The sequence below is a fragment of the Saccopteryx leptura genome, chromosome 4 (assembly GCF_036850995.1).
Source record: "Saccopteryx leptura isolate mSacLep1 chromosome 4, mSacLep1_pri_phased_curated, whole genome shotgun sequence".
NCBI lineage: Eukaryota > Metazoa > Chordata > Mammalia > Chiroptera > Emballonuridae > Saccopteryx > Saccopteryx leptura.
The window spans coordinates 198826545-198970723 of record NC_089506.1 but is presented as its reverse complement, the minus strand read 5'-3'; the positions used below and the strand labels follow the sequence as shown (position 1 = coordinate 198970723).

Sequence of the window (144179 nt, the reverse complement as noted above, 5' to 3'; positions counted from 1 at the left end):
AACACTGTTAAGCCAGCTGCTTGAAAAATAGGTGTGACAAAATGATCAAGACATATTATACTGTTCCAGTTTAAAGCAGTGTGTTTGAAATCAAAGCATTACCCATTATTTGAATTTCAGATAAAGATAAAAGGCATGGAGATGCCAGAGATTAATTTCAAAGTGGAAATAGTTCATATGAGGCATTCAGAGAAAAAAACAACAACTGTAAGTCATCCTCAGCGCTGGCCTGTCCTGTCTGTAGGCAGGGGACGGCCAGTTCAAGGTCCCCTGGGGCCCACCCAGCTTGGAGAAACCCAGGCCTTCCCCATTTTCCCACGCCGCCGGGGATTTCCTGTTTATCTTTCCTGATGGTGTGTCCACTTGCACAAGATGTGAACCCGTGACAGAAGCCAAGATGACAGGAGCTGTTCTGTGAGTCAGTTGTGTATGTATGACAACCTAGGGTGAAGGAAGTTTACACTTTTAAAATCAATTTTTGGTCATGTTCGCATTGTCTGGAATCTCCAGAAAGAGAAAGTGTGTGTGTGTGTGTGTGTGTGTGTGTGTGTGTGTGTGTGTGTGAGAGAAAGTGTTTATGTGTTTATATATGGATATGATATTCTCTCTAAATACACTGAGACAAGGGTTCTTGTTTTGACACCGGAGTAGCGGTCGAAAGATCGTAAACTACGTAATTTTAATCGATGGGAACTGGTAACAAGATGTCCACAGGATGAAAAAGGATGCAAGTATTAATCAAGGATGAGGGCACAACCTCTTTGCAAAATAGTTTGGAAGGGTATCTAGTTAATGAGCACACACACCCAACTGAGGGTTTCTCACTGCCCATCATTCAGAATGAAACCCAAAGTTCTCAGCCTGGCCTACAACAGGCTTTCTCAGCGTCAGCACTACAACACCCAGGGCTGGATGATCTCTGTTGTGGGGCTGTCCTGTGAGCTGTGGGGTGTGTAGCAGGAACCCTGGGCCCCACAGACTACACGCCAGTAGCTACCCCTCTGGAAGTTGTGACAACCACAAATGTCTCCAGACATGCAACACCATAGATAATCTGACACACATAATGTTTAGGCAAAGGAAGCAGACACACACAAATTATTTATAAAGTCATTTTGGCAGGGAGAGGGAAGGGGCAGGCCGGCAGCATCTGGAATGGGGGTAACATCCTGCTTCTGGTTTAAGTAGTCATTGATTACTCAGGTGTTTTTCACTCTGAAAATTCATCATGCTGTGTACTTTTCTATAATTATGTTAAAACTCAATAAAATGTCTTTTTTTAAATGAGGCATATATCTAGGTGGGTTAATATGAAAATATCTCCAATGCACATAGTAAGTGGGAAAAAAAGCAAGTTGAAGAATGTGCATCTTCCCTGGCCAGTTGGCTCCGTGGATAGTGCCAGCCTGGTGTGTGGAAACCCCGGGTTCAATTCCCAATCAGGGCACACATGAGAAGTGATCATCTGCTTCTCTTCCCCTCTTTCTCCCCCTTCTCTTCCTCTTCCCCTCTCGCAGCCAGTCCGAGCATTGGCCTCAGGCACTGAAGATAGCTTGGTTGATTTGAGTATCGGCCCCAGATGGGGGTTTCTGGGTGGAACCCTGTTGGGGTACATGCAGCAGTCTATTTCCCCTCCTCTCACTTAAAAAATAAAAAGAATGCGAATCTTGTGATCCCGCTTGTTTGTGAAGGACATCCAGGAGCACAGGGAAGCACTCACACTGATGGGAGAGTAAGCTGGGCACCACTGCACGGAGCCCCTGGCCTTCATTAATAACACTAAAGTTCCCACATCCCACTACTCAGCATCCGGACCACAGGGGTGTGTGGTAAGAAACTCCTGCTCATTGCCTAAGGACATGGGGGCAGGAATGCTTACCACAGTGATACTACAGTATCAGTGCTTACCACAGTGAGATAGTGGACTGAGGCTCAGAAAGGTTAAGCAACTTGCTGAAGATCATACAGCTATGAATTAGATAACCCAGATCTGATCCCAGAACTTAAACTCCTAACCACTATACTATGTGACTACTCCCTCTGGTCCCCATGACACCTCACCACATCAGGAACAACATGACCTCATTGTCGGCATATTGCATCCCAATGGCAGGCCCATTAGTTCTTCACTTCAATGGGAAGTCCACGGGTGAGATGGGAGGGACTTCCTTAGTCCATTCCACTCACCCCTCTTAGCATGGTTCTCCCTCCTTTTCTCTACTGGCATCTGGAGCCCTCAGACCCTTTCTTCCACCATCCCTAACTTGCATCCCAGAGCGCTGGTACTTGCGAGGTGAGGGAGCTGGAGTATCTACCCGCCAGTCCCATCACCATCAGCTGAGGGCTCTCTGGGCCTCTGGCTCCAGCAATTCTGTCTGGTCCTGCACGTGCGTGGAGTGTCTTGCCTCAGCGGGTTAAGAGCCCTCCCGCCTGAGGTGCAGGTGTTCACTGGGGGAAGCGGTCAGAGAGGGGAGGTGAGAACCGCATCACTGTGCATGCTGAGGGGGGACTTCAGCGGCACATCCCCCAGACCTCAGTATGCAATCAGGGTGTCGGTCTCCTTCCCAGCCTTGACTTATGCCACAAAATGCCCTCCCTTCATTGCCTCTTCCTTGGCAAGTACCAGCCTCAGGGAAACGAGTGCCCCAAGGAAAAGCACACTCCTCCTTATTCTGTGGATTCACGTGGAATTCCCCTTCCTGGGGGCGGGGGGGGGGGGACTGGAAGCCCTGCCCTCAGCCCCAGCCCCACAGAGGAGTGATGGAGATGGGGAGGGCGCAAAAGCAGGGGGCACCAAAGCCAGGGGTAGCCCTGCCTCTGGGAAAGGAGAAGCTGATGGAAGAGATCAAAAGCAGCTCCATCCTTTACAGATGTGAGCACTTTCAAACACGGAGATGAAATAAACATCGAAAACTATCCCTGGGCTGAAAAGAAAAGCTGCCCGCAGGCGTGATCACACCCTAGAACAGGGGTCTGGAACCTATGGCTCTGAGCCAGATGTAGCTCTTTTGATGGCTGCATCTGGCTCGTAGACAAATCTTTAATAAAAAAAATGTTAAAAATATAAACCATTCTCATGTATTACAATCCATTCATTTCCTACTGCTCATATTCATGATTGCAGGTGGCTAGAGCCAATCACAGCTGTCCTTCTGGACAAGACCAAATTTTTATTGGAAAATGCGTAACGTACACAGGTTGTTGTATGGCTCTCCTGGAATTACATTTTAAAATATGTGGCGCTCATGGCTCTCTCAGCCAAAAAGTTTCCTGACCCCTGCCCTAGAAACTCCTGCGGGAGAGTCTGAGCTGTTCCTCTGCTTTCTCTCCTGATTTTGGATCATCTGCCAAAACAGTCAGATTCCTTCCCACACTGATGAAGATGATGATGGCAACAGTAATAACAGTGGCCCTCACCACTGAGGCTTGGGCATGTCACTTTGGTACTTTACATGCAATAACTTATCTAGTCATCCCACTTTCCAACAGTGCAGGAGGGAGGTTCTATTAGCCCACTTTTACCATTGAGAAAACTGAGGCTCAGAGAAGTGGGGTCACAGCTCACAAACTCAAATGCTTACAGAGGCAGGCAGGCAACATAAATGAGGAGGTGGGGTGAATCTATCCATTCTGATTAATGTGAACCATGTGAACTGGAGATGGGAGCTCATGCGTAGAAGGAAAGGGACCTTCCTCAGCGCCATCCCTGATGTGGACACAAGGGCAAGTGGGCTCAGGGTGGCCAGAGCTTATTCTTCAAGTGAAGACAGAATTTTGGATTTGAATGTGACATCTTCCCCTTTTTGTCGGTAGCTACATCAGTTAGGATTAGGTTCCCCTCCTTATAACAAAAAAACCCTGAAAATAACAAGGCTGAGATAAAAGTTTATTACCCTCTTACATAAAAAGGACTTGGAGACTCAACGTCTCCAAATACTGTTACATCCTGAGTACTAGGGGTTAGGACTTCAACATATGAGTTTTGGAGGGGCCACAATTCAGCTCATAACATTGTCCATCTCCCTCACCCACCTACAGACTCCATAAAGGTAGAATTTATGTCTGGTCAGAGAAACTCTTGTGTTTGTTTTTTTTTTAAATTGTTGAGGTGACATTGGTTAATAAAACCATACAGGTTTCAAGTGTACAATTCTATAACACACCATCTGTATACTGCATTGTGTGCTCACCATCCAAAGTCAAGTCCCTTTCCGCCACCGTTACTGGCTTCTTTACCCTCTTCTTTCTCCCCCACCCCCTTTCCCTCTGGCAATCACTGTACTGTTGTCTGTGTCTGTTTTTATTTATTATTATTTTTTAAATTTATTTTTTTTGTATTTTTCTGAAGCTAGAAACGGGGAAGCAGTCAGACAGACTCCCGCATGCGCCTGACTGGGATCCACCCGGCACGCCCACCAGGGGGCGATGCTCTGCCCATCTGGGGCATCGCTCTGTAGTGACCAGAGCCACTCTAGCGCCTGGGGCAGAGGCCAAGGAGTCATCCCCAGCGCCCGGGCCATCTTTTGCTCCAATGGAGCCTCTGCTGCGGGAGGGGAAGAGAGAGACAGAGAGGAAGGAGAGGGGGAGGGGTGGAAAAGCAGATGGGCGCCTCTCCTGTGTGCCCTGGCCAGGAATCGAACCCGGGACTTCCGCACGCCAGGCCGATGCTCTACCACTGAGCCAACCAGCCAGGGCCTGTGTTTTTATTTTTATATTTTCTTAATCCCTTCACCTTTTCACCCAGCCCCCGATCCCCTCCTCTCTGACAGCTGTCATCTTTATGTATCTATGAGTCTGTTTCTATTTTGTTTGTTAGTTTAATTCATTAGATTCCACATATAAATGAAATTATATGGTATTTGTCTTTCTCTGACTGGCTTGTTTCACTTAGCACAATGTTCTTCAGGTCCATCCATGCTGTCACAAAAGGTAAGATTTCCTTCTTTTTACAGCCCGGGGGTATTCTATCACTATATGTCCCACAGCCTTTTCATCCGCTCATCTACTGATGGGCACTTGGGCTGCTTCCAGATCTCGGCTATGTCAGTAATGCTGCAATGAACATACGTGTGCACATATTTTTTCGAAGTAATATTTTGGGTTTCTTTGGATATATTCACAGAAGTGGAATTGCTGGATCATAAGGCAGTTCCGTTTTTAGTTTTTTGAGGAACCTCCGTACTGTTCTCCACAATGGCTGAACCGTCTTGTGTTATTTTATAGTTCAATACATGTGTAATTGGTAGAACATGTGACATACATGATTTACTTCAGTAGATGTTTAATTATCAGAAAAATATATATAACTAGCACAGCAAACCAATCATTTTACAGGTATTATTTGGAATGAGGCTAGAGGGGGAAAAAGCAACATTAAGAAAAAAGATTACATATGTAAAGTACGCTGGTGTGGCAAAGCCTATGCCAGTGGTACCTCACGGGCCGGAGTAGGGGAAACTCAGTACCAAGAGCTGGTTCTAATGACACATGAACTTAAACTTCGTTTTTGGATCTCTCCTTGGCTGTATGACCCTGGCCAAGTCACGCAGGCTTTCAAAGCTCCAATTTCCTTATGTATCTAATGAGCATTCTAAATACACATGTCCCATATGGCTTTCTGAGAGTTCCATAAGGCTTGTCAAAAAGACCTCAAGGCTTGGAACCAGATACCAATCCTGACTCTGATGCTCACCAGCTGTGTGACCTTGAGCAAATTACTTTACCTCTCTGAGCCTGCTTCTTCTTCTGTAAAAAGGGCATATAATGGTACTGTCAACGTAAGAAGTGTCCCAACCTATAGAGAATTTTTGTAAGTTTATTTGAGTCAAAGTGACAACTGCCAGGGAGCAAAATCTTATCAGCTTGAGAAAACACTCCAGAGAATGGCAGTTTTGCAGCTTGTTTTATACATCGGAATCAAAGGAGGAGACAGAAGGAGGGCTGCATGCAACCCACTGGTGGTAAACTAAGGAAGCAGAAGAAAGCAAAGCAGGAAAATCTCTGGGATTGGATAAAGAGTAAAATAGGAAACACACTTCCTTTATATTGGTGGGTACAGAATAATTAATACAGCACGTAGAGATGGTACGGGGGAACCAGATAACAGTGTGGGGTTCCGCGCTCTGTGCTCTGACGGAGGCTGTGCCCTGAGGGGTCTGGGAAAAGGGACTACTCTGACATTTTTCTTTTTTTGACAGAGACAGAGAGAGAGTCAGAGGGACAGACAGGACCAACACACAGGAAGGGAGAGAGATGAGAAGCATCGATTCTTCGTTGCAGCTCCTTAGTTGTTCATTGATTGCTTTTTCATCTGTGCCATGACGGGGGGGGGGGGGCTGCAGCAGAGCAAGTGACCCCTTTCTCAAGCCAGCGACCTTGGGCTCAAGCCAGCAACCATGGGGTCGTGTCTATGATCCCACGCTCAAGCCAGTGACCCTGCGCTCAAGCTGGTGAGCCTGTGCTCAAGCCAGCAACTTCGAGGTTCGAACCTGGATTCTCCACATCCCAGTTCAACACTCTACCCACTGCACCACCACCTGGTCAGGCTACTCTGACATTTTGAAGGTATGTTATCATAGATGCAAAAAGACAAGACACAGGCCCTGTTAAGGGAAAGATTAACCTTTGTCAAGGAAGCTACTGGCCCAGGACGTGACTACCACCATGACTTGCTTTGTTAGGAATTTTTATGTTCAGGTTATCCTATGAGGTTACTTTCGGTCACTGTTAAGGACTGCTGTCCAGGCCTCCACTGAACTTGTCAGGTTTAGTACGTGGCCCTGAGGATTTGAAGAGTTAATTCACCTTTTGAGTGATGTCCGCTGTACTGTGAGAGTTCAGTCACCATTATTACTATTGTCGCTCTGGGAACAGCTCTGGACACAAGCTGAAATAGTCCCTCCTAGAGGCAGGCCTTGACCCAGTCAAGTCCCAGCTCCAGGCTAAGCCGTTTCCAACTAGGCTGATGTCAGAATTCTAAGTTGGAAAGCGGAGTCCTGCTATTGTCCCTAACACCATGGCCTCAAGGCAGGGAGATGATGTCATGGGAACTGATGCTTTTGTCCCTAAAAGATCGGCAAGGGGCAGTGGTAGGGGCTTCCTAGGGAAGTCCTTTCCCCCCAGTCCTGCTTGCTCTCAGCAGGGGAGGGGGGGAGCTTGGGCCAGAAGTTTTAGAGGTGTCCAAAGACCCTTACTTCTTTCTCATAGTCTTCCGCATGATTTGAACATTTTACAGTGAGTATATATTACTTCTATGATCACAAACAAACAAGAAAGCTATTTTCACTTTGAAAAACCAATCCAGAGCCAGCTGGTACCCTTCTAGAGTCTCAGGGTCAGTTTCTGACCTATTTGGGTCACTTGCTCCTTGGCCTAGCTCTCTGTGAAAATAACAGAACAGGGAGTCTCTGGTTCCTTCAACTGTAGCCTGCTCCGACTCAAAAGTGAAACTAAGAACCCTAGCTCCCTCCGAGGCCTGAATGAGCTGCAGACTTTGTAGCAAGGTGCCAAGCACATAATGGGTACTCGATAAATGGCATCTTTATTATTTTCATGAGTGTTCGTTGTTCCATGCCAAATACTTTGTATGCTTTATTTTACTTACTCTACACAAGCATCCAAGAGGCAGGTTCCCATTTTAGAGATGAGGAAACTGAGACTCAGAGAGGTAAAAGGACTTCCCCAAAGTCCTCAAGTTGAACCACCTGGCATCTTCTGCCTGGCATGTCCTTTCTCTAAGTCTGAATTCAGTCCGATGTCACTTCCCTGAGGGGCCCCTTCATTAGCTGATTCCCTCTGACCTTGCTTTGGACTCTTTGACCTGCCTTCCCATTTGAATCATCTGAGGAGCTTGCAAAAATCCTGTTGAATCATAATCTCTGGGGGTGGGACCCAGACACTGGTCTTTTAAAAATCTTTCTAGGCCAATATAATGACAGGCTAGGGCTAAAAATGGCTGTGATAGATAATCACCCAGTGAAGGAGTAAAGGTGGATGTTTCTTCTCTGCCTCGTGTGAATCTCCCTGGTGTCTGACTCACAGTGTGTGGAGAGCATTTCTGTTCTACCTGCTCTCTACAGCCACTAAGAAAAGCCAGTATTGAAGCCATCAGTATGTACCTCAATAGGTGAATGGATAAACCAGGGGTCAGGAAACTTTTTGGCTGAGAGAGCCATGAACACCACATATTTTAAAATGTAATTCCATGAGAGCCATACAACGACCCGTGTATGTTACGCATTATCCAATAAAAATTTGGTGTTGTCCCGGAGGACAGCTGTGATTGGCTCCAGCCACCCACAACCATGAACATGAGCAGTAGGAAATGAATGGATTGTAATACATGAGAATGTTTTATATTTTTAACATTATTTTTTTTTTTATTAAAGATTTGTCTGCGAGCCAGATGCAGCCATCAAAAGAGCCACATCTGGCTCGCGAGCCATAGGTTCCCAACCCCTGGGATAAACCAACCATGGTACATCCAGATGATGGAATGTTACTAAGCACTAATAAAAAATGAGCTGTCAAGCCATAAAAAGACATAGAGGAACTTCAAATGCATAACATTAAGTGAAAAAAGCCGACTTGAAAAGGTTACGTACTGTAAGATTCCAACTATATGGCATTCCGGAAAAGACAAAACTATAAAGACCTTAAAAAGATCAAGGGTTGGGGTGATGGATAGGTGGATCACAGGATTTCAGGGCAGTGAAAATGCTCTGTATGGTACCATAATGATGGATACCTGTCATTACACATTTGTTCAAATCCATTAATTCACAGTCTAAGAGTGAACCCTAACATAAACTACGAACTTTAGATCAATGTAGATTTATCGGTTGTAATGTGTGTACCGCTCTGGTGGGGATGTTGATAATGAGGGAGGCTGGGCATGACTGGGGGAGGGAAAATTTGGGAAATCTCTGTGCTTTCCTCTCAATTTTGCAGTGAACCTAAAACTGCTTCTAAAAGAATAAAGTCTTTTTATTTTTTTTCTTAAATTCAATGCTGAACAAACGCTTCCAACTCATTCATTCATTCACCACTGAGCCCCCAGGGCCCGGCCCAGCTGAATATTGGCAGGTTGGTGTGCGCTACCAGCTCAGTGGCTTCTGTTGTTTGGCACGGGGCAATGTACTTAACTCTCCTGGGCCTTAATGATTCCCTCCACATCCAGCACCAACTGAGCTGCCTGAGTTTTAAGTCCTACGGCCATTACAAGTGGGACTGGGGATTCAGGGTCCTGGACCACAGTAGAGGGAGACTGCACAATGGTGGGAAGGCAGCAGGCCTTTCTGGCACCAAGAGGACAGACACCTTGTGCAAAAGGGAAGAGGATGAGGTCTGCTGAGTACCTGGAGGAAATGACTGTGGTCAGTGGAGAAAGGGAGCAAATAGTGTGTATGTGTATTCGTGTACTCAGGTACATGATTATGTACGCGAGAGTGAAGGGGGTGTCTCTGAGGGTATAAATGCTAGGAGTGTGTGTGTGTGTGTGTGTGTGTGTGTGTGTGCATGCAGTGGAGTGTGTATATGCAAAAGCTTGTCTACAAATATTAATGCATGTATATATGAATTTGCATTAGAATTTGGTGACTATATGAGGATGTGAACATGCGACTATATAAGTGTATTACAGTGCTTATGTAAATTGTGGATGTGTATGCAATGGATATATAGAGAGAGATATATTTAATGTGTGACTATGTAAACATGTGCACATTTATGTGTGTATAAGGTTGTGTGTGTGTGTTACTATCTGGATATTGGTTGTAAAGATATTCATCCGATGTGCCTCAGTTTCCTTATGTCTACAATGAAGGTAAGTATTTACCATGGTGGATTAAAGGCCACAAATTCTTTGCTACTCTTGCCATTGATTGATAGGCGAGGGAGGGTCCTTGTCAGTTGCTCTTCAACCTGGGCTGAGCTTGTGATTTATACTGACCAGTAGAATCTGGGCCTGGAGAGATTGCAGTTCAGCATTTGCACACGCAGAGCACTGCCTCCCAGAACCCAGTGCCCGAGCTGTGAGAAGCTAGAACCAAAAGGTGAGGCCACATGGAGGGGAAATGCCAACTGAGCTCATCACCTACAGCAGCACCAACTGCCTGTCATGGGAGCGAGCCTTCTTGGACAGGACAGTCCCTCTCAGTCGATCTTCAGAAGACTGTGGTCCCAGCTGACATTAGTAGGAGCAAAACTGTCAGCAGATCTCAGTTAACACACACAATTGTGGGAGAATGGTGGTGGTTGCTTTTAAGCCATTAAATTTCAGAATAGTTAGTTATGTAGCAAATTGTCAACAAAAGGTCACTGCCACCAATCCAATGCCAACACACCATCAGGAGTCCCCAATCTGGGGTGAGGTAAAAGGAGAGACTTTATTCAGGTAAACAGTTTGAAAACGATAAGCAAAGCCTCCACCAAGCCTCTGAAAGAAACTAAAAGTAGCTCCTCCAGACAAAGAGGCCTACTTATATAGAGAAAGTGCCCACCCTGGTCCCAGATTGGTCCATTTTTATACAAATGGAGGATCTAACTTTGTACATTTGATTGGTCCAAATTGCTGGATTGATCAGAATAGTTTGTCCTGATTGGTCGCTCCTTATGGCACCACTCTGATTCGTCAGGAAGGATGCAAATGAGGATATTGCTGCGCTGTGCAGCTCCAATTTGATGGGCTGGTCTTAGCCCATTGGTTGAAATAGGACACCAGGAACTCCTACACAGCTAGCAGGAACAGGAGGCATGAGTCTTGGCAGTATAGCCTGGGGCTTTTCCCTTAAATGCAAAATGCATGAGGTCCTTTAAAGCTAGCAGTCGCTGCTGTCATGGCCATGCACATGCAGGTTCACATTAGATTCGGACAGACGGTAAAACAGTGGAGCCAAAAAATGGTGGCCATTCCTTTATTAAAATCTTACACGGGCCTACGAGCAACAAACAGGGAAAACACTTCCCTTTCACTCAGGGCTCTCAAAGCCACCGACACACTCTCTGGTTCCACAACCAGGAGAATCTTCTCCAGTTTCTCCTCGAATCAAAGGCCCCACCAGTGTCAGTGGAGCTTGCAAAAGCCCCTCACCTGTGGTTCTCCATCTGCACATCTTCTCCCTTCTCTGCACACGGCTTCTTCAGCACTCTGCATTCTCTCAGCTCTCACTCTGCAAACATGGCTTCTCTCTGCCTCTTCTTCTGCTCTTTCTTTTCAAAACTTTCTGGCATGAAAACCTCTCCTCCAGCAAACATTAGCAAAATAATGGCCTTTCCCAAGCAGAGAGATAATTTGCAATTTGCAATCAACTGCCCTGCTCCGGGGGCAAGCACACACGTGGCTGCCCAGCACCATATTTTAACAATAAAAGTGAGCAAACTCAAAAAATACAAATTTTACAAACTAATTTTCCCAACAGGTCCTCTACAGACAACGGCTGATGATTATGAACTTGGGCCCAGTTAACCACAGGAGCCCTTTTTGACAAGTTTATTCCTTCTCAGAGTCAACAAAATAGATACCATACTTTGTAGAAGCACTTTGTTAAGCACTTACAACAGGAATCTTGAAGAGGGCCAGGTAGTAATGTTTCAGCTTTGCTTTTGCTGTTGTAGTGCAAAGGCAGCCACAGATAATGACTGTTGCAATAATCAACAGAGTATGGGTGTCATAAAATGTGCCCGGCTGTGTTCCAATAAAACTTTATTTACACAAACAGGCAGCAGGCTAGATTTGACCCATTGGCAGTCATTTGCTCAGACTTACAAAACTACCTGGAACACACTAAGAACTATAAAAGTGTTAGCTATCAGCTTTTAAATGTGAGTTCAAGAGCATGGATGTCTATGCATGCATATGTGTACATGCATGTCTGCATGGGAAGCATGTTTGTGTAAATAAAGTTTTATTGGAACACAGCCGGGCACATTTTATGACACCCATACTCTGTTGATTATTGCAACAGTCATTATCTGTGGCTGCCTTTGCACTACAACAGCAAAAGCAAAGCTGAAACATTACTACCTGTCTAAACGGGTATAAATGTGTCTGTGTGCTTAATATGTTTAGTTGTGTAAAAACAAAGCCATAAACTTGTACCAGCCAACATTTCAAGGCAGCTACCTCCGGCCTTCCTGCTTCTATTCTGGGGAGAAAGGGAAGCATCTTAGAAGGCCAAGAGAAGAAAGAGCTGGTATGTTCCAGTCCATCTGGGTTAAGTTTGGAGGGAAGCCATCATTGGTGGCTGGGCTACTGTAGGGCCAGCAGCCCACGCCTTTCCCTCTACAGGAAGGAGGATGAGGTCAGCCCTCTGGGGGGCAGGGGGAGGGGCACTGTAAAACTGAAAAAGGAACTCCGGAGCTTTTAAGGAAGGGTTTGGGAGTTGGAAGAAGCTATCCCCCCCCCCCCCCTTCCTGGGTGGGTGGCTTTTCCAGGCAAGTTATAAACATCTGCCTGCTGGTTTCATTTTGATCTCCTGCTGTGGGACTCAAAAGAGGTTACTTCCTGCATGATTAACCTCCTAGGCTGGCTTTGCAAGGGCCAGAAATGCAGCAAGTGTTCCTTTAAGAAGTGGCAGATGTAGATTCAAATCCCTATCTGTACTTACTTTGCTAAGTGGCCTTGGGGCACACGGCCTCATTTGTCCAGCCTCAGTTTCCTCATCTGTAAAATGGGGATGATAGTAGTACCACTTCCTAGGATTTCCGCAATGACCAGCTAAGGACGGTATGTGTCACACATTTGGCATGGAGCTTTGCACAAAGTAAGTGCTTTGCAGGGTGATACCCTGAGACAGACCCACATGGTGGTTTAGTGTGCTGGGCTTCAAGACCTCAGGGCAGCCTGCCCTAGTCCCTCAGGGCTTCGATAAGGTCCCTTCTGATATATGGTGTCACAGGAACCTGTTTCTTTCCTTCAAAACATTCACCTCTGTTCTTCAGCACTCATTGGCATGCTTATTCGATGGGTGCCTGTCTCCTCCAGCGGACTGGAAGCTGCAAAATGAGATGGTGTCTGTTTTGCTAACCACTCTATCCTGAGCGCCAGCACGGCCTAGCATGTAGTTGACACTCAGTGATTATTTACTGAATGTGTGAATGGGGATAGAACACTTCATAATTTGGAATTCCTTGGGGCCTAGGGAAGAGCACCTTCTCTCCATTTTTAGTTATTACATGAAATTGAGGGGCTTCCAATGGGATCTTCCAAAATGGAGTTATGATAGAAGCCCTCTTCAGCATCCTGTTGCATTAGTTAGGTTAGGTGGGACTACGCTGTAGTATCAAAGAACTCCAGTGTTTTGTTTCAGAGGATAATATCACAAAGCTTGATTTCTCACTCATGCGAAGTCCAGTATGAATCAGGTGACTGTCAAAGGCAGCTGTTTGCTTTGTAGTGAGTCAGTTCCATCTTGTGATGCTGCCGTCTTCATACGTGGTCTTTATCGCCTCTGTAGGATCACACGTAAATCCCTTCTGCTCCCGTCCATTGGTCAGAACCAGTCACGTGGCCCTCCTAACTGTAGGGGTCTGGGAGATACTGGGTTCCTCAAGGATATTAAGCAAGCAGAAGTGTCCGTGCCACGTGTGGGAAGGGCTCAGACTTCTTGGCATTTTGAAGATTTGGAAAGTGAAGATTCCTACTAATTACCTTGCTTTTGAAAACCAGGTATTTATCAGAGGAAAAATAATGAATCATCACAGATACTCTGCTTAAAATATGGAGCAGTGCTTTCAGTGCTGAGGGTCCCTATTCTCCAAATGCTACACTAGTTTTCTATGTGGTTGAGATACATTTTAATGGTTTCATTTTGATAAAGATCAACAGTTTACCCATCAGAGGCATAGCTCCTGATTTGAGGTGACCAACGATTAAATAAACCCCAAAGATAAAAATACTTTGATGAGATAAAGTCTTTAAAGGCTTTTAGTTTGAGTCGGGCACACAGTAGGACTCTTAATTCTTCCCCTGATCCCCCCACCACAGTTTCATTGCAAGGCATCTTTTGATGGACTTTAATTTTCTTTAAGTGCTAGCTCAAAATCCCAGCATCTAAAGATGGTGGGGGTGGAGGGGGCAGAGATTGAGACAAAGTGTGGGAAAAGTCATTGAATATTCATGAAAAGAGCCAGCATTTTGTGAAGACAGGCTGTATCTGATATATGTTCTCTCTGGGATAGACTAAAAGAATGAGGTTACTGTCCCTCCAAATATAGAGGCTTTTCTTTGCTGAGAAATATCAGGATAACTCTGATGGCTTTTTAAATTTTTTTCAAAATATTTTTCATCATTTCCATCTCCCTGGGTTTGAAGAAAAGGAGAACTGGCAACAGGATTAAACCGTGTGCCTACTTTGCAATGACATTTTGCCTTGTGTCACTCAGCCACAGAGTTCTGTCCTAGGCTTTTATTCCACCCTCATCCCCCCACTCCCTGCTTCTGCTCTCTCTCCCACATAGCAAACTTCACAACACCTGGTGGGGAAATCACAGGTTCTCTACTAAAAGGTTCCAGAAGGGCCATCTGACCTGTCCGTGGTTCACAACCCTGGCTGCATTCTAGAATGATCCAGGGAGCTGTGGAAAGTATCCATGCCCAGGCTGCACCCCGAGTCTCTGACCTCACCAGGTCAGGGTGGAGTGCTGAACATGGATAATCTTATAAAACCCCTTGTATATTATTTTAAGTCCAGATTGAGAACCACTAGCTTAAGCTTTCTGCCAGGATTCAAGCGATGCAAATCAAATTTTACTTGAGAAATAAAATGGGGAGAAGGCTTAGAAGAACATGACACAATTTAAAAGAAAGAGATATGAGGGTGGTCAATCCTCTCACTGAATGCTCTCCCCTCTGGAAACATGTACAACAAATATTCACAACTGTGGCATACTCCCAGCCCTGTGGGAAGGAAGGTTTGGTGATGGGGAGGCAAGGGGCAGAGTGCCCCAGGGTGACCCCCCTTAAGAAATGGATTCTCCTTTCTGTTGTCCCAAAGCTGCAGGGGCACTACTCCTAAGAGAACACAGCTAGCATTTGGGTAGCACATCTCAATTTCACATGCATCACTCTTTGATTCTCCCAACAAACCTATGAAAGGAGGAGCTGTCATCTCATTTTGCAAATCAGAAAACTGATGTGCAGACAGGTTAACTGACTTGCTCAAAAGTTTATGGCCACTGAATGGTAGAACTGAGACTTCAGTACTAACATCTATGGAGCGTTTATTATCAATATATGCTAGGATTTAGGCAATATAAATTATATTATTATAGAATTATAAATTCCCTAATTACTTCTCATTTTTTTGACCTCATCTATTTGTTTCTAGCACTTATGTGGCAGAATCTTATTTACCCACAAATACCCATTCTTCCTGCATATATTGCTCAAGGCTGCTGTTTGACAGGTGCCAGGCTCTTTCCTAGCTTCCCTTATTAAGGGTGGTCATGTGACACCATTCTGGCCAATGAGATGTAAGAGGAAGTATACCCTGTTCCCTAATCCATTTTTTCTTCTTCATGCCTGTAGCAGCCATTGTGGGCTCTTGACATGACAAACGCAAGGATAAAATAAAAATAGCATATGAGAAGCAATCAATGAGCAACTAAAGTGCCATAACTATGAGTTGATGCTTCTCATCTCTCTCCCTTCCTGCCTCTCTATCTCTCACTAAAAAAAAAAAAAAAAAAAAAAAGAGAAAAAGAAAAAAAGCTCCCCCCCCCCTCCCCCGGCTAAAAATGGCAGAGCAAAATGATGCCTGGGTTCCTGATTCATCCCTGCACTGCTGGCTGTCTACCTCCAGGCTTCCCACTGACAAGAAAACAAACCTCTATTTGTCACTATCAGGCAGGGGTCCCCAAACTTTTTTCACAGGGGGCCAGTTCACTGTGCCTCAGTCCGTTGGAGGGCCGGACTATAAAAAAAACTATGAACAAATCCCTATGCACACTGCACATATCTTATTTTAAAGTAAAAAGACAAAACTGAAATAAATACAATATTTAAAATAAAGAACAAGTAAATTTAAATTCACAAACTGACCAGTATTTCAATGGGAACTATGCTCCTCTCACTGACCACCAATGAAAGAGGTGCCCCTTCCGGAAGTGCGGCGGGGCCGGATAAATGGCCTCAGGGGGCCGCATGCGACCCGCGGCCGTAGTTTGGGGACCCCTGCTATCAGGCTTTTTATAAGTTGTGGCCAGATACATTCCTAAGTGATACCATTCCCTAATTGCGCTTGGTCACCGCTGCTCTGTTCCCGTACAACTGAGCACCTCCCACCACCTTCACACCAGCCAGCATCTGACTGAAGCTAAGCTCAGCCACGTTAGGGATACTGAACCAGTGTCTTGACTGTGTTACCTTCGAGACCTGCAACACTTCATCACCTGAATCAGCACTTCAGTTTCCCCGGCTTCCATTTGTTTTTACAAGATAAGGACAAATACAGCTGTGTAAACATACTGCCTAAAGATGGTAACACTACCACAAGTGACACCCAGTGGGAGGCTGGCACCCCACTGTGCTTCAGCTGAGGTGAGAAACCTGGGTTGCGTGGTGGTTCACGTCAGTCAAGGGCTTGTAGCAAAGTCTGGCTGTTTGAAAGTCAAATGCACAGAGGTTAAGGACAGCCTTTGTTTACTTCAGCGGCAGCCCTAGCACACCAGGTTTGTTTTTAAGCTTCCAAATCAGTGAGCTGTTGCTGAGCAAGAAAACTACCTCTAACTCAGTGGCTTAAAACAATGTTAATGTGACGGGCCAGCCGAGAGGTTCTGCTGACCTGGGCCAAGTTTAGCTGGTCTTGGACGGGGCTTGTGCAAAGTGTTTCAATCCGTCTGTTGTCAGGTCCGCTGTGGGGGAGAAGGGGGTGGAGTGGGGGCTGGTCTGGAATGGCCTCACTCACCTCTCTCATAGGTGGCTGGCTAGCAGCTCTGGTGAAAGGGCTGGATGGGTCATGAGGTCTCTCATCCTTACGTGGTGGAGGCAGGCTTCCAAGAGAACAACCGGAAGCAGGCAAGGTGCCTTGAGGCCTAGGCTAGGCACTAGCACAATGTCTGTCGTGGTATTATATTATATTGAGCTATAACAATGTGCAACACCACAGTCTGTTGACTAAAGAAAGTCACAAAGCCATTCCGATCTCGAGGCAGGCAAAAGGTCACCCCCGCCCCCTCTGGATGGGAGTGACTGCAAAGTGACTTTGCAAAGGGCATGGGTACTGGAAAGGTTGGAGAAAAGACTTTTTTTTTTTGTCATCAGTCCACCGTAGTACCCCGAGTGAGAGCTTTTCATAGAGGGGAACACCATGGGCATCAAGGAAAGAGATGAACAAGATCTGGGTAGCAAAGAGATGCTTGGATGGCCAAAATGGAAACAATCCTGCAGCGGAGAAAGAATGAGCAGCAAGAGGAACAGAGGAAGAGGCTGGACACAGACCGAACGGCAAGTCCATTCCAATAATTACTCCTACACTGACTTGAGCAGGTGCTCAACGTGTGTCGGGCACTTTGCAGGCACAAGCAACCTTAATCCTCAGTTGTTCCTATAAGGGACATTCCGTTATGAATCCCATATACAGAGGAGGGACTTGAGATCTACAGAGGATGAGGTCATCTGCAGAGAGACACACAGGTGAGAAGTGCAGGAAGCAAGGCTTGAGGAGGGGTTTCTGGGCATTCAAGTGCTGACCTTCATTGCAACACTGTTCTGTCTCTAGGTAACTTGTCTCCCTGTCCCTATGTCGGCCCCGATCACCCTGCCCGAGCCAGGCCTGGACCACTGAGACATCTGCTGACTTTCGGTTTGGTTACGTACAGCCAACCTTTTCTGGAGAGAGCCAGGGAATAAATCTTTTCAGTGTTGTGTCCCAGTTACTCAACTCTGCCCATGGAGGGTGAGAGCAACCGAAGAGTATGTAAATGAATGGGTGTGGCCATGTTCACATGAAATTGTATTTACAAAATAATTTTGTAAATAAATCACTTGCCAATCCCTGCTTAATCCATTCTCCATCTTGCAGCCAGAGTGAGCCAAACTCAAATGCTGATTGTGCCATTCCTTGCCCATCGGCTGTCTTCTGGATCAGCCCAACTGGCAGCATAGTTTACAGCAGGGGTCCCCAAACTACGGCCCGCGGGCCACATGCAGCCCCCTGAGGCCATTTATCCGGCCCCCGCTGCACTTCCGGAAGGGGCACCTCTTTCATTGGTGGTCAGTGAGAGGAGCATAGTTCCCATTGAAATACTGGTCAGTTGGTTGATTTAAATTTACTTGTTATTTATTTTAAATATTGTATTTGTCCCCATTTTGTTTTTTTTACTTTAAAATAAGATCTGTGCAGTGTGCATAGGGATTTGTTCATAGTTTTTTTTTATAGTCTGGCCCTCCAATGGTTTGAGGGACAGTGAACTGGCCCCCTGTGTAAAAAGTTTGGGGACCCCTGGTTTATAGCCTTGTAGTCGAAGCATGGCCCCTGACCCAGCAGTACCACAGTCACCTGGAAGCTTGCTGGGAATGCAGCGGGTCAGGTCCCACTCAGACCAGCTTAATCAGAATAACAAGACTCCCAGGTGATTTGCACACCTGGGGTGTTCCTACCTCTCCCAACTCATCCTTGACCACTGAAGCCTCCTCGCACCCCCTCATTTACCAGCCAAACTGAAATGCTTCTCTCCCCCCTGGGCTTGATGCATCCTCCAGCTCAACCCACTTCCTTCACTTAGCAAATTCCTGCCTAATTCTGGATCTTGACTTAGATATCACTTGTTCCAAGCAGCCCTCCCTGAACTGCAGGTGGCCCTCTTCGTGTTTTTATAACCTTCCCCTACCTAACACTCACCACACTGTATGGAGACGTCTCCTTTAACTGCCTGCCTCTCACAATAGTTTGTGAGATCATCTGTCTGGGTCATCGCTGCGTGTGTTCTCACCCCCCCCCCCCCAATAGCTACTAAATAACTACTTGTTAAAAACTGAAGGCAACATACCCCACCCACCTTTCCCCCTGGGCAAGCATCCTACACAACTACTGTTTAATCAGCCTGTGGGTACAAGTTTCCCTAAACTTTCACCAGCGCCAAGGCTTTGAAGAGTCCTACACAGCCTCCAAGACTCCATCTCTCACTAAGCCTGGTGGTTTTTCATATTAGCAAATGTTTACCATTTGCAGAGCGCCCGAGGACCTAAGAGATTTCTGGGCAAAATTCTTGAGATATAAATTAGCCACAGGCCAAGACTTGAATTACATTTAGGAGTGTGTGTGGGAGCAGGAATGGGGGGGGGGGCAGGGGGGCAGCAGAGGGGCATAGGCAGAAGGGTCTAGGCAAGGAAAAAGAAGACCTGAAGATAGGCCCCCAGGCCGTATGCCTACAAAGCTCTGAACTGGCATCTTTTCCCACCTGTGTACCGAGCCAATTCTGTGCAGTGACCCCAGCTTGCTGCATGGGGGATGACTCCCATACACCCAGGCGCCGGGGTCAGGTGAGGCTTCCATAAGGAATCGTCAGCCAGGAAGATGAGACCCCTCCCCAAATCTAATGTCCAGTCCAGAGGTTTTTATAAGTTCCTTTATTAGCAAAGCAAAGTATAAAAGAACAAGGTCCCCCAATGACCCAGATGATTAAAAGTGCAAATTTACTCCCCCCTGAAATAGAAAACAAATGGCAGGCCTCGGTTATCTGGGCCATGGTAATTTGGTGATTAAAACGCCTTTTAATCACACAACTGTAGCAGCTGAATCATATCTGATTAAGTCTTTGGTCTCTGTTATTGGAACAAAACATATGCTATGACTGTAGCTGACATACTGCATCATAATATGTACACAGTTTGAGGTCAGAACACACATCAAAAATCACATTAAAAATTAAGAGGAATGTTTTAAAGTCAAGTGACTGAATCAAGGCACATTTTTGTTTAAAACAAAAGGTGCTAAAAATATTCCTGAATATCTGATAACATCAAAAACCAGATTATATATAATTTAGACACATACTGTCGTCTATTCTCTCTCTAAAGATGATCACATATATCTTTACTTGCTCCCCATTTATACTTGCTTTATCCCCACCAAATCACGTGCCATGGAGGTATGAAAAAAATAAACAGTCGTGTCTAAGTAACAAGCATGCAATTTTTAAAAAATTAACAAGTGCCACATGAAAACACTGAACTTCTTTCCCGCTCAAGGGACACTGGAAATGTTAGAGATTCATTTTTTCCACTACTGGGGAGGGAGGTAATAACCTTCCTCTTTGTGGGTGGGGATAAGTTAAGTCTTTGGCATCAAGGTCAAAGCCACATTTTACAGAAAAAGTGACTTACTTCAAGAGGATAAAAGAGATGCTTTGGAAGCTGTTGGGTTAATTGCTTCAGAACACTAGGCTCTTAATTTTGGCGGGAGCCGCTGAGTCAGAAAGGGATAAACGCATCTTGTCAGAACAGTGTTCTTGGCTACTGGAATGGTAACAAGCCTAAGAAGCTTGGCCTAAAGACCCAGCACTGCTTTTTCTGGTGTTCCAAGGTCACCAATTCTCATTGCTAAGACACAGATAAGGACATTACTAATAAAATAAAATAATAAAATAAAATAAAATAATAAAATAATAATAATTTTAAAATAAAAATACAATGCAAATAATAAAGAAACAAGTTATTCTTCAATCCTTGCCGATGACTCATCTTTAAACTCTGACATAGCCTAGGAGTTCAGCCCAGACTCACCAGGAAGGAAATGCCAGGAACTGGTCCCCAGTGGTTTGCAGGAGGATCTGACTGCAAAAAACAGCTCCAGGGTAGAGGGTCCTTCTGGGAATTCTGAGTGAAGTGTTATCTGTAGCCGTGTTAATTTTTTTGGTTTGTTTCTACAATAAAGCTTAGCTCTGAGAAATAAAGACTCAACTATCACTCCCCCAACTATGTATAACATCATATCCATAACAATAAATACAACCTTATACATACATAGTGGGAAGGTTAAGTGCAGGCAGGGGTCGTAAACCGGTAGCCCGCAGGCTCAACCAAATGTTTTGTTTGACCCACGTGGTGTTTTGAACATGTTTTAAAATTGTTTAAAAGTCAAGCGTTTCACTTAAAAAAAAATCCCGATTTCCGGTCCCTCTGTACCCCGTTTCCCTGTATGGAGCAAAATAATGGCTGTCCCCTTAAGACAGGCATTCCCCACTGCCCACCCACCCCTCTCGACTTTGCTTCTGCAGGCTGCTGAGTTTGCGACCCCTGATTTTGAAATAGCACATACCTAAAAATGTGTTTCTTAACCCAAACCTCTCTCCCACCCTCATATGATTTCCACCCCATCTCCCCTTCCTTTCACTTCCATCTTAAGTCCTCCTTCCTGAGTCCTTCCGGTTTTTCTTGGTTCCCTCGCATTCTCCCTTCTTTCACTTCAGTTACATTTTGCAAAAAACCTCCACCTCCTACTCTCAGCCCAGGAGCATTCCGGCAAGACTCCCAACACATGGTCGTTCCAGAAGGGTGCCTCGTGGCAAAATGGCTGAGTCATTTTCCCCAAACACTTCCTTTGGGCACTGGCTGGACAATTAACCCCACCCCCCTTTTTAAACATGAGCAATTCTGAGCTTTCCTATATAAAAATATTTGCAAATATCAATCTCCAGTACCAAGTATACACCAAAAATGTGCACTTTTCTGATCAAGGTCATGACGAAGCCCTAATAAAATACAGAACTGAGCTTAATTTAAGTGCCCTGGGCAACCATCATTCCTGGCTAATGTGCCATATTATTTCATTTGTACACAGTACATGTTTGAGATTACTAAACATTGATCAAAATTGATCAGAAAACTCTTCAGTTTTGGTTACCATATACAGAGAATAATTGCTCAGCATGGCATTTAAATAAAACATTAATATTTAAAAATTCACAAACAACAATGTCCCATTAATTTAAAAAAATAATAACATTTTAAAATCTTGAAGATGGGTGAGGTTTTGGGTAATTATGAAAAACCTGAAGAAAAAAATAATAATAAAAACCTACAAGAACAGTATGTTAGCAGATTTAAAACTTCAGAACACTATTGTAAAAAGGAATCTATTAACTCAGCTAAAAATCTTTGGAAAATTCAGCTTTTATAGCTTTATAATAGCTCCAAGCGCCTTGCTGCTGTCCCCTGCTCCAGTAGACTTACTGACTACAGGGGACATTGTAGCTGACTATAGAAGCATTATAAGATCTAATTCCTATTAGCATTTACTTTAATGAGTGATTTTTTTAAAACACTATGCAGTTTATATCTTTGCAGGGAGTTAGTAGACTGATTCCTTCCCTTATGTAGTACCTTGTAAGCTAACACTGACCTCAAAAGCTAGGAATGACCTTTTGTGGTATTAAGGGGAACTCTCCCCAAAACAACCTCAAAGAGAAAGCACAACATTTGCAACTGTTCTCTTACGGTCTAAGGTTGCAAACGATAGAAGAAGTCTCTGCAGTTCTGATGAGGTTTTCCTATAAATTTTTTATTCACAATGACTTCCTGCAGTGGCCGATTAGGTCCCCGAAAGAAAGTTTAAAAGAATTTCCTCAAAATAATTCAAAAATTAAACAATGGCCCTATTCAGGTGGTTACTTCTGTCTTCCAAGTTTTACCTCTAAAAGTCTAAGGGAGTATATGTCTTTGTTTAAAAAAAGAGAAAGAAAAATCTCAAAGTATAACACTGGGACTGGCTGCAGTTTCTATTAGGCAAGCATATGATGGACCATTCTAAACTAGGAATTGTGGGCTGTTAGACATTAGGGAGGACAAGGGATTTCAGAATGGGCTCTGAATCCTGGCTGCAAAACACATCCAACCTGGTGATATTTCTGTCCAAAGACTAAAAGAGCTGACTGCTGACAAAGGCTATCTCGCTTCGTCTCTGCCCATCTCTTCTTGCCTCCTCTACTGTATTTGTCCTCTGCTGACTGATCAGGGAGTCACTGATCTTCAAGAACAGAGCCCAAGATACTGAACTACACATAAGTGAAATGCTTTGCAAGACCTATGCTGAATCAACCACTCCTCGAAGTCGCCGGAGGACTTCTTAAAGGCAGCTTGGGCAATGGGAGACCAACTTTCCAACCACTAACCATTACTGAGCACCGAGAGTGCTAACTACATGACAGGCAGTCTCAATGCTCAGACTCCTGCAGTAGGCACTTCCTCTTCCTTATCTCTTTCAACTCAGAAAGAAATCTCACGCGGGGTCTGCTTAAAAGCCTTAAAACAAAAAGGTTTCTGTCTCCAGCCAGCAGCACGTCCCAGTGAGACACCTTTAGAGACAAAGACTAAAATACATCTTTCTTGAGACCCAACATGTTTTCTGCCCTCTCCAGAGCTGTCTTAAACATGCACTTTGATGTTCTTTGCACTGTGCCTGGCTCACAGTGTGCGATCAATGAATGGGTGTTAACTGGTACATATCCTGGCGTGTGCCTGGAGGGATGTAGGGCGAGCCTGCTTTTCAAGGCTGCAACTTCTTAATAGTAAATGCAAGCTAGCCTCTCTTTGCAGATGCAACACTTGGCACTAGCAATTACCACAAAACAAAGGAACTGATCAAAATAAAGTGCTATTTGCTCTGGAAGTTTCTCAACCAACTCTTGACTGCCTCTCAACCTGTGACTTACTTCTTCACAATCCCATCAAACACCCGTGATTGCACCACTTAAAAATACATTAATATTAACTTGAAGAGTGGAAGCTATGGTCCTCAGAACAGTAGCCCCTAGAATAGAACTTCAATTCCAGTTGTAGATATTCATATTTTTTTAAGAGAGAATTAGGAACCCAGGACCTAGCAAGTAGTTATGCCAAAAAATACTAACTTCTTTAAATTTGAGAGCCAAGGAGATCTGTGTCTCAAAAACCAATAGAGGGAACTTTCCCTGCTGCTAGTTCTTGCTTCCTTCACTGGACTTCCCTAAAATCCACGGATCCTTCTACAGAATCATTCCACACAAACCAACATTTGGACCAACTCTGAGCTGCTGCTTTTGGATGTCTTTCCAGAGCCTTCCTAGGACACCCTGGTGGGTGTGAAGAAGATACTGTTCACTATACTGGATTGTGGACCTAAGGGTGGCATTTAAACCACAAAATGTCATTCTCTGAATTTTCCAATACATTCTGCAGCTCATCTTCCTGGAGTTGAACTGGCTTCATTGCCATCTTCACCCCTGGCTGGTAGGAGAGGTTTTAGGAGCATTAGGCCAGGTAGGAACACCGTCAGGATTTACGGGTCATCTTTAGGGAACCCCTGGGTGCGCTGATTCCGGGATGTGGGGCACCTGGCAAGGTAGCGAGGACCCCCATATGCCCGGAGTAGCTGGGGCAGCCTTCGCCAGGTGGACAATAACCGTGAGGCCGCGAGTTCCCGGGTGTGACCATTGAAAGCAGCCAGGAGGTCGACTGGGGTGGCTTCACGCAGTACCTTGGGAAGTGGGCCCACTTCGGCTGCTGCCCCGCCAGGGCCCAGGATGCAGTGGAAGAGTGTCTGGCGTCGCAGCAGGCAGTCCCTAAGAAACCGCACTAACTGTTCCAAGCGCTTGACCAGGTGCGCCTCATCCCAGCCTTGCTCAGGGGCCCTCTCGCGCAGCAGCACCGCCAGCAGTGCTGTCTTTAGCACGTATGAGGACAGGATGCGTCCCCACTGGGTGGCGGCAGTGGGGTCCAGCCCATGGGCGCCCAGGTCTCGCACGGCTTTAAGCAACTGCAGGCACTTGAGGTAGCAGGCACCTGGAGGTGCCCGTTCCTGCAGCCAACCCAACAGCTTCTGCTCCTGGCGGGCTGTGTTCACGCCCCATAGTGCATCCGCCCGCAGGCCAGCCGGGAGATCTGACAGAGGCCCAAAGGGCGAGGATGGCGGTGGTGGAGACACGAGGAAGACGCCGTCGCCCAAATGGACTGCGGGAATGAGACGCACCGCCATGGAAAGACGGCAGCAGCCGTAATCGGTGCGGCAGGGCAGGATGTGCAGGGTGGGAGGCTGCTCCAGGCCGCCCGGGGTCAGGCTTACCCGACAGCGCCCTTCCAGGCTGTAGCGCACAGTGGCCAGAGAGCGCTGCAGATGCGACTGGAACCAGCGAAGCACCAGGGTAGCCGAGAGATGGCGCCGCCCACACATGTCCACACAGAAGCCGTCCGCGAAGGGTTTGCAGTTCCGGAGCCAGTGACCCCCGGAGATCCCCGGCGGCGCCTTGAGTGCGCACACGAAGCAGCCATTAAAGGCTGGAGCCAAGTCAGGCTGGGCACCCAGGCTCCGCGGCTCCAGCGCCACCAGCGGCGGCAGGCGCAACGGTACCAGCACGTCGAAGGCGTCGGGCCGGCGGATTTTATGCTGCTCGTAGGCGCTGCCCACCTGGATGAAGTCACCGCGGAAGGCCAAAGCCAGTGTGCCCCCGGGAATGGGGCCTGGGGACCCCCGGGTGCGTCCAGCCCGCACCAGCTCGCCCACAATCCGGCTCACGTGTGCCTTGCTGTGGCCCAGCACGTGCGGCGACAGGCGTACCTCGTGCTCGTAGTAACTCTCCAGCAAGATGCTGAGGCTCGGCTCTTGGAAGTGTCTTGGAGAAAAAGCAGAGTGGCCCCCCAGGCGGGGAGAGCCGGGCAGGAAGCGCTGGCGGACAGCGTGGCGACAGCGTAAAAGGATGTAGCCGAGGAGGAGCAGAACAGACACCTTGAGCAGCGGGAAGCCGCCGTCCGCGCCGTCAGGGGGGTCGGCCCGGGCGCCCCCACTCCCTCGCAGGACATGGTAGAGGCACACGAAGGCAGTGCACAGGCCGGTCACCAGGGGCCAGAAGACGCGCAGGTTGAGGGTGTAGTGCACCGACATTCCAGGCGCGGGGGCAGCCCAGGGCGCGAGCCCAGGGGGCGTCCCCGGCCCAGCATGCGCGCAGCGCCCTAGCAGCACCGCTGTCCCGGTCTCCTTTGCCTCCGCGGCAGCTACCGGGGTCTCCTTCGCCTCCGCGGCGGCTCCCCCCTCGCAGAGCCGGGGGAAGCCGCCCTCCAGCTTGGCCTCCTCTCCCAGCTCAAGTTCTCTTTCCAGCTGAGGCCCGCTCTGCGCTCCCAGGCTCCTGGCCGCGCCCTGCGCTGGCTGCGCGCCGCGTCCGGTCCGGCGGCCCTCCCGATCCGGCGCCCTGGCGCGCTGCCCACAGCCAGCCTCTGGCCCGGCCCGGCTCGCCTCCTACCCGAGCGGCCCTCCTGACACCGGGCTCCCCCGCCACTCTCCTCTGCGCTCTTTCCCGTTACTTGGGCCCCGGGAGTTTCCTCTTCCGAGGGTAGGCGAGGCCGCGCCAGCAGGGAGGAAATGCCGAAGTCTGGAGCCGTGCGGGCGGGCGGGGTCGGCCCCCTCCCGGGCCTCCGCCTTAAAGCGACGCGGGACGGCGGGAGGGACTTCAGGACGCGCTTGGAACTGGTCTGCGAGCCAACCCCCTTCTCCCTCCCCTAAGGCAGAACCGAGAAGGCCCTGATTCCGGGGCGGTGGCCTGGTCCAGGGAACTTCTGGAGTTGTGCTTACATGAAGTTATACTGGGAAGTTAAAAAAAAAGGGGGGCTCGCACCGAGACTGTCCCTCCTCCACCCCGGCAAGTCTTGTCGGTGTGGTATTGGCCAAATGGCAGGCCCCCAATGAAAGTGGCCTCTGCCAGAGTGCTGCTTTATTCAACCAATATTTATTGAGCACCTACTATGTGCCAAGTGGGAGCCTAGGTGCTGGGGAAATAGCAGTTGACAAAATAGACAAGATTTCTGTCCTCCGTAAAGCTTGCAGCCTATTTTGTTTGTTTGTTTTTTAAAGGAAACCAAGAGAAGGGATCCTATAGCAGAAAATGCTCTGAATAAAACAAAACTATATGAAGGAGTGAGAAGGTGGGATTGCTCCATGGAAGCTGGAGGCTCTGTGAGGTGACATTTGGTCTGAGATGTGAAGGAGGAGGAGCCAGCCTTGGAAATAATAGTAACAACTTTTACAACAGACTTACTGTGTGTCCTACTGTGCTGATCACCTTACACGTGTTCACTCACTCCTCGTGTGAATCCTATCAAGGGGGCACTGTCCTCGGTTTTTCAGATGAGGAACCAGGCACACGCAGGTTCAGCGGCTTGCAAGCTGTGCCCTGAACACAGGCACCTAGCTCCAGAGAAACCAGGGGTCAGGACTCAGGGAGGGGGCCAAGAATTCCCCTTCCTCAACTGCAGGAATTTGTCTGTATACTTTGTCAGGACCTACTTGGGACCTCAGTCCAGGGAAGCTTTGTTTTGTTGCATAACTAGGGAGCACTCCCTGAAATAATCTAGGTTTAAATAATTATTTTTATTTATTTACATTCATCACACCTTCCCTGCCCCCACCATCAACTAAAGAGAGCAAGGGTGAAGGCAAAAATGTTTAGAACCCAGCTGCCCCCTGGGAATTGGGACAGAGGATGGCTCCTGGATTAGGCACCAAGATTACTCCCAGGAAATCCTGAGCTGAGCCTCTTAGAGCTAAGCAAACTTGCTTTCAGATCCCATCTCCACCACTAATAGTGATGAGACTATAGTAGATTAGTCAGGATTCTTTGCGTTGTAAGTGACAGAAACACAGCTCAAAAAGAATTGATTGTATCGTGTAAACAGAGGTAGGGGATTCTACTTCAGTAATGCCGGATCTAGTTACTCTCCGTAGGCGTCTTAGCTCTGCTTTCTTCCAGCTGGCTGCACACTTTGCCAGGTCCTCACAAATGCCCCTGGCTGCTCTCGCCTCACATTATCCTCAGTGCGGAGGAAAAGAAAGCTTTGATTGCCTGAGAGTTGCAGCAAATGCCATACCTATAGGTAGCTTTGGGTCGTATGCTAAAAGTGACCAAGTCAGAGACTGAACTGATTAGCCTGGCCTGTGGTGGAGCGATGGACTGCATTGTGCCCTTCTCAAAAATTCACAGGTTGAATGAAGGCTTACCCCCCCCCCCCCCTTCCACTGAAACTGTATTTGGAAACAGAGCCTTTAGGAGGTAATTAAAATTAAATGAAGCCATAGTGATGAGCCCTAATCCAACAGGATCGGTACCCTTATAAGGAGAGGAAGAGAGAGATCTCTTTCCTTGTGTACACACCAAGGAAAGGCCTGTGAGGACACAGGGAGATGGTGACCATCTGCAGGCCAGAAGGAGAGCCCTCATCAGAAGCCTGACCGTGCCAGCCCTTGATCTTGGACTTCCAGTCTCCAGAACTATGAGAAAATAAATTGGTTTCTTAAGCCACCCAGTCTGTAGTGTTATATACGCAGCCCCAGTTGACTAGACAGTTGGATCCCCAACCCTAGAAACAGGAGGTAGGGTGAGCCCTGCCCAACCATGGGACCATTGGTGGGGTGTCCACCAAGGACGGTCAGGGCGTTGTGCTGGAGAAGCAGGAGGGGCTGTTCGGCATGCAAAAGCAACAGGCAGACACCATATTTGAATAAATCCCTTCGTCTCATTTTGCTTTAATTTCCGCATCTATAAAATGGGGGGTAATTCTAACAGAGTGACTTATATTTTCCCTAGTAGATACGGCGGCGTGCCGTCATCAACTGTACAAAAGAGGGCGAAGCTCTAGATCAGAGGTCAGCAAACATTTTGTGTAAATATTTTACGGGTGCGGGCAGTACATTCTCTGCTACAACTATTAGGGTTGGCTCTTGTAGTTCCAAAGTAAAGTTACACAAACCGGGTGGCTTAGAACAGCAGGAATTTATTCTCTCACAGTTCTTGAGGGCAACAGGCTTTACTCCCTCCGATGCCTGTTGGGAGGAATCCCTCCTTGCCCAGTTCAGTTTCTGGTGATGGCAGTCCTTGGCTTGTGGCTGCATCCCCTTACCCTCTGCCTCCATCTTCACATGCCCTTCATGTGTCTGTATCTCTTTCTTTTCTTCTTCTTTTTTTTTTTTTTTTTGTATTTTTCTGAAGCTGGAAACGGGGAGAGACAGTCAGACTCCCGCATGCGACCGGGATCCACCCGGCACGCCCACCGGGGCATCGCTCTGTTGTGACCAGAGCCACTCTAGCGCCTGGGGCAGAGGCCAAGGAGCCATCCTCAGCACCTGGGCCATCTTTGCTCCAATGGAGCCTTGGCTGCAGGAGGGGAAGAGAGAGACAGAGAGGAAGGAGAAGGGGAGGGGTGGAGAAGCAGATGGGCGCTTCTCCTGTGTGCCCTGGCCGGGAATCGAACCCGGGACTTCTGCACTCCAGGCCGACGCTCTACCACTGAGCAAACCGGCCAGGGCCATTTATTTATTTATTTATTTATTTATTTATTTATTTTATTTTTCTGAAGCTGGAAACAGGGAAAGACAGTCAGACAGACTCCCACATGCGCCCGACCGGGATCCACCTGGCACGCCCACCAGGGGCAAAGCTCTGCCCACCAGGGGCGAAGCTCTGCCCACCAGGGGGCGATGCTCTGCCCCTCCGGGGCGTCGCTCTGCCGGGACCAGAGCCACTCTAGCGCCTGGGGCAGAGGCCAAGGAGCCATCCCCAGCGCCGGCCAGGGCCATTTAACTTAAGTTTGATTCTACCCACAATACTGCTCCCCCCTCACGTCAGATGCCAATTGCCAAGTTATAGGCCTTCAGGTTCCCTACAACTGCTGCCCAACTTGGCTACAATTCAGAGGCTCCCTCTACCCTCATCTCGAGTTTAATTTTCTAGAGTGGCTCACAGAACTCAGGGACACCTTTACTTGATGTTTTCCAGTGGAAAAGGACATGATAAAGGATACAAATCAACAGGCAGCTGCAGAGATACAGAGGGTGAGGTCTGGGAAGGTCCCGAGCACAGGATCCTCTGTCCCCGAGGGGCTGGGGTGTGTCACCCTTTTGGAGTGCGAACGCTTCCTGAAGCCCCTGCTACTGGGGTTTCGTGGAGTCTTCCTCACACAGGCAGGATCCTCGTTAACTCCCTTTCTCTCTGGAGAAGAGTGGGGAGGCGGAGCTGGAAATTCCAAACTGCTAATCATGGCTTGGTCTTTCTGGTGACCAGCTGCCACCCAGGAGCCCACCCAGAGTCGCCTCCTTAGAACAAAAAATGCTCCTAGAGCTGTCATCACTCAGGAAACGACCAGGGCTTTAGGACTCTGTGCCAGGAGCCTGGGGCAGAGACCAATCTGCACATTTTCTCCTATTGCACAGGGGCCAGCATTCACCCACTGCACCGAGTAAACGCTGGCTTACTGTCGCCGCTCTTCCTACCTGTGCTTGGTCTCCACGGCTTGCTTCCTCCGCAGAGTTCAAGGTACAGGCCTCAGAACTTTACACCTGGAAAATCTACTGTATGTGTCAGAGCAAGTACAGATCCACTTAGTCGTTAGTTTGCTCGCCGCTTCTGTGGGTTCTTAAGGTGTGCCAGGCAGAGGGGAGCTGAGGGGAAACAGGGCACTCCGAGCTGTCAGGTTCAAGTGCTGCACAGCGCGGGTGTATTCAGAAAACTGCCACTCTTTTGTGGACTTTTAATAATTATTTCGTTAAAAATTTCTTTTAATGTTTCATCCTTAACAAAGACCACTCCACTTTTGTTTTGTTTTTTAAATTTTATTTATTCAATTTTATTATTAGAGAGAGGAGAGAGAGAGAGAGAACAGAGGAGGAGCAGGAAGCATCAACTCCCATATGTGCCTTGACCAGGCAAGCCCGAGGTTTCGAACCGGCAACCTCAGGGTTCCAGGTTGACGCTTTATCCACTGCGCCACCACAGGTCAGGCTTTTGTTTTGTTTTTTAACACCTTAGCAACTACATACATAAAGCTCTCCCAACACTTCTGATATCCCAGAAGTGTGTCCCACGGAGGAAGAATGGCCACACAACACCGATGCGGGGAAGAGAGAGGGTGACTCATTTTCCATGGAGGCCCGGGGAAGGGTCACAGGAGGGGACATATGACCAGGCTGTGAAGAATGGGGAAAGACAATACTGTGGATCACATCGATCATGTGCCTCCCGGACACAGCCCTTCCCGTGCAGTACCTCCTGAAATGCTCAGAACCAGCTGAGGTAGGCGCTGCTATCAATGTCATTTCAAATAGGGGAAAAGTGAGGCTAGGAGGTGAGTAACTTGTCCAAGGTCACAGAGCTGGCAAGGCTACCTGAGAGCTGGGCTTTTATCCCTGGTGCTTCTTCCCCTTTCACCCTGTAAAGGGTTCTATTGCACAGAAAGAGAGCATTCTGGGAAGGCAGGTTCATTTATGTTTGTATCTGTCTCCCTAACCAGCTGATGAAGTTCTTGGAAGCAGGGACTTGGCCAGTCATCTTGGCATCAGAAGCACCTAACACCTTGCCTGGAACTATAGGAGTTTGTTGAATGAATGGATGAATGAATACTATTATATTTTTACCAGCAGAAAATCAGGGAGGCCATTCCAGGCAAATGCACAGCAGTCCAGGAGCAGGTGAGAGTTGCGGGGAACAGGATAGTGCTCCTGTTGTTGCAGAAGCCTGGAATCTGTGAGCGGAGACTGTGGCATTCACTGGCCATCCATTCCAGCCTTCTCTCAGCAAGCCCCTTTTCTGCAGCTGTGGCTGGAAAGCGGAACACATTCCCACATTCCCTGGCACGGGGACAGGAGCTGCCAAGGCACCTGCTTTGCTAGTGCAGCTGGCAGCAGAGGTGGATGGTTTTGAAAGCCACAGCTGGGCCCTGATTCCACAGGCAGCCCCCTGGTGGGGCAGAGGCAGCAGCTCCCTTGGTGGCCCCATCTGCTGTGTAACTTAGGGATCCGTCCTGGAAGATCCGGAGTCCTTGCCTGCAGCTTTCCACAGCTTCTCAAACTGTCTATAATAAATGATCTGCTGCTGTTTCTTAAAATTTCCTGTTGGTTCTACTATGCATGGCTGTTACACAGCACATGTCACATGCTGCTCAGAACACCCACAAGGATATATCCTCTAAGAGAGACGAGCCATTCATCACACTTCCGTGCATGTCACAGCAATGTTAAGTTCATGCAGATGTCTCATTCTTGCTCTAAAGTGACTGGAGCGGGGCAGCCAGTAACAAGGGGGCCTGACACACAGCTTTACCAACAACGCCACCCAATACTGGATGGTGACTAAGTGACCCAAACCTATCTGAGCAGGCCTGAGGGCAGAGGGGAAGTAGAGCGGGGGTGGGGTAGGTGGGTGCACATGCTGCGGTGCCTTAGGAAGCTGCCCACAGCTCTGCAGCGCTTTGCAGCAGGCACAGCTGGCTCCCCAGTTGGAACGGACGCAGAAGCCATTAGGAAGCAGAGCTGAGAACTAAGCAGAAGGCACTGAATAGGCAAAGGCTTTGAGAAAACAGAAACCATAGCAGGTCAGGGGAGGGCAGGAAGAAGCGAGGAGAGCAAGCACCTGATCTAAGAACGGTGGGAATCGAGTAGACGTCGGGGCACCAGGGCTGCTTGTGCCCGGATGATAGTCTAGATCGCCTTCCCTTCTGAGCGAGCAGCTGCTGCCTGGGTTCCCCATGGGTCCTTATCACAATCCCTGGCCGAACTCAGGCATGGCTGAGGCGTGGCATGAGGTGGGGAGGCATTTCAGCCCGGTCCCCTAGCAAACAGAACCTAAGGGGGCAGCTCGCATAGGAATGTGTTCTGGGGAGTGCAAAGCCAGTAGAGCCAGGGGAGGGCGGCGGGGAAGGAAGGAGGGAGCGCACAATGCGGTGCGTTACTGAGCTGGCCACAGCCCTGCGGCAAACACAGCGGGCTCCCCGGGCTGACCTGTGGTGGCACAGTGGGTAAAGCACCGCCTGGGATGCTAAGGTTGCCGGCTTGAAACTCCAGGCTCGTCCCGTCAAGGCACAAACAAGAAGCAACTATGAGTTGATGCTTCCTGCTCCTGCCCTCCCACCCCACCTTTCTTTCTCTCTCTTCTCTCTAAAATTGATAAAATCTTCAGGGGGAAGAAAGAGTCTACAAAGATGCTGCACAGAGCCCCTTTTCCTCCAATCAGCCCCGGAGAAGAGGGGGCAGCCAATTCAATGGATGGTTCCTTCCTGTCTCCTGCCCCTCATCCTTCAAAGTATGCCCACTGGGCACTAAATGTCTGCACTTCCTAGCTGGTCTTCAGGCTGATGGAGAAGCCAGCGGCTCTCTAGGTCTAGCCTGGCCAGAGCACGTGCGGGCAGTCTCTCCTTGGTTGGCTCCATGCAAAGGAAGTCTTTGGTTGGTGGCAGTGACGGCAGCTGGTTCTTTCCAATTGTGAAAATGGAGTCAGCTGGCACTAGGGCTGCTCTGGGCAAGAAACAAGGCAAGCAGACAAGGCCAAATGGTCTGGGTGGCCCATAAACTGGGTTTGGTACACAGTGCTCCCTGGAGGAGGTGGCTGCGAAATTGATTCTGAAAGATGAATTGATCCTTGCCAGACAAAGGGGATTGAGAAGGGCAAACCTGCAGAAGTGCCTTCATAGATAGAATCCTGGGTAAATGAAAGAGCATGGTTTGAGGGAAAAAGGCCTGACCTGTGGTGGCACAGTGGATGAAGCATCGACCTGGAATGCTGGGGTTGCTGGTTCGAGACCCCAGGCTTGCCCAGCCACAGCACATATGAGAAGTAACTATGAGTTGATGCTCCCTGCTCCTCTCCCCTCCCTTTCTCTCTTTGTTTCCTCTGTCTAAAATCAACACATAAAATCTTAAAAAGAAATAAAGTGCGTGGTTTGGATTTTTGGATTTCAATAGGTCTAAAGTTTGGGTCTGAAGGGAGAAATGTTGAGAGATGAGACTGGAGAACTGGTCACGGCCTGTGTATCATGCTATTTGTTTAGGTTGTTGTTGGCTGCTAGTAACAAAAGACACCCCCCCCCCCCCTGCTCAGTTGATTTAAACAGCAAGGATATGTTGCAACCTCACAAGATGGAAGTCGGGGGGTAAAGTGCCTCCAGGTTTGCTTAATTCAGTGGCTTCACCACATCCTCTGGTTCCTTCCATCTTTCTGCTCTACCATCTACAGACGAGATCTCTTCCTGGATACCAAATAGCTGCCATGTTCCAAGCTTCACATCCAGACACACAAACATCCCTCAGAAGATGGACCTAGCACCATGCCTGATACTTCACTGAGCTGGCTGTCTCCTATGGATCTCTATTTTAGAGCAAGGAAATATTTCACAGAAATTCCCCAGCAGAACTTTCTGAAAGCTTCATGGCCTAGAATTGCATCATGTCCCGGCTCAAACCAATCACTGGTCACTGGAAGGAGGACTGGAGCTGCTCTGATTGCCTTATATTAATGAGCACTTACCTCTGAGCTAATGCTATAGTCAACCTTTGTTGAGTTGATACCTGAATAAATTCGGGGTTCTCTTAATAAGGAAGAAGGACTGATGGATGTATTAATTAAACTGTAAGTTCTGTTGTGACAGAAACCCTATATCTCTCATGGGTCAGTCATGATGTCAGGAACTCAGATTCCTTCTGTCTCCTTGTTCCATCACACCTAGGTGCTGCCATGACATCTCTAGTGCAAGATGGCATTCCAGCCTGTGGGAAGGTGGAAAAGGACGAAGGAAGGGCATGACATGGAACTGCACATTCCACGTCTGCACATTCCATTGGCCAGAACTCAGCCACATGGTGTAAAATTGTGATAGTTAATAAGAAATATAGATTTGGTCTTTGTCCCATTTCCAGCACAGAGCTCCTAAAACCCTTGGGATTTCCTAAGTGACAGGAGTGTTGAGATGTCATTGTTACGTTAATGAGGTGACTTTATTTCACTAGTATCTGAGGATGGGCTTGTTGCCAGGAGAACCAGCCATGGGTAAGAAGGCTGGGACTTTCAGTCCTCTTCTCCCCTTTAGCCCCACCCCCCACCTCCAGGGAGGAGGAAAGGGCTGGAGATTGGCTCAAATATCAATGGCCAGTGATTTAGTCAATCAATAATGCAGTATCCATAGCAACCTGAGAGGATGGGTTTGGAGAGTTTCTGGGTTGGTGAACACGTGAAGATGTGGGAGAAGTGGTGAGCCTAGGTGGGCGGGGCATGGGAGCTCTGGGTCCCGCCCCCTCTGCATCCCTTCCTGTTATAGCCTCTCATAATAAAATGGTGACCTAGGAAGTAAAATGTTTCTTTGAGTTCTGTGAGCTGCTCTAGCAAATTAATCGTATCCTAGGGGAAGGGAGTTCCTTGCCTGTCAGCAGCACAGAGGACAACCTGGACTTGCAAGTGGCATGTGAAGTGGTACGGGGGCGGGGGGCAGTCTTCTGCGACTGAGCCCTTAATCTGTAGCATCTGACGCCCAGATCACTAGACAGATAGTGTCAAAATTAGGTTGAATTGTAAGGCACCCGTGTCCAAGAATTGCTTGGTGATGTGGGAGAATGCCCTGCCACACACTGAAACTGGTCCCAGAAACGTGTATGGCCACACATAACAGCCAAGGAGGCTGAGAAATGTACTCATTGTCCTAGAGCACATATCCTGCTAAAAATAAGTGTTTTATTGTGTGCAGATGATGTTTTATTGAGTTGTATGCTTGAAACCGGTAGGTTTTGTGAACCAATGTCACACCAATAAATTCATTTTTAAAAAGTGTTTTATCACTTAGGAAAAGGAAGGGAATAAATATTAGGAGACAATCATCAGCCTCTGCCATAGCAGGCAACCGGCAGTATCTACTCCATGAGCTGCTGCTGTTGGATTGGTTCTGTCCTAATTGTGATTCATTATTTGTGTGATTACTAATTAAATGTTTGTATTTCTGAGTCTACCAGAAGCTTTTCTTGTGACCAGGAACCATATCTGTCCTGTACACACTCAATTACTAATTGTTGACTGACGGACTGCCTTAAAGAATAAATGAATGATTCTTATTTCAGAAGTCCAGCAAGTTAGCCCTATATAGATAAAGAGCTTTTCACTAGAGAATGTTCTTCTCTGGTCTTTATTTCCAAAGGCACCGTTTATATGAGAGTCATGAATAATGAAACCAACATCAGTCAAAGGAAAGCTTCGGTCTGGCAGAGATGAAGGGCCGGGAGAGAGCTAATGAGTCTGTAATGCAATTTCTTGCCAATAAAATGGCACGATATTAAATTCAAGGCCATGAGATTTACACTATAAATCCAACACAATTAGAGAGTAAGAATCCAATTCTCCACCTGCTCCAGTTCTTCTAGTTTGAGTCATTTTATGGACATAGACTTCCCACTGGCATGTTCTGATGAGGTCACAATGAGAATTTTGACAGTCATTTAATTTCTGGTTGGAGGGCCAATGGAGCCAAAAGAGACTCAGAACGGAGTGGAACATAAAATCACCAAGTTCAGAAAGCCATTATCTGCAAAGTTAATGAGTCAGATATGAGGCCCCTTCTTCCCTGCCTCCTGCTATCAGCGTGGAGATGAGCCTGCACTACTCCAGAGGCAATGTACTAATTAAATTGAGCACTTAACATGGTTTTCACTCGTTCAGCCCTCACCACACAGAACACCTTATGAGGTGGGTTCTATCTTTATCTCCATTTTGTACATAGGGAAACTGAGTCATAGGTAGGATACATACTTTGCCCCAGGTCGTACAGCCAGAGAGGGGCACGGCTAGGATTCTAACCCATGCCTCCATGCTGAACTTTTAACACCTTCCACACTGCCTTGAAAGTCACTTGTTTCCACGTGGGCCTCACATGTTTTCCAGGGTCTGGGGGAAAAGACCAAAGACAGACAGGGGAAGGGAATTTTTCATAAAGCCCAATGTACAGTGGAGTCTCCTCTTACAGAACAGGGACATTTCAAAGTCAGCATGCAGCAAAATAAAATTGTATTTAGTTCAAATTACCTGAACAGATTGGCAGAGGGGTTTGGGCTACACATCTGTCAAAACTCAATGAAATGTCCGACTTACACATTTCACTGTGGCTAAATTTTATCTAAAAAAAAATTATAAACCCATACTGGATTCTGGTGAGTGAAGTTCATGTTGAAGTGTTTAGGGGTGAAGTGAACTGGCTTCAGCAATAGCCTTTGAAATATATCAGACAATCAGAGGGATTGATGGGTGGAGAGACGGATGGGTAAGTGGACAGATACACTACATGATACAGCCAGTGAAGTTAAATGTTAACGGGAGAATCTCAGTGGTTATATGGTGTTCTCTGTACAGTTCTTTTGATTTCTCTGTTTGCTTGAAAAAATTTTAATATAATGTTGAGAGAAAAAAATACATTTTAAAATCCGTTAGGAAGTTGCCAGTTTGGAAACTGATACTCTGTCTCTCATTAGCCATCACAGTCAGATTTTTCTCCAGCATTGAAACCAAAGTTCGGTTGCTTGAGCATCTGATGAGTTCACTGGCCAAGCTACGTAAATAATATGTATCTTTAAGCACTTGGCACGGTGAGTGGGCGAGTGTAAGAGATGGACAATGGGAGACAGTGAGATCAGCTCTTTACCTACAGTCGTTTAAGTACAGCAATATTGTCCACACTATTTAAAGTGCTCTCTCCAACACCCCAAGTCATTTTATTTATGTAGTGAATCCCAATAATTTTAACTTGCATGTAATTTGGTTCTAATACAGTCATTTGAAAAATCCTTTAAGAGTATGCCCCTCCACTCTGTTGAATGTTAAAATATTCACCTCTGTGGACAGAGCGTTGGCCCAGCGTGTGGATCTGGTTTTGATCTCCAGTCAGTCAGAGCACACATGAAAAGCAACCATCTGATTCTCTCTTCCCCTTCCTTTCCCCCTTCTCTCCCTCTTCTCCTCCCATAGCCAGTGACTTGATTGGTTCAAACATCGGCCCCAGGTGCTGAAGATAGGTCAGTTGGTCAAACATCGGCCCCAGGTGCTGAGGATAGCTCAGTTGGTCAAGCATCAGACCCAGGGGTTGAGGATAGCTCAGTTGACTTGAGCATCAGCCCCAATAGGGGTTGCCAGGTATATCATGGTCAGGGCACATGCAGGAGTCTGTCTCTCTATCTCCCCTCCTCTCACTTAAGAAAAAAAATAACCATTTTCTTCTAAGGAGAAATTGATAGAAACAATAAGCATGGGAGATTGGTTTATCTCCTTCAGTACTAACTTAGCAAAACGAAAAGTTGGTGATCCTAGGTCAGTCTCCGAAATCACTTCACCTTCCACACGCATGTGGGCAGGGCTTTGTCTGCCTGCTTTGTGCCCTGTTATCTCCCCAGTGCCTGGCACAACTGTCACTCCATAAATAAATATTTGTTGAATTCACTTTACCAGCCTGTGAAATCTAAAGGGTTGGGAAGAAGAAAAGCCTGTACCTGGGAGCAAGAAGTCATTCCTAAACCCACGATTGATCCAGATGGGACTGCACTAGGGCTCAGTCCCACACAGACACCCTGTGATCATTTGTCTAAGGATATGGTCATCGAGGTGTTCCAACCAGCAAGAACAGAACTGTACCCTGGCCAGAACCCCCCAGCGTAACTCACACACATTTCACCTGGGACAATCTTCCTCCAAAAACGGAAGCACTGCTCTTTTATTTGCTTCAAAAGCCAAGAGGACCCTTGTGTTTTGACACCAGAAAAGGATCACTTGGCATTTGCCTTTCTCTGGGAAGAGGAAGCACAGCAGAGAGAACCCCAGGACCCCTATCGAGGAGGGTATTTCCCTACACTCCGGGTGGCCAGAGTGGAAATTCTGCCACTTACTTATGAGACCTGGCTTCTTGGCACCTGGTGCATCTACAAACCCAACTGTCCATGTTCCTGACACCTGCTATGTGTCAAGCACTGTGCTTTCCATATGTGTTTTCACTAATGCTCACAGACAACTTTTATATATCAGGTGGGTATTAACATCATCTCCCACTTTACAGATGAGGAAACTAAAATTCAGAGGGATTATAAAACATATCCAAGGCCATCCAACAATTTAACTCAATTCCATCTGGCTCCCACCCCAGTGCCCTTACGATTACACCATGACAGCTCTTTGAATTGAATGTCAAAGAGGCAGTGTTGTCCTTAGGGCTATGCTGCAAATGAGAACTAGAACTGAGGCCATTAATGCAAGCTCCCATAGATTACCAGTGGGTTAGAATGCTCTAGTAGGCATCTCTTGTTTCCGCTTCCTTGGCATCCATCTGGTGATAGCGCCTTAATTTTTCTTGGGAACTTCCCTTTCCTCAGTTCTCTGTTTGATTTGGGTGGCATTGGCCATACCCCCCCCAGCTCCAGGAGCAGACACATGACCTAGGCTAGTCTGTTGAAAGTACAGTATTCCCTTGCTCACTGATTCAGAATGAGAAGGTGACCCAAGTTGATCCATAAGTACCAGTTAGTGTTTGCTGCATAACAAACAACCCAAACCTTAAAAGGCTGAAATACAAACATTTGTTATTTTTTATAATTCTGTGGGTAGATAGGGTAGTTTATCTCTAGACCAGCTCAGTTTATCTCAGTGGTCTCTTGGAGGCTTGCCTAGAGCTGAATGGCCTAGGATGGCTTACTCAATGCCCAGTGGTTGGTAGGCTGGTTTGTCTAGGGACACATGGAACAGCACGTTCCTGATCTGTGGAATTTCTCATCTGCTGGTAGGCTGTTCCAGGCTTGTTGCTGTGGCAGCAACATTCAAAGACATCCAGAGCACCCTGGGCAGAAAGCTTGGTTGGTTGGTTAGAGCATTGTCCTGAAGCAGCAGAGGTTGCTGGTTCAATCCCTGCACAGGGCACATATAGGAACAGCTCGATGTTTCTCCTCTCTCTCTCTCTAAAATTAATAAAATAAACATTAAAAAGAAAGAAAGAAAAGAAATTCAGATCTAAGACTGTAAAGCACATTGAGACTTAGACTTGGAACTCCTACACTGTCACTTTTACTGCATTCTGTCTTTCAACCCAAATTACAAATCCAGCCCAGACTTAGGGAATGGTGTAATAAATTCTACTTCTTGGTCGAAGGAGCTGCAACAAATGTGAGGCCATTTGCAGTTTATTACAGGGTCAATCTTGGGACTTTCACTGGAAAACTGAGAAATGGAAGTTCTTTTTCTATCAGAGTTGCTGCTCCATTGGGCTGTAAGCCTGCGGATGCTGACAGGCATCTTGCCAACACAGCGTTAAGGCTTACTGGAGAGGAAAGGATCACCAAGGCGAGAAACAGAAATTGCTGATGGTTTCATTTGCGCCCCTGGATCCAGCCATGCCTATATTTAGTTTGGTTTGAGTCTCTCCTCTAAGAGATTGGAAGTAAGAGAAATGAAGGTTTCCTTCCTTCTGAATACCTAACTCAGACCCCCAAAGCCCACCTCTTAAATGGTGACAACAGCTGTCCTTCATAATTGGATGTGTCTTTCTCCTGTAACATAATTGGATGTGCCTTGAGCTTCTGTAACAGACTACCATAGACTGGCTGGCTTATACACAAGAATGTCTCTCTCACAGTCCTGGAGCCTGGGAAGCGCAAAGTCAAGACACTAGCAAAGCTGGTGTCTGGTGACAGCCCACTTCCTGGTTCATAAACAGCCATCTTTCACTGTGTCCTCACACAGCAGAGGGGTAAGGGAGCTCTCTGGGGTCCCTTTTATAAGGACACTAATCCCATTTTGAGGGCTCCACCCTTGTGACTTAATCACCTTTCAAAGGCCCCATCTCTTAATATCACACTGGGGATCTGATTTCAACATATAAATTTGGGGGTACACAGACATTCAGGCTTGAATTCCATCTGAGCTCCTTGCCTATCTTTTGTTATTATTCTACTGAAATAAATGATTTCCATGGAGATGGGAGTGAGGGACAGGCTGGTAAAGAAGACGGCCATGGTGGGTTTCAAACAAGTGCTTGCTTTGAATTCAACAGAGATGGGGTAAGGCTGCAGGGATTTTTCAGAAAAGATGCCAGGAATATAGTAACATACAAATTTAATGATGATCAGGCACCTGGAAGAGGTCTCTGGTTTTGAATACTGGTCACTTTTTTGGTAATAACTGACTCTCTCCATGGCATCCAAATCTCTACCATGTAAGTTTCCCTGTTAGGGTGAGAGAAACCCCATCCCTTGTAATTTATGTGAATTCAACCATAGTATGTGGCAGGAAGAGGTGGGAACATGAAGAAGAGAGAAAGAGAGAGAGAGGCGTACAATGTAAACATCACCAGGGAATCGCTCATCTACCATTGGGTCTAGAGAGCACGTGCTTTTCAGTGGGCGTAAGGTGGAGGCTGTGTATCTGCTGTTGCCATCCTAGTTCTCACCTGCTGGGTGCAAGTGGTATTAAAGCTGGCTAGTTCCCTTCAACATGGTCCTAAAAAACAACTTCCTACAGAGGCCAACCAGAGAAACGCAGCGATGGGTTCCAGCCTTGGCAAAATATCAACCAGGTATGTGGAGTTTCTGGGAGACAGCACAATGCTGTATTTTCTAGGGAGTTTTAGAAATGATTTCAGGCCCTGGCCGGTTGGCTCAGCGGTAGAGCGTTGGCCTGGCGTGCGGGGGGACCCAGGTTCGAATCCCGGCCAGGGCACATAGGAGAAGCGCCCATTTGCTTCTCCACCCCCCTCTCCTTCCTCTCTGTCTCTTTCTTCCCCTCCCACAGCCAAGGCTCCATTGGAGCAAAGATGGCCTGGGCGCTGGGGATGGCTCCTTGGCCTCTGCCCCAGGCGCTAGAGTGGCTCTGGTCGCGGCAGAGTGACGCCCCGGAGGGGCAGAGCATCGCCCCCTGGTGGGCGTGCCGGGTGGATCCCGGTTGGGCGCATGCGGGAGTCTGTCTCTCCCCGTTTCCAGCTTCAGAAAAATACAAAAAAAAAAAAAAAAAAAAAAAAAAAAAGAAATGATTTCATAGGAGGGAATCGTTCCCAATGCATACCTTTCACCCACCATCCTTACTGACTTTGGAACCTCCCCTATTCCATCCCCACACTGGAAGGGATAGTAAACAGGAAAAAGTCATTCGCATTCTCTGAAACCTGCCACCGTCATCCTTTGTAATGGCCTCATCAAATGCAGTTCTGATGATTCTTTCTGGAGGGTATGACACCTATGACACCTTTCACTGGATCACTTGAGCTCATCACAAATGTAGATGTGATTTCTTTTTGTATTTTTACAAAGTGAGAAGGGGCAGGGGAGACAGAGAGACGGACTCCCGCATGAGCCAGAACAAGGTCCACCTGGTATGCCCACCAGGGGGCGATGCCCTGCCCATCTAGTGCATTGCTCTGCAGCAATCTGAGCCATTCTAGCGCCTGAGGCAGAGGTCATGGAGCCATCCTCAGCGCCCCGGGGCTAACTTTGCTCCAATGGAGCCTTGGCTGCAGGAGGGGAAGAGAGAGACAGAGAGGAAGAGAGAGACAGAGGGGAAGGGTGGAGAAGCAGATGGGCGCTTCTCCTGTGTGCCCTGGCCAGGAATTGAAACCAGGTCTTCCACACGCTAGGCTGATGCTCTACCACTGAGCCAACCGGCCAGGGCCTACATGTGATTTCTAAGACCCCAAAAGTCAGCATCGCCAACAACCTCAGTTTCCTGGCTCTGAAGCTCTTGAGCAGCCTTCCCAAACCGCGCCCAGGTCCCAGCCTGACAGTGCCAGAGGGCCGGCATGAACAGATGCCCCTCTGCTGACTGCCGCACTGTTGCGTTCTCCCAGCCACATCAGGCTGCCCAGAACCCAGGTGGCATCTTATTTGTGGCTCGGTGCTCTAGCCATTAGCTTGACAAAACATTGAGTTGCTTTTGTGTACCTTTCATGTGGACACAGAAGGCCTTCACATTTCCTCCTTTGTAAAAGGCACACTGCGAGAAAAGGAGTGAAATCAGCTTTTTATAGCCCTCTCCAAAGGTCAGGCTTTCTTCTGCGGCTGGAAGTGGCCCACGACACACTGAGCATAAAAGAGATGGATTATCAGCGTTACCTTAAAGTCAGGGCTGTGCTGAGCACAGAATCTATCTCCCTTTTCTTTTGCAAAGCCACAGGGGGCTCAATTTCATGTGTTCTATTTCTGACCCTGCATGAGGGATTTATCCCTCTGCCCCTACCCCAATAGTCCCATTCTGTAGGAGGCCTTGAACAATACTCACTTCCTTCTTCACCTGGGATGACCAGTTAGGACCCTCCTGGTTTGAAGCGATGTTCGATTTGCATAAGTAAAAACACAAAACCTGAACTATGCACAGCTTGCTGTAACCACATGGAGGAACCAAGCCCCGGGCATCCACGTGTGTTATTTTAAAAGAACAATCCTGGTCCCACTGTGTGGCTTTTGTTCACCTGACAAGTACCTATGTGAATTACTAAGAATTCACTCAATGTTCATTGATTGAACACGTACTTATTGACCACGTATTCTGTGCCATACTGTTCTGGGTGCCTGGAATACACTCAGTGGACAAAACAAAGATCTCAGCCCTCACTGAGGGCTGACATAGAAAGCCTTGTCCATTACAGTGGGGGCCATAGACTTTATTGTTCAAATTCAGACACTCTTGGGAAGTAAACTGACTGTCAGAGATAATTAAGTCAGACAATAGACACAGACCAGAACCATCCTGGGCAAACTGCAAGGGAGGTGTGCAGCGGTCTGAGAGTTTGCCTGTAGTGGACACAGCTCAGTAATTAGGGGCTTCTATAGCAAAAAGAGCATGTACTCTGGAGGTAAGCTGTCCTGGGTTTGAGTCCCAGCTCAGTGACTCACTGTCATCAACTATTTATCCTCATCCTTTCTTTTTGACTTTCAAGTTCCCTGGTAGTATGGATTACATGAAGTAAGATATGGAAAGATCTAGCACACCCGGCACATAGTACAGTTAAGTCACTGATGGCTCTGCGACTTAGAGCGAAATGACATAAAATGAAACCAATTTTACCGCAGGCTAAATGATATAAACAAGAGTTAAGTTCCTGCAGCATCTTATCACTGTTATAATGAGACGATGTTGAACAAAATGACGCTATTCAAGGACCTGCTAAAGAGGCTTAACCACCGCTGGTTTCTCATCCCTCAACTCAATGCCAACACCAACTCCCTCCCCTCAACACACACACACACACACACACACACACACTCTCTCTCTCTCTCTCTCTCTCTCTCTCTTACTAGATTTGGAAGTTAGCCTTTAATATCTAAAGCGATCTACCTGGATTTGCAAGAAACTTATGTTGGTTAAATAGCTACAAGAAAGCTTCTACTGGAGGAGAAACAGAATAAAACCAATGGGAAAATCATAATCACTACATTTATAGAGTTTACTATAAATGCTAAGTTGTTTGTATGTTCATTGTGTTTCTTAATCCTTACAATCTCTATGAAGCAAGTCATGTTTTTTCGACATATTTTAAAGATGAGTCAGGCCTAGATCAGGGGGTCAGCCAATGATTTTTGTAAGGGCCAGCAGGAAGTATTTTAGGTTTTGCAGGCCATAGGCATTCTGCTGCAACTATTCAAGCCTGCCGATGTAGTGTGTAGTAGGAAAGCAGCCATAAATATGTGTGTTCCAATAAAACTTTATTTATAACAGGCTGGATTTGGCTCCAGAAACAGTCTGCTGACTTCTCACCTAGAGATATAAAACCTAGCTCAAGCTATACACACAGTTCTGTGTCTTGGTTTATCCCCACTAGTGTCAATGCTGGAGATTTTTCCCTATCACAACCGAGACACTTCATTCTTTTTAATGGCTACAGAGTAATTCTTGTTATGGCTGAACTGTAACTTGCTTATCTAGCTGGTCGCCTCCTGGCAGGTATAGAAGTCAGTTACAATAGTTTGCTATCACAAAGTATGCTGCAGCCATACCTTGTACACATGTCATTTTGCACATGTTGAACTGTATTGCACCTTAGAATGGCTGCTGGAGCTCCAGCCACGATATCCATATCCCAGGCTGGACGCAACATTTGGAGGAAGGCAGAAAGAGCAGGTTCCAGTTGTCAGTCCCTCGCTGAGAAGCTTTCCTGAAAATCCCACCTTGTTTATACTTCACTGACCAGGCACAGTCCCATGGGTACATGCAGTGTGGAGGGAGGCAGTCCCAGAGCCTCCCCTGGGCTCCCGTGGAAAAGGTGGACAAACACGATGTCCCATGTCACTCCAAGGAGATGGGAATGGACCAAGCTGTCCCTTCTTGCTGTGGCTTTCTTAAAGTTCGCTTCCCTCAGATGGGGACAAAGTATGAAAGGACCCTCAGGAGGCCAGACTCTCAGCCTTAGCTGTCACCCAGGGTGGGTGTCTTTTTCTATCTGGAGATGCTCCCTCTCCCCCTCCCATCTTTCCTCTACTCTAATCCGTTTTGACTAATGGCACTTCATAGAAAAAATGAAGGTAATTTTCCTTTGGACATTATCTCTTCCCCCCAAAAAACACTTAACACTGTTAGCAGCACCCTATCTTTGTCACCTTAAGTAATGCAGAAGTGGGAATACACTGAGACCTAAGTGAAATCATTACGAATGTTGTGGATCTTAAAGGGTGGGGGAAGGTGATTCCAGTGAAAGCACTCTCTACCAGGAAATGGATTTGGCAGAAATTTGAGGAGGTAAAATTACAAATCTTAAGATTAATTCGATGTGGAGAGTGACGCTGAAGAAAGAGCCAGAAGGCTGGATTGTGGCCTCTAGTTTACACAGCCACATAGGTCCTTTAATTCCCGGTGGCTGGCCCTTTACCTGGCATAGGGCAGATGCTTAATAAATGATCTGTGAGTGAAAAAGAACCTTTTTCTCCCAAAACTAGTCACTTCCTTTGATACGATTTCCTTATTTCTGTCCTATGTTTTGCTCATTTTCCTAGTTATTCAGCCTGAAACCACTGACTTATCTTTCCTCTAGATCCTGTATTAGTCAGGGCTCTCCAGAAAAACAGAACCAATAGGGTGTGTATATATACAGAGAAAGACGATTTATAAGGAACTGGCTCACATGATTACAGAGGCTGATAAGTCTCAAAAGCTGCAGTCAGCAAGCTGGAGGTTTCAGAGAGCCAATGGTGGAGTTTCAGTCTGTAAGCTGGCAACTCCAGACCCAAAAAGAGCCAATGTTTCAGTTCAAGTCTGAAGGTAGAAAAAGACCACTGTCCCAGCTCAGCAGCCAGTCAGAAGGAGTTCCCTTTTCCTTCTGTTCAGGCCTTCAACTGATTGGCTGAGGCCCACGCACAGTACAAAGGGCAATCTACTTTATGCAGTCTACCAATTCAAATGTTAATCTTAACCAAAAACACCCTCACAGACACACCCAGAATAATGTTTGAGCAAATATTTGGGCACCCGTAACCCAGTCAAGTGGACACATAAAATTGACCATCACTAGTCAACTTTAGGTGTCCACCTGACCGATGAGCCAACAAGTCCTGCTCTTCTGGAGAGGTGCTTTCTATGCAGTCAGGGCCCGGCAGGAAAGAGAGGCACTCAAATGGGGATGCTTGAATGGGATTTAATGAAGAGAGCTGTTCAGAAAGATGCAGGCAGGATGGAGAGAACTTAAACTTGATGGATGGTGAAGCCGTCAAAGTCCTGAGACAAGTGGAAGCTGCCATAACCTCTGGGTCTGATGGGCAGACAGAGGGGATGTGCCAGACACTGTTCAAAGCACTCTGACACATATAACCTTAAAAGGTTTTATTAAGATACAATTCACTGATTTAAGGTGTACAAGTCAATGGCTTTTAATACAATCACAACATTACACAACCATCACCGTGGTCAAATTTAGAACATTATCCTGAAAAGAAACCCTGAACTCCCAGCTATGACCTTCCAACACCCCCATTTCTTCCAACACCACTGCTTTCTGTCTCTATTGATGTCCCTGTTCTGGATAGTTCATGTAAATGAAATCATATAAAGTGGTCTTTGTGACTGGCTTCTTCCACTTAGCATGTTTTCGGGTTCATCCAAGACAACCCAGGTGCAATCATTTTACAAGTGGGTGAATTAAGGCACAGAAAGGTTAGGTAACATGTGGTAGACGGTAAAGCAAGAATTCACATCCAGGTGTTTTGGACCATCGTTACACCGTCTCTGTCATCACAGAGCCTCACCCAGCTACTCATCCACCATCAAGGGGGACACTAGAGTAGTGCCCCCACCCAGGTCTTACCTCCCTGATCCAGTCCATCCTGAACCCACTGCCCCATTTATATCCTCTCAAGTTCTGTCTTCATCATGACCTCCTGGGCTCAGGGTACATTAGGCCTTTTTACCTGCCCAACATCTGTTCTCCTTCCTGGTGAGGGGACTCTGGCTTCCTTTGTGGGAACCATCCCTACCCCACTCTACACCCATGTGGCTTGAGTGAAGTTGTCCCCACTTCACCAGCTTCAGGTGTAACCATGGGACTAGGCCTGGTCAATGAGAGCACCGCAATTCCCCAGGCCACAGTGATTGGTCAGGGGCCAGAACATGATCTGATTGGAGAAAAATGAGACTAGGGGTGGCCGTGGGGGTGGGGGGGAGTATATGTTGTGAATTCTGGGAAAGCAAAGTTTTCTCCCTTCTGCAGAAGCTAGAGGAAGAGACACTCACCCTTGCTGTGGGTGGAGGCGATTAGGAGGTGATGGCTGCAGCAATGCTGCTGCCACACACAAGGGGCAATGGGAGTCACTGGGAGCCCAATTACAACACTGTGTCAAGCAGAGATAGGAGAAAGAGAAGCCAGGTGTTTGTTTCCAGGAGCTCAAACCATACCTGAAGAAAGTGACCTCTGGACTTTTCATTTAGCAGAGCTAATACTCATGAGAAGCAAAGGTAAGCCTGACCTGTGGTGGGGCACTGGATAAGGTGTTGACCTGGGATGCTGAGGTTGCCGGTTCAAGACCTTGGGCTCGCCTAGTCAAGGCACATATGAGAAGCAATTGTGAGTTGGTGCTTCCCACTCCTCCCTCCCCCTCTAAAAATCAATAAACAAAACCTTTTTATTTCATTTTAGGTGAGAAGACGGAGGATAGTGAGGTAGACTGCCGCATGCGCCCTAACTGGGACTCACCCGGCAAACCCCCCGTCTGGGGCTGATGCTTGAATCAACTGAGCTATCCTCAGTGCCTAAGGTTGATGCACTCGGCCCAACTGAGCCATCCTTAGTGCCCAGGGCCAATGCTTGAACTAATTGAGCCACTGGTTGTAGGAAAAGAGAAAGAGAAGGGGGAGTTGGAGGGGAAGAGAAGCAGATGGTTGATTCTCCTGTGTGCCCTGACCGGGGATTGAACCCGGATGTCTGCACACAGGACCAACGCTATTATCCACTGAGCCACCAGCCAGGGCCAAATCTTTTTTAAAAGAAGCAAAGGTGAGATGTTTTGTGTCTCTTCTAAATGACATAAGGGAGTGAGAATTTCACGTTCTAAAATCCTTTTATTGCACAGCACATAGAATAATATGGTTCCTTAAAGCAGCCAAATAAATGAGATAGTCTTTTAATGCCCATACTGTCTTATTAAAACACAAACACACAGAGAGCATCAGCAAGTGATTGCAACAGGTGGCATCTCCATGCAATTTTTTATTGTTTCAATAGGGCCACTAGGAAATTCAGCATGGAAAATACCACACAAAGGGTGCAACCCTCTCTGCCCCCAGTAGAACGGGGAGCACTGCTGTCACAATTGTTTCCACCTGATAAAGACAACTTGGTCTGGAACATGTTTCCAGCTGTCATGGCAAAATGGGCTGGAGAAAACTGGAACAAGAAGTCACATCTTAGCAGAAAACAGGCCAGGAAAAGTGGAACAGAACAGAAACCCTGAATCAGCCCAGAAAGTAGGATGTAAAGTAGGGAACAGCATCAATTTGGGGGCAGATACAGCCCCTGTGGAATAAACCACTGGTGTGAGTCTTTCTTTTAAAAAGAATTTTTCAGTCAGTACATATTGTCCTTTTTTTTTAATTGATTACTTTTAGAGAGAGAGGGGGAGAGGAGGAGAGAGAGAGAAGCATTCATTTGTTGTTTCACTTAGTTGTGCATTCAAAGGTCGCTTCCCATATGTGCCCTGACCAGGGATCGAACCCACAACCTGGGTGTTTAGGGATGATCCTCTTAACCAACTGAGCTAACTGGCCAGAGCCTAAACCACTGATTCTTAACCAGGGTGCATATTAAACCCTTGTATGAGTTTTTAAACTATAGTCATCCCTTAGGCCAGTGTTTCTCAACCAGTGTGCCACAAGTCATGGTAAGGTGTGCCGTGGGGAAATTAAACATGGGTCCCCAAACTACGGTCCGTGGAGGCTATTTATCCGGCCCGCCGCCAGCCGCCTCCACCCGAACATAAACATTCCCCTCACAATCCCTCCAGCTATCCGCGACAGGAAGAGTGGAGGCATAGGGAACGCTCACTGACCAATCACCTTCTAGGATTCATCCTGACCACTAGCGATGAACCAATAGTAGGCTGCCTCTCATCCACACCGAGGAAGGTCCCCGCTCGGGCTGCCACGCACTTGTCATTGTGTGGCCGTGGTGAGTAGTTGAAGCTGCTACTCCTCCCCATGGCCCCGATTTCTAATCCTGGTCAGGACTGGAGGTAAATGTTGCCACCACTAGATGAAGCCTCAGCCTCAGCTGGTTATGTCTATCCTGATGGTGTATATAGATATTTGACCTTTTTCTTTTTAAAAGAGGCCCCCACAAAGGGTGATATACAATGCATCACAATGTTATCTAACTTTAAAGCTAAAGTTTGCTGATCTTCCTTTGGACAGTTTTTGGTTATCTGTTGCCAAGGAGTTCCCCATTCTGGCCAACAAAGCTATTATATTTTGACATTGCTCCCGTTTTCAACCACATATCTATGTGAGCTGAGCTTCTCAAGCTTGACTGTGATTAAAACTAAAAACAGAGAGGCCCTGGCTGGTTGGCTAGTGGTAGAGCGTCGGCCTGGCGTGCAGAAGTCCTGGGTTCGATTCCCGGCCAGGGCACACAGAAGCGTCCATCTGCTTCTCCACCCCTCCCCCTCTCCTTCCTCTCTGTCTCTCTCTTCCCCTCCCGCAGCCGAGGCTCCATTGGAGCAAAGATGGCCCGGGCGCTGGGGATGGCTCCTTGGCCTCTGCCCCAGGCGCTAGAGTGGCTCTGGTCATGACAGAGCGATGCCCTGGAGGGGCAGAGCGTCGCCCCATGGTGGGCGTGCTGGGTGGATCCCGGTTGGGCGCATGCGGGAGTCTGTCTGACTGTCTCTCCCTGTTTCCAGCTTCAGAAAAATACAAAAAAACCCCCAAAAAACTAAAAACAGAGACTGAGAACTTTTGAGGAAGAGCTTCATGTGTGTCTTTCTACCATTCCTGCCAGGATATCCCTTTTGTGTTCATGGAAACAGGCCCAGGTTTCACACTGTGAGTATAAATACATTTAGAAACTATATTATTAACTATATGTATAATATGTACTGTGTTAGAGTGTCATTTTGGTAGGTGGTGTGCCCCAAGATTATGTAAATGTAAAAAATGTGCCGCGGCTCAAAAACGGTTGACAATCACTGCCTCAGGCCAACCTTATAGCGTCTGCTTTAGTAGGACTGGGGTAAATTTTTTTAATCTCAAGAGTTTAGTCTGATGTGCACGCCTAGTTAAGAATTCTAAATTAAACATTAGGAAACTCTGTATAACTGGAAATATAATCAAAATTTTAAAAAAAAGAAAAAGTATGAAGAGAAAAACCCAAACACAAAAAACCAACCACAACACAGCAGCTATAAATAAAAAGCATTTCAAGGAAGAGTTGAGATGCAGTTACAGGTGAAATGTTTGTCAGGCTTCTGATGGGTTGCAGTGCAGATGGACAAGAAGACTGAAGGACACTCACAAGTTTGCCCCTCCTTCCTCACTTCATACTTTCATCCAAAAGTTTCTAGGTGTGCTCATATTGAGACTGTCATTAATTGTTTCGATTCATTTTGTTTCACTCTAAGAGCCCACATGGTTTGTTTTTAGCTTAGGTTCATTTATCAAATGTTGGCCGAGGGCCTGCTAAGCTTCAGGTACAAATATTGATCTACTTACTACCTATGCAACTTATGACCATTCGACTTTATGACCACAATCGCTAGCCACGACTGCTCCACGTCAGGCAGCACAAGCGTTGCCCAGCTGGGCGTACGACAGTGCGGATCAGCTTCCGGCAGCACTACCATCTCCACGTGCACCATTTCAACTGTTAGCCCAGACTCGGTACAGCAATTTGTGTTTTGTGTCTTTGATCAAACCCCTCCGAAGATGTCTACCAAGAGGAAATTGTCTTTGCAAATATTAAACCAGTTGTACTGGTAATGCAGTGTTTTACTTAAACCTGACGAATGTAAAAATAACAAAATGGTGTAGAGATGATACAAATGGCATAAAATGAACAAAGAAAATTATGATATATAGACATAACAATAATGAAAGAAAATTATAAAATATGACTTAAATATTTTTATAACATAATTTCACAGTGCTGTACATATAGCCTATTCAATTTACGACCAAATTGTGTGTTACGACTGCTCTGTCAGAACCAATTGTGTTCATAAGTCGAGCACTAGCTGTACTAGGAACCAATCGTGATCCTAAGTCGAGCACTAGCTGTACGAGGGACAGCCCTTGACTTTGAGCAGCTCACTGACAGGCTGGAGAAACGGTACACAATCATGCAATGAGAGAATGTAATACCAGTGCAGGACAGCTATGATATGCAGGGACGGGAGAGAGGGTGTGGGATGGTTTCACCTAAGAGATGGGGTTTGAAAGGGCAAACAGCCTTCATCAGAAGGGCAGAACATGTGGATCAGAAGGTGGCAGTGAGCAAGGTGAGTCCAGGGAGCAGTGCCAACTAATGAATGCATGTTCATTGTAGCCCACTGGACACTGCTTGGTGCTTGATGCTGGCTTCTCCATACGGCAACCCTAAGACAGAGACTCGTCAACCTACTGTGTTTTACTCCCTCCCTTTTCTGAAAAAGAAAATGCCTCCTCCCTGAAAGGATCCTCAAGTCAGTGGCCCAGCACAGAGAACAGCCAGCTGAGTGAGCCCTGGGCATCTTGTAGTATGCAAATGTGACATTCCCCTCTCATCTAACAGCAAAGATCAGGAGGTGGGATTATTGGGGCCAGATGATCACAACATGCAGCAATTGCCTGTCCCTGCTCTCCAGTCATTGTCACTACAACATTCTGGAAATGACTAGTAGGGTTGGTATGGCTGCCGGAGTTGGGACTTCAAGGTAAGGGTGCCCTCTGGTGGCCGCAGGCGGGCACGGGAAGCCCCAGACCTTCCTTGCCCTAGGCATGCCCAGCAGCATACCTTTCTTTGCCAAGCAGGATCAAAGCACCATCGTGTTCAGTCACAGCCCTGCAGGGCTGCCATTTCAGGAGGCAGGAGTGGGAGGACGCATGTCCCCTAAGGCAAGAGGGGCCTTTTAAACCTTTGAAAACACATCCAATAGAAAAGTGTTCTCCAGCAAGCCAGAAAAAGGCCTTTTTGAGGGAAGATTTCTTTTGTTACCCTCTGCTGGGAAAGGTCATGTTTTCTTCCCTGCAAATCAACCAGATCCAGGGGTTTTAAGGAGGACCTTTATGATGAGTTTATGAGGTGAGGGTCCAGTTTTTATCATATTCTCAAGGAGGTATGGGATGTCCAAAAGGGTTAAGAACCCTGAGGGGTCCCTCTTAAAACTCCATAGAAACTATGTTCAAATGTGGTCTCCCTGAAGTATATATATCACAGGTCCCCAAAGTCTGTTAATAATCCAAATGTCCCCTGATGGAGAAAGAGGAAATAAGATGCTGGACTGCCTAGTGGTCATGTTCAAGCCTCTCCAGCACCTAGCAGACTCTGTTAATGGGGGACGAGCAGAGTCCGTGGTCCCGCAAGTGGTCCACACAGGTGGTCCCGCAAGTCACGGGGGCAAAGCAGTTGAGACAGTCCACAGTCAGCAGCCAGTGCAGGTGGCAGTGGCTCCTCTGTGAAAGGGAGGAAGAGCACAGCAGCCAATCGTGTACGTACTGACTTGGAAAGATGGGCAAGTAGGTCACCCAACGAAAAAGGCAAAGTGCAGATCAGGATGCACAGTCCCACTCCATTTGGGGGACAACACAAACCCAAACATGCATGTGACTGGATAAGAGGTTTTTAAAATAATCTGGAAAGGTACACAAAGAATTATGAATAGTGGTTACTTCTAGGGCAGCGGTTCTCAACCTGTGGGTCGCGACCCCAGCGGGGTCGCCTAAAGCCATCAGAAAATACATAATGCATATCAGGTATTTACATTCCGAATCATAACTGTAGCAAAATTACAGTTATGAAGTAGCCACAAAAATTATTTTTTGGTTTGGGGTCACCGCAACATGAGGAACTGTATTGCAGGGTCATGGCATTAGAAAGGTTGAGAACCACTGTTCTAGGGAATACATTTGGGAGAGGTGCTTTCTTTCTTATATGCAGTTCATATTGTTTGATTTTGAAGCATTACTTCTGGAAGGGAAAAGAAAGGAAAAAAAATGTCTTATGTGGCTAACAATCACAAAGGAAGGCCAGTGGTCAGATCCTGTTAGTCAACAAGCAGTCTGCAGGGAGACTTACCGGCACTGTAAAGGTGCTAACAGCACTGCTGGAGTATTTTACACCATGTGCATTCATGTATTTTTTTTACAAAAAAGGTTTTAACTTTTAAAAAACAGGGCAATTTAATTTTGTATTTAGTCTGAGAAAAATGTACTGAGTGTCAGATGCTATGCTAAGCGCTGAGGAAATGGAAGGACTAAGACGATCTCTGCCTTTCATCCAGATCATGGTCTAGTTCAGTGCTTTTCCAACTTTGCTTCCACATCGCCTGCAAGTGTTGCATACTGGTTAGCAACTGCTGAAGAGCAAATCGCCCCAAACTCTGCAGCTGAAAACAACATTTATTATCTGACAGTGAGGAATTCAGGACTGACTGTACTGGGTGACCCTGGCTCTGGTGTCTCATGTGGTGCAGTCAAGATGTTGGCCGCAGTCATCTGAAGGCTTGCCTGGGGCTGATGGAGTCATTTCCAAGATGGCACACGAACATGGATATAGGCAGGGGTCCTCAGGTCTTGATCATGTGACCCTCTCCAGAGTAACTACCTGAATGTCCTCATCACGTGGCAGCTGGCTTCCCCCACAGTGAGTGATCCTGGAGAGAAAGGTGGTGGAAGCTGCAGTCTTTTATGACCTACCAGCCTTGAAGTCACACTCCATCATTTCCACTGTATTCTGTTTGTTAGAAACAAGTCATTAAGGACAGCCCACACTCAAGGCAAGGAGAATTCAGTTCCACTGAGCAGAGGAGTGTCAGAGAATTTATGGACATACTTTAAAACCACCACATCTTGTTCAGAGGCATATTCTGATTTGGTAGATCTGGGGAGGAGCCCAAAGTTCAGCACTTCCAGCATGCTCACCGTTGATACCACTGCTGTTGGTCCATGGACCGTACTTTGAGTAGAGAGAGAATCACACATGCCAACAACGACAGTTCAGATCACGTCTTTGGAACTACAATGCTTGCAAGAATAACATCCTTTGTCATCCTGGTATCATTTTTGGATGGTATCCAATTTTAAAGTCACATTTCCTCTGAAAGGTCAGAGCAGTAAAGCAAAAGACAAGATTACCTTGTTAATACATGAGGACAAGCTGTAATGAAATTAAAAAACAATCAAAGGGGAATTAAAAAACTCTCTCTGGTCATGTTTTGGAAGCTCTCAGAAGCTTAAAACATCAGCCATCAATTCTGAAGGGAATGCTAAACAAACAGCAACAAATCTGAGCTTTTAATAAAGATGGTACAAGTGCTTTCATAAGCCTAAGACTCCTGCTGCAATACTTACAAAATCAGCTTTAATACAGGAGGCAACACACACCACCAGCATCTCCAAACCAAGGCTACTATAAGCTCTGCTGGCTTCTAGGATGGTAATTAAAGAAGGCATTTCCCCATTCAACAGCCTGTATTGAAACTTGCTTTCAGATACCACATAAAACTAGAAATCCTGTATTGTTTTATTGCTATGATTCACATGCCATAAAATTCCCCATTTTTAAGTGTATGATCCAGTGGTTTTTAGTATATTCACAAGGTGCTACAACTACCACCACCATCTAATTCTAGAACATTCATCACCCCCAAGAGAAACCCCATATCCTTTAGCAGTTACTCCTCAAACCCTTGTAGCCCCAGCTAAAGAATTTACCACTTTAACCATTTTATGTGTAGAGCTCAGTTGCATTAAGGATATTATTGGGTAACCATCATGACCATCCACATCCAGAACTATTTTCATCTTTCCAACTGAAACTCTGTACCCACACTTCATTTTTCAAGTTCATCAATGTTACTAGCATATCAATACTTCATTCCTCTTTGTGGCTGGAAAAACTCCATTGTATAGGTACAACCAAAGGGGGGTTCTGAGCTGCGCTGTAACATGGAATAGGGAAAGCAGCTGTGTTAGGGTTGGTGGCTAGCATTCTGCATGATCAGCGTGTGACCCTGTGGCAGAGCCACGTGTGCACAGCCTATGTAAGGCTACGGGTGCTTTCCTCCAGTGCGGTTTTGCACGGATTGCTTGCCCGCCACTGTGAGGGGCAGGTTTGCTGTTCGTTCACCTGCTGCCGTGAGAAGCGGTTTTCCCGTTCGTTCACCTGCTGCCGTGAGAAGCGGGTCTCCCCTGCCTGTGTGCTTGTCTGCTGTTGCAAGAACCTATTAAATAGGAAGGACCCAAAGCTTTCTGGCTCTGCAGGTCCTCTACCGTCTGCCCGAATCCAAGGCGAACCTGCCTGGCCTTGGCCACCAGCATTATACATGGTCTGGCTTATGAATCAAAGGATCACTCACTCACCTGCTGCGCTGAGAAAGAACTGTAGGAGGACAAGGGTAAGGCAGAAAATCCTAAAATAATCCAGGTGAGAGATGAGGATGGTTGGGCCCTGAGTGGAAGCACCAAAGGCAATGAAAAGGATTTGGAGAGCTCGCAGGATGGCCCAGGCAATTAAACAGGAGTATAATAGAGGCAGGCGCCAAAGGTAACGCCAGAGGTTTTGGCCTGAGAACCGGAAAGGTGGAGCTGCCACTCATTATGAAGGGGAAAGCCAATGGGGAAGCAGGACTGCAGGACTGGAGGTCAAGGGAGGTGAGTTCAGCTTGGGCAGCTGGAGCCTGACATTCTCTTCAACTTCCAAGTGGAGGATCACGTAGGAAGTGGGCTATCTGAAAATAAATCTGGGGTGGAAATACACATGTGAAGGGATCAGCTGCAAGGTAGAACAAGATAGTAAGAAAAAGATGTAAACAGACAGGGCCAGGGACCTCAGCTTGGGACCCCTGGCACCGAGAGATACACAGGAGAGGGGGAACAGCACAAGACGCTGTGTTAACAGCAGTTTGCAGCTGCTTAATGAGAATGTCTTGATCTTTCCCTCACCTCCTTTCTCCTCCTTTCCTTTTTCTTTCTCCTCCTCTGTCCTTTAAACAGGCACTACAATGTATCTGGGTCAGAAAAGATTGTTTACCCCCAAGAAGCTCATGACATAAAATAATGTAGTCACTGAATAGGAACTTGGCTTTTAAGTTGTTAGCCAACTACACTAAATTACACTACAGACCTCTGTTCCCTAGCAATCAAGACTTGGGAATCTCCAATTGTCTTTGACTGTTCTCTCTCATGTTTAATTTATTGCAGTTATTATCAAGAGACTGATTTACTCATCACATAAAGTTAAACTTGCTCTTGGTTTAGAAAAAGAGATCTTGACTAATCCAAACTATAACAGTATCCAGTCCTACAGAACTGGACCCACTGGAGGCAGGTCATGCCCCCGCATGTGGTGCTGATTAAACCCAGGACGCAGGTGGAAGGCAAAGCCTTACTGACGTCATCCTTCACAACAACAGGCTCAGAGTCTAGGCCAGAAGTCCCCAGTCCTGATGCACACTGGAACCACCTGGGAGCTCTGGTAAACCATTCTGATCCTGGGCTCTACCCTAATTCAGAATTTTGGGATTACCACCTGAAATTGTTACAAGGTTCCTCAGGACATTCTAATGTGCAGCCGGAAAGGAGAATCACTGATCTAGGTTTTCATAAATTATTACAAATTTTGCAAACCATAAAAGATTTCAACACAATATGAAAAGTTTAGTCCGTTTTGCTCCATTCTTTTGGTAACAGACCTAACGAAAAGTATTATAATGCAACTTTACAAATACTCCACAATTTAGTATATTCTCTAATGGAAGTAACCTGACCTCAACCCACAATTCAAAGTAGAAACAATGACAGTATTCCACTTACCTGATGACCGTGACAGTCTTGTTTTGTCACACTTAAACACCATTGTGTTTTCAATTTCCTTTTGTTACCAGCAAACTCAAATTTTTTCTCTAGATTCCTATTACTTTCTTAATGATTAATTCTCTATGTTTTAGGAAAAAATAAGCTATGGACCAAACAATGACCAGCTTTGTTTGCTGCAATGTGAACGCAACCGGTGAACTGTCGGCCTTATGGCATACACACAAAAAATCAACACCGAAGAATTTTATTAAAAAAAAAAAATCTTGCAGTTTATTAACAAAATTACATCACAATAATGTAACTGTAAAACTAGCCTTGTCTGTTCCTAAAGAGATTATGTTGTTTTTCAAAAATCTCAAAATAAGGCTGAATATTATGTAGACAGGACAACCCACTAGAGAAAGAATTCAAAGTCACTGGGTCAAAATCCACCATGCAATACACAACGCCCACCCCTGAATTCAAACAGCGCGTGAAAAGCTGTGATTCCCAAGCACCTGTGCACCAGGCTTTCACTACGTGTAATCAATGTAACACTATGACCATGAACAACTTCCTCTACTTCTTCCTTTAGATGTTTCCCAAAAACCTTTGGTCAGGGATTTGAGCCTTGCTTCCTGTCTCATTTCTGGTGAACCTCGCAATTATAATCTTTTTTCTCAAAAGATGATGCCATAGTATTGGCTTCCATGTGCATGAGGCAGTAAGCCCTTGTTCAGTTACAAGAACTGTACATTTCTTTTCTGCCAACATCACTTGTTAAATTACTACCATCTTTTATAGACTGGGAAAAGTGGACATACCTTAAAATCTTTCTGATAAATATATTGCCATGCCACATCCAGCCTGGATAACCTTCTTCAAAACAGCATATGCTGGAGCCTATTAAAGATAATAATGAGCACATTGCATCAAGAAAAAATAACAGAAAAAATTATAACTAAATTACAAAACAACGATCATTCAGAACTGCCTAAAATCTGGCTGAATTAAGTCCTACAAGTAGGGATTTAATGAACAAGCCAAACTGAGACTGGCAGGAAGGGCAGAGACACAGAATGGGCTGGTCCCACACCCACGTGCGGAGGATAAAAATCAGGAAGGATAATTGGCTGCAGAGGTTCTCTCTTAAGAGCGAAGGGCCCAGCCCCACAACACGACTTCCAGCCCAGGGTTCCAGAGCCAGGAAGAGAAATCCCTGTAACTTCTAGCTGTAAAAACCAGGGGGATCGTGGCTGAGTGAGATGGAGGGCTGCTGGAGTCTGACAGTTCCTCTTAAAGGGCCCACACACAGACTCACTCCCTCTGAGCTCCAGCACTGGGACAGCAGCTTGAAAGGCACCAGGAACATGGGAATATGGGAAGGAGCTGAACTGTCTGCCATCAAGGCAACTGCTGGAGAGGGGGGCAGCTTTCTGCCAGACAGTAGTGCTGGTGGAGGTCACTTTTCCTTTTCTGAGATCCCCCTGGCCCCCAAAGAGCTGGCAGGCAGGTGCCATATCTGAGTCTCTATCAACCCGGTTCATGCTGTTTTCCCTGCCCAGGTGATGGATTCCCTGAGACTCCTCCCCATTCAACTTGTGAGCCCACCCAAGCTGTTCCAGTGACTTTCCATACAAATGGCCTCTTTCGCCTCATCTTCAGACCTTCCTAAAATCTCTCAAACAAGCAGCATATGGGCTCAGTGTAGCCTGTATCTTTTGCTAAGTGGCCCCAGGTCTGGCAGTAGCAGCAGCCTGCCTTGGGTTGCAGCCTGGCCATTCCTTGGCAAATCCAAGCCCAGCACAAGTAGCAGCCATCTTCAGATTGCCCTATAGCTCGTGTTGGGTGGCCCCAGGCAGAATACAGGTGACTTTGCACCTCCTGGGAGTGCCCAGAGCCAGTGCACCCTGTAGACAGCTTCAGACCACACTGTATCACAACCCGACCAACTATGAGCAATACCCTCAAGGTGTGGACTAAGTGAGCACCAGACCCCCAATGAAACAAGTCCTGCTCCATAGGGTTGGCTCCTGCACAGCAATTCCTCTGCCGTAGTCACAGCCAGTCCTCAAAGCTTATCAGCCTTGGGAGGGGGACACGGCATCAAACCCTCCTATTGATGCCAAAATCAATTAGGTAAAGTTCAACTACAACAGGACAGTGCACACAGCCCACACATGGGGGCACCTCAGGCTCCCAGCTCGGGTGACTGCGGAGGCAGTGCACTGGGCCCTGGGGCATCTACTACACAAGGCCCCTCTACCAAGTCCAGGAGACACAGCTGCTCTGCTTTCTACACAGAAACAAACAAAAGGAAGCAGTTAAGATGTGGAGACAAATGAAAGAACACGAGAAATCTCCAGAAAAAGAACTAAATGAAATGCAGGCAAGCAAACTACCGTATATAGAGTTCAAAACTTATGGCCCAGGCTGGTTGGCTCAATGGATAGTGTTGGCTCAGCAAGCGGATGTCCCAGGTTCAATCCCTGGTCAGGGCACACATGAAAGCGACCATCTGCTTCTTTTCCCCTCCCTCTCTTCCTCTCTTGCAGCCAGTGGCTCAACTGGTTCAAGCATCAGCCCCAGGTACTGAGGATAGCTCAGCTGGTCTGAGCGTCACCCTCAGACACTGAGGATAGCTCAACTGATTTGAGCATTAGCCCGAGATGGCAGCTCCCAGGTGGACCCCAGACCCTGTTGGGGTGCATGTGGAAGTGTCTTCTCAATTTCCCCTCTTCTCACTTAAAACAGACAAACAGCCTGACCAGGTGGTGGAGCAGTGGATAGAGCATCATACTGGGATGCAGAGGACCCAGGTTCAAAACCCTGATGTCGCCAGCTTGAGCGCAGGGTCATTAACTTGAGCGTGGGATCATGGACATGACCCTATGGTTGCTGGCTTGATCCCAAAGGTTGCTGGCTTAAAGCCCAAGGTCATTGGCTTGAGCAAGGGGACGCTCGCTCTGCTGTAGCCCCCCAGTCAACAGGCACATATGAGAAAGCAATCAATGAACAACTAAGCAGCCACAGTGAAGAATTGATGCTTCTCATCTCTCTCTCTTCCTGTCTGTCCATATTAGTTCCTCTGAAAAATAAATAGATAAATAAATAAAACAGATAAACAAACAAAAACCTTATAAAGATACTCAATGAATTTAGCAAAAATTTCAAGAAATTTGTTGAGAATTTCAACAACATGAAAAAAGACACAGAAACCATAAAAAAGAACCAGTCATAAATGAAAGATCCACTAACTGAAATTAAGAATAATTTACAGTGAATCAATAGTAAAGTAGATGAAGCCAAGATTCAAATCAGCAATTTGGAGTATAAGGAAGCAAAAAACACCCAATCAAAACAGCAACAAGAAAAAAAGAATAAAAAAAAAAAAAAATGAAGACAATGTAAGGAGCCTCTAGGACCGTGATGGCAAACCTTTTTATAAAATCCACCTACTTTTGCAGTGCTGGTCAACCTGGTCCCTCCCACCCACTAGTGCAGCGGTTCTCAACCTGTGGGTCGCGACCCCGACATATATTAAATAAAATATGTATTTCTGATGGCTTTAGGCGACCCCTGTGTTTTGGTCGTTCGACCCCCACCGGGGTCGCGACCCACAGGTTGAGAACCGCTGCACTAGTGGGTGTTCCAGCTTTCATGGTGGATCATAGCAGAGCATCCAAACTGCACTGTTTGGTTGAAGAAGAACAGAAATAGACTCAGATACAAAGAACATTATGACAGTTCCAGATGGGAGGGGGTATGGGGGGATAGGTATAAAAGGTGAAGGGATAAAGAAGTGCAAACTGGCTCTTACAGAATAGTCAAGGGAAAGTAAAGTACAGCAAAGGGAATACAGTCAATATTCTAATAAATATCTATGGTGTCAGATGGGTATGAAATTTATTAGGATGACCACTTAGGAAGCATGTAATGTCTATTCACTGGAGCATATACCTGAAACTAATAATAACACTGTATGTCAACTGTAATTGAAAAATAAATGATTAAAAAAAGATGAAGACATAACACTTCTCAATATATATGCACCCAATCAGAAAGCACCAAAATATATAAGACAGAACTAAAGGGAGAAACTGACAAAAACACAATCATAGCAGGGGGTTTAAATACTCCATTGACAGCTCTAGATAGATCATCAAACAGAAAATCAATACAGAAATATGAACCTTAAATGACACATTAGATCAAATGGACATAATTGACATTTACAGAGCATTTTATCCCAGAACATCAAATTGTACATTCTTCTCCAGTGCAAATGAAACATTCTCAAGGACAGACCATACGTTGTCATAAAACTAGCCTCAACAAATTTAAGACTGAAATCATTCCAAGCATATTCTCTGACCACAATGCTTTGAAATTAGAAATCAACTACAAAAAGTAAAAAATACCCACATATATGTGGAGATTAAATACTATGCTACTAAAAAAAATTGTCAAAGAAGACAACAATAAGCAAACAAAAGAAAGACATCTATGTTCACTTTTAGTTGTGAAATACAGGCCTGGCAGGATTGAGACTTCTCAGGATAAGAAATAAGATCTAAGAAAAAATTCATTTTAATTTGGAAAAAAAAAGAAAAACTTATTCAAAAAGTTCGAATGCTACTGCCAAAACATTAAGTCATCTGGTTTTCTCAATGTAAAGGGAAAAGAAGCTGCTGGGGCAAAGGATAAGGGAAGAAGCAAGAAATAAGGGCTTGTTCTTTGTCAAGGCAGTATATTGGTTTTCTTTCTTTGGCAATCACTTTGAAATCTTTTTTTTTTTACAGAGACAGAGAGAGAGTCAGAGAGAGGGATAGACAGGGACAGACAGACAGGAACGGAGAGAGATGAGAAGCATCAATCATCAGTTTTTCGTTGCGACACCTTAGTTGTTCATTGATTGCTTTCTCATATGTGCCTTGACCGCGGGCCTTCAGCAGACTGAGTAACCCCTTGCTCAAGCCAGTGACCTTGGGCTCAAGCCAATGAGCTCTGCTCAAACCAGATGAGCCCGCACTCAAGCTGGCGACCTCGTGGTCTCGAACCTGGGTCCTCCGCATCCCAGTCCAATGCTCTATCCACTGCGCCACCGCCTGGTCAGGCAAAATCTATTTTTCTAAGAACAGAAACCTTCCCACCCCTCAACCTTCCAAATAGGTGCTCAAAGCACCACAAGCAAACAGTAAAGGTAGGTCCTCACCAGTTCTGCATCGTGTTCAAGGCCTATGTCATGGTGCTCAAGCTCTTCATCCCTAAATTTCTTTATCAGCTGGTTAAATAAAAAAGAAATTGAAGCAAGTCAGCATTACACCTCTCCTGGTGTCCTGTCTTATTTTGGAGGCTAAGGACTCGTGATTATCTAAGACAGGGTAGGTAAATTCTTCCTATAGAGACAGAATCAACACTTCATGCTCTGTATGGTCTCTCTCACATCTACTCATTCTGCCATTGTGGAGGGTACAGCAGCCACGGACATGTAAACAAATGGGTGTAGCTGTGTTCCAACAAAACTTTATTTACAGAAACATGTGGTCAGTCACAGGCCATAGTTTACCAACTCAATTTAAGCTTTAAAGAAAAGCCAGGCCCTGGCCGGTTGGCTCAGCGGTAGAGCGTCGGCCTGGCATGCGGGGGAACCGGGTTCGATTCCCGGCCAGGGCACATAGGAGAAACGCCCATTTGCTTCTCCACCCCCTCCCCCCTCCTTCCTCTCTGTCTCTCTCTTCCCCTCCCGCAGCCAAGGCTCCATTGGAGTAAAGATGGCCCGGGCGCTGGGGATGGCTCCTTGGCCTCTGCCCCAGGTGCTAGAATGGCTCTGGTCGCGGCAGAGCGACGCCCCGGAGGGGCAGAGCATCGCCCCCTGGTGGGCAGAGCGTCGCCCCTGGTGGGCGTGCCGGGTGGATCTCAGTCGGGCGCATGCGGGAGTCTGTCTGACTGTCTCTCCCTGTTTCCAGCTTCAGGAAAAAAAAAAAAAAAAAAAGAAAAGAAAAGCCAGGCCTGTTTCTGTTTCCTTACCTGCTGTGGAAAACTATCTGAGGGTATCTTTTAGTTCATTTATTTAAACTGAAGGGTTTGTGTGAACAGCATTGGATCTACCAATAATACAGCAATGGAGAGAAAACAGGACAAGGCTCAGAAGACACAGTTTCCTGACCTCAGCCCAAGCATGTCGTGAGAGCACACAGCTTCAGCTCTCTGTGCCTTAGTGTGCTTGCCTTTAAAAATGAGGCACTGACCTAGATCTCTAAGGTCTCATCATTCCCTAACATTCTATTTTTTTCTTCTTGCCAAACTGTATGCCTGCCTCTTTACCCCTTACCAGCCCCTTTTCAGAGTGTAGTCAAATACCTGAAGAAGCTCCTCATATTTTTCAGAGTCCTCCTCCATCAGTGTTCTGATCTGGTTGTTGTAGTGATGAGCTATGGACTCTTCCACAGCGACAGTGCAGGCCATCGCTCCCTCCTTCCCAAGCAGAGCAGTTCCTACGCCTGGAATTGTCAAGTACAGAGCAGTAAAGGATGGGGCTGATACCACTGGTAAGGGAGAGCATGTCAGGTCAGGGCCTGTCAACCTCGGCACTACAAACTCTGGGTCTAGATAATCCCTTGTAGTGAGGGCTGCCCTGTGCATCATAGTTGTTTTTAGGAGCATGCCTGGCCTCTACCCACTCGATAATGGTAGTATCCCCAGATGTGACACCAAAAATATCTTTAGATATGCCAAGTGTCCTCAGGAGCACCTTGCCCCTGTTGAAAACCACTTTTATGAGGTACAAGGTCAGTGTTAAACCTTTACTAACATTGTAAGAATACTATTCTCTTTTCAGTGATCTCCCCAACCTGATCATGGCAGGGAGAAAGTAATCACTGGGGGTAAGTCTTTCATTCTCTTTTTTAAAGACTGAGCAGATTTCAGGTTCAGAGCCTTTGTCAAGAAACATCTGGCTACAGCTGAATTAGTTGAGCTTTGTTTCTCCTTCGGTTGTATTTATTTTTATTGTACCTTTTATTTATAAAACTACTGATTTTAAGATTCTATCTTAAATAAATTTAAGCAAAAAGAACAAGTCAGGCAATTTAATTTTAGAAAAATATTAAGTAAATTTAAAAAGGCTGTAGGAGAACACAGCAAGAATTGCGAAGTGGTACTTAAAGGACATAATCCGCCCAGACCCCTCAGCTCCCATAAGCTCTTCTGGACAGACACACACCCAGCGCAAACCCCACCACGTTCCAAAAGGGCATCAGAATCGTTGGCCGGACCCTGAAAGCAACCATCAATTCACTGAACTTTTTCAAGTGGTCCTTTTCTTGATCCCACATTTTCTGTAAGAAACATAACAATAAAAACATGTAAGTAGTCTATACAGGCTGCTGCTGTATCCGAAGGAAGCTACATGCCCTATCCATGACTCAAGGCTCTGGCAGAGGCCCCTCAGACCCACAAAGTGCCTATTAAAGGGCAAGGGTCCATATTCATGAGAAATTAGATGTTTAGCTAATTTCAAAATTATCAGCTATTGTGTAATTTCCTTCCAGACTGCTAGCATATAAGTATCATTAACATCAAAAGAGAAAGGGAGGATGGTAATAACGCCTCACATAAGGCACTGCCTAAGTGCCAGGCGCGGTCAAACAGTTTTATGTAGGCAACTCATTTAAGCTGCACAACTGCTTTATGAAGAACAAACTATTATTATCCCCACTATACAGATAAAGTGAGGCACAGAGAGGTTAAGTAACTTGCCTAAGGATTCAGAAAAGGAAATTTAATTTGTGTTGTCTGTTACATGCCAGGCATGGTATCAGCTGCTCAATAGCAGCTCATTTATTCTTCACCAAAACCCAAAGAGGTGTTACCAGCCCATTCTGCAGATATGGAAATGAAGACCCAGAGGTTATGTGACTTCCCCAATGTCACACAGCTAAGAAGTGAGAGAGTTAGGCTGGGTCTGTGTGACTACAAAGCCTAGGTCTCTCCATCGCTTCTTAGTATAAAATATCTCCACGGGGCTCTACTGGGGGCAAGAGTACACCTCTCAGCAACCGGTACTTTTATCTAACACAGTGATTCTCAACCCCTTTTTCATTTTCACCCGCCCCCACCATGAAAATTTAATTCTACAGATATACCGTGAACCTGTTTACTAGATGTCCATCTATGCACTAATCATAAAAAGAATAACATGCTTTTCACTCCTCTCTCCCCAATATCCAACTTTCATTCGTTTAGGGACAAACAATATGTCCGACCCCTGAGAATGCACGACCTAATGTGACTCATTACTTGAAGGTGTTTGGGTGCCTCCGCCCCCAGCCCTGTTCAGTAGACTAGACTGAGAAAGGTAAAGCAGCACCCACCTGAATGACTGGCCCAACACTTGTGCGACCTAGGACAGCCATCTGCCCTGCATAGATGCGATTTGCTCCATATTCACCTGCATGATCCACACGGATAATTCGATCCACAGTTGCCCGATTGATACCCTCTAAAGTCGTTCCTGAGCTGCAAAATCGGACACTGATCCTTCCTCCATAAACTGCAATGCAAATGTTTACTATCACTCTCAAGTAAAATTGAGATATCTCCTTTTAACCCATTTATGCTGGAGGTTGAAATTCAGTTCAAAAACTTTCCAAAAATCCACACCACTTTTTGACAAGCTCCCAGCACACCAGTATCTGCAGCAGAGACTAACTCTGTGGACCATGTGACAACCACGTACTTTCAGGAGGCAGACATGTGTGAAAAATCAGACCTGGGGCTGACCCCCAGCAGTAGGATATAAATAACTCAGTCATAATGGAACATGAGGCATAAATGGGTCATGGACAGAAGTAAGGGGCACCTGAGAACAAAGGTAACAAATGAATTCTCTGCAGGCACATGCCCTTAAGCATATTGTTTATATTGCAGTGGGTTTTTTCCTTCAGAAACAGTTGCTTAATTTGTTTTGTTTTGTTTTTAAGTGAATTAGTTACCTACACAAAACAGAAGACTTTAGCCAACTATGTGGATTTCTAGTTTCACTTTAAGTGTAAAGTGAACATCTGGAAATTATGAGTCTATCTTTTCCCCAGGCAGCTGGCTCTAGACAGGAATGGTTCTATAGTTCACCAGCCCACCTGGCTGTGCTGAACTTTCTAGGGAGCTTTCAAAACCATGACTGCTCCCCCCAGTCAATTTCTGGGAGGGAGCACTGATATTTTTAAAAAGCTCTGTGCCCGAATCTTCTTTGCAGCCAAGGTTGATAACCATAGATTTAAGTTCTCTTAAAATACCCACATCTATGGGCATCTTATTTTGAAAAATAAACCTTGGAATTCTGGTTTCATCACATATGGTACACAACCAATTCAACTGACTTATTCTTGCCGTCAAAATGTCAATTTTTTAGGACAGATTAGATTTTGTCTTTAAAAATCTGCTAAAAGTAACTCCTGGACTGTATTCTTTGAGCCTCGTATGAGGGCATACCAAAAGTTTTTTTCCCCAAGAGAAGGGTTCTATAACGTGTCCAGGTAGGTAAGGTGTTTTCACCCCATTTTGCGGATATGGAAATGGAGACCCAGAGAGACTAGTTTATAATGTGGACTTTGACCTGTACTGGTATCATCTTGAGAAGTGTTCCGATGCTTATGTACTACAACAAAGTCTTTAATATTGATAGATACTTTTCATTTAGGCTAACTTCAACACCCAGAAATTGTGTAGAAATTTTCATTTTGGGTACATCTGTGGTTTTTTCATTAAAAAGGATTGAGTGCTTTGCACAGACGGTGATGGGGTAGACCTGGTGGAATTTGGGGTCAGTTGTTCTGCATTTCAACTTTTTGGCCAGACAGGGTTTAAAATGCCTCACTCTAAACAAAGGAGTGTGGACATGGAGGTCTGAATCAGCATGGTGATCCAGCTTTGATCTACTTCTCTGCACAACCTGCTCACTGAGCATATTTGACTCAAGAACTAGACTCCAGTTCCTGAACTCCAAGTTCTGCCAAGTGTAATATATCACTCTGTTCTGTGCTTTCAGATAATGGGTCACTGTTGTCTGTGGTCACGCTATCATGTGGAGAACAATTTGCGACATTAGTCAAAGTCAAGGTAGCTTCTTGCAAATTTTTGCCTTCTAGTCCAAGGACAGGTGCTTCCATCAATCTGACCTCCTTGAGAAAGATGGGGCCCAGGAACTGAAATGGAAAATGATGAGCTGGCTCCATTTCTCAAAATAATCTTATTTCCTTGTTCTTTCATTCATCCTCTGTTCTCACAAAAACATGTCAATAGGAAAGAACTTTAAAGATAACCCTGTACTCTTTTTTAAAATTTGCTGCCTGACCAGGCGGTGGCACAGTGGATAGAGCATCGGACTCGGACATGGAGGACCCAGGTTCGAGACCCCCCGAGGTCGCCAGCTTGAGCATGGGCTTATCTGGTTTCAGTACAGCTCACCAGCTTGGACCCAAGGTCGCTGGCTCCAGCAAGTGGTTACTCGGTCTGCTAAAGGTCCATGGTCAAGGCACATATAAGAAAGCAATCGATGAACAACTAAGGTGTCACAATGAAAAACTGATGATTCAGATTTATATGGAACTATAAAAAACCCCGAATAGCCAAAACAATCCTAAGGAAAAAGAATGAAGCTGGGGGCATTACAATACCTGACTTTAAACTATATTATAGGGCCACAATAATCAAAACAGCATGGTATTGGCAGAAAAATAGACACTCAGACCAATGGAACAGAATAGAAAGCCCAGAAATAAAACCACATATATATGGTCAAATAATCTTTGATAAAGGGGCCAACAACACACAATGGAGAAAAGAAAGCCTCTTCAACAAATGGTGTTGGGAAAACTGGAAAGCCACATGCAAAAGAATGAAACTCGACTACAGCCTGTCCCCGTGTACTAAAATTAATTCAAAATGGATCAAAGACCTAAATATAAGACCTGAAACAATAAAATACATAGAAGAAGACATAGGTACTAAACTCATGGACCTGGGTTTTAAAGAACATTTTATGAACTTGACTCCAATGGCAAGAGAAGTGAAGGCAAAGATAAATGAATGGGACTACATCAGAATAAAAAGTTTTTGCTCAGCAAGAGAAACTGATATAAAAATAAACAGACAGCCAACTAAATGAGAAATGATATTTTCAAACAACAGTTCAGATAAGGGCCTAATTTCCAAAATTTACAAAGAACTCATAAAAATCAACAACAAACAAACAAACAATCCAATAAAAAAATGGGAAGAAGACATGAATAGACACTTCTCCCAGGAAGAGATACAAATGGCCAACAGATATATGAAAAGATGCTCAGCTTCATTAGTTATTAGGGAAATGCAAATCAAAACTACAATGAGATACCACCTCACCCCTGTTAGATTAGCTATTATCAACAAGACGGGTAATAGCAAATGTTGGAGAGGCTGTGGAGAAAAAGGAACCCTCATTCACTGTTGGTGGGACTGTAAAGTAGTACAACCATTATGGAGGAAAGTATGGTCGTTCCTCAAAAAACTGCAAATAGAACTACCTTATGACCCAGCAATCCCTCTACTGGGTATATACCCCAAAACCTCAGAAACATTGATACGTGAAGACACATGTAGCCCCATGTTCATTGCAGCACTGTTCACAGTGGCCAAGACATGGAAACAACCAAAAAGCCCTTCAATAGAAGACTGGATAAAGAAGATGTGGCACATATACACTATGGAATACTACTCAGCCATAAGAAATGATGACATCAGATCATTTACAGCAAAATGGTGGGATCTTGATAACATTATAAGGAGTGAAATAAGTAAATCAGAAAAAAACAAGAACTACATGATTCCATACATTGGTGGAACATAAAAATGAGACTAAGAGACATGGACAAGTGTGTGGTGGTTACCAGGGGTGGGGGGAGGGAGGACAGGGGGAGAGTTAGGGGGAGGGGGAGGGGCACAGAGAACTAGATAGAGGGTGGCGAAGGACAATCTGACTTTGGGCGAGGGGTATGCAACATAATTTAATGACAAGGTAACCTAGACATGTTTTCTTTGAATATATGTACCCTGATTTATTAATGTCATCCCATTACCATTAATAAAAATTTATTTAAAAAAAAAAAAAAAGAAAAACTGATGATTGATGCTTCTCATCTCTCTCCGTTCCTGTCTGTCTGTCCCTATCTATCCCTCTCTTTGACTCTCTCTCTGTCTCTGTAAAAAAACACACACACAAAAAATAAAAATTTGCTGAAAAAATAACAAGGGGCTGAGAACATAGAATGCATTCAAACACAAAGTTGACTTTTGATGGGTAGGATTATATGTACATTAAAAATATACTAGACTGTTCCCTAGCACTGTACCACCTTTCCAGATTTAGGCACTTAATAATGATGGGGGGGGTTAATATGGAGGATTGAGTATCATATTTGTCATTTCTATCGTTTCACAATCTCTGCAAGCTGTCTTAAATAAGTACAGAGGGACTACAAAAAGGCATAGAGTTTGAGTTAGAAAATACGTGTCTTGTCTCAAATGCTAATCTTGGACAAATCAGAATTGCTATTTCTTACATATCAAATTGATAATAATCAGATTATTTCCTTTTTGGCCTGACCTGTGGTGGCACAGTGGATAAAGCGTCAACCTGGAATCTGCTGAGGTCACCAGTTCGAAACCCTGGGCTTGCCTGGTCAAGGGACATATGGGAGTTGATGTTTCCTGCCCGCCCCTTTTCCTCTTTCTCTCTCTCACCTCTCTGAAGTGAAAAATAAAAAGATTATTTCCTTTTTAAGGGAAGATGTATGATAATAGAATCTTTCTGAGTTATCATGAAAATAAAATGAGATACAGAAAGCTGGGTAACTATCAATGAAAAATTATCCTGTTATGTTTACTGGCTCAACAAAGCATTAAAATTCATGTTCAACAATCTGAGTTTTGCCTGTATTGTCACACGTGTTAAAAAATAAACTAAACTAAACTTGAGGGCCAGAACTAAAAGCTCTCAAATGCATCATTTTATATTTGTGTTTTCCAAAGTTTGAAAAATATACTAATGATGTTACCCAGGAGATTTTAAGAGGTACATGGGAAGATCTTATGTGGCTTATAAAAGCACATTAAATAATACATTGTAAAAGTTAGTTTTTTAAATTCTCTTCCAATTCTTGATTTAATCAAGGAGGTGCTGGTCTCTTTTCAGCTGACAGATCTTAAACTTAACACTTGCTAATCTCCCTTTTTTACAAAAAAAGAAAAAAATTTTAAAAAGATAGCTTTGGGTTCAAGCCTTGGTAGGCAACAGTATCTAATACTACTTAGTAACTTTTTGTTTTCTGCCTATTAGTTTTTTTTTGTTTGCTTCCGAAGCTGGAAACGGGGAGGTAGTCAGACTCCCACATGCGCCCGACAGGGATCCACCCAGCATGCCCACCAGGGGGCGATGCTCTGCCCACCTGGGGCATCGCTCTGTTGCATCCAGAGCCATCCTAGCGCCTGAAGCAGAGGCCACAGAGCCATCCCCAGCGCCCGGGCCATCTTTGCTCCAATGGAGCCTTGGCTGCGGGAGGGAAAGAGACAGAGAGGAAGGAGAGGGGGAGGGATGGAGAGGCAGATGGGCACTTCTGTGTGCCCTGGCCGGGAATCGAACCCGGGACTCCTGCACACCAGGCCGACGCTCTACCACTGAGCCAACCGGCCAGGGCCTGCCTATTAGTTTTTGATGATTATATGGGGAAGGCATTACTGGTCTTCTGTTTACTATAAAGATTTAGTTTCCCTTAAATTATTTTTTTTAATTTTTCTTTTTTGTTTTGTTTGTTTTTTGAGAGAGAGGCAGGGAGAGATAGACAGGAACATCCAGATGCTCCTGTATGTCCTGTGACCAGAGAATGGAACTGGCAACCTCCGCGCTCCAGAGGACCCTCCACCCAACCTGGCCGGGTCTTAATTATTGATTTTTAGAAAGACAGAGAAAGGGGAGGGAAGGGAAGCATTTGTTCCACTCAGTCCTGCATTTTTTTTTTTGTTGTTGTTGTTGCTTCCGGGTGTGCCCTGACCGAGGATCCAACTCACAACCTTGTTTCTGGGTGGCACTCTTAACCGACTGAGCTAACTAACCGGCCAGGGCTTTCCATAAATTAATTTATAAATGGTACACGGACTGACCTATGGAGGCGCAGTGGATAAAGCATTGACCTGGAATGCTGAGGTTGCAGATTGGAAACCCTGGGCTTGCCAGGTAAAGGCATATACCAAAAGCATGATGCTTCCCGCCCCCCCCCCGTAAAAAATCAATAAATAAAATCTTTAAATCCTGAAAGTGTTACACAAACGGTTTAACTTTGAGAAAACGACCTCAGGACAATTTTCTGAGGCAGCTCAGATGAAACTAGCAAAGGGAAAGCGAAGACCCAAACTCAAGTCTCCCTACTCCAAATTCGATGCTCCTTCTCCCCTGGTGTTCCTCAAACTCTCCAATCCAAGGGCTGTTCAACACTAGACAGGTATAGACTCAATAGGTCAGCGGAGGGACCCGAAAATCGTAATTATTTCTAACAAGCTCGGGGGTGGGGCTTAGGGGGAGAGACTCGGGCCCGCGACTACATTTTGCCTAGCAAGGCCCTCAGCGAAGGCAACGATGTCACTCATGGGGCAGCGAACTTTCAGTCGCCAACTGTCCTCAGCCGGAAACTCCGACCACACCTGCAGTGACACGACGGCACAGGTGTGCAATTAATTCCCCAGCGCGTCAACCCTGAACCACCCCAGAGTCCTTAAAAAAGACCATCCCGTCCTCTTCCGCATTCTCGTCGAGCACTAAAGGACACACGTCGCAACCCCCGTTGTTCCAACACTCGCAGTCGCGCTCCGTCGCAGCCTTGTGACGTATTAACGTTTTCCCCGTGACCTCTGCGGTCCAAACACCAGGAGTAAACTCTGGCTTGCCCCCCAGCGAAGAGCCGCCGCCGCGCTCCCCCTTTACCTGAGAGGGGCCCGCGCGCGCGCAGCCACCACAGGGAGCGAGAAGCCATCACACGAACACAGCTCACAGCCGGGACAACAAAGAAACTACACCCCTGACCCAAGCCCGCCAAACGTGCCCTTGGCGCAGACCTGTGGCGCAAGCAGACACGTAAGGAAGACGCAACTAGTATTTGCATTGGTGGAAACGCCCCTAGGCCCCTGGTTCTATTCCATTGGTTGAAAAAAATAAAATCACAAATGAAAAGATTCTATTGGATGCGGGCACTATCAATCACTTAAGAGCTCGACAGTGGTGAAGGAACTTTGGGTTGCTATGGAGGTGAGGATGCTAACCTACCCTTTCAAAGATCCCAAAAGGGTCAAAAATTTTAATTGTATATATATTTAAAAATTTTTAATTACACTTGATGTACAATATTATATAATGTGTCTGTAAAGTCATGGTGCGCTTTCACCCGGTCACAGGAAAGCAACAAAAGACGATAGAGATGTGAAATCTGCACCAAATAAAAGGAAAACTCGCCCAGTTTCATACCTGTTCAGTGCAGTTCGATGTGGGCTCACGAACAGATTTTTTTAGTGTTTCTTAGGTAGCTATCCCGTATAGCCTCTACAGACTCGTCACTGACTGATGGCCTACCAGAATGGGGTTTCTCCACCAAACTGCCGGTTTCCTTCAACTGCTTATCCCACCGAGTAATGTTATTCCTATGTGGTGGCGCTTCGTTATAAACGCGCCGATATTCACGTTGCACTTTGGTCACGGATTCGAATTTAGCGAGCCACAGAACGCACTGAACTTTCCTCTGGGCCGTCCACATCTCGACTGGCGTGGCCGTGGGCTGCTCCGCTGTATACACGGTGTAACGTCATCATCTGCACATGTGCACATGCTGCCACATCATCCTACAGAAACTGGGAGGGTTTTCCTTTTATTTGGTGGAGATTTCACATTTCTATTGTCTTTTGTTGCTTTCCTGTGACCGGTCAAAAGTGCACCATGACTTTACGGACACACTGTATTAGTTTTAGGTGTACAACCCTCGTGATTAGAATTTATGTATCTTATGAAGTGATCGCCCTGATAAATCTATTGATAGTACCCATCTGATACCATATGTAGTTATTACAGTATAATTGACTGTATTCCCTATGCTGTACTTAACAACCTCATGACTATTCTGTAACTACAAATTTATACTTCTAAATCCCTTCACCTTTTTTTTTTTTGTATTTTTCTGAAGCTGAAAACGGGGAGAGACAGTCAGACAGACTCCTGCATGCGCCCGACCGGGATCCACCCGGCACGCCCACCAGGGGCGATGCTCTGCCCACCAGGGGGCGATGCTCTGCCCCTCCGGGGCGTCGCTCTGTTGCGACCAGAGCCACTCTAGCGCCTGGGGCAGAGGCCAAGGAGCCATTCCCAGCGGCCGGGCCATCTTTGCTCCAATGGAGCCTTGGCTGCTGGAGGGGAAGAGAGAGACAGGGAGGAAGGAGAGGGGGAGGGGTGGAGAAGCAGATGGGCGCCTCTCCTGTGTGCCCTGGCCGGGAATCGAACCCAGGACTTCTGCACGCCAGGCCGATGCTCTACCACTGAGCCAAAGGCCAGGGCTGTTCACCTTTTTTACCCATCTTCCCTATCACCTCTCCTATCTCTGACCGGGTAAAATAAAGCTTTCACACCTTAGTGGGAAAGAGGACCATGAGTGAATGAATTTATTAGCATAACCATTGTACTTTGTTTTACCAACATGGGAAAGATTTTTTTCTCTTTTTATCCTACATCCACTTCAGAACAGTAGAAATGATATGCTGAAATTAAATTCACCACATGGCCAAGTGTTGTTATCTCTAGGTATTGGGACTCACAGATTACTTAAAACTGATTCCTAATGCTTTTCTCAACTTTAGATTTTCTGCAGAAAACACGTTATTTTTCGTGGTTGCACTTATATCGGTGCAAACTTTTGGGAAGAGATTTAGCAACATATATCATACTTTTAAAAGTGCATATCTGCCTGACTAGGGAGTGGTGCAGTGATACAGTGTCAGACTGGGATGCAGAGGACCCAGGTTCAAAACCCAAGGTTGCTGGCTTGAGCGCAGACTCATCCAGCTTGAGCGCAGGGTCTCTGGCTTGAGCATGTAACCATGGACATGACCCCATGGTTTCTGGCTTGAGCAAGGGGTCACTCACTCTGCTGTAGCCCCCCAGTCAAGGCACATAGGAGAAAGCAATCAATGAACAACTAAGGTGACACAACAAAGAATTGATGCTTCTCATCTCTCTCCCTTCCTGTCTGTCCCTACTTGCCCCTCGCTCTGTCTCTGTCACAATAAATAAATAAATAAATAAATAAATAAATAAATAAAGCATATCTAATGTGTCAATGTAAATTCATCAGTTGTAACAAATATACCACTCTGGTAGGGGATGTTGATAGCGGGGGAGGCTATGCATGTGTGAGATAGGGGGTATATGAGAAATCTTAATTTTACCTTCTTAATTTTGCTGTGAATCTAAAACTGCTCTAAAAAATAAAAACGTTAGAAGGAAACTTGTTGGAAATGTTTTAAAAATGCATATCCACTGATACAGCAATCCTACTTCTAAGGAGCTAACCAATAGAAATAATTTTTTGAATGTGTAAAGTATATAAGTGAGGGCAAAAAAAAAAATCAAGGATGCATATCTGGAAGGATATATAACAAAATGATTAATTTTAGTAACTTCAGAGAGTTGGTATTGTGGGAAAGCCCCTTTCAGTTTCTATTTTGCACCCTAAGATTTTATATATACTGTAAAACATTTATGATACACTGCTATTGTAAAATAACTGAGTTTGCTAGTTGTTTTCAAATTAACTTAATATACTGCAATAGCTTAAAATTATGATGAACTATTATATAGCTTTTTATACCCAAGTACTTAGTGAAAGCGATGGTGATGTAACATTCGCATGTATAGCCCTAGAGTATAAATCTGGCTCTCTAAGCCTTAAAATGTTATGAGCTTCCAGGTCTCTGTCTCTGAGAAGAAAAATGTTGACAAAGATTTATGGATGTCCCAGCTATTTATTATCAGGAAAATTTGAAAATATAATGTTAAGCAGAGGCCCTGGCTGGTTGGCTCAGTGGTAGAGCATCGGCCTGGCGTGCGGGAGTCCCGGGTTCGATTCCTGACCAGGGCACGTACGAGAAGCGCCTATCTGCTTCTCCACCCCTCCCCCTCTCCTTCCTCTCTGTCTCTTTCTTCCCCTCCTGCAGCCAAGGCTTCATTGGAGCAAAGTTTGCCCGGGTGCTGAGGATGGCTCTGTGGCCTCTGCCTCAGGCGCTAGAATGGCTCTGGTTGCAGCAGAGCAATGCCCCAGATGGGCAGAGCATCGCCCCCTGGTGGGCGTGCCGGGTGGATCCTGGTCAGGCGCATGTGGGAGTCTGTCTGACTGCCTCCTCGTTTCCAACCTCAGAAAAATACAATACAAAAAAAAATGTTAAGCAGAAAGGGGATGTGTTTTTAAAAAGATTCATTTGTATGATGTTAATATTATGCAGCCCATTGAAGTGTTTATAACTTTTTATAACAGAAGAAAACACTTAAATGAAACATAAATGAGAATAGCAACCTATTTTTCTTTCTCTTCTCATCGTCCTTCCCTCTCTGTAATTATCGTAAAAATAATTTTGCCAAGTTTAAAAGTGGCAATCTGGGTCCTGGCTGGTTGGCTCAGTGAATAGAGTATTGGCCTGGCATGCAGACATGCTGAGTTCTATTCCTGGGGAGGGCACACATGATAAGCCACCATCTGCTTCTCTTTCCCTTTCTCTCCCCCTTCTCATTCTCTCTCCCTCTCACAGCCAGTGGCTTGATTGGTTTGAATGTTGGCCTCAGGTGCTGAGGATAGCTCAGCTGATTCAAGCACTGGCCCTAGACCAGGGGTGGGTGGGGGGGGGTTGCTGGGTGCATCCCAGTCAGGGCGCATGCATGAGTCTATCTATCTCCCCTCCTCTCACTTAAAAAAATTATGTTTATATATATTATATATATATACACTTCAATATGTATTATAATTATCTGGGAGAATAAAATAAACATCATCAGCCATCATAGTGGTTCCTTTGGGAATGCTTGAAATAATTTTATGAATTTTAAGTTTAAAACACACACATACATCCCCCGTAGCTTCAACAGAACCAAGGAGCCTTAAAAACTCTCATCAGGGCCCTGGCTGGTTAGCTCAGTGGTAGAGAGTTGGCCTGGTGTGCAGGGGTCCCGGGTTCAATTCCCGGCCAGGGCACACAGGAAAAGCGCCCATCTGTTTCTCCACCCCTCCCCCTCTCTTTCCTCTCTGTCTCTCTCTTCCCCTCCTGCAGCCAAGGCTCCATTGGAGCAAAGTTTGCCCGGGTGCTGAGGATGGCTCTGTGGCCTCTGCCTCAGGCACTAGAATGGCTCTGGTTGCAACAGAGCAACACCCCAGATGGGCAGAGCATCGCCCCCTGGTGGGCATGCCGGGTGGATCCCGGTCGGGTGCATGCGGGAGTCTGTCTGACTGCCTCCCTGTTTACAGCTTCGGAAAAATACAAAAAACAAACAAACAAAAAAACCCTCTCATCAGATGATTTGCTATAATTAAATCTCTCTGATTCTAGGAAAGGGCAAAGAACAACTTTACAAACTTATAATTTTCCATAGTCACTAGATTATTGACAAGAAACCTCCGTGAATTCAAATATATACAATCACATGGAAAAACCTTCAAGACTGTTTAATCATTACTTTTCATGCACATTTGTTATTGACAGCTGCACTTGAACAATTATACAGACATCACTTAAAGTTATTAAAGTTATCAAAATACATATATTTTATATAAAAACATTCATGTAAGAGGTATGCAAATTAGCAGCATTTAATTAAAACAAATATATTAGTATATTTCAGTATCAGTTTTAAAATAGGAAAACAGAGCTCCCATTTCTCTCTCTCTCTCTCTCTCACACACACACATACAGAAAATTTGACTATCCTCGGAACCATGGTGAAGGTAGAAACATTATATATATATATCTATAAATATACTAGGGAGAAATGCCCCAAATTGGAATTTTTTAAAAACTGAGGGTGGAACGACCCTTTGTTGACACAAAATTCCATGACACTAGTTATTAGACTTAGGAAGTCATAAATGTTATGACAGAAAAAGCTTAAGAAACTCATTGGTCTCATGGGTACAAAAATCACTCAGGTTACTTTATATACATACTAACTTTGCGGAACGACAGTACATGGCCGGGCAGAGGGACAAGACAGCAATGTGTAAGCCAGAGTAAGCTTGCTTTGCCTGTCATAGCAGTCATTTTTTTCTCAAGTGAGGGGTGGAGGGGATGGGAAATGTCCCCACAGCAGCAGCTTTCTGAAACCTGCACTCGTGGCATCCCAGGCTACCCCCAGGAAGGTTTCAAGTCAGTGAAGGAGGGCAGTCTCCAATGGTCCGTTACAAAACTTACATACAGTACTTTGCAAATGATCTGAAGGTACAGAAAGGAAACCTTATTACATTAAACAATAATTTAGGCTTATGTTAAAAAGTTCAGATCGATCAGTTGTGGAAAGCTTCAGATGAGGTATTTATTGCATACGGTTTTTACTGTGATAGAAATCTTAAGAGGTACTCTGCATGTTTTGTAACATAAAGGCACTTGTGTTTAAAATTTTAAGCACAAGAAAACCAACAATAGCCCTTAACAATTTGGATATGTGTATTTAAGATAACAACATTCAGTCGAATTTGGTACACTTGCACAGACTGGTCTGACTGAGAGGCAGAGCTGCGACCCACATCCCCCAAACACTAGTACATATAGACCCACAACTCAAATAAATACTCAACAACTCTTTCCACCGTGGCTCTGAACTGCTCAGTGTCCTTCAGAAATAGAGACCTCAGTGCAGAAAGGGAAACGGTGGTATTTGGAAGACTGAGAGATAAACTTTGTCTGCCTCTTAATTTTTATGGGACAGGGCTCTCTGCTAAGTCTCTGAATTCAAGCCTAGATGGGAACTAAAGGCTTGTGCACATCCAGCCCCTGAAAGGGATCTCCTGCCTGAGTAATAAGGTTCAGCTCGGAAATCACTGCCACCCTGCCGCAGTCCCCCTCCTCATGAGGCTGTCTAGGACATTCACAGACTGCCTAACTTACACATCCGGAATAGCTTTTCTCATATTACTACCACGTGGCTGAAACTAGCTAGCCATCCTCTCTCCATGTTCCTACCACCTGTCCCCAGAAATCATGATTCAAGTCTTTCTCTTCATTTAAAAAAAAAATCAGGTTTCATTTTGAGTCTACAGAACCATTCAAAAGAGTCACTATTTCTCAAAGAACACTTCCTAAACCCCTAGAACCTGGTTAAAAAGAACTACCTCATGAACAGATGACCTCTACAGGTCACATTAGAAGGCAAAACAAATAAGCTCTTAAAAATATGTAAGGTCTCTCCGCCGTCTTTGGTGTAAATGCTTAACTGGCTTCATGAGTCAGAGTTTTGGTAGTCACTGAGTGGCTGGTCAACAGGCAAAGACCTGCTTTTAAACCTGCTTTTCTAAGTCATTAAAGCCCTAAGTAGGAGCTGGGTCACACAAACATGGCCACCACAACTGCACATTATGACGCCACCTTCAGAGAAGTCCCGAACTCCAGAAAAATATATTTTTTTAATTTCGCCTAAAACCTAAGTGGACATTTTAGGTTCGGTAGGTCACTAAGTATCTAAGCAACACAGAATGACATCTTCCCCATCCGTCATCAGTTCCTCACATCCTTCTGGGCTTCTGTTAGTTTCTGGATTAGATAACGCTTGTCACGACTTTCCTAAAAAAAAGAAAATAGGTTCAAGAGCACATCAATATGCTTGGAAACAAATACCATTATTTCGACCTAATAAATTACCTGTCGGACATGAGACTAAGGATTCTAAATACTGGACGGTTGTAATGGCCTTCAGTCTAGTCTGTGCCTTTCACTCTTGCTCCCTCCAGAGCCCCTTGGCCAGAGTGGCCAATACCCTTTTTAAAATGTACATCAGACTTTTACCACATCTTCATGTGGCTTCCTATGGTGCTCAGAATGACGCCCAGACTTCTGAGCAGAGCCGTCAGGCTTATGCTGTGACCTGGATGCAGTCCCGGCATGATCTTGCCTAACAGTCACACTGCCCTCCTGCTGGGTCCCATGTCATCCCTCGCTGTAGCCTCTGTCTGTTACTCTCATCCCCAAAACCTCCCTTCAGCCCCCTCTCATCATTCCAGTCTCAACTACAATGTCAGTCACCTCCTCAAAGAGGCCTTCAGGGGCCACCATCTACAGCAGCAAGTGGCCCATCTGTCACTCTACCTTGTTTGTATTACCTTCAGAGCAATAACTGCTATCAGAATTTATCTTTTTTCTTCAACTGCTTGACAGTCTTGTCTCCCTTCTTTACTACTGTATCCCAGCACTGCATGAGGCACAGATAATGCTTCATATATATATGAAGAAATATATATATATATATTGAAGAAATGAATGAGTCAGTAAATGAATGAAGTTGGGGAGGCCTGGCCTGAAGGCAGAATTCTGCAGGAGTGGTGGTGAGGGGAGCATTAACATTCCTGGGAAAAGTGCCATTTTCTATTAGGTGTCCTGGGTGAATGTCCCGAGCCACGACCCCCCAGACCTGCATGCTTCCTTACCAGGGACAGCTGCTCTCGGAGCTGGACCACCACCCGCTTGTGCGCTCCGGCCAGGGCAATGAAATAAAACATAACGAGGCTGCAACACAAGGTGGAGTGGTCACCGGGGAGTCTGTACCATTTGAGGGTCACTAGAAAAAACAACCTGACAGATTTTTCCTGGAATGTTTTTTACTCATTAGGAAATTCAGAAAAGAAAACCCACACCTCTTCTAAGCAGAGAGCATCAGAAACAGCCAGAGGGGTGACTGATTATTGTGGAAGCTCTTTGGCCTCAGTTTTCTCAGCTGTAATATGGGGATAATACAGTAGAACCTAGTGATATCAAGCTTAAGATAATACAATTTTAAATAAAAGCAATTAGCAAATGGTTCCTGTTTTCTGTGCAGCCCCAAATCTCAAATGGGGGGAGTGGGTGTTTGAAGTTCTATCTTTGGGGAGTGGGGCATGTGGAATGGAGGCATCAGGCAAGCTCATTCTATGAAGGGGAGGTGGTTTCCTGTCTAGTCTCCCCAGAAAGAACCACTGGAATCACTGATATCAATGACACTCTTCTGGGAGTCCCCACGGGCAAGGACAAGAATGGTTCCCAGAGATGCTGAAGCCAGATCAGGTAAACACCACCAGATGGTGCCAGCCAAACCACAGCTGGGGTGAATGACTCAGGATGGACTAGCTAAATCCCAGAATCCACGGAATTCCAGGCTGGGTGGCTGCACAACTCCCCCAGCCCATTTTCTTAATCTCATCCAAGGGATCCTGCCTTAAACAAATGAATTTCCCCCCCACTTCTTGTATTATGGTGGTGTTTTCCTGTAACAATATCTTCATCATGGGTAATTGTGATGATTTCATGAGTTAGTACATGTAAGCTACAATCCCAGTTATTTGTGGCAGTTATAGTCTATAAAGTCTCCAGGAACACTAAATCAGTGAATTTTGAACCAATGCCCTTAGGAGAAATACAGGCTTAGGTTCCTATACGGGGTCACTCCATATTTGTCAACTGATTAAAAACTTGCCTTATGTTTCCTGTTTATTGAAAAAGGTTATCAACATATAACCTTGTTTCTGTTTAAAGACATTTAATAGTCACTAACACTAAACTGACAGCCGACAGCACTGCAACTCATGACTGAATGAAGCTTGTCTAATGTACATTTTTTTCTCTGTAAAGCACAACACAGTCTCCTCACACTTGGGAACACTAGCCAGCACTTCAGCCCTATGTGTGGGACCATTTCAGACCGTGAAATCACCTACCAAACACATAAAATGAAAGCAACATGGCCCTAAATAGACTATAGAAAGGAAGGACACTTGTTTATGGCATGATAACAGAAACAACATGGCAATATACTTATGGCCTTGCTCAACCTCAGCTGGGAAGGTGCATGCTATGGTCTACATATTTGTGTCCCCTCCCTAAATTCACATGCTAGAATCCCAATGCCCAATGTGATGGTGTTAGAAGACAGGGCCTTTGGGAGGCCATATGCCATGTGGATGGAGTGCTCATATTTGGATTAGTGCCCTGGTAAATGGGACTCTACAGAGCTCCCTGGCCCCTTCTGTCCTGTGAGGACACAGTGAGAAGTCTATGAGCTAGAAGAGCATCCATCTGGCACACTGATCTTGGACTCCCAGGCCCCAAAACTGGGAGAGATAAATTTCTGTTGTTTATAAGCCACCTAGCCTGTGACATTTTGTTACAGCAGCTGGAACAAACTAAGACAGTGCACACCAGGAGACTCAAAAATGTCCCTACTCTGTGCACGTCCACAAGTGAACGTGAAACCTGCCGTGAGCACTGATTTTGTGATTTCAAAAATCTTTCAGTGAGTTGGCACACAGGAAAAAAAAAGAACTGAATCCGTGAATAATGAGAATCCACTGTAATTAGAACATGCCTAGCACATAGTAAGCCCTCAATACACACTTGCGATTAGAATTACTTTAACACAAAACGAATCACTGTGCAACAAAGACCCTCATCACCCTTGCATATAACTCCTGACATTTACTGAGCCGTTACTGGCCAGGTCCTCTGCTAAGCACTTTATGTGTATTATCACATTTCCTTCCTGTCACAACCTTAACAGGTATGTGCCATTCTTACCCCCACTTTCCAGGCAAGGAAACAGAGGCTCCGAAAAGATATGCCATGACCCATGGCTACACAGCTTCTAAGTGGTACAGCCAAGGTTCAAGCTTATGCCCTGTTCTCTGCACAATCATCAGTTTTTCTTTTTCAAAAAGTAAGCGATTTTGTGAATAATCAGTAATAATAATAGGCAGCATTTATTAGTTTTTTATGTCAGGCATTGGGCTGAGTGCCTTATATGTGGGATCTTACTGAACCTGCTCAGTGATCTTCTGAAAGAATTAAAATTATTATGCTTCCTTTAGAAATGGGAAGGTGAGGCTCAGAGGGGCTCAATCACATCTAGGGGGTAGCAAGCAAGCCCCCGTTTCCCAGTGGAAAGACACCCAGCTGCTTCAATGGGAAATACTCACAGGGGTCCAGGTGGGTCCCACTCACCAGATGATCATGAAGAAAGGCACCGCAAAGGCTTCCGATGTGACGCCGTGGACCAGGGACTGCAGCGAGCTGGGGAAGGTGCTCACTGTCTTGGGAACCACCTCCCAGGTGGTGTTGAGGTTGGTGAACGGCCCACAAGCTTTCGAGGAAGGGATGCTGCTGGGACACACAGACCAAGGAGCCCAGGTGAGGCGCGCTCCCAGGCTGAGGGCTCCTCCTGCGCATGCCCACAAGGCTTGGTTAACAGTAAACAGCGAGAAGTGAGGAGCGGCCTGACCTCATGGCCTTCTTGGAATATTCTGGTCAAAAACGCATATCTTAAAATTTTATCAAGTCTCTAGCCCTGACTTTCGATTTACAGGAAATCCAGGACAGAACAAGTTAAAGGACACCACGAGAAAATAGACAAGTTCAGGATGTGGCGATTTTATTTTCTAGTCTTTCATTTAGGGGGTGAGGAAACTGGCCTGGACTCTTCAAAAAGAATCAAAGATTAAAAGAGACTCAAAACACATAACTAAGGGCAATGGGTAAAACTTGAGAGATCCTCATTTTAAAATAAAGCTAGGAAAGACTATTTGGGGACGACTGGAGAAATTTGAAAATGTCAGGATATGACATTAGTTTTAATTCTCTAAGGTGTGACAATGTTATTGTGGATGCATAGGTAGGAGAATGTCTTTATTTTTAGGGGATGCATGCTCAAGTATTTAGGGATGAACGTCCTGGTGCCTATACAACTTAATTTCAATTGGTTCATCACACACACAACAATGTATGCATAGAGAGAAAGAAAACAAATGTAGCAAAATGTCAACAACTGGGACATCCAGTTGAAGGGTATATGTTTTCACTGTGGCTATTTCTTCAACTTTTCCATAGATTTGGAAATTTTCAAAATACAAAGTAGGGAAAAAATAAAATTATGATGGAAGGAAATTAAATTAAGCCCCACAAAGAGTTGCCTACATTCACATCACAACGTTCTGTGTAGGCCCTGGCCGTTCGGGTCAGTGGGAGAGCATCAGCCCTGTGTGTGGAAGTCCCAGGTTCAATTGGAACATAGTCATATTCATTAGTTTATATATTCTCTGTGGCTGCTTATAGACATTTTATAACCCACAAAGTCTAAATTATTTACTCTGTTGCCTTCTGGTATACACGATTATACACCTAGGAAGTGACATCGCTGGGGCTTGAAACCTGAACTCTGATCCTTAGTCCTGAGCATTTCTGCTCTTCCCAAATTCCACACCAGACTCTGCATTCCTATGTCATACGGTAAATGTCTTTATTCCCCTAGCATCTAGCACAGTGCTTGGTACACAGAAGGCGTTAAATAAATGCTTGCTAAGTGCAACGCCTCAACCAACGTGAAGGGACTATGGATGACTTCTTACTTTTTTCTTTTTTTTTTTCTATGCTCCAAGTTTTCTACAATGACCATGTATTATTTCCATAATCAGAAATAATCCAAGAGGGGATGAGAAGAGAAGTTTCAGGAAAAAGGAGCTGGATAAGACAGACCCAACTGGCACTCTTGAAAATAATGGCCACCCAGCAAGCCCAAGTTCTAGAAGTAGACCAAGACATTCCAGCAACCAGAGAGAGCTTCCAAAACAAGGGTGGGTTGGGCTCAGCCAGGAGCAACTTAATAACCTGACCCCTGAAGGTGGTGCACTGTGAGGAAAGCCCATAGAAAATGCAATGGGCCCTTTAACATGAGGACCATGTGAAGAAGTGGGGAAATGTTTTAGAAAACAAACATGGTACTTACTGTGCCATGCTGATTGTCAGCGGTATTACTGCCAAACACAGGCCAATCAACAACACCAACAGGAAGAAGAAATTAGAATTGGATGCTCTGAACTGCCTTGGGGAGGGTTTGCAGGTATAAAGAAGACTCATCTAAGGGGAGAGAAAGAAAGAGGAAGAGTTAAGAGTACAGCTTCCTTGAGAATAAATGAGCACATCCAAGCATTAGAATGGGAATGTAAATTGGTCTAACTTTCTAGAGTGCAGTCAGCAATATAAGTCAAAATGAAAAATGTTTAATCCAGACCCCAACATTGGGCCAAAGTACGTGTATGTAGATATTACTGCTACAGTTGTTGATAATAGGGAATAACTGAATTGGAAGCAACCAGAATAGCTATCAAGTGGTGGGAGCGGTCCTTAAATTACACTCACACAATGGAATACCATGTAGCCCCTAGAAGGGATGAGAAAGCAAGCTTTACATGCTATGAGGGGTTGTAAAATGAAAAGAGTAGATTTCGGTACTCTGTCCTGTATAATCTCATTTAAGATTTTATTTTAATTTTAAATTTTTATTTATTATTATTATTTTTTAGCTAGAGAGAGAGAGGGACAGACAGGTAGGAAGAAGAAAGATGAGAAACATCAATTCTTTATTGTGGCACCTTAGTTGTTCATTGATTGTTTTCTCATATGTGCCTTGACTCAGGGGCTCCAGCTGAGCCAGTGACCCCTTGCTCAAGCCAGCGACCTTGGGCTTCAAGCCAGCAACCTTTGGGCTCAAGCCAGAAACAATAGGGTCATGTCTATGATCCCACACTCAAGCTGGTGACTCCATGCTCAAGCCAGCAACCCTGCACTCAAGCCAGCAACCTCAGGGTTTCGAACCTGGATCCTCTGTGCCCCAGGCCATTGCTCTATCCACTGTGCCACCACCTGGTCAGGCTCATTTGAGTTTTTTAAAAAAGTATTCTTCACAGGGGTTTAAATATGTATTAAGTGGATCTACAATAATCTATAATAAATTAAGAGATATTTTACTTGAATTTTTATAGCATGTTTATTTTTTCTATATTTAAAAATAAACATTTCCATTGAGGGAAAGAAGACTTGAAGGAAATATTGAGTAAGGAGGAGGAGAGAGGTATAGTAACAGGCATAATATTTCTCCTTAATATTTTTAAATGCTATATTACTGGGTGGAGGCACCAAGCTCTTCTGACTTCATCAGCAGCCAGAACCTCTGTGAGCAGAGGGCACTGAGTAGCAAGAACACTCAGTGTCCGGTCTGGGGGCAGCCGGTCAGTCAGGCTTGGAGTGAGTGCCAGAACTCAGCCCAGTGCCCTTAACCCAGCACACCCCCCTCACTGCCTTACTGTGCTGCACACTAGAAAGCCACTGGCCAACTAAGATTTTCTGTCAAAGGAAAAGGTTCCTGTGAGTGTTTTTCTTCTCTATTTCTCCTTTGGTGACTTCAGCCATTTGAAGTTTCCAAACAAAAGCATCAGAACATTCTTCAAAGGTCCAAACATCCAGGTAGAAAGTCTGGCCCAATTCAAGGCCCTGCTTACCTACCACATTAAGTGGCTCTGGAGTAAGATAAACCTGGATTCAAATCCCAGGAGTCATTTATAAGCGGTGTGACCTTGGACAGGTTACTTAACCTCTCAGAACTTTAGCTTCCTAAGAATTTGGCAGAGTGGGGGCAGATGGTGTTATTAGTATTTGCTATTATTATTGTCATCATTATTAATACTATTATTATTTCCAGTTTGGAATCCCCAGGCCTTGGGATAAGAGGTAACCAATAAATGTTGGGCTCGTTAACAGAGGGTACCTCTGGAAGAAGGGATGAAGATTACTGTATATATATCTGTATTGTTTAAATGCTTAACATTGAGCCTCTGTTGCCTCTTTAATAAAGAAAAGAGAAGTCTGGTTAATAAGCCCAGATAGGTTAGTCATATGCAGGACCACTTTACCCCTTAAGCACTTACTTCAGGCAAATGCCTAGGGCCTATGAGCTGTTCAAGGACCTACACGAATAATTGAGCCCCCCAAATAAATTCACTGGCTCCAAAATCCAAACAAAAAATTACAAAATTTAAATTAATAAGCATTTAGTCAAACGTTACCAAAATGTACCCCTGTCAACTGATCGTTCAATTGCAACTCAACTCTTAGTGAGTTATATATAAAAATACCACATTTAAACCACAGAAGCAAGACAATGCTTAACAAAACTCTCAAAATTATATAAATGTGAAAATCTTTTTTCCGGGAAAAAAAAACATATAAGGAATGCAATTTTGATATGTCTGACAGAATGTGGGTGAGCTCCGAATATGTGTGCTGAACGCCGCCACGCAAGGTCAAAAGTGGTACAGAGTATCAGCCCACCACACCCACCTCTCCTTACCTCCTTCACATAAAAGATGATGATGAGTTTCAAGGTGGCAATGGCAGGGATAAGGGGGGAGAAAAAGGCTCCAATCCAGCATATGGTTTGCCCATAAACGATCCCTAGAACATTATCGGGAATGGCGAATTCCTGCTGCCCCCAGCACTGCATCAGCTTCCAAGAGGAACAGTAGGTCACCAGGAGCCTGGAAACAAATGGGACCATTTCTCACTTGGACCACCAGTGTCTGCCAAGGCCACAGAACCATGTCCACAAAATCAGGCCTGTTTCCACATAGAGTCTTTCATGGAAACTGGTCAATCACAAGTCTAGAGTAGATGCAAAATACAGTGAATTCCAAAATCATTAAGGTCTGAGTCTCAGATCTGCAACTGACCAGCCAAATATATTTAGACAAGGCTTATTTTACTCATCTGTGGAATATGGGGAGATTAAAACACAATTAAGTTCACAGAGTTGTGGTGACAATAAGTAACATGAGGAGTATCTGCGCTCTGGCTTGCCACTCAGTCCACGGTGTCATGTGCATCCCTGAAGAAAATGCCTTATGGCCCTGGCCGGTTGGCTCAGCGGTAGAGCATCGGCCTGGCGTGCGGGGGACCCGGGTTCGATTCCCAGCCAGGGCACATAGGAGAAGCGCCCATCTGCTTCTCCACCCCCGCCCCCTCCTTCCTCTCTGTCTCTCTCTTCCCCTCCTGCAGCCGAGGCTCCATTGGAGCAAAGATGGCCCGGGCGCTGGGGATGGCTCCTTGGCCTCTGCCCCAGGCGCTAGAGTGGCTCTGGTCGCAGCAGAGTGACGCCCCGGAGGGGCAGAGCGTCGCCCCCTGGTGGGCAGAGCGTCGCCCCTGGTGGGCGTGCCAGGTGGATCCTGGTCGGGCGCATGCGGGAGTCTGTCTGACTGTCTCTCCCCGTTTCCAGCTTCAGAAAAGTACAAAAAAAAAAAAAAAAAAAAGAAAATGCCTTATGAGGACCCTATGACCTGGCATGCTAGAATCCTAGAAGCTTCCTACAGATGCCCAAGGACCCGGGGCCTGAGATAAACACACACCATTGTTCACTATAGCATTGCCATGTATTAGCAAAAATACTGGAAACAACCTAATGCTCATAAATAGGGGCTGGATTGACAAACTATAAACCATGGACATAGTGGAATATTATACAGTCCTTAAAATAAATGAGGGAAATCCATGTGTCCTCCCATGGAAAGTTCATGATATTTTGTCTTTATGGGAGAGAAAAAAAAGCAAGCTGCAGATCAACATGGATGTACCATGATCCCATTTTAAGGAGGAAAAAGGAGCACGTCTAGCAAGACTGTGTGTCTATTTACATATGTATTTATGCAAGTGAGTGCTTCTTTTTTTTTTTTTTTTTTTTAATTTTCTGAAGCTGGAAACAGGGAGAGACAGTCAGACAGACTCCCGCATGCGCTGGACCGGGATCCACCCGGCATGCCCACCAGGGGCGATGCTCTGCCCCTCCGGGGCGTCTAGCGCCTGGGGCAGAGGCCAAGGAGTCATCCCCAGCGCCCGGGCCATCTTTGCTCCAATGGAGCCTTGGCTGCGGGAGGGGAAGAGAGAGACAGAGAGGAAGGGGGGGGGTGGAGAAGCAAATGGGCGCCTCTCTTATGTGCCCTGGCCGGGAATCGAACCCGGGTCCCCCGCACGCCAGGCTGACGCTCTACCACTGAGCCAACCGGCCAGGAGTGCTTCTATTTTTAAGGACTGCTGGATCTTCCCTAAAGTGTTAACAACGACCATCTCTGAGGAGTGGGGTGGGATTGCAGAGTTAGGGGGTATGGTAACAAACAAGAACTCTCACTATTCTCCAGACTTCTGTGTTTGTTTAAATTCTAAATATTTAAAAATTAACAATAAGCACATATTCATGTCATATTTGTATAATTTTTTAAAGGACAGTTCCTTTTTGAATGTTCATTTTTTTTTTTTTTTCTTTTTTCTTTTTTTTTTTTTTTTTCTCATTTTTCTGAAGCTGGAAACGGGGAGAGACAGTCAGACAGACTCCCGCATGCGCCCGACCGGGATCCACCCAGCACGCCCACCATGGGGCGACGCTCTGCCCACCAGGGGGCAATGCTCTGCCCATCCTGGGCGTCGCCATGTTGCGACCAGAGCCACTCTAGCGCCTGAGGCAGAGGCCACAGAGCCATCCCCAGCGCCCGGGCCATCTTTGCTCCAATGGAGCCCTGGCTGCGGGAGGGGAAGAGAGAGACAGAGAGGAAAGCGCGGCGGAGGGGTGGAGAAGCAAATGGGTGCTTCTCCTGTGTGCCCTGGCCGGGAATCGAACCCGGGTCCTCCGCACGCTAGGCCGACGCTCTACCGCTGAGCCAACCGGCCAGGGCTGAATGTTCATTTTTAAGGGCTTACTGGACCTTTGACATGCTTACAGAATTTGTACATCTGGGCAAAAAAAGCCATTAAGTGAACAGTGTTTCACTTAAGGGTCAAGGAGATGCTGAGAATAATTTTTTTAAAAAATGACAGCACACTAATGATAACCATCATGGTGCTAGTCAATGTTTTGCTGAGTTTTGGAGTGTTCTTAGTTCTTTCATCTGTGTTTCCTCATTTAATCCTCATCACAGTGCTGTGAGGCAGGTACTGCTACTGTACCCATTTCACAGGTGGGAAAATAAACACAGACCTTAAATTACCTGCCCACGGTCATATGACTAGCACACGGCAGTGCTGGGAAATGTGGTGTCCACTGAGGTCTGGAGGGTTTTCATTGACCGGGCTAATGAAAGGAAGTCATCTCCATGGAAACCCCATGGGAAGCAGCGCCATTTCCAATCTTCACACTGCCTTTGGGGGTAGCTAATGGACTATGGGGTTGATGACCTGGAATTGTCTGAAGCCACTGACGGTTGTCAGTGGTTTCCCAGGACTGTGGAATCATCCTGCACTTTATGGAGAGCAGCTGTGAAAGGGTCCTTCAGCTGGGGCAGGGGTGGGAGGAGTGGGACAGATAATGGGGTTACCTCTCACACTTACTTTCTAGGAAAATCCACAAAAAGTGTCACAGCCAAGATGATGATGAGGTCAAATATCATCAGCTTGTACATTTCCTGCCCAACTTGGGTCTCCCAGCACTGAAACCAAAGACAAGGAGAGACAGTGAGACCCAACGCAGGGCGGAGAAAACCAGGTTCTCAGGCTCCTCCCAGTGCCCATCCCCTCCCCAGATCCTGCTGCTGCTGGCGGCTATCAGCCGATGCGCCTCTGAGCTCCAGCACAAACTTGAGTTTTCAAGCCTTTAGAAGTGTCTGGTGCAACATGGTGAGAAAGTAGCTCGACTGAGATGCGAACCCATGGCTTCAAGGCATTTCTCTTGACCTTGAGGCTATTGCTCCAAAATGACCCACTCAGCAGGATGCTCCCATTCCCCGGGCCTCACCGGGTAGAGTTTCTGGTTGTAGCCACAGAGCTCACAGGAGAGGTTATCACAGGATGTGATCTTGGAGCCCAGGGTGAACACCAGCACACAGATGGTGGCCAGCCGCATGAAGACACACCTGCAGGATGAGAGGGAGGAAGGAGGAAGGGAAGAGGAGGCCATGGGGCAGGCCAGGTCCTTGGAACTAGCTAGGGAGCAGAGAAGCTGCCCTTTTAAAAAGCAAACTCACCCTGACCAGGCGGTGGCGCAGTGGATAAAAAGCAAACTCACAGGTCCTGGCCTGGCGTGCAGGAGTCCCAGGTTCGATTCCCGGCCAGGGCACACAGGAGAAGCACCCATCTGCTTCTCCACCCCCCCCCTCCTTCCTCTCTGTCTCTCTCTTCCCCTCCCGCAGCCAAGGCTCCATTGGAGCAAATTTGGCCTGGGCGCTGAGGATGGCTCTGTGGCCTCTGCCTCAGGCGCTAGAATGGCTCTGGTTGCAGCAGAGCAATGCCCCAGATGGGCAGAGCATCGCCCCCTGGTGGGCATGCCGGGTGGATCCTGGTCGGGCGCATGCGGGAGTCTGTCTGACTGCCTCCCCATTTCCAACTTCAGAAAAATACAAAAAAAAAAAAAAAAAGCAAACTCACAAATGGGTACAATTTCTGTTCGGTGTGATGAGCAAGTTTTGGACAAGGGTCACAGTGGCTCCATAGTAGGAATGTACTTAAGACCAGTGAGTAGTACACTTAAAAATGTCAAATTTGGCCCTGGCCGGTTGGCTCAGCGGTAGAGTGTCGGCCTGGCGTGCGGGGGACCCGGGTTTGATTCCCGGCCAGGGCACATAGGAGAAGCACCCATTTGCTTCTCCACCCCCCTCCCTCCTTCCTCTCTGTCTCTCTCTTCCCCTCCCGCAGCCAAGGCTCCATTGGAGCAAAGATGGCCCGGGCACTGGGGATGGCTCCTTGGCCTCTTCCCCAGGCGCTGGAGTGGCTCTGGTCGCGGCAGAGTGACGCCCCGGAGGGGCAGAGCATCGCCCCCTGGTGGGCGTGCCGGGTGGATCCCGGTTGGGTGCATGCGGGAGTCTGTCTGTCTCTCCCCGTTTCCAGCTTCAGAAAAATACAAAAAAAATGTCAAATTTTATGCTAGTATATTGACACAATTTTTTAAATTTCAGGAAAAAAAAAGAGAAGAAAGCTGGGAACTCCTGAATCTATGATGTTATAGCTACATTTTAGAACATTCTATATTTCTGAAAAGAACTACTGTAGTTGAATCTTCTAAGCTGAGAGATGTCTGATAGATTGAGAAGTGAATACAGCACACTGCAGAGTTTCACACGGACATGAATCTGTTTTTTAAAGAAAACGTGTGGTTGTTGGCACGAGCAAGAGAAACCGTGCCCGTGAGGCCTGTCCGGGTAAGTTGAATTCAAGAGAAGAGGGCAGAGTGCACTATTATTCTTTTTATAAAGATGCTTTCCTATTATTTGGTTTGTAATAAAGAAATAAATAAAGACATTAAAAAGTGGGCGGTAGAGAAAAGCAAGCCCACACCATGGGCTCGCCTCTCGCGTTACTTAGCATGTTGCCCGACACTTCGTGCCCCGTGATGGGACGAGAACCCGGCAGCTCTGAGGAGGTTTCTGTAACTAAAAACTGAAACGGAATAAAGGAAAATGTTTGAATCTACCCAGTAGTTTACCACGACTATGGGTACAGAAAAACAAAATACACCATGAGAAAACAATGAACTAAACGCAGACGAGGGAACCTTCTATGGCAAACACACCGGTCTCTCCCACAAATCACTAGCATAACACGAGGGGAGGGAGAATTCACTAAAGAATAAAAGGGGTGTACAGTTCTATAACACATCCTCTGTACACTGTATTATGTGTCCGCCAGCCCCAGTCAAGTCTCCTTTCATCATCATTTACCCCCTACACCCTCTTCTACCCACCCCTCCCCTTTCCCTCTGGTAATCACCATGCTGTCCTCTGTGTCCCGGTTTGAACCAACCAATCCTACAGAGCCATCTGCAATGCCCTCAGGGAACTGACTTAATTTTATTAAGGGTCATGATGCTCATATTTAAAAAAAATAATCCTTGTCACTTAGAGATACACTGAAGTGTTTACAGGTGAAATGACATATTGCCTGAGATTTGCTTAAAACAATCAGCAAAAGAGAGCAGAACAGATGAAACAAGGCTAACAAAACACTGGTATGGAAACTAAGGGAGGGGCACGTGGGGGTTCATTATACCATTCGTTCAGTTTGAAATTTTCCAAAATAAAAATATATCTTTTAAAAAGATGCAAATGTAATCTGAGGCATTAAAGCAGCAGCAGAAACTGCTCATTTTACATGGCCCCAACCTGGTCCTCTTCAACTCATTTGTGTTAACCTGTTTTATACCTGTTTTGTTTTTTTTTAATAAAACTTAATATTTATTTAAAATGAAAAGAGATATTACAACTTATAAAAAGTCAACTGTAGCACACACTACAGCTGTGGGTGACCTGGCCACATTTTGTCAGCACCCACTATGCCATCAAATGCCTCAGGTTCCTCCCGTAAGGACTTGTACTCTCCACCCAAGGCCCACACGTGGGGGTAGGGGGTGCACACGTGGGGCGTTAATGCTCCTGGGAGCAGCCGTCCTTAGGTGGTAGGGGCAGACTATCCGGCTTGGTGGGAAAGGGCTAAGGTATTTCCCACACAAACTCCCAGAGTTACCCAGTAGGACTGAGCGCCAGCTGCCAACAGCAGCAACTTGCCTGGTAACACACCCTTTACCAGCTGTCTTTCCTTCTCTCCCTCTTCCTCACCTCCCTTGTCATTTCTAATATCTTCAGAGCAACACCTCCTCCTAGGGCCCTACCTCACGCCCTCAGGTATCAATGTGCGGATACGTGAACCAAAAATATAATACTGATGTAAACTCTTAGGTCAAAGAGCCTTCATTGCATGTGCAACTCTGATTCATTCCTGGAGGATGTCTGAACGTTGAAGAGGATTCTTGGCTTAACGGGAAAATGTGTCACAATTGATTAGCAACGTTTGCCATGGGAAAAGGAGGGGCAAGTGGTGATCTGTTTGGCACGTCTAGACCTTACCTAAGGATTGTCAGCCGGATCTCAAAGCCTGGGGAGTAGTCCTCATAGTGGATGATCTTGGCGAAGATCACTGGTGTGATAAAATTGGCCAGCGTGATCACAATAGAAGGCAAGTACAATATCAAGAGGTTTTCCCCAAACACCATCTTGTCAATTTCCTAGGAAGATAACAAAACTGATCAGGAGTATAATAAGGAAAGTCGCATCACAAATGAGTTGATCTTAAAAGAACTCAACTATATATAGTAGGCTGTATATTTTTAACTTACACAGTGCAGTATATCAATTATACCTCGGTAAAACTGTGAAAAAAACCCTCAAATATATGTTTATTAGCAAACAAACAAAATAAAACATACATGCCATTCAACAAGGCCTTTAAACATAAGCCATCTCCTTCCTTGAGTGTTCAAAAAGAGGACACATGATCTAGCATCATACTAGAGGAAAAATGAGCTCTATCAGATTTATTTGAATTATAAAAAAAATCCGTGTTTCTGTATTAATGGGCAATGTATTTTCAAGACTGTAATAATGACTTAGAATAACCATATTCTTCTTCTTGAGACTATTTAGCTATCTATTTATAAATATATGGCTATCCAGGACAAAACTAAATTTCCCAGCCTCCCTTGTAGCTAGGTACAGCCATCTGACTAAATTCTGGCCAAAAGGATGTGAGTGGAACTTTTAAGTGCAACCTCCAGGTCATAACCTTGAAGGGGAGGAGCGTTCCCTCCCAATCTCCTTCCCATTGGCTATATGGTAAGCTATCAAGTACCATACAGAAGAGGGCCACACCCTAAGAACGGCAGAGCCACAGGATGGGAGAAATCTGGGCCCCTGATAATTGATTTCATGAAGCACAGCCATGAGACCAGCTGGAGTTTTTTTTTATTTTTATTTTTATTTTTTTTTCAGCTGGAGTTTTTAAAGCCACTTTTATTTTAGGTAAACCGAGGCCCCTATTAGTAAGTAAAGGAGTTGGGGATTAAATTAGGAATCAAGCTGGATTTAAATATTGTGAATTCCAGGGAGAATAGGTACCTCAAATACTCTATTTTGGATGCCTTTTATTTCTATTAAAAGTGGAAATTGATCACCTCTGATTTCTGGTTCTGTCATATCAGCCAATTTTATACCCATATGTAAAACAGAAATGATGATATTATCTGTCTCAGAAGTTTATAATGTACTTAGCATAATGTCCAACCATAGTTAAAGTTAAATTGACTTTCAAGGAGTCCTTACTTTTTTCATGTGTTCTTGTGAGAATATAGTAGCTCTGTAGATTGCATAAAAGCATGCCGCTAAAACAGCCAGAACAACACAATTCAAAAGTAATCTCAAAGAGTAAATTCGTATTGTGTCTTCAGAAGTCCTTTCTGCTATTTTCTGCCGTATTCTTTCTTCCTCCAGATCTGCCTGAGGAGCAAAGAAAACTGCTTTGTAAGCATGGGGCTGAAGGGATACTCAGGGGTGGAACCTCTGATGTATCTTTATACCCTGTCCATCTTTAAGACTTTCCTTAAATGTTCATCTTTCCCAAGGTACCTTCCCAGAATGAAGCCTAACTAGTTTTTGTGTCTACTAAAGGCCAAAGTCAAGGTAGTATCTCCTATTTAAGATTGCAAATAGACTTTGCAGTAAATGTGGAAACAGAACTGTTAACCTATTCATGACATTAGTTATATGTTACATGCATTATTTCCTTTTTTATTATTATTGGTTGATTTTAGAGAGACAGAGAGAGCAAGGGAAAGAGAGACAGAGAGATAGAGAGATAGATAGATAGATAGATAGATAGATAGATAGATAGAGAAGCATACATCTGTTGTTTCACTTAGTTGTTCATTCATCGATCACTTTCCATGTGTCCTGACCGGGATCGAACCCACAATCTTAGTGTTTCAGGACAACACTTTAACCAATTGAGCTAACCAGCCAGTGCCACATGTGTTATTCTGGAAATTGTACATAAAGTGGGTGGAGTTTTTTAAAAAACTCAGTTGGGCTCTGCATTTAATAGAAGGATACAATCTGTTAATATTTAGTGTAACAGATAACACATTTGACTTGATTTCTTCTATCATACTTTATTAAGCTTTGATATTATTGTCCCCTCCTCCTTTTTGGGGGGGATAGGTTTGATCATGATGTTATTTATTACTCCTTCTCTCCTTATTAATTAATAAATTCTCTCCTACTTTTTCATATTCCCTTCACTTCACCTTATCATCGTAGCATTCCATCCTAAGTTCCATTTTCCCTGTTATAAAGGATGTTTGTGATCGGATCTCATGAACTGGAAAGATAACAGGGTGGCAGGGGGAGGACGGGAAGCACCACTTCCTCCCACTCACTGTGGTGTGTCCCCACCTCCCTTCCCAGCCCCAGTTTACCAGCTCCATGCTTGGGTGGAAGGCCATCAACCCCAGGAAGCTGTTCTTGGTGAAAAGCTCTTGAAAACTACAAAGGGGGAAACTTACTAAGCACTGGAGATTGCCTGGTCCACACCCAGCTCCGCTGGAAGCTGCAAACCCCACCTCCCAAGGCACGACCTTGCTGGCAAGGGAGCCCCCAAGAGAAAGGCCAGCAGCACTCACTCGGAGCTCGTAGCGCAGGCTGCTGTGCTTCAGGTTGGCCATGCTGCGGTTGGTGATGCAGAAGTCCCAGCCAGCAAAGATCTTGTTGCAGTAACTCTGGAAGTGCTCCTCACTCTGGATCAGGTTGACTTTGAACCCTTCCACTGACCTGACCCCAAAACATAATTATGCTTCTTATAAGAACAACAACAAAACACAGGCCCGTGGGTTGGCTTTGTCAAGAATAAAATTGTTACCCATGGCTGCATTTCCCACCCATTTTGACATGGTCAAGTTTTAAACCATACTAAATATATGTGGTAGCTAACCAGGCATCTCATGGTTGAAAATCATTTCCTTTCGTCCATCAAAGGGCTCTTCTCATAGCTGGAAAAAATGCAAACTCTCTAACACAGCCCAGAGGGTCTATGTGATCCTGCATGATACCATCTTTCTTCCCAGATGGCCACTCTGATAATACTACACTGGCTTTTTTTACTTTCTATAAACATACAAACCTCAGCTCCTGCCTCAGGGCCTTTGTACTTGCAGTTCCTGCTACCCTCTCCTGAGACAGTTCTTCCCCGCCTCTTCCTATGGCTGCCTCCTTTCCATCTTTCAGGTTTCACCTCAAATAACCCCTCCATGGATTCCCCACCACCTCATCTAAAGTTGTGACTCGCACTTCAAGTTAGTCTCTTTCATTTCCTTCAGAATAATGAACCGAATCTGTAATTATCTTACCTGTTTACTGCTTATAATCCCTGGAGCCTGACTGCCTCACTACCTTTATATCCAGAAAGCCTGGACCATAATATGGCCACTATCCAATTGATGGATAAATGAATGAATAAATGACTTTAAAGAGTAAATAAAACTCAATATTTAGTGATCACTTGTTCCAATCAGATGCAATGCTTGATAACTCTATCCATTCAAATGCTTTCATGGAAGAAAACATCCTGGCATTTGATGACACAAATACATCAACTACCACACACTGTAGATGAAATGGGGGTGTTTTTAGGATTTTCCAGTGAGTTCTGAGGACAATAAAATGTGGAAGGAATAATTTATTCTGCCAAAGGTTCGCAGCAAAAAACTTCTATCAGAACCATCTGAGTGCTTTTCCAAAATGCAGGCTCCCAGGTGGGTTCATACCCTGAGATTTTCAATCAGTAGGTCTCGTGTGGGGTTCAGAAATGTGCTCTTTTATACAGCTCCATGGTGACTCTGAGACCCCACATTAGATCAAACCTACATCTAACAGATGAGAACACTCAGGTCCAGAGAAGAGAAAATGATTTCCTTAGAATCAGAGAGTTAGTGGCAGAACTGAGGCCAATTTGAAGATGATAATTTTAATTTAATGAATGTTTACCAGGTGTCAGGCCCAGTGCTAAGTTCTTTACCTGCCTTGTTTCAGTGAATCCCCTCAACAACCATGTATATAGAATAGATGAAGAAAATAAGTTTAAAGAGATGAACTGACCTTCAAACCTTGGTCTTGGGACCCCAAAGTCCACTCTTTGCCACTCTAGCACTTCCTCCTCCAGGGGTGGGCCTTTCCCCATCACACCACCCCCAGCCCACCCCCGGTCATCCCCAGGGAGCAATCAAGTGAGGAGCTTGAGCAAGACCTGGAGAAGGATTCACTGTTTGGCTAATAAATCTTATTTCTTCGTCAGAGCCCCTTCCAAAGCCCTGGGAGCACTTCTGGTAATGTCTTCATCTGGTCCTGTTGTCTGTATACTTTCTAATTTAAAAAAGAAATTTTTGTATTCTTTCTCTTAAAGAGGGCTCCTCCAAATTGTCCCACTGCGAGTCTCTGAAACTCGATCCACCACCAGCATTATAGAGCGGTGCCCGGGTCAGCCAGCACTTCTTCACCAAGCATCTCTCTGCCCCTCAGAATGAGCCACTGCTCCTTCCTGCCCATACGCTGCCCATTCTGATGGGGAATGGACACACACTACGTAACTTTCATTTCATGGCTTCTGACTCAGGATATGAGTGACCAGCTGCGCTCTGGGGCTTTCTCTGTGGTGGTAAACCCTGGTCTTCACGGAAGGCAAACTCAGTCCTGAACATCTTGGTCTCTTCAACTTCTATGAAAAGGAGCGTCACTGCCTGACCAGGTGGTGGCACAGTAGATAGAGCATTGGACTGGGATGCAGAGGACCCGGGTTTGAGACCCTGAGGTCGCCTGCTTGAGTGCGGGCTCATCTGGTTTGAGCAAGGCTCACCAGCTTGGACCCAAGGTCACTGGCTCCAGCAAGGGATTGCTCGGTCTGCTGAAGGCCCACGGTCAAGGCACATATGAGAAAGCAATCAATGAACAACTAAGGTGTTGCAATGCGCAATGAAAAACTAATGATTGATGCTTCTCATCTCTCTCCGTTCCTGTCTGTCTGTCCCTATCTATCCCTCTCTCTGACTCACTCTCTGTCTCTGTAAAAAAAAAAAAAAAATAAATAAATAAAATTAAATAAAAAAAAGAATTTAAAAAATAAAATAAAATAAAAGGAGCGTCACTGCCCCATGGCTTGTAGCACAGTTCATGCTCTCACATGGACAATGAAGTGGGTAAGAGAGGTGTCCATCATGATCCTGTCTGCCAAACAACCGCCCCTGGGGCAGAGACAAAAGCTGACCATCAGAAATATGTGTTTCCCATTCCATAGCATGTGTTAGTGCTGGCAAGTGGCCACCAGCCAGGGGTAACATTTCCCAGCCTCCTTGAAGTTAGCTATGGTCAAGTGACCAAGCTGTTGTCAATGGAATGTGAGTGATGTGGGTCCCTTCAGGCCTAACCCGTAAACACCTTCCATGGGATACGCCCCCACGCTTCTCCTCCCTTCCAGCGCTCAAGAGGAACGCCAAAGCTGCATGCTGAAGAACTGTGGCCCGGCTGAGTCCCACAACTAAGAAGATGTCTACCACACTAACCTGTGCCTCACTCAGAACTTTATGTAAGCAAGACACACACTTCTGTCGTGTTTGGGCCATTGTACTTTCTGGGGGAGTTGTATGTTAGTAATTAAAGTAATTAATATTCCTCACTTTTGTTTTCTTGGGAACGGACACCCTCACTAAACCACTTGTCTACTAGGGAAATACCATGGTCTAATCATGTGACCCTAACCCAATGGCCATGGCTGAAGGTCAGGGTTGGGGACCTGAATCAAGCAGAGCCAACACATCTCTTCAAAGGATTTCTGAGCCTGTGACCCAGGGAGTCTTTATATAGAAGCCACCACCAGGAGGCTCAGAGATGAACAAGCTCTAGTTTTTGGATATCTCAAAGCCACACCTTTACCTGTGTCCTCCCTGCCTTAGTTCTCTGAGCCTTTGCCCCAGTTAGTCAGAGTTGGGTTTCTGCCATTCAAAATCCAAGACAGACCTGGTTACATACACACACCAGATCAAAGATGAGGTGAGGGGATAGTATTGGCAACTATGCACAGTAACGACTGAGTAAAGATCTCAGGCTGCTCATCCGACTCCCAAATCCTGCCTCCATTGCCTCCGGGTCCCCTGAGTCTCTAAAACACTGACAAATCTTTTCCCACAAAGCCCACCCTCCACTCGCCTCATCTTCTGAGCAGTGGCTCCCAGAGTCCATGGCCTCTAATCATCTCCAGCCATCAGGATAATTCAAAGAGAACACAATGATAAGATAAACTTTACCTTTTCACTATCCAAAGAAGACTCAGGACCAAGTACGTAACTGTGCTTAACAAATAAGCCAGAGGTAGATCATAGGTGAAATTTTGAAATTTCACCCCATTAATGGTGTAATGTCCATAAAAGAGGCAGGTCTCCTCCAAGAAACCCTGAAACAAAGTCACAAGCATCAGGTCAGACTGGTAAGTTCACTGGAAGGAACCAGAAGATCAGTCTTTGCCTCAAGAACTCACATTTCCGTGTCATTGTTTATCCTAGATCCCCCAATATTGGAATAATCCCAGAGGTGTAAGGGGTGCTTAGTAATCACGGACAGAACTTGAGCACTAAAAATACACAGTTCTATGATCCAAAAATAAAATTAAGAAAACAATTCCATGTGCAATGACAGCAAATAATAATAATAACATACTTAAGAATAGATTTAACAACTAAAATGTAAATCATTTTTTATAGCTACAGAGAGAGTTGGACAGACAGGAAGGGAGAGGAGAGAGAGACGAGAAGCATCAAGTCTTCATTGCAGCACATTAGTTGTTCGTTGATTGCTTTCTCATATGTGCCTTGACTGGGGGCTACAGCAGACTGAGTGCCCCTTGCTCAAGCCAGCGACCTTGGGCTCAAGCCAGCGACCTTGAGCTTCAAGCCAGCAATCTTTGGGCTCAAGCCAGCGACCATGGGATCATGTCTATGATCCCATACTCAAGCCAGTGACCCTGTGCTCAAGCTGGATGAGCCTGCACTCAAGCTGGCAACCTCGGGGTTTCAAACCTGGGTCCTCCACGTCCCAGTCTGACACTCTATCCACTGCACCACCACCTGGTCAGGCTAAATCTTATTCTTAAAGCTACAAAAAATTGTTTAAAAAACTTAAAGAAGATCTAAATAAATTGAGAAACATCCCATGGTTATGGATCAGGAAATCTATGGCAATACTCCTCAGGTTGATTTACAGATTCAACACATTCCTATCAGAATCCCAGCTGGCTTCCCTGTAAAAAGTGACTAGCTAATCAGAAAGTTCATATGGAATTGAAAAGGACTCAGAATAGTCAAAACAATATTTTTTAAAAATGTTGGAGGACTCACATATTCCAATTTCAAAATTTGCTACAAAACAACAGTAATCAAGACAGTGAGGTACTGCCTGACCAGGCGGTGGCGCAGTGGATAGAGCATCAGCCTGGGATGCTGAAGTTCGAAGCCCCAATGTTGCTGGCTTGAGTGGGGTTGCCAGCTTGAGTGTGGGATCGTAGACATGACCCATGGTTGCCTGCTTGAGCCCAAACGTCACTGGCTTGAAGCCCAAGGTCACTGGCTTGAGCCCCAGCCAGGAGGCTGGCATGAAGCCCAAGGTCACTGGCTTGAAGCCCAAGGTGGCTGGCTTGAGCCCACAGTCACTGACTTGAAGCCCAAGGTGGTTGGCTTGAGCCCACGGTCACTGACTTGAAGCCCAAGGTTGCTGGCTTGAGCAAAGGGTCACTGGCTTGGCTGGAGCATCCCAGCCAAGCACATATGAGAAAGCAATCAATGAACAATTACAGTGCCACAATGAAGAGTTGATGCTTCTCATCTCTCTTCCTTCCTGCTTATCCTCTCCCACTCCTCGCTTTAAAAAAAATACAATGAGGTAGTAACATAAGAATAGCCATATAGATCAATGGAAAAGAACTGAGTCCAAAAATAAACCCATACATTTCTGGTTAATTGGTTTTTGATAATAATAATGGGCTAAATCTTCATGATCTTAGATTTGGCAATGGATCCTTAAATATGACACTAAAAGAAATAATAGCAATGAAAGAAAAAATAAATTGGACTTTATCAGAATTTAAACTTTTGTGCTTCAAAGGACACTATCAAGAAAGTGAAAAAACAACCCACAGAATAGAAAGAAATAGTTTTAAATAATATACCTGATAAGGTACTTGTATTTAGAATATATAAAGAATTCTTATAACTTAACAATAAAAAGACATATAATCTAATTAAAATGTAAAGAGGATTTAAATAAACATTTATTAAAGAAAATATGCAAATAGCCAAAAGCACATAATAAGATGCTCATTAGGGAAATGCAGATCAAAACCACGAGGACATTTCATTGCACACAAACCAGGGTGGCTATAATGAAAAAATCAGGTAATAGCAAGTACTGACAAGGATGTGGATACATCAGATCCCGCATACAGTGCTGGTGAGAATAAAATGGTGCAGCCACTTTGGAAAAATCTAGCATTTCCTTAACAAGTTAAAGATAGAGCTACCATTTAACCCAGCAATTCCACTCCTAGGCATATACCCCCAAAGAAGTGAAAACATATCTCCACACAAAAAACTCACACATGAATGTTCATTCCAGCATTATTACTAAGAGCCAAAATGTGGAAACAACCCAAATGTTGAATAAGCAAAATGTGGTATTTCCATGCAATGGAATCCTATTTGGCCATAACAAGGAATGAAAGACTGATAGATGTTACAACATAGATGAACCTTAAAAATGTTAAATAAAAGAAGCAGAGACAGAAGACCACATATTACATGATTCCATTTACGTGAAATGTCCAGAGTAAGCATTTCATAGAGACATAAAGTAGATGAATGGTTGCTTAGAGCCAATAATGGGGGTTGGGAAGAGCTAGGTAAAGGGCATAAAATTTCTTTTTGAGGTGATGAAATGTTCTAAAATTGACTGTGGTAATGATTGTACAACTCAGTGACTGTACTAAAAACCACTGAATAGAACACTTTAAAAGGGTGAATTATACAAAGGTAAACTATATCTAATAAAGCTGTTAGCAAAAAAAAAAAAGAAAAAGAAAAAAGAAGTGACTTTATGTAAAAATACAGCACAGAGTAGTCCCTGACTTATTTTTTTTTAATTTTTCTGAAGTGAGAAGTGGGAGGCAGAGAGACAGATTCCCACATGCGCCCAACTGGGATCCACCTGGCAAGCCCACCAGGGGGCGATGCTCTACCCATCTGGGGTGTTGCTTCATTGCAACCAGAGCCATTCTAGCACCTGAGACAGAAGCCATAGAGCCATCCTCAGCGCCTGGGCCAACTTTGCTCCCATGGAGCCTTGACTGCGGGAGGGGAAGAGAGAGACAGAGAGAAAGGAGAGGGGGAAGGGTGGAGAAGCAGATGGGCGCTTCTCCTGTGTGCCCTGGTCAGGAATCGAACCCGCGACTTCTATACACCAGGCCAATGCTCTACTACTGAGCCAGCCGGCCAGGGCCCTAGTCCCTGACTTCTTATGGAAAGAATAACTGATCACCTCAAATTCCTCCCTGGATGGCAGGAAAATTCCAGGAAAACGCGAAGAGAACCTACACAAAAGCAGTGTTACAGGTATACAGGTATACAGGTAGTGCGGAGATGTTCACCACAGCATTGCTTACAAAGAAGGAAAATGGAGGCAACCTGAATGTCCAACAACAGGGGCCTGGCTAGATCATAAAAAAATCCACATTGTACAATATTAAGCAAGACCTCTAAAGTGCACGAGAAAGGGCAAGAGGGCTATGAACCATAGTGTTCAAGGTGCGGTGACTTTTGGGGAGGATACTTTGACGTTTTATTCCATAAATTCTGAATTTTTTATGACAACTGTGTATTCTTATATTAAGTAAAAATTTTAACAGGAAAAAAATGTAGAAACAGAACATTCAGGATTTTTTTTAGCTCTTCTGAAGCCGGGGCACACAGGCCATAAAAACTTGTCCAACGATCTGAAACCTGTTTATATTTCCCAGGGGTTGATATCAGGATTGCCATTAATCTCTCTCTCTCTCTCTCTCTCAAAATTATGTAATATGATAGGGTCAAGGTTCGCTGGGCCAGGAAAAGAATTTTTCTGATTACAGCTTGTCTCAACTGTTTTTAGCAAAGACAGAACACTGTTGAATTCTCTGGCTATCTCTCTCTCTAAGGCCAATTTAAACTTAAACTTTTCATAAAGTTAAAATTCAGTCTCTCAGTCACACCTGCCACATTTCAAGTGCTCAAGAGTTTGTGGCCATCGCAGTTCCAGAACATTCTTGTCATTGTAGAAAATTTCTTTGGATAGGGCTGTTCTCTGTCATGCATACTTTATTAAACACTGATAATCAAGTGCATCTAAGTCTCCCATAAAGTATTTCCTATAAGGTGGAAGGTTATGATGTGTGAAGCTCTACAGCAGGGGTCCCCAAACTGCGGCCCCCTGAGGCCATTTATCCGGCCCCCCGCCACACTTCCGGAAGGGGCACCTCTTTCATTGGTGGTCAGTGAGAGGAGCATAGTTCCCATTGAAATATTGGTCAGGGCCCTGGCCGGTTGGCTCAGCGGTAGAGCGTCGGCCTAGCGTGCGGAGGACCCGGGTTCGATTCCCGGCCAGGGCACATAGGAGAAGCGCCCATTTGCTTCTCCACCCCTCCGCCGCGCCTTCCTCTCTGTCTCTCTCTTCCCCTCCCGCAGCCAAGGCTCCATTGGAGCAAAGATGGCCCGGGCGCTGGGGATGGCTCTGTGGCCTCTGCCCCAGGCGCTAGAGTGGCTCTGGTCGCAACATGGCGACACCCAGGAGGGTCGCAACATGGCGACGCCCAGGATGGGCAGAGCATCGCCCCCTGGTGGACAGAGCATCGCCCCTGGTGGGCGTGCCGGGTGGATCCCGGTCGGGCGCATGCGGGAGTCTGTCTGACTGTCTCTCCCTGTTTCCAGCTTCAGGAAAAAAAAAAAAAAAATGCAAAAAATAAAAAAAATAAAGAAATATTGGTCAGTTTGTTGATTTAAATTTACTTGTTCTTTATTTTAAATATTGTATTTGTTCCCGTTTTGTTTTTTTACTTTAAAATAAGATATGTGCAGTGTGCATAGGGATTTGTTCATAGTTTTTTTTTATAGTCTGGCCCTCCAACGGTCTGAAGGACAGTGAACTGGCCCCCTGTGTAAAAAGTTTGGGGACCCCTGCTCTACAGATTGCTCTTTTGGGATGTAATCTAAAGAAATGAGGCTAACAGCAGTTTTGGGATTTGATCCCACTTTGTCTTCAATAGCGGTGTGACCTTGGGTGAGTCACTGAATTTTTTTTCTCTTTGCATAATGGACATCTCAACACTGATCTGACAATTCCTCTCAGTTATTTTGAGAAAAATGTGACACATAAAAAAGCACTTTTCCAGGATTAAACAAACACAATGGACAAATTCAATACTTTCTATTTATCTATTCAGAAAAGTGGAAGTTCAATGACATAGTATTTTATACCAATAACTTTCACAAAGCATATTTCCTGTATATTCTAGCAGGGGATGGGTGAACTTTAACCTTGCAGATGAGTCACTGCAAATCCTATCCTTTGCACTGGTACTTGTGTCAACACTGAGTTTGGCTCTCACTAAAGACATTCGGGAAACTGATGTTTACATTAACCTATCTTCAAGATCTTGAGGGCCTAAGTACAGAATTATATTAAATACTTACAGTGCCAGAGAGCAAGTCTATGATATAACTGTAAAAGTAGATGAGTCCAGAACTACTTATTGGATATACTGTGCATTGAATATCTGTAAAAAAAAATCCCAAAGAACAAAAACAAGGTCAGTGGAAACAGTCTCTATAACTTGTCTATTACGTTTTGTGTAGATAGCATGTATACATGTCTATACACATTTAGATGTCACATATATTGATATGTTTGTGTAGAAATGTGTCTTTATGGTGTGACTTTCTATTTTCAGACTAAACTCCAATGCACCAAGTATAGTAGCATTTTCTCTTTCACTATTCTCCTTAAACATCTGGGGATGTATGTTTTTTCTGTACATTTTGCATGTGGATCCACTTATAGTAATGTTTTCTGCTTGTATTGGTATTTTGTGTTTGGGGGTTCATGTTTGTACATGTTTTAGAAAATGTGATTGATATCATTGTTATTCCATTTTAATCACATCCAATTTTAAAAGATCTCTATGTGCTCTGGATAGGTAGCTCAGTTGGTTACAGCATTGTTCTGTTATGCCATGGTTGCAAGTTCAATCCCTGGCGAGGGCACATACAAGAATCAACCAATGAATATCTAAGTAAATGGAACAACAAATCAATGTTTCTCTGTTTCTTTCTCTAAAGTTAATTTAAAAATTTTTAAGTAAACATGAAGTTTCATTTGAGAAATATATATATTTATATATGTGTAATTAACTAATAAATTATATGAATATTTTAGTGATACTACCTTATTCATGAATTAATTCACTTCCTCTATATCAGTCAGCTATTGCTGTGTAACAAATAACCTCAAAGTCTTCAGTGACTTCACATGCCAACCATTTATTTTCTCATTCATGGACCTGCAGTTAGGATTAATTCAGCTGATTTAGGCTGAGCCAGGATGACTCCAGGCTTCCACTTGGGCACAGGTCTGTTCCCACGACTCCATTCTGGAGCCCAGGCTCAAGAGGAAATGGCTTACCTAGGGGATGCTCTCCTCATGGTTTCTCTCATAAGGCGAGTCACACAAAAGCCATTTCAAGCTAATACTCCACTAGACAAAACAAGCCACATGACCAAGTGTAATATCAATGGAGCAGGAAATATTTTCTGCCCACAGAGAGAGACCCTGCAAAGTCACAAATGCAATGGAGCGACAAATTGGGGGAAATAATTCAATATACTACCCATTTTCTAGGTCTTAGTTTTCCCTTTATTAAATAAGAGAGTTGAACCAGTTTCTTCAAGGCCAAATCCAGCTCTTACATTTGTAATTCTAACATACATGTGCTCATTTGTTCATTCAATAAACATTTCTTAATCACTTAGATACTAGAGTTAAAACGACAAGCAAGGAGCAGCTCCTGCTCTTGAAAAGCTCACCATCAGGGGTAAAGAAAGACAAGTAGCAGTCAGTCCTACATAAGGTAGTCAAATGGTTGCATGAACATAGTATTATATGTAGAGGAAGGCAGCCATTCTGTTTGGAGTCCAAAAAATGGAATGAGATCTCTGCCACTCTGGTCCTCACTCATTCTCTTCTAGCCTAGAGGTCAGCAAACTATGGCCCATGGGCCAAATGTGACCAGCTGGCTGTTTTTGTTAATACAAAGTTATGGGAACACAGCCATGGCCATTCATGACACCTGCCTATGGCCACTTTTGCGCCATGATGGCAATGTTGAACAGTGGCAACAGTAAAACGGTATGGCTTGCAAAGCCCAAAATATTTACTATCTGGCCTTTTATAGGGAAAGCCATGCCAGGCTTTTTGTTTCTCTAATATGTTGAGTTATTTCCCAGCTGGGGACCTTTGTAGATCCTGTTCCTCTACATGAAGACGCTTCCCCAAGTTCTTCAACAGTTGACCTCTCCTCACCCCACTGGGCTCAGCTTAAATGTCTCTGCCTTCACAGAGGGATCTGGGGATGCCTTAGCCTCTGGGGTCCTGTCCAACTTCTCAGGACTTTATCACTTTCCTTTTCCTATGGCCCAATCCATCCCTTCTGTACTTCGTGTGCTTAATTCCCTAAAGTTCACCTTCTGCTAGAATATATCAACACTGTGGATGCAGGTGTGGTGCTCCCTGTTGTAGCTTCAGTGCCAGGCTCAAGCCGAGCACACAGCAGGTGCTCAGTAAACACTTGCTGAAGGAATGAAGACAGGCAGAAAGGTGAGGAAAGGAAGAGAAAGACTTCTGGTCCTTTTCTTAAGGAGCAGAGTTTACTAAGTATTTTGGGTTGTTTTTTTTTTTTAAGTGTCTGTGTGCAGGGGAGGATATAACACAAGGAGATAATGATGAGAAAGACGGGATGCACGTCAACCACACTTAGTCCAGCCACATTTCCTACAGCGGATGCCTCCCCTACAACCAAGGCCCGGCCTAGGCTGAAGGGAGAAGTGACCAGGCAGCTGAGTCTACTGATTCAGTGCTCAGGCTCCGGGTTCACAGAGTGACAGAATGGCATTCAGTGCTTCTAGAAAGAAACAGCACTAAAAAATAAGTAAATAAAAACAGCTGCCATTTATTGAGTGCTTGTATTATCTTATTTAATACTCATTTTTAAATTATGAGTATTGCTTAATTAATTAAACATTTTTATTTTCTAATTTAAGTAATATTAAATTTATAGTATTGTTTTCAATTCTTTATCATTTAAATAAGTATTTTTTAATGAACTAAGTATTAGTGGTATTATCTGAATAATGAAATTAATCATATCATTATTTAAATTGCCACCGCCAGTCTGTGGATTGAAACTGAGGTTCAGAAAGTCTAGTCAACTAGCAGAGTTAGGCCTTGAAATTGAACCCCAGGTTTTCACATAGCAGCAGGTAACATTGATCTGTAAAATGAACTTCTTAGAAAATGAAAATGTAGCACCTGGCACACAGTAGGCACTCAATCTGAGTACCAAAGCCCTGAACTAAGTCAGTTTCTACATTATCCTCATTTTATTTTGAAGTGTAATAGAATTAAGACAGGACTGAATATGATGAAGAGGAATGTTCAGGGCCACGGAAATGAGTCTGGAGAAGGGTTCTTCTAGGGAAAGGAGTTATGTGATAAAAGAAGCAGGAGGCTGCCACTTCTAACCTGGTTCCTAGAGCAGTGGTTCTCAACCTTTCTAATGCTGTGACCCCGCAATACAGTTCCTCATGTTGCGGTGACCCCAAGCCAAAAAATAATTTTTGTGGCTACTTCATAACTGTAATTTTGCTACAGTTATGATTCAGAATGTAAATACCTGATATGCATTATGTATTTTCTGATAGCTTTAGGCGACCCCGCCGGGGTCGCAACCCATAGGTTGAGAACCACTGTTCTAGAGGGTAATCAAATGACTATAGAATGACTGAAACTCTTCCCATCTGAATTAACAAAATGTCTAGAAGATCTGACTTATGTTGAGAATTCAAAAAGAAAACACAGGTCCAGCACTTACTATTGGCACATGATTGGTGTTTAATAAATGGTAGCCTTGAGCATCACTATTACTGAAAATGAAAGTCTTATAATGAAAACACTAGCATAGATTGAATTATGTTTGCTAAATGTTCCACTTTCTGACCCTGCAGTTCTCTTCTCAAATGCCTTGCTGAACTCAGGAGTGGCCAAGTGACTTGCTTTGGCTAATGAGATGTTGCAGATATGATGTGTATGATCATCAGGCAGAAGCTTAAGGAGTCAGCACATTTTCATGGCTCATTTTGCTTTGGACATAGTGACTGTCAGTGGTTCAGAAAGAGGCTGCTCCATCAGCTTGGGCCCCAGCATGAAGATAACATGAAAACACCACCAAAGAGTGAAGGACATGGACTGTGAACAAGAAAGAAACCTTTGTGGTTATTAGGTGCTGAGAGTTACAGGGTCATTTGTTTCTGCAGTACAACCTAGTCCACCCTGATACAGTAATAAGAATATAAAGATTTCTAAAGAAGGAAGCATTGCAGCCAGTAACACTGCTCAGGGAAAACCAAGCCTTAGACTCACCTATGTCTTTGGATGGAATGAGCACAAAGCTGCTGTTGGTGATCTTGTGTTTGGTGAGCAAGACTGGGAGCAAAATCAGCATAAAGATGATCAGAAATATCACCAAATTCAGCAACACCAGAAATCTCAAGAAGGAGAAATAGGACTGAATTCCAGTGCCAAATTTCCCTGGAAAAAAAGAAATCCAGCCATCAATGACCAGGAGTGTGGGCCCTACTACCCACTGTAGATTTAATCAGCCACATAGGGCTGAAGTTAGAGGAATCCTGGTAGGAGGCAAGGAGAAAGAAACATTTTATTTTTTCTACTGTTGGCTTTAAGATTCTACTTCCAATGGTTTTAAACTTTAACTTGTAAATATACAATCTTGAATGAACCATTGGAGAAAGGTGTGCAGGGGTACTCAACAGTTACCTTTTCTCATGTGAAAATCTAATTCATTTCTGCGTTATTTATTGAAAGACTATCCTTTCCCCAATGATGTGCAGTAGTGCTTTGGTAACTGACCATAATGTATGAAGCTGTTTCTAAATTCTCTGCTCTATTGGTCTAATTGTCTTTCCTTGCACCAATACCAGCCTAATTACTGTAGACTTGGCATACAGTGTTATAAGTCTTTCAGCTTTGTTATTCCACGCGTACATGAGGTCCTCTGCATTTCTATACAAATTTTAGAATCAGTCTATTAATTTTCACACAGACACAAATACACAAAATCTGCTGAGATTCTGATTGAAATTCCATGGGATATATATGGGTCAACTGAAGGACAAGTGACATCTTTCTAGTATTGAATCTCTGATCCATGAACATGATTTATTGAGGTTCTTTAATTTCAATATTATATATTTTATGTGCAGAATTATTCAGATCTTACTTTTTTTTTTAAAGACTTTATTTATTGATTTTACAGAAAGGGGGCAGGGGAGTGAGAAGTATCAACTCCTAGTTGCTTCATTTTAGTTGTTCATTGCTTGTTTGTCGTATGTGCCTTGACCTGGCAAGCCCAGGGTTTTGAATCAGTGACCTTAGCATTCCAGGTCGACTCTCTAGCCATTGTGCCACCATAGGCCAGAGAGATTTTTATTTATATATATTCTAGATTCCTAGGTACAATGTTTCTTAATGCTACTGTAAATTGTATTATTTAAAAATATTCATTTTCTAAGTGTTTGTTGCTGGAAGATAGAAATACAATCGATTTTATATAGAGATCTTATATCTAGTAACTTTACTAAAAAATATATTTTTTTCCATTCCACTCACTATGCCTTCCCCTCATCATTGTACACTGGCTGAAACTCCCAGAATGATGTTCATTATTAATGATTCAATAATAATTAGCACCCTTTTTCTCATTCTCAATCTTGGGGAAAACTTCAATATTTCACCATTAAGTATGATGCTTATAGCCAAATTTTTATAGATATGTTTACTTGATTAAGAAAGCTCCTATCTATTTCTTATTTGCTAAGAAGGAGAATTGAATTTTATCAATTATATGCATTTGTTGAGATAATCATATAATTATTCTCCTTATTCTGTTAAGGATAACGTTCATTAATTTTTCAAGAAGAAAATGAACTTTCCACCACATAATGATTAAATTATTAAAGACAGTCTGAAAGCACTCGAAGAGTAAGGGTGTTTGCCTATTCTTTGTGGGGGCAAAGAATTTATCTTCTGAAACAGGAGATATAAGAGACAACAATTTTGGCTTCTCTCTAAACCCAGCAACCTTGCCAAAGCAAGGAGCCTGCCTATCACATCTTCACTTCCTGCCAAGTGAGTGCCTAGCCAGCCAAGCAATCACAGGAGTGGAGTCACTGAAGAGAAAATCCAGGTGTCAGTTCCCAAGGGAGAAACTACCCTCCCATCCATAAACCATTTTCTGAGTGAAAATCTCCAAAGGCCACCACTTAGCAAGAGAGGTGTTGTAAATAAAACCTTAGTCTCTGAAGCTTTGTAGGAATATGCTGTGAAGACTTGCAGAGTTAGGACAACAATTAAAGACAGAGAGGTGCCCTAGGCCGCAGTGGTCGGCAAACTCATTAGTCAACAGAGCCAAATATCAACAGTATAACGATTGACATTTCTTTTGAGAGCCAAATTTTTTAAACTTAAACTATATAGGTAGGTACATTCCTTATTGAGGTAGCACCCGCACGTGGTATTTTGTGGAAGAGCCACACTCAAGGGGCCAAAGAGCCACATGTGGCTTGCAAGCCGCAGTTTGCCGACCAGGGGCCTAGGTGAAAACCCTGAGTGGACAAGATTCCTGGGGACTCTCTGGCCCATACTGGAAACAGTGCATGCTGGAAACACCAAAAGGGAAGGATAAGATTTAGCAACAAATGCAGCAACAAGAAATGTTTAGGCTCTCAAAACAGAGATTAGAAGTCAGCATGTTCCTTGTCCTTTACTTTACTGCCTGAGAACTTCTTTTGTCTGTGTCCTTGAATTATTTGTACAGGCTAAGAAATATCTGAATAAGGCTGGGGACGGGGCTTCAGTCCTTGGATCTGCTGATCAGAGCTCATCCCCTCATGTTGCCTCCCCTTGTCCCCTCAGAGCATTTCATCTGGTCTCTGAGTAGTTCATTGTCACTACAACAAGTGGTGCCCTGAGGAATCAGAAGAAACGAAAGCCTGGCAAAGGAAAAGGCTGTCCATTCATCCTGTTTGGTAAGGGACACAAGCAGCAGGGGAAAAGCCCTTGAATGCTTGCAGGGAGGTCACTTTTAGGGATCAGGCCAGGGGATTTCCCTTTCCCTTCATCTCTCCTTCATCATGGGGACTTCCCTTTCCCTTCATCTGCCTTCATCATGGGGACTTCCCTTTCCCCTGAGTAGCAGAATCTCAAGTTACAGCTACAGCGACTCCTCCCAGCTGCAGGGTGTCTGATGGGAATTTAACTGCCCTTTTGCTCACTATCCAAAAACAATGCCCTTGGTATCCAAAGGAGGGAAGTTTAGATTTAGAAGATTGGGACAGCACTTTTACCAAGGGGATGGTTGAAGCAATCGGGACGGGATATGAAATGACCCCTTGGGATTGGAAAGGTCTTATAAAAACTGTTCTCACCACCTAGCCCGAACCTCAGACCAGCCCCTCTAGATATTTCACTGATCCTAACAGCAGGACATAGCTACAGAAGAAGAGACCTTTGCCTCTTTTTCTTTTCTTTTTTTTTTATTGATCACATTTTAGTTCAATTTATAAAAGGGCAGACTTCACATTTAGAACTAGGAAGAATTTTCATTGGCTCAATATAGGAAAGTTCATTCCTCACTAATGGTGCAAGAGGGGTTGACATGACATTCTACTTCACACAGTCACCGGAGCCCAAGGTAATGGAGGCACCACCATAATCTGGCACACACAGCTTCTTCAATTACCTTAGTGGGAGAAAAGACTTGAAAATGTACATTGAGTTAAAAAAAAAAAAAAGAAAGAAAGAAATTTGCATTACTTTTGGGATGAAACAGACATCTCTGTGAGTGACACACACATTATTCCCTTTATATCACATTTGCCTCTTTTGCTTAATAAACAAAAGGCTGGAATGTTAGGTTTGGGTCCAGGGTGCCTTTAAACTCAAGGCCCCTTTAAACTCAAATTCCCCTCATTCAACCTCCCACTAGGGCAGTTTCTTCATTAAGCATCTCCCTCACCCAACCCTCCCCTCCCCTTAAGCAACTTCCCCATCCTGGGAAGGTTCTGGGAAGTGTCCTTGGGACAAGGCCTTCAGGAGGGACCTGAGGGTTAGGAAAGGGAGACAGTCTGTGACCAAGGCCACAAACCTGTTACAACTGTGGGAAAGAAGGACATTTTCAGAAAGATTATGGGCAGAGCCTAATAGCAACTGTGTAGCTTGGCTTTTGTGTGTGCCCTGAGGAGTTAATTAAAACACAATCTAAAAATTCCTTATAAAGTTCCACTAAAGCAGATTGTAAAAAGCCAGTATGATCAATTACTATTCTTATATTTATACAAATTACCAGGCCACATTAAAACTAGACTTAATACTGTAACTAGGATAATCTTAATTTGGCTCTTTGGAAAAAATAATAATAATAAGGGTAATTTTAGGAAGAAAAGAAGAGAAACCAGGCCATTTAAATATCTTAAAGTAGCCTGACCTGTGGTGGCACAGTGGATAAAGCATCGACCTGGAAATGCTGAGGTCACCGGTTCGAAACCCTGGGCTTGCCTGGTCAAGGCACATATGGGAGTTGATGCTTCCAGCTCCTCCCCTCCTTCTCTCTCTCTCTCTCTCTCCTCTCTCTCTCCCTCTCTGTCTCTCTCTCTCCTCTCTAAAATGAATTTAAAAAAATTAAAAAAAAATATCTTAAAGCCTTCCCCTAGCCTGACCAGGCAGTGGCGCAGTGGATAGAGCGTCGGACTAGGATGTAAAGGACCCAGGTTTGAGACCCCGAGGTCGCCGGCTTGAGCGCAGGCTCATCTGGTTTGAGCAAAAGCTCACCAGCTTGGACCCAAGGTCGCTGGCTCGAGCAAGGGGTTACTTGGTCTACTGTAGCCCCCGGTCAAGGCACATATGAGAAATCAATCAATGAACAACTAAGGTGTCACAATGAGCAACGAAAAACTAATTGATGCTTCTCATCTCTCCGTTCCTGTCTGTCTGTCCCTGTCTATCCCTCTCTCTGACTCTGTAAAAAAAAAAAAAAAAAAAAAAAGCCTTCTCCTAGAAACCTGGGAACCATTGTAATCTTAAGAACAATTGGAGAATTAACACTTCTCGGGACCCTGGACAGGCTGTAAAGATGGAAGGGATAATGCCAAACCTCTAGTAAAGGAAGAAAAATGTGCAAATGACACTTTTAAAATCCAAGCAGCTCAGTAATACCCCATCCCCTTCTCTTCAGTCATCCTGGAATGTTGCCAAGAACAAATGAAGAGTCTTGCCTTCCCTGCAATTATTAACAATACTGTAAAAATAAAACTATTCCAATTTCCTGGATCTATGAAAGGTTCCCGTTATCGCTGTGATGTCTTTTTAAAATACAAGTGTACTTGCCAATGAAAGAATCTGTTTCTAAAGGTCATAAAATATGTTTCTAAAAGTAGCAATCTAAAATTGCTAATTACTGACTTAGTTGTCACTGAAAGTAAAGGTTTTTAGAAATTGAGAATTTTAATTAGAAAGAAATTGTACAGTTTTAATAATAAAAGGTATAAGGTATAGAGGTACTTTTGAAAGGAAAAGGAAGAAAGTAAATAAGTTCTGAAAGCTAGTTATTTCTGAATAGAGAAGGTTTGTGGAAGTTGCAGAAGGTTTGTGCTGGTTATAGAAGGTTTGTGCAGAGGGGAAAAAAAACAAAAAGAGAAGGAACTGAGAAAGTAGACTAAGGTGAGAAAAAAAAGAGAAAGAAGAATTTTCCTGAAAGGAAAATAAAAAGGAACATTAGAACATTCTTAGGGGCCTCAGGAGCTTGATAAATTCACCCAAACTTACAGGTATTACAGAAAGAGCCAATGGCCTTCTTTACCCTAACTACACAAACAAAACAGGGGGAGTCAGAAGGAGAGACTCACCCCACAAGAACAATTGTATGAGGCTCTTTTTATTCTTAATTTTTTGAACATTTTCTCATCTGGACTTACTATAGCCGAGAAGCATTTTATACCAGCTGGGCCTAAGTTTCTCGTGTTGTACCAGGATATATTAGCTGGTCCTGCATGGCAGAATCCAGTCAAATTACTAACCTGGGAGCGAGGGTATGTTGCAATTTTGTCATCAACAGATCCTCTTTGGATACCAGCAAGAAATGTGAAGCCTTATCATGAGTTGGCATCAGCCCCTAGAAAGCAACCCGGTTTCAGAGGCCTAGAAGCTGAGAGTGAATCCACCTCTGGAAATTAACCCGAAAACGAGAAGGACTCCCAGCTCACTCCCAAGCACTCAGGGAGCACCTGATGTCACCTGGGACACTTTAAAACATCTAACCAGGCATGCTGAAGAAGTTTTGCAAAATACAGGCACGCCTGTGGCCGCTGAAAACCTGCTTCTCTCTATGCTTGCCCTTCACCTTCCACTGCAACTGTCTAACCATCTTACCCTTTGTTAATCTTTACTAAAACAAAAAAAGGAGGGCCCTGGCCAGTTGGCTCAGCGGTAGAGCGTCGGCCTGGCGTGCGGGGGACCCGGGTTCAATTCCTGGCCAGGGCACATAGGAGAAGCGCCCATTTGCTTCTCCACCCCCCCTCCTTCCTCTCTGTCTCTCTCTTCCCCTCCCGCAGCCAAGGCTCCATTGGAGCAAAGATGGCCTGGGCGCTGGGGATGGCTCCTTGGCCTCTGCCCCAGGCGCTGGAGTGGCTCTGGTCATGGCAGAGCGATGCCCCAGAGGGGCAGAGCATCGCCCCCTGGTGGGCAGAGCGTTGCCCCTGGTGGGCGTGCCGGGTGGATCCCGGTCGGGCACATGCGGGAGGCTGTCTGACTGTCTCTCCCCGTTTCCAGCTTCAGAAAAATACAAAAAACAAAAAACAACAACAAAAACAAAACAAAAAAAAAAAAAGGGGATCTGTAGGAATATGCTGTGAAGACTTGCAGAGTTAGGACAATTAGAGACAGCAAGGTGCTCTAGGGTGAAAACCTTGAGCGAACAAGTTTCCAGGAGACTCTCTGACCCGTACTGGAAACAGTGCATGCTGGAAACAGCAAAACAGCAAGATAAGACTCGGCAACAAAACCTGTTTAGGCTCTCAGCACAGAGATTAGAAGTCAGCATGTTCTTGTCTTTTACTTCACCCCCTGAGAACTCCTTCTGTCTGTTTCCTTGAGTTATTTGTACGGGCTAATAAATATCTGAGTAAGGCTGGGGTTGGGGTTCATTCCTTGACCAGGGCTGTTGCCTCCCTTTACCCCCTCAGAGCATTTCATCTGGTCTCTGAGTAGTTCGTTGTCGCTACAACAAGTGGTGCCCCGTGTGAGGAATGTGTGAGGAACGGGAACCAAATGACAGGTTTGCTACTCTTGAGTAGTCATTGTCACTGTGACAAAGCTTGACTGCCAGGGTCAACTTCTGGGTCTGCTTCGTCCTAGCCAGTGAATTTGCACAAGTATTTTAATGTCTGAGCCACGCAAGTGATAAATACCTGAATGAAAGGAGCTTCTGAGGACTGAGATGATGTGAGTGAAACGTTTAACACAAGGCCTGGTTTGTAGTAAAGGCGCAATAGGTTAGTTTTCATTATTAAATTTTATTCCAAACATGATGTTCAATTAACTTCCAAAAGCGCATGGTTGAAGGTCTAAGTTTCTAATGAACCTCCCCAGAAATATGTTTACATTCTTTCAATAAAACAACCACCGAAAAAGGTAGTTCATTGAATAGATGTTATAGGTCTTGTCATAGTAATAATGGGGACAATAATTTCTTCCACTTAAACTGCAGCATTCCTTATAAAATTTCCATTCTAGTAGTGTTGAGGAGATGCTTGTAAATCATTTTGCTTTGTGGTAGAAACTATATAATCCTAACAGGTATTTTCCTCTCTGGTTCTGCTATGCCACCCAAATGTGGAAATGTGTTTTTTTCTAACTTAATATACATATTCTGGCACAACTTAAAATTTTTGTACACTTGCTATAGAATGAGTTGTATTCTCCCCCTCCCCAAATTCATATACTGGAGCCCTAAATCCCCAATGTGATGGTATTTGGAAGTGGGGCCGTTGGGGGTAATTAGGTTTAGATGAGATCATGGGGGGGCCCTCATGATGGGATTAGTGCCCATATAAGAAAAGACATCATTGAGAACCTGCTGTCTCTCCTTCTTCCTTTCTCCTGGTGCATGCATTAAAAAAAAAAGGCATGTGAGGCCCTGGCCGATTGGCTCAGTGGTAGAGCGTCGGCCTGGCGTGCAGGAGTCCTGGGTTCGATTCCCAGCCAGGGCACACAGGAGAAGCGCCCATCTGCTTCTCCACCCCTCCCCCTCTCCTTCCTCTCTGTCTCTCTCTTCCCCTCCCGCAGCTGAGGCTCCATTGGAGCAAAGTTGGCCCGGGTGCTGAGGATGGCTCTGTGGCCTCAGCCTCAAGCGCTAGAATGGCTCTGGTTGCAACAGAGCGACGCCCCAGAGGGGCAGAGCATCGCCCCCTGGTGGGCATGCCGGGTGGATCCCGGTCGGGCGCATGCGGGAGTCTGTCTGACTGCCTCCCCATTTCCAACTTCAGAAAAATACAGAAAAAAAAAAAGGAAAAAAAAAAGAAAAAAAAGGCATGTGAGGACACAGTGAAAAGGTGGCCTGATCTTGAATTTGTAGTCTCCAGAACTGTAAGAAAATGACTGTCTGTAGTTTAAGCCCCCAGTCTATGGTACTTTGTCATGGCAGCTGAGCTGCCTGGCATAATTCTGCATCCCACTGTCACATTATGGAAAAGTAGGGATTCTCAGGGTCTTCAGGGCCATGGGCAGCTGTGGCAGCAGGGGGAAGCCGAATGAGCCACATCACAGAACAGGGCTTTAAATGCACAAAATACAAACAAAACCAAATTCCTGACAGAACAACACATGGGCATCTTCGTTAGCACATTAAATAACAAGATCGAGTGGCAGATCTAAAAACTGCTGTAATGTCGAAGTAGTGATGGCCATACGTGGTTTTCCATGATAATTACAACTGGAAGGAATAGGAAAATATCTGTGATTTTCCTGGTGACGAAGACACGGGTTCCATTAATCCTAACTATGCTGTTGTTCATACTCATCAATGGAAAGAAATGCTAGATTTCAGCTATAAGTGAACAACGAAGCTGTCCTCGCCCCCCAGCACGGTTGTGGAGGAGCACGTGCAGTGTGGTGTGTGGTACCTTCTATACTGCGAAGGTCCTCCCGCCATAGCTCCAGGTGGGTCGTCATTTCACGAGCTTTCTCTAGGAACCTCTTCCAAGACTTGCTGCTGTACCGTTTCCACTGGTCCCATTCAGATAAATACTTCATTTGGGTCTCCTGAATGTCCCTGCATTAAAAAACGAGCATGACAATGATTATGGCACCCTTGCCAAGCCTCAGCATCAAATAAAATGCCAGCAGAGAGGATGTGGAAACCCTGGAGCCCTCATACAGTGCTGGTGGGAATGTAAAATGGTGTGGCCACCAGGGAGAACAGAGTGGACAGTCCTCAAAAAGTTAAACCTAGAATTAGCATATGACCCGATAATTCCACTCCCAAGTAGATACCCCGAAAGAATGAAAAGCAGGGTCTCACACAAAAACTTTTACCGGAATGTTCATAGTAGCACTATTTACAATAGTCAAAAGGTAGAAACAAACCAAATGTCTGTCAACAGATAAACAGATAAACAAAATAAACTATATCCACACAATGGATTATTATTCAGCCATTAAAAAAAATGAGGGGCTGATGCATGCTAAAACATTATATTCTGGACTGGCCTTATAACCTGTTCAGACCACAGAAGGCATTCTGTGCCAGTTCCAAGCCAAGGCTTCAAGACTTGCAGAATTCTTCTCCTCTCCTAAATGCCAGCTGCTGCCACGCAAACAAGCCTGAGCTCAGCTGACGGAGGATGAGACCGTTCCAGACCAGCCTACAGCCAGCTGACCCTGAGCCTAGATGAGCAGAGCCACCTCTCTGACCACAGCTGGCCACAGACACATGGTGAGCCCAAAGTAAACTATAATAATTGCCCAGGGATGACTTATAGATTTGTGAAATTGTTGTTTTAAAACCATTAAGTTGTGGGATGACTTATTACGCAGCACAGCTAGCTGGTGCACTCATATGCCATACCCTGTCCCTTTCCACTGGCTAGATGCAGACAACAGTGGAGCTGTGGAGGGTTGCAGAGCCATAAGATGGAAAGAACCTGGTCCCTAATTGATTGCAAATTCCTTCATTTACCTAACCTAGGACGTTTATGTGAGCAAGAAATAACTTCTAATAGATTGAGCTTTTATATGTTTGGGTACCTTTGTCACAGCAGCTTAGGTTACCGTAAGTACCATATTTCCCCATGTATAAGATGCTCCCATGTATAAAAAGCACCTTAATTTTGGGGCCTGAAATTTGAAAAAAAAATGTATTACATAAAGTTACTGAACTCAAGTTTTATTTATCTACAGCAACGAGTGCAAAATCAAGCACAAAAAAGCAGGAAATGCAAGTTAAACAACCTAAAACCACTATATAAGACGCACCCAGGTTTTAGACCCCAATTTTTTTTGAAAAAAATGTGCATCTTATACATGGGGAAATAAAATAATACAGTTTTTATTATGTGAGCTCTTCAAGAAATGCAGTCCATGCGTAGAATGCATCTGCCCAAAACCTACATCAGATGCCCTCCAGATGGCCACTAAACAAACCTTAGTCTCCGCTTCTCAGAGATGTTTAGTGCATACTTCCGAATGGATTGGCTATCGAGGTTTTCAGTGATCCCTTCCTCCAGCTGGGAGCTGTAAGAGTCTATCGGCTTCAGCAAAATGCCACTTTGCTTGTCTCGGGAAAGGATATTTGTCCTCTTGCGTGCAGTGGACCGGTAACTTGGCAGTTCTTGGAGGAAATTCACAGGTGGAGAAGAAAAGCAAGTGGAGTCCAAAGAGAGGCTGTCTGGGTAAGAAAGAAGAAAAGCATCGTTCACCCCCAGTGAGCCAAACAACAAAAGTCGAATAGGAGACTTGGACCTCAGAGATCAAAAATAAATCTTGCAGATAGCCACTAGCCTGGGCCACTGATAAAAGTATTTTTATCTTAATTATTTTATTTACTAGCATGGTGTTGAGGACAATGAAATCATCTGCAAACTGGTTTCCTTTCAACAGATGTGTTTGCAAATACGCTTTTAAGTTACATGATAGCTGAGTGCTCGTATTTGGCTGCAGCCCTAGCTAAACGTGTTAGCTTAGGCAGCACCTAAACCTTTCTGTTCTTCATTTGTCAAATGGGGCTGGTAATATTGGCCCCAGTTATCCTCACAGAGCATAGGGTAGAATGACATATGGAATAAAACAGTGAAAAGCATAAGGTGTTATGCACAGTAATAACAACAGTAATGTTTACTGAACAATTCCTATGAACCAGGCACTGTGTGTAAGAGCTTCTCCTGCACTCACGGGATCTGGACTGGCCCTGTGATCTGCTTGGACCACCAGAAGGAGTGGAAATGATGTTATGCCAGTTCTAAGCTTGTGGGTTTCTACTGCTCTCTGGCCCCCAGCTACTGCTGTGTGAACAAGCTGAGCTAATGATCAATGCCCCGAGACCTCCCCAGACAAGCCTACAGCCAGAGGATGCACATACACTCTATGTACTGGGGAAGGGTCTATTATTCCCATTCTATGGATGGGAAAATAGAGTCATTGATAGGTTCCCCAGCCCCTTGTGTAGGCCCTCGAAGTCCTGCCTGATCTGATTCCTGCCTGCCTCTCCATCCTCAGCCTCTTTGCTCTCCAACCATACACTTTTTTAGGATCTTTCCAATATTAAAACACATTCCCTCCTCCTCAGGGCCTTTGCACATGCTGTTCCCTCTGCCTGGAATGAACCTGCCCGCTTCTTTAGCCTCTTAGCTCCTATTCAAACATCACCTCCTCAGGTACTGCCCGTACCTCACTGCACTATTACAGGTGTCTTGTTACACATTTTCTCATACTTGTTACACATTTTCTCACACAGTGCTTGTGTGTTCTGTAAAGACATGCATTTGGGTGACCGTGTGAGTACATCTGTCTCCCCAAGTGGACCCAGGACCTAGCACCATCCTTGGCTCAGAGTAGGAGTTAATATTACATATTGGGCTGGTGAATGAATGGATGGATGGAACTCCTAATTTGCCCATGTTTAGAGAGCCTGTGAGTAGGGATGCTGGAAACAGAACCAGGTCTGTCTGGCTCAAAAATCTGTATTTGCTCTACTTTATCAGGTCACAGCTGCAGGCCATGCTTTGCTGTGCCTTGCGCAGTGGTCTAAGGGAAGTCTTTCTGTTGAAGGTGAGGGACACCAACTTCATGATGGATTTTATACCTGATTTGATTTTAGTTGTGGGAAGACCACTCTGAGTGCAGAGAGATAGGACACAAGGAGAGAAAATAGAAGGCAGCCATAATTGACTCAGCAATGAACCCTACAGGCAGCAAAGCTTCTATGGCTCAATGTTAGATGCTAAGTTGTTTGGGTTTGAATTCTGGCTCTGTCAATTATAGCTGTGTGTCTTTGGGAAAGTTATTTAACCTCTCTGAGCTTCCGTTTCCTCAACTCTAATACTCATTCGTTCAACAAATATATCTACCACATATCAGATCTGGAGCTAGAGCTGCCACAGAGAACAAAGCAAATGCCCTACTCATGTGGCAGTTATATTCTGAAGTAGGGGCAGGGGAAATCAGAAAATAAATAGGCAGTGAATAGTATGGCAGGAGGTGATAAGTGAGAAAATAAACAGAGTGGGATAAAAGGGAAGAGGTGATGGGCAGGGCGCATTGTTTTTAATAAACTGGAGTCAGGTATGGTCTCTCCATTAAGGTGCCATTTAAGCTGAGGCTGAATGGGTGGAGTATGAGCTTTGTGGATATCTGGGGAAGAGCATCCCAGAAGAGCAAGTGCAAAGGCCCTGAAGCAGGGATGTGCAAGGCATTTTTAAAGAAGATTACGGAGTGGCTGAAGAAAAGTAAGTGAATGGAAGCCCGTTTCATTGGTGACCTCTGATGGCCACTCCAGTCTTCATTGTCCTCTCCTCTTAAATCTGGGCTGGGTCTGTGACTTACTTAAACCAAAGGACACAACAGAAGTGACACTGCTTGTTGCAGACCCAAGCCTTTATAAGAGCTTGAAGCTTCCACTTCTGCACTCTTGTGAGCTAGGGCTGCCATGGGAGAAGTCAGGCTAAGCTGCTGGGACAACCACACAGACAGGAAGAGGTCTCAACCTCCAAGGATTAGAACCAAGGTTCCAGACTCATGACCCCAGCAGGACATTACAGCCAGTCCCCAGCCCTCCAGGCCATTCATGCCAGGCAGCTCTGTGGGTGTAGAGAGTAATTTAGACACTTGGGCCCCAACAGACCTGACATGCATCAGAGCAAACCAGCTCCTCCACGCTCTGATTTCCTGACACACAGAATCAGCAGAAACACTAACATGGCTTTAGCCAGCATGTTTGGAGCAGTTTGTTAAGCAGCAATAGGAAAATGGAAGAGGGGGAATGGAACAACAGAAGTCAGAGAGGTAGCATGGACAGACCAAGTCAGACTCTGTGGGCTGTGCTGCAATGCTTGGATGTGGCAGAAGGGAAGCCACTGAGGACTCTGGCCTGAAGCATGTCATAATCTGGCTACATTTTAAAAATCACTCTGTAGGCAGCAAAGCTAAGGACAGGACCCACCACAGGGGCCCACTTATGAGCACTAAAAGTGATCACACAGATAGACGCACTCAGCCCCATGCCCGGCAACAGTGGACCCCATGAATGTATGTGTAGCTAACAGGATGAGGGGGCTCCAGAGCAGGGGCAGAGGGGGTGCAGGGGAGGAGAAAATGGGCCTAGGCCTCGCTCTGAGTGCAGAACTACAATCTTCGCCTCTCTGATGGGCTTGTGCAGACACAATGGGACAGCTGTCCCATTGCAGATGACACACAGCCACACGTCTGGCGCCTGGCCAGTCACCAAGTGCAAGCCTGCCAGTCTCCCTTCAACTTCCATTTCCCCGCCCCAGCACACCCTGAGGATATGACACACTTCCAATTAGTAATGGTGGCTCTCTAAAAGCAAATCTTAGGGAGTGGCAGGCAGGGGCCTGGAGGCTAGAAGGTCCAAGTCTAGGCTGGCAGCCTCCCCTCCCTCTGCAACAAAGAGCTGTTATTAACCATGAACAAAGGTCTTTAAATATGGAGCAGCACTGACTTATTGAATATTCAACAGCTGGAGCTGAAGCCTGGGCTGGCTTGTCACCCACTAGCCAGGTCACTCCAGGCAAGGCAACGACCATGTGAGTCATATGTTTCATATCTCCAAAACTGGGAATATGACACCATGGACTTCATCATCTGATTGTGAGGATAGAGTTACTGGCTAGGATTTATTGAGCACTTACTGTAATAGGCTATTCGAGGTCCTCAACATGTATCACCACACTTAATACTCTGAACAACCCTTTGAATAGAATTATCCCATTTTTCAGATGAAGAAACTAAGTCTTGGAGAGATAAAGTGCCTTTCCCACTCACACAGCTATTAAGTGCTGGGACTAGGACCCTATCACAGGTTTGTCAGAGGCCAAAGCTGTGGTCTTCCTCATGAAACGATTCAATGGGCCATGAATTTAAAAGTGTTTCATAAACACTAAAATGCCGTTCTAATTAATGATTTGATGGTTCTTGCATATGTTCCACAGGAAAGATACATCCTATTCACATTCATAACAACAGTCTCTGGTGGAAAACTATATTTTAAAAATGGCTACCATCTTTTTAACTTGAATTTATGAGATGACATTGGTTTGCAAAACCATACAGATTTCAAGCACACAACTCAATAAAACATCATCTGCACACTGCATCGTGGGCCCTCCACCCCAAGCAGTCTCTTTCCATACCCATTTCCCCCTCTGCCCACCTCCACCTACCCCCCCATTCCCTCTGGCTATCACCACACTGCTGTCTGTGTCTATGTGTTATGTATATGTTTTTTGGCCAATTTCTTCACTTTCTTTCATCCAGTCTCCTAGCCCCTCCTCTCTGGCAGCTGTCAGTCTGTCCCATGTGTCCATGCCTCTGTTTCTATCATGCCCACCTGTTCATTTGGTTGATTAGATTCCACATATAAGTGAGATCATATGGTACTTGCCTTTCTCTGGCTGGCTTATTTCACTTCACATAATACAAAATGGCCATCATTGAAAAGGAATGATTTTTTCCCCCAGACATTTAATTGGAAGTTCTCTATCTTCAAATTAAAAAAAGTCACAACCATACCTTTGAACACAGGCATCATATTTATAACCATGATCCACCTCCTCTCGTTTTCATACAGGACCACACACCGTTCAAAGCATGACAGCATCTGGTTTCTCACGCCAACCTGCAGAGACAGGCAGTGAAATGCCCTGTCTTTGCAACAGGGACACTGAGGCCCAGAGGGATGGCAACTTTCCCAAAGCTTTGATGTCAAGCAGACTCCTGGTTCCACTGCTTCTTACAGAGGCGGGTCACGTCACCTCTCCGAGGTCTGGTTTTCTCACCCCCAGAAAAAATAAGAATGTTTCATTATAGTTATTGTCAGGTGTTCTCCTGAGCTGGTCCAGCTGACAGTGTCAGCAGCATGGCCCCTTAAGTCCTGTTGCCAATGTGTGGGCAGTTTGCTGATCATTTATTCAGGAGGCAAAAACATATTTCAGATATTGAGGTGTTTCCATCTAGGAATACCTACAGTCTGTTTGCCATTAAAGCCAGATTTTTGCAATTAGATTATAATTTAGGTGGGCAGGTGACTGGCAATTACAGGACAGATGAGGACAGGGGCAGGTATAAATGCTTTTTCTGGTATCTTATATTCTTCCAGTTAAGGAAAAGTTAGTCTCTTTGAGGCTTAGAGCAGAATCTTGTTCATAGAAGGGCCTCCATCTGAAGAATGAATAAATGAGCAGATGCAGGCACATCTAGAGGTTCCAACTTTCTTAGCAGCTCTTTCCACAGGACACCAAATCCTACCAACAGGTACGAACACTCCTAGGGTGTGGGCACAGGCCAACTGTGATCTGAATGGTACTAAAACAGCCTCCCTCGAGGGCTTGCCAAGAACACAGCCCCACCGTATTTGGACCGGGTTCATGCCAGGGTTTCTCTTCCCACTTCGCAGAACCATGGAAACTTTGGATAAGATGGGCCCTTCAGGGTCATCCAGTCCTGGCCTCTCGCCAGCCGCTGTGGGAATTAGTTTGTATGCACAGAGCCCCTCTCTGCACGGGACTCCATGCTGGGCACTGGGACTCTGGAGAGGATGAAGATTTGCAGGCTTGCTTCCTGCCTTGATGTCACTCACTCCTTCAGCCAGCACGTATTTCCTAAGTGCCCACCCCACATCCCTGTCATTGTTCCATTCCCCTCCCTAACTGTTTACTTGTGTGTAGTCTCTGATCCTCTCTCTCCCCCATCATTTTATAACCTCCATGAGGGCAAGGACCCCATCTCTCCTTCACCACAGAATAAAAAATAACGAATAAATGAATTTGGTGCTGGGCATACAGGAAACATTGAATCACCCAGCGGACAGACTAAAGCATGTGCTTAGCGTACCAGCAAAGCAGGGGCACCACAAAATGAGAAAAAGAGTTAAGGAATTTAATCAGTTAACATTATTCTTTTCTATATGGGTGTTATTTTTTCATAATTAGAAAATAAAGAGGGGGAAAAAGCTAGCAAAAAATATTCAGATGTTGACCATTTATTTCATTCTTCCTACGTCATGTACCCCAACCCAATTAGGGACATACTTTGCTGTTACTGTTCAAGAAATAATCAAATGGCATGTGCACACCCACTCTGATATTACTCCTAATGGAATGTGGACACCAATTTCAGAATTTTTTGGACTTCTTTCTGTACGTATTCTTTGGTTCCACATTGCTTTTATTTTGGATGCTAACCAGAGGTTGGGTGCCTGAGTAATGTGTACTTACAGCTACCAAATGGTCTTAACCAGGGGCTCACAGTCCAGGGAATCTTAAAGTACAGCAGCTAAAGCTGCCGATGTCTCCACTAAGTGCTCAAACACTTGTGAGGCCAGAGACCTATCACTGCCCTACCCCTTAAAGGCCCCCCCTCCACTCATCCATCCATTCATTCACTCACATACTCGAAAGCATCTACTGGGCAACTGCTCTGTGCCAAGCACTGTCATAGGACTGGAACACAGCCCTGAATATGACTCACAAATTCCCTTGCCTTTATAGGACTTATATTCTAGCTAGACAAGACAGAGAGTAAACAAGCAGAATATATTTTCAGTAGTGATAAGTATGTGGAGAAAAATAAGGCAAAGATGAGTTTGAGCAAAGCCTGAAGGGAGATAAAGAACCATATAACTAGCTGAGAGAAGAGCAAGTGCAAAGGCCCTGAGGCAGGAACATGCCCAGCCAATTTGAGGAACAGGAAGGAAGCCAGTATAGCTGGAGAAGAGTTAATAGGGAGAAAGTATTAGGGTAGGAGTTCAAGGCTACCAGGGCCTATTGGCCAAGGCGAGGCCATGGCTTTTACTTGGGTAAGGTGCAAACCATGAGGAGTTTTGAACAGAAGAGTGACATGGTCTAATTCAGATTAACAAGATCTCTCTGGCCAGCCCTGTGGCTATTTCTGTCCTTGAGCTGAGCAGTTTGGCATGGCTAGGTCCCATGCCAGGGCATCATGTGTCAGGCTGCATAGTCCCTCTGCAATAGTAGAAATGTTCTATATATATCTGCACCGTCCAACATGGTAACTACCAGCCATGTGCGGCTGCTGAGCAATTTAAAGGCGGCTGATGAGACTGAAGAAATGAAATTTTAATTTTATCAGACTTTATTAAATTTACATCTTCTTAGCACACGTGTACTGAACAATGCAGAAGGATCTCGTTCACAGGGTCCCAGAGCCTCGTCTGAGAGGAGAGGAGCCAGGAGCCTTGGGGACCTCCCCTATCTGCCAGACTTCAGAACTTCAGGGCTGGGCGGGCCTGCACGAATCATGGCACCTGGCACTTGGGTGGGGCCTCGGTACTCGCTGGGTCCAAGGCTTTATACACTTATGAGCAAACAGCCTATAGGAGAAGTGACTAATTGGGTAATCAGAGCCATGCTGGGCCCAGGACCCAGGTGTCCTGGTTTTCAAGCCAGTGGAGCATCCGGTGAGTTGTCACGGAGCAGTTCATCACACGGTGGTTAAGAGTATAGCCTGGGTTCAAAGCCCGGCTCCACCTCCACCTCAGTGACCTGGCAAGCCTCTCAGCCGTTCTGTGCCTCGGATTCCCACACTTAAATAGGGGTAGTAGTTCCCACTTCACACAGCCATCTTGAGGGCTAAACAGCTATGCTATATAAAGTACTTAGGAATAGGTTAGCAAAACTTTTCTGTAAAGAGCCCAATAGTAAATACTCTTTACCACCAGTCTTTATCACAACGACTCAACTCTGACACTGTAGCAGGAAAGCTACCGTAATCCTCAAATAAATGGACAATGACTGTGTTCTAATAAAACTTAATATATATAGGTGATGGCCCAGATTTGGCCTGTGGGCTGTACTTTGCAGAGCTCTGGCTTACAGTAGTGCCTGGAACACTGTGCTATACACATGTTGTTATGAACTGACTCTGGTTGTTGTGAGTCCTGAGAAAGAAGATACCTATCACCTACTAAGAAGGGCTCCTGGTGGCTTAACTAGGCTCAAATTTTAAAAAGCAGAGTTTAGCAGCCATTTCTGCACAAGGGCCTCTCACATATACTGTACTTCAGGGAGAAGCCTGCACTGCACTGCCTGCCTGCACTGTGTTTCTGACATCTGAGTGAGCCCTTATTTAGGAGTTCTTAGAATCCTATTCCAACCATTAGAACTGAGGCTTTCCCATCCAATCAGGGTTGCGCAGCTCTGACCAACCAGAGAGGCTCTATTCTGACCAATCAATCTGTGAAGATTTGGAGTCTTCATTTGCATGAGGACAGACCAATCAGGGACCAAGTGTGGGGACTTCTGTCCATATAAGCCAGCTCCCCTGGGGCTCTAAGAGTGTGTACTTTCCCTTTCTCCTAAAAACAGAACAGTGTGTTTCCCTGGCTGAGCTGAAACTCTGAAGATGTATCATGGTAGCAGAGCATAGTAGACCAGCACAGCGCAGAGCAGAGCAGACCATTGAGGAGCAGAGCAGAGCTGTCCAGCCAGAGAGGGGCTCGGCCCCAGGGTCACCTCGCCCTAGGACTGCCTCACAGCTGTGCTGAATCACAATTGAGCTGTTTTGCACTGAATAGTTTCCTTCTTCATCCCAAATGAAGGATTCTTGTTGGTGCTGAATTGGCACCAATGACCATCAATCAGGTGATGTTACTTACTGATGAACTTAACGTACGTGAAGAATTATATTTGCAGTGGGATATCTTCCTGTTATGGACCAAGCTACTTCTCACGTGGAGTGTTTATCCAACTTGGCCAGGACCTCTCCAAAAGAGATTTTCATGACAACTAGCATTTACAATGTGCTGTGATTATGCCAAACTCTTTACACACTTACTTCCTGTGATTCTCACAGTGACTTCACGCATTACCCTGCTTGTGCAATACAGAAAACTCAGAGAAGACAAGAACTTTGTCCAGGCTGAACTAAGGTCTGAACCCTGAGGGCAAAGACATCTAATCTGATTCTCCTGGAGATTAGCATGAGTCTGATACATAACAGGTGCTCAAATAAACATTTGTCAAGAGAATACTCTATATTCTCAATGTAACGTCCTTCTGTTTCAGGAGCTTGTCACGTAACTTCTCACAGCCTCAGTTTCCACAAGGATAAAATGGGCAAAGCAACACCCACTTCATTGAGTTGATATAACAAATTAAGAAAGTGACATGTTTGGAACCAAAATCAAACAGCTGACCAGGGCCTAGCAGGTCCTCAGGAACTGGTTTCTGCTTGCCTGACCTCACCCCTTCCCCTCTAAGCTCCAGCTAAGACCCTCCTCAACTACACAAAGGCCATTCCCACCTCCTGCCCTTCGCTGTTCCCGTACCTCCCTATAAAAGCTCCTTCCACCTGCACTAGTGTCCCCTGCACCGACTCCTTTACATCCTCAGAAGTCTCCTCCTCAGAGAGGCCTTCCCCACCACCCAGCTAAGCAAGTCCTGCCTCCTCCTTCTCTATCCCATCGCCTGTTTGCTTCTGGTTAGTTGTAACTACCCAATTTTTGTCTTTACCTGTTCAGTGAGTGTCTCCCCTGCTTGCCTATAAGCTTTGTGAAACGGTGTCCCTGGCCTGTCTCTTTCACTACTAGACCCATGCCTGGTGTCTGGTTAAGGCTTAGGGTCAGTTCCTTTCCTCCTCCTCTTGGTGGGTGGAGGGGAAGCTCCACAGAAGGACTGGGTGGGACCCACACCCAAACAATGCTTCTTTAAAAAGCAACCAGATTGCAACAAAGTTACAACACATAAAAGTCATTTCCCCCCTTTATCTAAATTCTTCACTTCCTAAAAGAAACAACAACAACAAAAAGCCACTGTGGCTCTCCAGGACAAATCCCGGCTGAGTTGCTGGGCAGAATTCCGCCTCTTCCAGACAGAGGGGAAAAATAAGCCCAATGGCTGGCTCACCAGGGACCCACTGCTGCCTGAGAATAGCCTGTGTAATCCCCAGCTGCCCAGACCTGCAGCAGCTCCCTCCCCACAGGGACACCTGTGAGGTTGATGAGTGACCGGATGAATAAGCTTAGCAGATAGGGGAAAAATAAACACCGTAGGTTGAATGATTATCTCAAGTTTAATACACTCTATTGGACTAAAACAGGCCAAAGAATAGTAAACTATATAAAAATCTAATAGCATATCTCCAGAAAGTATAGGCACACGGCCCATGCAGTCATCAAATCTTAGAACATTAAGGCTGGAGAAGGCCCAAATAATACCAATACCAACAGCTACCATCCAAGTTCACAGCACCTGCCTGGTGTGGTGATAGACTCTTGACATCCTTAACATCTACATCCTCTTAGTGACTCTAAAAGAGAGGTATGATTATCCCAACTGTACAGATAAGAAAACAGGCTCAGAGAGGTAATAGGACCTGCTCAAGGTCACACAGCTGATAACTGGTCAAGACAGGATCCACACCTAGGCCAGGTAGCTCCATAAGAATTACCACCAGAGATTCTCTTCATTTATCTTTAAAAAAGAAAACCAAACAAAGAAAAAGTTCCAACTCCCCTTTCAGGAGGAGTCTAACGGGGCTGTTTAGTTTTATCCCTTCTAGGTGTTCCCTGCTTCAAAGGCCCAGACCGAGTCTCACCCTCCAGCAAGCGGAGTCAACCCCAATACACTCACATCAGGGCCCTCCAGGCCCCTCCTGAGAGCGGCAGCCCTTGAGGAGGAGAAAGGCGGGGTCAGTGGCTCTGTAACCCTCACACAGGTGTTAATTCTGCCCGGCCACCACATCATGGCGATCTGACCATCCTGGTTGTTCCGACCATCACTTTATTTCCCCACTGAACAACGAGATAATGGTCATAGGGACTCTTCACAGAAGGATCAGGTATCTCTGGGTTTGGCCCTCCCTCAGAAAGTGAAATAAAGAAATACCATATTATCTAGCAATTCTACTCCTGAGTATATGTCCCAGATGACAAAACAGATATTAAAACAAAATCTTGTGCATAAATGTTCACAGTAGCATTTTCCCCAATAGCCAAAAGGTGGAAACAATCCAAATGTGCATCAGCAAATGAATGGACAAACTGTGGTACGTCCACACAACGGAATAGTACTCAGCCATGAAGAGGAATGAAGTACTGGTACCTGCGACAATACGGATGAACCTCAAAAACATTATTGTTTTTAAGTGAGAAAAGAAAACAACCATAAGAGGTCACATTTTGTATGGTTCCATTTATATGAAATGTCCAGAACAGATCAATCCAGGGGGACAGAAAGCAGACTGGTGGTATCCAGGAGTCTGGGCGAGGGGAAACAGGGAGTGACTCTGAACTGGGCACAGGGTTTCTTTGGGGGGTGGCTGATGAAAATACTTTGAAAGTAGATAGAGGTGACGGCTGCACAACATTGTGAATGTGCTAATGCTGCTGAACTGTATCCATCCAACAGTTGATTCTGCTACATGAACTATATACTTCAGTTAGAAAAACAGTCACCACAGGCATGCTAGTTGACGTGACCTGATATGAAGTACTTAGTGACCAGAATATCAAAAACATTTGGCAAAGGGGAAAAGGCAAGAACAGTTATTCTATTCAACAAACAACATAACATGCCAGGCACCATGGGATCTGAGGGACCCAGGCATGGGCACAACGTCTCTTAGGGGCTACTTGAAATCTGGCGGGGGTTTTGCCTCTTGGAAGAGGTAACATTCCAGTTGAGATCACAGGTGTGAGGAGCTGGCTGTTACAGGAAGAGCAGGGTGAGAGTGTCTCAGGCAGGGGGGACAGCGACTGCAAAGAAATGAGGAGGGAAACCAAAGGAGCAGGTGGCTGGGGCCGGGGGTGGTGGTGGGGGCAGCAGGTGTGGAGGCTGGAGAGGTAGCAGGGACCGGCTCAGATGACAGTCCTCTCTATTGGTCCTGGGTCAAGGTGGTCCTCCACCTTCTACTTCTATCAGAACCTCCACTTTATAGATGGTAAAACTGAGGCTCAAAAAGGAAGTAACTTGCTCAAGGCCACAAGGATTGAGCCTGATCAGGCAGTGGATAGAGTGTCGGACTGGGACGCAGAGGACCCAGGTTTGAAACCCTGAGGTCGCCGGCTTGAGCAAGGACTCACTTGGCTTGAGCGAGGGGCCGCTGGCTTGAGCGTGAGATCATAGACATGACTCCATGGTCGCTGGCTTGAAGCCCAAGGTCGCTGGCTTGAGCAAGGGGGCACTCACTCTGCTGCAGCCCTCTAGTAAACGCACATATGAGGCAATCAATGAACAACTAAGGAGACTAAGGAGCTGCAACAAAGAATTGATGCTTCTCATCTCTCTCCCTTCCTGCCTGTCTGTCCCTATCTGTCCCTCTTTCTGTCTCTCAAATAAAAAACAAACAAACAAAAAAACCCTTAGAATCCCCCTTAAACACCAAGTAAAGAAACAAAAAAGATGAATCTCTTGTCCTCTGTATAGGAAACCTTTTACTGATATATATATTTTTTTCAGGTGAGAGGAAGGGAGATAGCAAGGCAGACTCCCGCATGTACCCCGGCTGGGATCCACCCAGCAACCCCATCTGGGGTGGATGCTTGAGAATTGAGCTATATTTAGCCCCTGAGGCTGATGTGCTTTGAACCAACTGAGCTATCCTCAGCGGCTAGGGCCACACTCGAACCAGTTGAGCCACTGGTTGCGGGAAGGGTAGAGGGAGTGAAGGGGGAGAGGGAGGAGGTGAAGCAGATGGTCGCTTCTCCCGTGTGCCCTGCCTGGGAATCGAACCCCAGATATCCATACGCCAGGCTGATGCTCTATCCACTGAGCCACTGGCCAGGGCCTACTGGCATCTTAAATGTGATGGGCTGTCGTAAAATATGAAGAAGATAAATAGAAACCAAATTTTAAAAATCATTGAGTGACCATTATTGAAAGGCTAAAACTGAGCTGATGGCAGCAGTTTTAATAATGAGCTAAAAAGAATTATCATCAAATCCAGCCTGAGTTCTGATTCCTGAGCAAGTTCGCAGGGTGTGGGTCCCTTCTGGATATATTTTTCTTCTTCTTTTAGATGCTGAGAACAATCTAATCATACAGACCTAATGCCTAAATCCACACTCATGTTTTACTGTACTGTAAATCCTTGTAATAAAACCAGTATCTCAAACTGGATTAGAAAAAACACTGCAGATAAAACTCACAATAGGGCCTTGTGTTTTGTTATATTTGTTAAATGTAAGATATAAATGTTACAAGGGTGCTGGCAACTTTTCTATCTTGCCTGGCTGGAGGTTGTACATAATTTTGTAAAAATTCACACAAAGCAAGATACAACTTTCACCCAAGAAAAAACAAAAAAAACGGTTACAGTGCTTGCATAGTTACCCTTTATTGTTCTTTCTCCCTACTAGACACCATGTTAGACCCTCACACATTTTCTCTCACCTAATCCCACCAACATCCCGTTCCCATTTTACTGTTTATGAATCTGAGGCTCAGAGAAGGCAAGCCACTTACCAAAGACCACACAACAGTAAACAGCTGAGGCAGAATTCGGTTCCATGTCCATCTAATAGTAAACCCTGAAAAGTTGGAGGGCTGGCACCTCTTACCAGAATGTTTGACCTGGCAGAGATCTCAAAATCTTTTCATTTAACAGACAAGGCTATTTAGAGACTAGCCCAGGATCCCTCGGCTAGTAACTGGAAGGCAAAGCCACCGCGGTCCGGACTTCCATGCTAGTGCGCCTTTGGCAGGGCATGCGCCTTCTTAACCGGGCGAGGATGGGTTGGAGGAGGGAGAGCAGGAATAAGAAAGATCGCTTTCCCCAAGATTGGTAGGTGGGGAGGAGGCTGGCCCTCGTCACTTCTCCGGCACCTCGCGCCCGCCGCGTGCCCTCCGACCGCTGGCAGCACCGTCCCGCCGCCCTACCTGGATGGACGAAGCGCTGCCTGCTGGGCCTGCGGGGCGGGAGCGCACTGGCCCCGGGCTCGCTCATGGCTGCGCTGCGCGCCCCGGAGAGGCCACCGGAGACCAGCTCCGGCTGCCGCGCCGCCACCTCCTGGCCTTCCCTCGCGGAGCCGGGATTCCAGGTTCCGGCGGGGACGTCACAGAGCCCGGGGCGGGGCGCGGAGACAGCTCGGAGCTCGCCCGCGCGCGCTGGACCACTCCGGGCGGGGGGAGAGGGGGGGCACGCGGCCGGGATGTGTCGGCGGTTGGTCGTGTGACCGCCGCGTCCTGCTCAGGGACGGGGGACATGGCTGGCGTTTCGGGACGGCTCCATCCAGCGGCCTGAAGAGGAGCGACCTCCCAGATGCCTCTCTAAAAAATTTTTTAAACTATAATAAAAATAACCACACTGCAAACAAGTGTTTCTTCTAGTAAATTATCATTTGGATGCAAAACGGAGAGAAAAAAGAATATATCTGTACATGTTTGTAAATGCATAAGATATCTCCTGAGTGGGGAGCTGATGTCTGGGAGAGAAAAGTTCTAGAGCGGGTTTTCCCTCTGCACCGTGTCTGTCTTTTAAATTTTACACCACGTTTCATCTCTGCCTGTATGCATCTGTCCATGTACAGTTTAAAACAAAATGAAAAGTAAATGCCAAATAAATGTAATAGTGTATATATTTGTGTATGATACAAATAATTGCCAATATTAAATAAACAATGGGGAAGTGTCTTGAGCAGAAGAATTTCAAATAGTATATGTGGATATTTCAAGGACCCGGAGAATAACTCCCCGTCCTCTAAGTGTGAGCTGCACACAATGACTTCCTTGCAAAGAGGACAGAATGGAAAGGAAGGGTGGCAGGCACAAGTAACTTTACCTAGATAACATCCCATGAACACTCTCAGGGTCACAACAGTCATAAGTCATCTTGATGGTACGTACCCTTGATGTGAGGTCATGAGAATGACATTTTACCTGTGAGGGTCTTTCTACCCAAAATCCATAACCCTAGTGTGATCATAGGAAAAACATCAGACAAACCCTAACTGAAGGACATTCTACAAGATACCTGATCAACTCTGCAGAGCCCTCAAAGTCATTGAAAATGAGGAAAACCTGAGAACTGTCACAGCCAAAAGGAGCATATGGAGACATGATCACCTAAGTGTACTGAATGTGGTAGCCAGGGTAGGTACCTGGAACAGGAAAAAGTAACAACTAAGCAATCCCAAATAAAATGTGGACTTCCGATAATAACAATGTATCGATATTGCTTCATCTATCCTGAGAAATGTGCCATACTGATTTAAGATGTAATAATCAGACTAAGTCTGAGATTTATAGAAACCCTCTGTACTATTCTTAAATTTTTCTGTAACCCTATAAACTATTCCAAAATAGAAAGTTTATTATTATTTTTTTTAAAGTAATTGTCTGGCTCAAAATAAAGACTATTTTATTGTATCAAGGATAGTGTCACTGGTTTCCACTTGGAACTTAGTTTCCAGTCATTTCCTGAGTGACCTGGGCCACATGCCTCGGTCATGCTGAGCCTCTGTTTTCTCATCTGTAAAATGGGCATATACTACGAGATACAGATACTGGTGAGAATAATCACCGGAAGTGCCTAGGCAGAGCATCTGAGGGGAAAACCTAATCTGACACCAACTTCACACTTATATAAAAGAAAATCCAAAGATATAAATGTAAATAGTAAAACCATGGAAGTAATAAAATAATAATAATAAGGTGGGATTTTTTTAAGTATCAGAGAGGGAAGACCTTACTAAGTTTGACCCAAATCCAGAAGCCCCCCCCAAAAAACATGATAAGTTCAACTATATAAAAACTTTAAATTTTACAATACAAACAATGACATTTGTACAAGGATATTCCTTACAATGTTGTGCATAATAGCAAGAGTGGAAGCAGCCTAAAGCTCCATAGAAAGGAGCCTGGTTAAACCAATTTTGACACACATGTTCAGTTCCTATAGAGCTCTCTATGTAAACATATAGAAAGTTCTACCTATAAGAAGTATATAAGGTAAAAAAGCAAGGTGCAGAATTGTAAGCCACCATTTGGGTAAAGAAAAAACAAGAATATGTATGTGTATGTCCTGACCTGTGGTGGCGCAGTGGATAAAGCATTGACCTGGAAATGCTGAGGTCGCTGGTTCGAAACCCTGGGCTTGCCTGGTCAAGGCACATATGGGAGTTGATGCTTCCAGCTCCTCCCCCCTTCTCTCTCTCTGTCTTTCCTCTCTCTCTCTCTCTCTCTCTCTCTCTCTCTGTCTCTCCCTCTCCTCTCTAAAATGAATAAAATAATAAAATAAAATAAAAAAGGTGATTTTAAAAAAAGAAAAGAATATGTATGTGTATGTAAATGCATAGTATGTATATCCCAGGACAACGGTAGGGGGTGTTTACTGATTATTTTACTGATTATTCTTTTTGTGTGTGTGTGCCGCACAGACACGTTTGAATTTTTTAAAAATTACCTTTAAAGTCTATGCACAGAGGAGTGTCAATAAATGATGGCTGTTGCTATTGTAAGACAATGCTGCCCTCTTTCCTTCCTCACCAGAGGCCACCACCCTGCCCCTTATCCGAGGCCACAGCTCTGGAGGGGGACAGGTGAAACCTATTTTCTTAACAAATGGAAAATAGAGGGTGGAGGTGATGGTGAGTGGGCAAGTGACCCTAGAGAGTAGGCTCAGAACTCCTGATGCCCCTCTTGCTTCTGCTGATGGCACCTGGCACCTGGCCCTGGCTGGGGTAAGCATTCTGGTCAGCTGAGGTCTCAGGTCTCTCCGGGGCAGGGAAGCCAGCCCAGGCCCCTGAAGGAGACTCCTCTCTCCTGACAGAGGACTGACATTACAGGGCTAGAAATGGGGTCATTCTTTGGGAAGAGGTCACAAAAATCTCCTGTTTGAAGGGATTAGAAGAGAAAGAAGGCTGGATGCCAAACAGAAACTCAGGCAGAAGGATGGTGCCTAAGAACCAAGAAATGACTCATTGATTCCATCGATTGCTTTACTTCAGAAGAGGCTCATGTCTTGCCACAGCACCCCCTATGGGTGTAAACACCTAGCCTACTGAACTGCAAAGCACCCGATTTCTCATGACTAGTACTTTTTTGTATGAGTTCTGTCTATAGTATTTTCTACACTGAAGCAGCGATTTTCAACCGGCGTGCCACAAAAAAATTTTAAAACATACAATACCTGACTATTTAGTCAGGGGCACTAACCTCTTTTCCCTTAGATTATCAAATAAAAAGTCACAACAGCCAACACAATAGCTGTCAGGTATGAATGGATCAAAATTATATATATATATATATTTTTCAGATTGGCAAAAAATATATTTTTTTGGTGCGCCACAGAAATTTAGTAATTAGTTTATGTGTGCCATGAAATGATAAAGGTTGAAAATCACTACTGAGAACTGTCACAGTGACTCACTAGAGTATAAGCTTGGTGAGAGCTCGCTTTCTTTATTAGGGGGGTAATAATAATAATAATTAATAATCATATTAACAATAACGACCGCTTATTGAGAACTTACTCTGTACCAAATCCTCTCGTTTAATTTTCATCATCCATAAGAAGAGAGTAGGGAACTTCAATCTTCATTTTATAGAGAAAAGAACCATGCCTTACTCCAAAAGAGGGACAGAGTGAAACCCCTCTTCCCTGCCCACCTCCTGCTCCAAGTGATCACCTAACCGAAGCACCACTGCCCAAGCCAAGACAAGGACTGCTTCCTGTCTTCCTCCTCTGTTCAAGCCTTGCCCACCCAGCAGTCAGAACATCCATAAGAGAGAAATGAAAATTATTATTTTGAAACATATTATAATATACCTGTTCATTATTGGTATGTTTCTTCTTGAGTCAAACTTGTAATAGAAAAACACAAAGATGCTGATAAAATAATTTCTGTCATTGTGTAACTGCTAAGAACAACTGGCCCTGCTAATTTGGCTGTGTGATCACAGACAAACCATTTCATCCATGGACTCCTCTGATTCCACATTTGTAAAATAAATGTGGATTAGAGCAGTGGTTCTCAACCTGAGATGATACCGCCCCCTGGGGAACATTTCAGAAATGTGAGGAGATGCTTTAGTAGTCACCATGAATAGGGGATGCTTATGGCTTTTAATTCAACAGTGAAAGCCAGGTTGCTCTCTGGCAAATGAGCTGATTGGTCCCATCCTACACAATAAACACCCTATTTCCCAGGACACTCACCACTCAAGACCCAAGCAGGGGGCCAGTTCACTGTCCCTCTCACGCGCAAGCAAGTGAGAATTTGTTCTAATCAAGAACCAAGCTCCATCTGACAGCTAAGCACTTAGTATTTTTGTATGACTTGAACATGTACTGAATTTTCCAAGAATGCAGCTACCGTGTATGGTGTGAGGAGAATATGTACCATTGGCGGAATGTCCCCAATTCTGCCAAGATTTTCAGAGAAATCAAAGCCACTCAGGATGTTTGGGTCATCACCACCACACTCCTCTTCGCTCTGCTTTTGCTGAAGCCTTCACAATGTTTCTCCTAGAAGCCAGCTTCTATTTTATTACTCTTATCTAATTATAAAATACTTTTATTTTATCCCTCTTCTCTCTTTGAGTCAGGTCAGTATATTGTTTGGTTCTCCATATTAGTTGTGTAGGAAGGTTTACACCACGTGCAGGGGACACGGTCCCCCCCTCCCCCATAGAGTCATGTGACTCACTCCCTAAGCGCCTCCTTCCTGTGCTCAGACCCAAATGTCCCTTGTCCACTGACCTCCTTCCCTGACCACTTATTTGACATTGGCTCCTCCATTCCCCCCTTTCCTGGGCCCGCTACCTCTGCTCTGTATATGCCCCACCCCCGGCAGGTATCACCTAACAAAATATACACCTGACAGTTTTGTGTTTGTTGTGTGTCTTCCCCACTGAAATGAAAGTTCCAGAAGGGGAAGGGGCACTGTGCTTTCTGTGATCACTGATATACAGGTGCTCTTTGACTTCTAATGAGGTTATGTCCTGATAGATCTATTTTGTAAGTTAAAAATATAGTAAGTCAAAAATGCATTTAATACACCTAACTTACTGAACTGCACAGCTTAGCCTAGCCTACCTTAAATGTGCTCAGAACGTTTACATTAGCCTCCAGTTGGGCAAAATCCTCTTAACACAAAGCCTATTTTATAATAAAATGTTGAATAGCTCCTGTAATTTATTGAATACTGTACCAAAAGTGAATAACAGAACGGTTGTATGGGTTCTCACCACTAACCACACAGCTGAAAACACAGCATCACTCAGTTGAAAAACTGTTAGTGGAACCATCACCTATCAGGGAACATTTCCCCCCCACCTGCCTGGACTGCTTGGCACGCAGACACTCTCAGCCAGCTGACGCCGGCCGAGTGAATGAATGGGTGGGTCTGTGAAATTCACTTTAGAGCTGGGAAGGGGGCTCCAAACTCTGGGTCAGCCCCTGACAGCATGGGCTCTGGACCCTGTTGAAATGTGAAAGATAACGGAGCGAGGGAAGGGAGTCAGTCGCTCTTTCTGGTATGAATTGTTCCATGATGTTTAAATGCAATATTTCTTTATCTGGGGTCATGAGAGGCAACCTTAAGGCAAATTGCAAAGTAAATCACAAAAGGTTAAACACCTCTGAGGTCAGGAGAGGCCAGGTCCACTTTCAGTTTTCCAGGCTCTTGGCTGCCAGCAAAGGGCCCTTTCACAGAGAGGTTCTCTCTCCCTGCTGGAGAGAGTTCAGTTGTCCTTCTAAGGCCTGAGTGTTTATGGTCTGCCTCTGACACAGGTGTGTCCCTGCCCAGGAGCTCGGAGCTGGACCACCGGGTCCATCTGGAAAACATGTCCTTCCTTCCTGTCTCCCAGTCCCTACATCAGGGGTCCCCAAACTATGGCCCCGCATGCGGCCCCCTGAGGCCATTTATCCGGCCCCCGCCGCACTTCCAGAAGGGGCACCTCTTTCATCGGTGGTCAGTGAGAGGAGCACATTGACCATCTCATTAGCCAAAAGCAGGCTCATAGATCCCATTGAAATACCGGTCAGTTTGTTGATTTAAATTTACTTGTTCTTTATTTTAAATATTGTATTTGTTCCCGTTTTGTTATTTTACTTTAAAATAAGATATCTGCAGTGTGCATAGGGATTTGTTCATAGTTCTTTTATAGTCCAGCCCTCCAACGGTCTGAGGGACAGTAAACTGGCCCCCTCTGTAAAAAGTTTGGGGACCCTTGCCCTACATCTACTGCAGCCCTAAACCACACCCCCTTCTCACTAAGCACAGACTATGCCCCGTCTTCCAGGGACAACCCAGTTTTAATCCTGGTCCCTTCGAGAGCTGAACTGTAACAAACACGAAGATCAGAGATCGGCATCGCCCTGCCGCTGCTCACAAGCCTCAAAACCAAGGCCCAGTGGCCTCCTCTTGACCAGGCCGGGAAATTCTCCCCATCAGCTCTCTTTTGCACTTTCCACAAGCTGTGGCGCACAGAACTTCGGGGCATTAAATTTTTATTACAAGTCCCTGGTACATTTATCTGTGTATTGTTAGGTCGCCGAAGGAGGGACGCACAGGCCTGATGAGTTTTTTCCGGTCAGTCGTTATAGCTCGGTGTTGAGGAGTGATAGTGAGTCCTAAGTAAATGACTCAGGGAGTTAAAATTTGGGCTTTTTTAGGTGAAAGTTGGTAACCTTTACTTGCTAGGAAGTTGAGAAGGAAGGGTGATGGTACGTTGTGATAATTGATAAGAAGGGCTGCAGAGGAAGAGATCTACATATTGGAGAAGGACACTAGGGTTTAGATCTAAAGTAGAGAGGTCATCTAAAGGTCCTGGTTCCATCCTGGGTTTCAGCACCAAATGTTAGGTCGCCAAAGGAGAGACGCACAAGGTCTGGTGAGTTTTATAAGAAGTTTGTTTATGCATCTGGGAACAGATGGGCTGAGACCCTAGTGGTGTCAGCAGAGAGAGGATGAAAAGCCTCAGCCTATAGAAGAGTGAGCTTGGCTGTATTTCTCGCTGCAGGGGGGAAATCATTACCTGTGGCAGATGAAAAATGGAAGTGTTAAACAATGAAAGAGGTGGTGACTAATAGCCAAGCAACAGAACGGTCGGTCGGTAAATGAAGGGGAGGATGACTAGCTGGCAGAATGTCCGAGGGTCAGGTATCAATCAGGATTGCTGAGGTGGAGAGCTACTGGGACTGCCCTGGCCCCGAGTTACCTTACTTCAAGTTCAACTGGCCCCTGGTAAGGGGCCGTGGACCCAAACCTAATATGTATATGAGTGTGTCAAGTTGCAAAGGCCGCTTTCTTGGGAAGAACTGTTACATTCTGCTCTGTGATCTCTCTCTTTTTTTTGCATTAAAATGTCCTATTTGCGGAGAGAGGTGGTTAAGAGCATGGGTTCTAGAGCTAGCCAGCTTGGGTTCTGCAGCTGGCTCTGCCACTCACTAGCTGTGATCTGGAGCGAGTTGCTGAACTTCTCTGAACTCTTGTTTTCTCACCTGTCAAATGATTGCAATGACAGGGCCTGCCGCCAACATAGGGCTGGGACTAGAGTGAGGCAGGCAGTGTGCCTGGGCACAACACAAGAGACACTCAGGGTTTTTCAAGTGCTGTGTTGGTACCTGAGAGCTAGTGTCTCTGACCCCACCACTCCCTTGCCAGCCGCCCCGGTTCCAGCCCAACTCTTAAAGTTGTTGGAAGATGAAGTCATCTTTGTAAAGCACTTAGAACAGTGCCTAGCCCATAGTAAGTGGTATATAAATGTTTGTTAAATTCACTCAATTGTTTTTCATTAGATGTTTGTGTTAGTGAATGGTAATGTTGATTTCTTCTTCTAGTTATGTAATTTTACCTGGTGTTGGCCAGGTGAAAAAAAAAGTTACCCTAAATTAGTTTTCAAAGTTTGTTCGGGAAATTTTATTGCTTTGAATATTTCATATTCCATCACTAGGAGGTACATGATCTCGGATTGTTCCACTGTTGGTGATGTTAAGTTTGTCTGCCTTATTGAGGTGTGAATTTGGGAAGTTTAAAGCACCAAGTTTGGAACAGTTTGATTTGTTGACATTCCGGTCATATCTGTAAATTTATAATCTTTCTGTTCACATTTATGATTCTTCTTTAGGATCTTCTCTCAGGGTCAAGATTTGGGTCTATTGAATCTTTGCAATTTCAAAAAAAAATCAAATGTCAGAGTGATTTGTGATCGTCAGCACAAAACAAACAGTACCTGCACATTAGAGACATTTGTAGGCAAAGAAGAGATCCAGTTCAAAAGCACCAATGGGATAAAACTTCCAATGTGACATAACCTTACCTATGAACTGAATCGGCTCAGGAGGAAAGGGGCACAGCCCAACTGGGCACTTCCTGTGCAGAAACTGGCCTACATGTTCAAAAATGCCAATGTTTTAAATGACAAGACAAAAACATAACAGGGATAAATGAAAGATTAAAAGATTAAAGGGGCATAAAGAGGCATGAAACTAAATGCAATTCATGATCCTTGATTGGATTCGGCCTTGGTTCCTCCCCACATGGGTTTTTCCACAGTGCTTCCTGAGTGTCCTCCCAACATGGCGCTGGCTTCTCCCAGAGCAGGAGGCTCAAGAGGGAGAGCAAAAGGCAGAAACAGCAGTGTCTTTTATGACCTAGCCATGGAGGTCACACACTGTCATTTCCACAATATTCCACCGGTTACACAGATCAGCCCTACTCGGTTCATGAGGACAATACACGGAAGCCTGAACACCAGGAGGTGAGAGTAGTTGACCGCCATCTTGGAGGCTGGCTACTACAAGTCACTTACCTCACAGGGCTGTTGTGGGAATTAAATGTATTTACAGTAAGTGCTCATAAATGTTAGCGTTTGTTATTGTTGGCACACAGGGCAACATTTTCACTTTCTTCAGCTACATATTCCTATCACAATTTATAAGGGTATAATATTTCAATCTTTAATTCAGCGTGCCCCTCAGAATCACCTTGTGGAATTTTCAATTTAATTATACCTTTTAAAACTATTTTAAATGGCTTTTGAACTTAGGAAAATACAGTAATAATGCTTGTTCAACTTTACAGGGATATGTATAACATATGTTTGTTTCCAGTGACACAGAAACAAGAATAAAAAGTACTTAGCCTGGGTGAGCTCCCTTTCCTGCCACCGCACCTTCTGGACAGACTTCAGGATTTCCTACCAGGACATGCAGGGGAGCAGGTCTGAGTAGATCGCATCCCTTGAACTGAGCACAGACCCGACTAGCAGAGGCTCAGAGGCTCCCTTTGTATTCACTGCAAGCACCCTTGCAGTGTACAAACACCATCATCTCGGTGGATGGTAAAATGAAATTGTGTCTTGGACATAATGAGTGCTCCAGGGGATGTCAACAGCTCTGCCCTATCTCTGGGGAGCCTGCCTTCTGGTTGCTATGGAAGTTTCACAGCCACTTTCTCCCCACAAGCACTGTTTAAAACTGCTTTTGTGACCGAAGCCTTAGTTTCGCTATCTTTAAAATAGTCTCATACTCTCCAGTCCCTCCCCATCTAGTTAGCTGAAAAAATGTGGGCAGATTTGAGGGCCACTCAAAAAACATTCTTGAATGAACACAAAGATGATTACATTTTAAAAAATTTAAACCAGCTAATTGTGACATCCCAGATCTCACCTCAGTCAACACTCAAAACAATCCTACGAGATAAGTACTATTATTTTCCCTGTTTGATAATTGAGAAAATGGAGACACAGAGAGGGCTAGCAACTTGCCAGTGTCACACAGCTAAGGGGTGGTATAAGCAAATTTCAAAATCTTGTCTATCCAAACAGCTTGCATGCCTAACCACTGCACACATAGCCTTGCTGCTTGAGATGAAAACACCAGAAGACATGGTTGAATCACAGTATTTTTACCCTGAATAAATTGGTCCTGCTCAAATCGCCTGGTTTTGTCTGTTTCTCCATCAAAAATTGCAGTCAAGGACAATGTGACTCTTGACTCCACTAATATCCCTCCTACAGGGTTGTGTAGTTGTCACACATGATAACAGGTATGAAAGTGCTTTTAAACTGTAAAGGGATGTACACAGCTTGGGGCAAGATGTAGATGTGACTAGAGAGATGAGGAAGGTGGCTATGGCTCACAGGAAAGAGATGAGGGGGTTATGTAGATCTCTGAGGGAACATTGCTCCAGGCAAAGAGAAGAGCAAGTGCAATGGCCCTGAGGCAGGACTGGGCTGTGCTGGAGTGCATGGAGAGGCCAGTGTGGTGGAGCTGAGTCTGCAAGGTGGAGAGTAGTGAGGGATGGAGTCAGCAGGGGGATGGGGCAGAGCACTGGACCTCACAAACCATCATTGGGGCTTTGTGGCTTTTACTCTGGGTCAGGTGGGAGTCGCTGAAGGTATGTGAACAGAAGAGGGACAGGATCTGCTTGTGCCTTAGCAGGCTCAGCCTTAATGCTGGCTTGAGAGGAAACCGTGGAGGGACAAGGATGGATGCAGGGAGACCATGACTAGGTCAGTGCACTCATCCAGAGGTGATGGTGACCTGGACCAGGGAGGTGGCAGTGGGTACAGTGAGAAGTGGTCAGATTCTGCATATAAAGATTAGACCACCAGGATTTGTTAGCAGAGTAAATATGAGGAGTAGAAAGAGACATTGATGACTTCTCCAAGGTTTCTGAGCAGGGCAGCCATCTGGAAGGATGGAGCTGCCACTTCCTGAGAGGGGAGCGTGCAGGAGGACCAGGGTAGAGGGGGAGACTCTCGGGGATCAATATTAGCCTGCTGGTTTGGGAGGCACCCTGCTTTTATACAAGAAGTTGGATTCTGTAAGGTTACATTTGCAAAAGGGTATGCTTACAGGGATGGGAGGAACTTGTGACCATTTTTGCAATATATTATAGCATAAAGAGTGGTTAGCACAATTTGTGGC

The 144179-nt window shown here is 45.1% G+C and overlaps 3 protein-coding genes across 10 annotated transcripts; all 3 read right to left on the bottom strand.

Annotated features, from left to right (window-relative positions):
- Positions 1 to 19552: 19552 nt before the first annotated feature.
- On the bottom strand, positions 19553 to 26371 carry ITPRIPL2 (ITPRIP like 2). Its single transcript, XM_066382527.1, has one exon. It carries the CDS (start codon positions 25851 to 25853, stop codon positions 24255 to 24257), a length of 1599 nt encoding a protein of 532 aa, XP_066238624.1. The 5' UTR covers positions 25854 to 26371; the 3' UTR covers positions 19553 to 24254.
- A 20069-nt stretch (positions 26372 to 46440) lies between these two features.
- On the bottom strand, positions 46441 to 72335 carry COQ7 (coenzyme Q7, hydroxylase). 3 transcript variants are annotated; one of them, XM_066382524.1, is made up of 7 exons: positions 72194 to 72335; positions 65556 to 65734; positions 64406 to 64520; positions 63544 to 63719; positions 62396 to 62464; positions 58005 to 58083; positions 46441 to 46459 (listed from the first exon to the last, which is right to left on the bottom strand). In XM_066382524.1, exons 1-6 carry the CDS (start codon positions 72240 to 72242, stop codon positions 58006 to 58008), a joined length of 666 nt encoding a protein of 221 aa, XP_066238621.1. In that variant the 5' UTR covers positions 72243 to 72335; the 3' UTR covers positions 46441 to 46459; position 58005. The 3 variants fall into 3 exon arrangements, with proteins under 3 accessions (XP_066238621.1, XP_066238620.1, XP_066238623.1); XM_066382523.1 differs by lacking the exon at positions 46441 to 46459 and adding an exon at positions 50814 to 54481; XM_066382526.1 differs by lacking the exon at positions 46441 to 46459 and adding an exon at positions 50814 to 54481 and having other exon boundaries at positions 63544 to 63683.
- Positions 72336 to 76961: 4626 nt separating this feature from the next.
- Positions 76962 to 133400, bottom strand: TMC7 (transmembrane channel like 7). Of its 6 annotated transcripts, none has more exons than XM_066382519.1 (16): positions 133181 to 133400; positions 119256 to 119499; positions 117737 to 117885; positions 108906 to 109073; positions 104906 to 104988; positions 99443 to 99588; positions 95774 to 95921; positions 94419 to 94592; positions 93168 to 93325; positions 90068 to 90185; positions 89665 to 89762; positions 86645 to 86831; positions 84245 to 84375; positions 82468 to 82626; positions 79926 to 80004; positions 76962 to 79065 (listed from the first exon to the last, which is right to left on the bottom strand). In XM_066382519.1, the coding sequence occupies exons 1-16, from the start codon at positions 133245 to 133247 to the stop codon at positions 79000 to 79002; spliced, it is 2175 nt and encodes a 724-aa protein (XP_066238616.1). In that variant the 5' UTR covers positions 133248 to 133400; the 3' UTR covers positions 76962 to 78999. The 6 variants fall into 6 exon arrangements, with proteins under 6 accessions (XP_066238616.1, XP_066238617.1, XP_066238619.1 ...); XM_066382520.1 differs by having other exon boundaries at positions 82468 to 82623; XM_066382522.1 differs by having other exon boundaries at positions 119256 to 119495; positions 133181 to 133340.
- Positions 133401 to 144179: the final 10779 nt, after the last annotated feature.

Coding starts and splice junctions, on each gene's coding strand:
- ITPRIPL2 (XM_066382527.1), bottom strand. CDS start 25,853: ATGTCGGTGCACTACACCCTCAACCTGCGCGTCTTCTGGCCCCTGGTG.
- COQ7 (XM_066382524.1), bottom strand. CDS start 72,242: ATGGCTTCTCGCTCCCTGTGGTGGCTGCGCGCGCGCGGGCCCCTCTCA. Junction 65,735..72,193: donor CGCGCGCGGGCCCCTCTCAG/GTAAAGGGGGAG, acceptor TTTGCATTGCAG/TTTATGGAGGAAGGATCAGT. Junction 58,084..62,395: donor TTGAACACGATGCAGAACTG/GTGAGGACCTAC, acceptor TATCTTTAATAG/GCTCCAGCATATGCTGTTTT.
- TMC7 (XM_066382517.1), bottom strand. CDS start 123,945: ATGCTGTCATGCTTTGAACGGTGTGTGGTCCTGTATGAAAACGAGAGG. Junction 109,074..117,736: donor GGACCTTCGCAGTATAGAAG/GTACCACACACC, acceptor CTTTTTTTCCAG/GGAAATTTGGCACTGGAATT. Junction 89,763..90,067: donor ACAACCAGAAACTCTACCCG/GTGAGGCCCGGG, acceptor CTTTGGTTTCAG/TGCTGGGAGACCCAAGTTGG.